The sequence below is a fragment of the Molossus molossus genome, unplaced genomic scaffold, assembly GCF_014108415.1.
Source record: "Molossus molossus isolate mMolMol1 unplaced genomic scaffold, mMolMol1.p scaffold_m16_p_10, whole genome shotgun sequence".
Taxonomy (NCBI): domain Eukaryota; kingdom Metazoa; phylum Chordata; class Mammalia; order Chiroptera; family Molossidae; genus Molossus; species Molossus molossus.
This window is the reverse complement of record NW_023425345.1, coordinates 20,695,767-20,831,178: the sequence shown is the minus strand read 5'-3', so window position 1 is coordinate 20,831,178 and position 135,412 is coordinate 20,695,767. Positions and strand designations below refer to the sequence as shown.

Genomic DNA, 135,412 nt, shown 5'->3' with positions numbered 1-135,412 from the left:
CTAGAGCCAGACGGACATGGTACAAATCCCAGCTTTGCCACTTGCAGTTGAATTGGGCAAGTGACTTAGCCTCTCTGTGCCTCAGTTTCCTCAGTCATTAAATGGGAATAGTAGTAGTATCTAGCTCGTAGGGATGTTGTGAGGATTATATAAATTATTATCATGATTTTTATCCTCTCCCGAGGACATTTTTGCATTTATCTTTAGATAGAGCGGGAGGGAGACAGGAAAGAAGAGAGAGAGAGAGAGAGAGAGACATCAAGTGGTTGTCACCCACATGACCCCAACTGGGGCCAGGGACAAACTGCAACTGAGGTATGTGCCCTTAGCAGGAACCAAACCCGGGACTCTCTGGTCCGCAGGCCAGTGCTGAGCCAAACCAGCCAGGGCTACATAAATGATGATTGTAAAGCCTTTAAACACTGCCTGGCACATCATCAGTGATCACTAGCTAATACTGTTATTAACTGAATTACATATAACAGTCCTTCATAGAAATATCACTGTGGGATTATATTTTAATGTTTTGACCTTTGCCTTTGACATTGCCCAATGAAATAGTATTTCTATATGAATCCCCAGAAAAGAAATTATCTAGGTCTCAACTGCCACTTTATTTGCACGTGGTTACAATTTATAAATACATTTGCCATTTTCCTCCCCCTCCAAAACTTTCCCTAGTAATCCCCAGGTTTTAATGACTCCCATTCTTTAGGAGGGAAGAGGTGGTGCTCCATGTAACTCCATCATAGAGTCTACCTCAGTCCATGTGAAGTGTGGGTCCTCTGAAGCTTGGGGATGAGGGCCACAAATCTGTTAGAGGTCCCAGTGATGTCCTTGCAAGTGACCGTGTGGCTGGCTTCCTCCTGTGTCATGCTTTGGGTGCAGAGCGCCATGGTGGGCAGCAGCAGGCATCATGTGCTCTGTCTGTGCCTGAAGCTGAACTGGTGCAGCCCCCATGGGCAGGGGTCTGCAATGAAGTCTCAGGCCTGCTCAGGCGGTGGTGAGAGTCCTGTGGCGGGCACCGTATCCAGCCAGTGCCTGGCCCTGCTCTCGGAGACATGTCTGAGGCCTGGCCCCTTAGGGTTTGCCTCTCAGGGGCCCTACCCAGGCCCTCTGTCAATCCTGTGTGGGTAGGGCAGCCTTAGGGAGAAGGTGATCTCGTGCCTCCATTCTCCTGGCTTCTTCCAGATACCATGAGGCGTGGGTGACAAATTGGGTCCTTGGCCCTGTTAGAGGGCATGGCACCCCAGTGTCTCTGTCTCGGCCAGGTGCCAAGCTTTGCCATCTTCCTGGTAGGGTGTAGACAGCCCGGGAGGACCAGGGGCACCCTCTTCAGGAATGGGGTATGGAGGCTCTGGGGGAGAAGGGGGGTCTCCAGAGCCCCGTGCTCCCCCCAGTACTGGCCCATTGTAGATGTAGATGTTGCCAGTGACAGTCACAGACCCACCGGTGACATGAATACCATTGGTACCTGTGGGGAGGGAGGCAGAGTGAGAAGGGCTGGGGGGCACTGTAGAGGAAGGAGGGCCTGTGTGCCCCCCGCATCAATGCCCTACTTCCTGAATGCCCTCGTTCTTCTGTCTTCTCCCGTTTCTCTCTGTTCCCACTCCCACTTGCTATTGGTTTCTTGAGCTCTGCAGTCATTTGTTTCTGGGTTTTTCAGTCTCTTCCTTTCTCCCTAGTTGGGACACTCTGGCTGGCTGTCAGAGTCTCCGTCTTGTCTCCAATTTAGTCTTCTCATTTCTGTCTGCCTCACACTTTCTGTCCCTGCCCACCATCCTTCCCACGGTGCCTCCCCCACCCCCTCTTCTCCCTGCATACTACTCACCGTGGGCCATTTGGCCTTGCTCTGGGAGCTCAGCTTCCAGGTCCCTGGCCTGGTTCGGAGGACTCTGCTGTTGTAGCACCTCTTGCCTCAAAACCGGGGTCGGTGGGGGCCAGGCCGAGGCCGGGGGCAAGTCTCCAGGGATGGGCAGAAGTGGCTTTACCAGGTCGGGGAAATGTGGGTTAACGCTTGAAGCCTGCCAGTTTCCATCAGCAATATTGGATTCCTCTCCCTGCAGGAGAGAAGTGGAGCACCAACCAATGATGTGGGACCCCCTCTTTCTTTAATTCCCACACACCACCCCAACTTAGGCAGCCCAGGGCCCTCCTCTGCTCCTCCTCAGGTTTCCGCCACAGGACTTTGCACTTGATGTTCTTACTTCCTGGAGCACTCTCCCCAGATATTTGATGCCTTCATTTCTTCAGCTCTCTGCTCAAACACGGGCTTATCAGAGAGGCGCTGTCTGTCTGCTGTCTAAGATAATATACCCCCATCCTGTACCACCGCCATCCATTGTTTCCCTACCCTGCTTTATTCCTGTTATCGTGACCTGATACATACATAGTTAACTTGATTCTTGCTCCACTGGTATGTAACTCCAGGAGGGTAGTTACTTAGTTTTCCTCACTGCTCTATCTACATGCCTAGAGCAGTGCTTGGGATATGGGATGCTCCAAAGTTACTGGTGGAATGAGAAGTGAATGAATAAATGTTGAAGCCTGCACACTCTTCCTGCCTCTCCTACACTGTTCACGCGCCCTGCCTGCCCCCCCTGCTGCCTTCGCAGCCTTTCCTCATTACCTCCGGACGGCTCTTGAGCAGGGATCCTGCAATGAAAATGAAATGGGTGTAGGACCTCTGGCAGACCTCAGACCGCCAGGCTTTCACCCTCCACACCCCACCACAATGTGTTGCTGCCCACCCTGGGATCCCAGAAGGAACAGACTATCTCCAGGTCAGAATGGGGGAGTGGATGGAGGTGATGTCTATGTTGGGGGCAGGCTCTGGGAGTGTTGAGGATGTGGAAGGGCATATAAGTTGTACTAAGGAAGGTGAAGACACCCTCAACCCTCCCCCATCCAGGTGGGGGACTGACAACTGCCTCCCCACTTGCATGCAGCCCCTTCCTACCCAGCTTTCTGCAGAGAGAGGGGTGGCTCTTCCAGGTGCAGGCCAGGATGGTGATGAGGAACAGCAAAGAGACCAAGGGCAGCATGATGGCCAGCACCAGCATAGTTCCTGCCAGGGCAGTGGACAGGAGGCGACACGACGGGGATGGGGCAAGGGCAGAGAGGAAGAACGTTAGTGAACAGCTTTCCGATTCTCTGGGCAAGCCTGACAAAAAGTTCCTAAAGGCAGAATTAGAGACACTTCCCTGGGTTGCAGAGAAGGGAAACTCAGTTGGACTTGGGGGAACCTCCTGGTAGCCAGGAGAAACTGTCATAGATTGAGATCTTTGGGATGATGCAGGTCCCAGCTGCATGAGGACAAGAGCTTGGGCAGTTGATTTTCAAGAGCTGTAAAGGGAGGGTGGGGGGGGGGGCAGGAGGCAGCACAGGGAGGGTGGGGCTCGGGGCTGGAAGCAGACTCAGGCCACAGGGTAGGGCTACGTTCTGTGACTTGACCATCTTACAGAGAGGCCACTGCAGGAACTGAGAGTGGTCCTCTGTACCTGCGGGGTGCTCACAGAGGTGGGAGAAGGGGGGAGCCTCGCTTCTGGATTCTGCCTATGGCTGCCTGGGAGACTAGGGAGTGCAAGGTCTTCACCCCCTTTCAGGTTCCAGGAGGGAAAGGGAACAGGAGGCTGAGTGTTCAGTCCCTCGGGACCTGATGTGGGGCAGCGGATGGTTTCTGTCTATCTATGGGCCTCAGTGCTGCCACCCACAGCATGAAGTCTGTGGTGCCATCAGCCACGCCTGAGGAAGGTCAGAAAGACCTGGACATTTGTACCCTGGGAGTTGGCTCTCTCCAGTCCACCTAAATCTGTGGCTGAAAGCCACCTAAATCTGAAGCATGGGAAGAAATTGGACCTGGAGTCTTGGACACCTGGGTTCCAACCCAGCTGTGTGACTTTTTTTTTTTTAATCCTCACCTGAGGACATTTTTGCATTTATCTTCAGATAGAATGGGAGGGAGAGAGGGAGAAAGAGAGAGAGAGAGAAACACTGATGTGAGAGAGACACAATGAGTGGCTGCCACCCACACGACCCCAATCGGGGCCGGGGACAAACTCCAACCGAGGTACATGCCTTTAGTGGGAACCGAACCCGGGACTCTCTGGTTCGCGAGCCAATGCTCTAACTGCTGAGCCAAACCGGCCAGGGCAGCTGTGTGACTTTTTAAGTCATTTTACCTCTTTGAGCATCAACTTTTTTTATATATAAAATGAGGGGGTTAGACTCTCTAAAATGCCAATCATATTTGATACATAGTTAAACATTAATAAGAGGACATGGAAAAATATTTATGATATAGTATTGAATGAAAAATCAGGTTACAAGGTATTCAAATGACTCCACTTTTAGAAAAAAATTGTATGTGTTGACATAACAGAAAAATGTTTGGGAGGATATATAAGAAAATATTACAGAGTGGATATACTAGGTGATGGTTCTGTGGGTGATGTTGAGTTTTATGTGTCTGAATTTTCTAATTTTCTACAATGTGGATGCATTAAAAATTAAAAAGACATGAGTACAGGTCTTCATAACACCAGCTACCACCTGGGGGATCTTGGGCAAGTCATGTAACCTCTGAGCCTCGCTTTCCTTATCCTGTCAGTGAGGCTGATAGTAGAATGACTTAATAAGATCAATAAGAGGATGAAATAAGTTAATGAATGTCAAGTATTCAAAGAGTGACTGACACTTGCTCTGAATAAGTGGAAGTTAAGATTATAAATATTTGCTAATTTTAAAAAGCTAATAAAATAAACTCTTCCCCAGTGAATAATGATTACAATCATTAGAAACATCCTGTAATTGTCTATTACTTTAGGAAACCAATAATTCCACAGAATAAAACAAGAGTCAGATGTGAAATTCTCTCTCTAACAATGAAAGTGAATGAACGACTCCGTCTAGTAAATGGATTAAATGATGGTGGCATGTCCAAAATGGTAACAGTGATGTCAGTTAGTTACATCTAGTATGGGAGTGTTTCTTAGCATAATATTATAGTATATGTATAATATGTAACATTTTTTTTTTTTTACTCCTCACCCAAGGATATTTTTCTTCATATGGGGGGTGTGGAGGGGGAGACACATTGATTGGTTGACTCTGGCATGACCCTGACTAGGGCTGGGGACGAACAAGGTACATACCCTTGGCCAGAATGGAACCTCAGACTCTGATCCGCGGGCCGACGCTCTAACTGCTGAGCCAAACCAGCCAGGGCATAACTTTATTTTTATTTTTATTTTTTTTCAATTAGCAATAATCACATGTCAGATAAACCTCATTGGCTACAATACTGCCACTGCACAAAGCTTATAATATGTAACTTTTAAAATGTGTGTGTGTGTGTGTGTGAGCTGCCATGGGGACAGTCCAATTTCTCTTTAAGAAACTTTTCTTCTTGCCCCCATTCTGAGAGGGAAGGATCATCTTTTCCCCATTTTCGTAGACAGAAGGAATTATGGCATTTTCCCGGATACCCCCCCCCCCCTGTGTCCCTCAGCCCTGGCCCCTCACCTGGCATTTCAGGGGTCTCTGATGGATTTCTGCAGCTGGTGTCAGACAGGTTGGTGCCTGGCGCTGCTTCTACCAGGCCCATGTCCTCACACCTGTGGAGCAAAGAAATGCCCAGCTCAGGAGGGCACACAGCTGGAAGTGGCAAGGAGGGTCCTGTAGAGCTGAGCACGGGGATGGGGTTGTCAGCAGCTGGGGCTTCTGGGAGGGTAGGAGGGACATGGCCACACTCACCTGGTGTGGGGCTGGCAGCGGGCGCTGGGGGAGGAGGTGTTCTGGAAGTGCCCTACCTTACAGGGCACACAGTTCCTACTTGCCTCCGGAACTTCACCTAGCAAGAGAGAGGCAAGGCCAGCCAGGGTAAGTGGGCAAAAGGAGCCTCTTGCAGCTGTGAGCTTGCTTTACACCCACTGGGTGGACCCTCCCTGTCCACCCACCCCATTCTGTAGCTGGCGCTTTTCCTGATCTCCCCCTTGCCGAGTTTACCGGGTGCTAAGGGAACCCCCACTATCCCTGCCCCTGTCCCAGTTCCATTTCTCTGCAGATAGATCCCTTCTGTGAGCCTTTCACAGGGAGGAGAAGAGGCTTTGTATGCCAAAGACAACGACCTGGAGGCTCACCATGCACACAGTACCATGCTCTCTGCCCCCATTCAAGATCATTGCACCCAGCCTCTTCCCCACCTCCTGCCCTTAGTGACCTCTGACCTTTGAACTCAGCTTCGGTGCCCGGTGGGCAGTCAGGAAGTGACTCGCAGTGCATACATTCATGGTCCCAACGGGCGCAGAACATTCCTGGCTGGCAGCGGCACTGGGTTTTCTGTTTGCTTGTGCAAGGTGCAGTCTCCTCAAAGCCCAGGACTTGTGGGGGGACAAGACAGCTCAGTGGAGGGGCTGCCCTCCAGGGGATTCCAGCCGTCCCCAGGTACGCCCCACTCACCCTGGTCACAGGGGCGGCATAGCTGGCAGATTAAGAGATAGTTCCAGTGCTCATTGTAGGAATTTTTAGGGCATGCAGCACAAACTGTGTCCTTTCCATTGCTGCATTCAGCTGAGACATGAGTGCCTAGAATGTGAGTGGGGCAGAAGGAGTATCAGCAAACCAGGGTTCCACCCTTATTTCTGCAGCCTGCTGTGTGACGCTGGGCCTGTCCCTCCTGGTGCCTGCATATGAGGGATGGCCAGTGTCTCTCACCCTGTCTCTGCCAGCTGGTTGTCCTGGGAGATGGTGTCCGCCTTCCTTCTGAGGCAGTGAGGTAGACTGGAATTCCCTGAAACCCGCCTCCCTGTCCCAGGCTTCCTCTGGCCATTGCCTCTCACCTGGGGGGCAGCGGGAGCAGCAGGCCTGATGCTTGGGTTCGTAGTACTCCTTTTCCTGGTCCAGGCAGGTTTGGTTCTCCGTATGGTATGGGGGCACCTTCAAGGGAAGATGGATATGGGGGAAGCATTATTCAGAGGTCAACTGGGAGGGCAGATCAGAGAGGGAGCTGCCTAGACACCTCTTCCTTATCCAAGCCAGCCCCCACCCACCTGCCTGGCCCCTCCTCACCAGTGGGGGCTGGGATGCTGCCAGGAGACCGCAGAGGCCTAGTATGAGTGGCCCCCAGGCCAGGCCGCAGGGGGAGACGGCCCACAGCAGGCGCATGGCGGCTGGTCGACCAGATGGGTGGAGGCCTGGGAGTAAGGCGAGAGGCCTGACCTCCTGGGTAGTGGTGGCAGCAGCCTCCGGAGCCCTGAGGCTGGGACAGGACACAGGCCGATGTGCCCCCCTGGGCCAGAGCGGCCAGGCCTGGCCTGGCCTCCAGGGCTCCAGCGTCAGGCTCAGGAAGTGGGAGTGGAGCTAGCCGGCCACGGGGCGGGGACAGGGAGCGCTGGGAGCTGAGGCTGCTGTCGCAATCGGGAAGAGGAACAGGCTTGGCTGCCCTGATGCAGGGCGGGAGGGGGCAGCCGGGAAAGCACGTGAGGGCAGCGGGCGGGAACCGGGCCTCCTCCCTTCGGAAGCCTGACTGGGAGCGGGCTGCAGGGCCAGGCCCCGCTGGTGGGAAAGGGGCAGCAGAGCCTGTGGACAGTCCTCAGATGGGCCTCAAGAGGCCAGCGGGGGCAGAGCTGACCAGAAGACATGGAGTTTCGCGTGACAGATCTGAAAAATGGAGGGCCTGGGACTGCCAAACACGGAGGATGCAGAGACCCAGAGACAGCCAGCCAGATGCAGCCTCTGGGAACCAGAGGTCCTGGACAGCAGACTGTTTGGACTCCTGGGTTCCTGCCCTGTTGTGTGACTTTTTAAGATAAATTACAAAGTAATAACAAGCCAGCCAGTCCTCCCCCTCTCTGGATTCCCTGTGTTTAGCACAGAGTCTGACACATACTACACGTCCGGGATGTATCTACAGATGAAGGACTGAGGCCTTGCCCATGTAACAGCCAGTTCCTGGCAGAACTAGCGTAGAGTCCAGGGCTACTGATTTCTGGGTCCTAGCTCATTCTAACAACCATGCTGCCTCCTTGTGGCTCAGGGTACCTCCCTTAGTGTAAGGGGCTGACTTACTCTCTTGAGATAGGTCCCTTGGGAACTGTCCCCCCCCCCCCCAAGCCCAGAGCCCAGTTCGGTGCTCCTTCTTACCCTGGTTGTTCTGACTGGCTGGACAGGCTGTAGGTGATGGATCTGAGAGGCCCTGGTGCAGGAGTGAGCCTGGGGAGGAGGGCTCACAGGGTGAAGGAGCCTGCCTAAACTTAGACATTTCACTCTCTTCTCCTGGTACAGGCCTGGGACCTGCACTCTGCACATTTATACAATAGCGCAAGGCTTCCTGGAGAGGGAAGAAATATCAGAATAGCGTGCGTTGCTCAGGGTTGCAGCTCTTTTCCAGGTCAAAAGAATTGGGGACTGGGACTGAACTTATCACTGAGCTCTTAAGTGCATAAAATTGTGTGTGTGTATGTGGGGGGTGGGGTGGCCTTAGATCCTTTTTTCAATTTACTTTTTATTATGGAAATTTACACATAAATATACATACACAGAAGGAGAGAAAATAGCAATGTGAACTCCCAGCTTCAATTCAGGGCCAGTCTTATTCTTCATACAACCCTTTCCCACTCATCTAATCTCCCCCTAATTATTTTGAAGCAAATCTCAGACATATGTCACGTCGCTTGAAATTATTTCGGGATTTTATTCTGAAAGACAGTAATTCTTTTCCTTTTGAGGTATAACACATAAACAACGGAGTGCATAAAGAACAACAATCTTACGTATGCAGAGCAATGACTTTCACTTTTCTATATCCCGTGTATCTCCCCAGAACATTTGCTGCACCCCAAAATGTTCCTGCCTGCCCTTTCTGGTCAAAGCGGCCTGTTTCACAGTAGGCACTATCTCAGATCCTTTTCGAGCCCTTCTGGCTGAACTCCATCCGTCTTTCTGCTGCCTGTCTCCTGCTCTCACTGCAGCCTGCAATAACTCTCTGCATCCTAGGAAAGAGCCCTAAGAAATGAACTTTAATCCTGGCCCCATTACTTTACCTCTCTGGGGCTCTTTTATTTGTGCCGGTCAATGGCTGGTTTTCTTGCAAATCTGTTTTCCACCCTTCCCCTGTTCTGAACTGTATCACTACTGGGAACTACGTTTCCCAGACTCCTTTTTCCCTCTGGCTGCTGGGTAGGTTCAGCCAATAGGAAGACAGGTGGGCAGAGGGGGCTGCTGTTTCTCCACCACCCCTACCTCACCTTTACTTTTCAACATCTCCTGCAGTTGGTTGTGTTTCTTCCTTCTCTCCTTCCATAATTCCATACCCTACCAGGCAGCCACCACTGTTTAGTTCCTGGCAAATAGCTCTGGAGGTTTCTGGGTCTATAATGTGACATTACCCTGCTGTCTTTCCAACCCTAGAGATGGTGGCTGCTTTCTGCTTTACTGCTTTCTGGGTTGCCTCACTGTCTCCTGCTGGCTCTTCCGTCAGCCATGTACCAATACTCTGTGTTAAATTTGTTCTGTTTGAAAGACTTAGAGTGTTTCCTGTTTCTTGGCTGGACCATGATTGACGAATCTTATCAATAAATGGTTTTTAGCCCTGGCTGGTTTGGCTCAGCGGTTAGAGCGTCAGCCTGCGGTCCAGAGAGACCCGGGTTCGGATTCTGCTAAGGGCATGTATCTCGGTTGCAGTTTGTCCCTGACCCTGGTTGGGGTTGTATGGGTGGCAGGCAGCCACTTGATGTGTACCTTTCATGTTGATGTTTCTCTCTCTCTCTCACCCTCCCACTCTATGTGAACAAAAAATGAAAAAAATGTCCTCGGGTGAGGATAAAAATAAATAAATAATAAATAAATGGTTTTTATGCCTACCCAACCTTCCTAAGAGGAAGGGAGACTCACAGGAACGAGGAATCCATGAATTCTTTGTGACAAAGGCATTGTCTTTGCTTCTCTCCTTTCATGCTCTTCGCCAGCTTCCTTAAAGTGTTCCTGGTTTCCATTGGGCAGCACCAGACCCACATTAAGTGTCCCATAGACCCTTAGAATGTATGTGTGGGGTGCCTTTCCTCTCCCAAGCTTTCTTAAAAAAATTTTTTTTTCTTTATTGATTTTAGAAAGAGAGGAAGGGAGAGGGACAAAGAGAGAGATATTGATAAGAGAGAACATCTACTGGCCACCTCCTGCACGCCCCCAGGTTGTGGGATTTGGCCCACAACCTGGGCATGTGCCCTGACCAGGAATCAAACCAACGACCTCTTGGTGCATGAGCCACACCAGTCGGGCTCCCAAGCCTTTAAAGGATTTCTGAGTGAAACTTCTTCCCACAGGCTCATGAAGAATCCAAAAGAGGGTTGGTGAGAATGAATTCTTCTAAATACTCTTTTTTCCTCTCATCTTCTTCACACTGTTCTTAACCAACTGGTGTCCATGGAAAGTGTCTGGTAAACACTGAGAAATGTGTCACTGATGAGGGTCTTCCTTCTCCAGAGTGTTTCCATGATCACTGGGGACAGTCCCTTAGCTCAGTTGTCTCAACTGGGTTGACTTTGCCCCCCAGAAGACATTTGGCAACATCTGGAGGAGTTTTTGATTGTCACAATTCAGGGGGTTCTATTGGCATTTAGTAAGTAGAGGCCAGGGATGCTGCTAAACATCCTGTAGTGCACAGGATAGTACTCCCCACAACAATGAATGGTCTAAATGTCAGTAGTGCCAAGGTTGAAACTTCCTGCCTTTGCTCAAAGGAATCAACTTGTAATAGTGAACTTCTAAGCATCCTGCCAGGTGGCTGCACTAGCCGTAGTTGGGAGGGATTTTCTGGGACATCATTTTAGATTAGAGAGAAATTCATACTATATAAGTGCAGATAAAAGGACCACTGTTTTCCACACTGGGCTGGCCACTGTGGAAAGGCTAATTATCTCTAAGTAGTAAAACTAAAGCGTTTCATTTAAATGAGCGACTCATTTTTACCCTAGAAAGGATAGAAGTGGAAATGGAAAAAGTGAATAAAATTTAGGTAAATTGATAGACCACAAGTTAATAGATTACCAGAGGAAATTAGGATGTTTGATGTATTGGGGATGCCTTCTCATATACGTCTCTCTCTGTCAAAGGTGAACTGTGGGTCTTATCCCAGATGTTAATTTTGCTGTCTTTTTCACAGTGGATCAGCAAGCAGTGACAGCTACAAAGGGAGGCCACCAAGACGAATAAGCCTGGTGCCTGACTTCAGAAAACTCATCATATGACCCATGCATATATAGATACCCAAACAGACATATGCACATACCAGGATAATAATAGGATACAGATGTAAGTGCTGCAGTCGTGTTCTAAATAAGTCTCTGTCTGGACGTGTGGTGGAGAAAGTGGTTACTTCTATAGTCTCCTGTTCTCCAAAAAGCAAGAGGCAGGAAGACCCTTTGAACTCATAACCCTCACCCTACTGCAGAACCTTTCGTTTTACTCCTCTCCCTGTAGCCTGTGCACATTTTATGGCCACACCACAGGGTTAGAGGATGGCTGGTGTTGGGAGGGGGAAGGCAGCCCTGCAGGCAAGGAAGGGCTGGAGCTCTGAGGGAGGCTGGGGGAGTGTCCAAGACAAAGTCTACATGGCCCCACATCCCCCACAGAATAAGACTCTTACTTCTCTGGAAGTTAAGGGGGCAGCACTGAGCTTGGAGAAGGGAGGCTCAGCTCCCAACCTGGGTTTTCTTTGTCCCATTCCTTCCCTACCCCTCTGGGTGACTGTGGGCAAGTCACTTTGCTCTCTGGGTTTTTCAGTTCCCTCATGTGTTAAGCAAGGCGTTGGCTGCAGAGTCAGCTGGAAAGGGCCTTTGCCACCATCTGGGCTGCCTTATCCACCCTTTCCTGCCATTTTGTTTTTCAGAGAGGTCAAGTGTCATTTCAAAGTCACCTACAGAGTTTTAAGGCAAAAATGGAGCTCATAGAACAAGCCTATAACATCTCATTTATGAATAAACTATATATTTGTTTTTTTAAAGTACACGTAAGTCTATACAGGTACACAAAAAGATATAGATTGATACACAAATTACCAGCCTCCCCTTGGACTGAGGGATGGGAAAGGAATGGGACAAAGAAAAGTTTTATTGCTCTGTATACTTCTGTATTGTTGGAAAATTGTACTGCCACAAAAATGTACTTGGGTGTCCTTTCTGCACTTCAAAAGATAACATTTAAAATGGAGCTATGACACCAGTGCAGGTTTCTGATTTCTGCTTTTGTCATAACAAGCTTGCTCTGGCCAACTCCAGATCCAGGCTGCTGCAGTCTCTGAGCACGCGCTGCCACCCTGGACCCTGGCAGGCGGCTGCAGGGACACCACACTCCAGGCTCAGCCCAGGCCAGGCCCCTGCCATTCTCCCAGAGCCCTTGAGATGAAAACTGTTTGCTGTGCTGCGTAAGCCGGCAGCAGGATTTCAGGCACCAGGTAGCAAATGAAAAAGGCTGGGAGGGGTCTCTCAGACCCTTTGAGATCAGACAGGCAGGGCGCTGCAATCCCATTTGTAGGCAGGACTGTCCCTAGTTTAAGGACCTGGATCAAGGGAGAATGCAGCTTTTAGGGGTGTCTGAGTCCCATGGGAAGGTGAGGACCGCGTAGAGAGCTTTTTACAGAGCCAGGGAGGTAATCCATGGACTCTCTGGGTGAGTGTATGAACTTCCTGGCTTTCAAAACCAGGTGCCCTCCCCACCCCCGATTTCCCCCGAGGCTGTGGCTGGTCTGACTCCAGAAGTAAATGGCAAAAGCCCTAAGTAGCCAACCCCGAGGAAAAGAATTCTGATTCTGATTCTGTTTGACTTGGCTGTTATTTTATTTTGTGTCCTTAGTTTATTCATCTGGAAAATGAAGAAAAGGCCAACCTTTTCCTCCCTAGCTGGGGGTCCCCAGCAGGCACCAAAGGAAGCGGTGGGACTGGGTTTGGAATCCTGGCCGACGGTCGCTCTCACTCTAAGCGGCCACAAGAGACTGCCCAGACTGAAAGCGACCAGGCTTTCTGTACCCGGAGACTGGAGTTTCCCGCTTCCCTCTTCTTTGCCTGCTAAAGTCCTCTCTGTTCCTTACAACACCCAGCCGAGGTGCCACCCTCTCCAGGAAGTCTTCCTGAGTCTCTCCGGGTTAGTGTCCCTCTCTCCCTCCCCTGGCTCACTAAGCTCTGGGCTTTGATCTCTGCTACTAGAATCCTTATCTTACTAGGTTGCAGGCCTGTCTTCTTCCACCAGTCTCTGTCAGTGCCTGTGCTGGGCACATCGTAGGGATACCCATGCCTGTTCCTCTGAGGAAGAGGAGGGAGAAGCCAGTAGCACACTCTGGGCTGCCCACCGAGGGTCCACAAGTGGCTGACCTCTTGCTGTCACAAGGGGCCTGTGCTGTATGGATGGGTGTCCTGTGCCTGGCTGGACCCTCTTTTGGGGCCGGATTCTCTGACTCTTCCCTCTCTGCTTGCTCACTGCTTGGTGCTTCACTCCATGCCCTTGCTGGATTCAGTTTGGGGAAGAGACTCTGGAGGAAAAACCCCTACAAATGAATGTTTCCTTCCTTCCAGGGCTGGTATAGACTCGGCCATGCCTGCCCTCTTCCTCCCAGACACCCAATGCTGCCCACTTCCCTCTCTGCCCCCCCAAAGCCTGCTGTCCCTGGGCTCCGGGTCTGTGCCTAAGTGCCCCTGCCTGTCCCCTGCTTGCCTCTCAATGCCCACATTCCTGCAACCCCGTGACCACAATAGGGGACATTACACATTCCTGCCCTGGCAGCCAATGGTGTAAAAAAGAACAGAATGTCCCAGGGCCCCGCCTAGCCCCCAGCTTCACCTGGGCCCCTCCCTGGCCTGGACAAGGTAGGGGTGATGGTGAGGAGTCAGGAGGGAAGAGGATAAACCAGGAGGAAGAGACAGAGGGTGCTTCGTGCTGAGTGCCAGGAGGTACTCCCACTAAAATCCTCTTCACAACTTGGGGGTGGGGGTGAGGCTGACCTGTGAGTATCCTTGGAAGGATCCCCAATGAGGGGAACCTAGCTCCTGGAAGCCCACTTGGGCCCCCCTGCCCTTGCTGTCCTGCATGGGAGGGAGAGTTCTTCTGGGGCTGGCTCCCTCCTCTTCACCTTCCTCCCTCTGCCTCTTCTCTGGGCCCCTCCCAGTTCTTCATTCTGTCCTCCTCCATCTATCTCCCTTTTTCCTTTTCCTCTCTCCGGGTCTCCCCACCCTAGTCTCACTGTCCTGGCTTGTCCTTTTCCCTTGTTTTGTCCTTCTGGCTTTGTGTTCAGGGGCCTTCTCTCTGGTCCATACCTCTGACCCTCTCCTGCCATTCTGTTCCCCAGTCTCCTTGCCTGTCAGCTTCCTATCTCTCCCCAGGCCCTGCCTCTTCTTCCAGCCTCCTACCTTCTTCCCCAGTCCCAGCACCCAGGTCACCTGCCCTCAGGAACCCTCCTCCTTTTGGAAAACTCTCAGCTCAGACTCCTCCTCTGACCCTCCCCCTGCCCTGCTCACCTTTAATTGAGATGCTAATGAGGCCTCTGTTGCTGGCAGGCGGGCTCCCTGGCCAGGCTCTGCACCTGTCAGGTGAGGGGGAGGAGAGGCTCGGCTGCCAGATTCAACTAGAAAGGAACCAGCCCTAGTCCAGTCACAGCTTGGGAGTGGGGAGCAGGTGGCAGCCAGGACTCCTGGAGTCCTGCCACCCCTGGGACAGAGGGAGTCAGGACATAGCCCAGGCTGGAGGAGAGAGCCCGGACTGAGAGGGGAGAGCGGGAGGAAGAGGAACAGGGGCAGGATCAGAGAGCCTGGAGAACAGAGGAACCAGGCGAGGAAGAAGAGTCAGGAAAGAGACCCAAGAGAAGCAGAAGGCAGAGAGAGAGGAAAGAGATATCAACAACGAGACTGACTACTAAGCAGAGGCTGATGGCTGTGGAGACGAAAAGGGAGGTGCTGGGACTGAAACCAAAAGGTGACCTTATCAGGGAAGCAGAGGAGAGGCCACTCCAGGGAAGCCCAGCTGCAGTTCTGGCCCTGACTCCAGCAGGTTAGGTGGCTCCTGGGCAGGTGGAGGGAGGGAGGAGTGGGACCAGGTGGGCTCAGGGTGGGATGTGGGCATGGCCTGGAGCAGCCTCTCTCTGGGGTTAAGCTGATGATGGGGGAGGGCACTCGGAACCCAGAACTCTGCCCTGACCCTCACCCTCCACAACCCACCCAAGGGCTCATGAAGGGAGACAAGTGTGAGGAGCTGGGGCCAGGCCCCAAACCCACGGTCCCCCAGCAGCCCACGGAGGAGGAGGAGGCCCTGATCGAGTTCCACCGCTCCTATCGAGACCTCTTCCAGTTCTTCTGCAACAATACCACCATCCACGGTGCCATCCGCCTGGTGTGCTCCCAGCACAACCGCATGAAGACGGCCTTCTGGGCCGTGCTCTGGCTCTGCACCTTCGGCATGATGTACTGGCAGTTTGGCCTGATGTTTGAAGAGTACTTTAGCTACCCCGTCAGCCTCAACATCAACCTCAACTCTGACAAGCTCGTCTTCCCCGCTGTTACCGTCTGCACCCTCAATCCCTACAGGTCAGTTGGGCCCTCTACCACTTCCTGGTGCCTGGAAGGGTAGTGCAGAGGGTACAGAGGTGCCCACTGGGCAGGCAGACCCCCAGACCCAGGGGTAGAAGGCAGTACTGTCCCCAGGCAGACTTCTCTTTGGGCAACATTAGGAGTTCCCCCTTGATGGGCAGACGGTTCAGTCCAATGGAGTCTTCCTAGTGCCCTCGGCTTATCTAGAGTGTGGTTGTTGGACCAACAGTGCCCTCTTCCTCCCGTCCTCTTGCAAGTGGGAGGGGGTGCTGATGAGGTCAAGATGCTGGTAACTTCCAGAAGGGCAAGGTGGAGGTCATCCTGAGCCTTTCCCTAGTGGTAGAGGAGAGCAAAGAACAGGACTTCCTCCTTCTGCAGAGAGGAACCTATCTCAGGTGCTGTGGCGGTGGGCAGTGGGAGCTGGTAGGGCTAGACCCTGCTGTCAGTCTCGGGTTAGAAGGGGAGTGTGTTTTGGAGAAAGCAAAATGAAGGATGGAGGCAAAGCAATGGTGAGCCTTAAGACTGGGGTTGGAGAGTTACGGAGCCAGAAGGAGAATGGGACATGATAACTGTTCCCCGGCTCCCTTGTCTAGCTGGTCCCCCAAAGACCCAGCGAAAATGGGGAGGTGATCCCAGCTGAGCTGCGCACTTCACCTGCCCAGGAGCCTGACTTTAGTGATTGGGTGTGTTCTGAAGTTTTGGGTTTCATCAGCGCTCTTTGCCAACTTTTGGTCTGGAAGCCAGAGGGGGTGGTAAACTCTGGAGAAGAAAGGAGGGTGGGGCTGGGTGTTTTTTATATATTTTGTATTTGTGGTTACTCAGTCATGCAACACTGTGGGATCCCCTGCAGCAAGCCAGACACAGTGCTAGGCACCTGGCAAATGGACATATTCATAATTCATACAATCTTCATTGAAGAGTAGATAATTTGCAGGGTATTGGGAAAGAAAATAAAATGGATGAATTAAGCATATGAACAGATGCCTGCAGTGCACTGTGCTGATTATAACAAAGCCGTGTGAGGTCTAGTCTCTGTCTTCAAGGAGTGGGAGATTTACGAGCGCATGTGTTTGTGATTGTGAGAGAGCGTGGGTGAGCAAACACATTGGGTATGCATGCGATGGAGGATAGGGATTGGTCACATATTGGGGGTGAAGATCCCCCATATATTCTGTTGTGTCCAAAAGTGTGTCTTGGGCTAATAAAGGTCGGGGCATTCTGTCCTGCAGAGCAGAAACTGCCGGACCGTTCCATTGGATTAACCTCCATACAATGTCCAGGGTATGGGGCCATTTACTATGAAGCTGCTTTACCCCCCTGAGCACTGCCGAGCTCTCTGCAGGCCTCCCCTTTCCTTCTCCAACATCCTCCGAGGCAGATACTATTCATGCCCCTTTTTTTTTTTTTATCCTCACCTGAGGACATTTTTCCATATTTTGTTCAGATAGAGTGGGAGGGGAAGAGAGAGAGAGAAACATCAACGTGAAAGGGACACATTGAGTGGCTGCCACCTGCACGACCCATCCAGGGCCGGGGACAAACTGCAACCGAGGTACGTACCCTTAGTGGGAACCGAACCCGGGTCTCTCTGGACCGCAGGCCGATGCTCTAACCGCTGAGCCAAACCGGCCAGGGCATTCATGCCCCAATTTACACTTGAGGAAACTGAGGCAAAAAGAGACAAGTCACAGGGTCACAGGGAGAGTGACTGAGCTGTGACTTACCCTCTGTTTGCCTGATCACAAACCCCTGCCTCTTCTTAATACCCACGACATGGGATGTACAATAAATGAAGTTTCCCATGAGATGTGTACATTTCATTCCTCCTTCAGCCTCCTTTCTCTTCGCTGGGTGGCCACCGGCTTTGCTCTTCTTCTTCTTGAGCCCCGGTAGCTCTCCTGCCCTAATCTTTATGCCACTCCTCATCCCCTCTGGCTTTTGTGGACAGGAGGACAGTGGGGTGCCCTGAGCCAGCAGGGAGGGAAAGACAGGCAGGCGGGAGGGACAACAGGCAGAGTAGTAGGTGCTCAGAAAACATTGTGGTTGAAAGATGGTGAGAAATGGAAAGAGCAGGGGTGAATCTGTTGAGGCCTGAGTATTTCTTTCTTTTTTTAAAATATGTTTTTATTGATTTTTTAGAGAGAGAGAAAGGGAGAGAGAGATAGGAACATCTATGTGAGAGAGATACATCGAGCGGCTGCCTCCTGCACACCCGTCACTGGGAATCGAGCCCAAAACCCGGGCATGCGCCCTGACCGGGAATCGAACTGGGACCTCTCAGTCCACGGGACGACACTCAATCCACTGAGCCACACCGGCCGCCCGAGGCCTGAGTATTTCTATGGTTCTGCTGGGTGCAGGCCCTGGACAGTCCAGGAAACAAACCCAGAGAATGGAAACCAGAGCCTCTGCCTCCATGTGCCTGAAGCCTAGGAGACAGGCATCCACACAGAAAGGATGGGCTGCTGCGGACCCGGTGGAGAGAGCACCCAGGAAGAAAGGGGCGTCAGGGAAAGCTCTTTAGTGCAGGGGAAGTTTATTGAACACCTGCTGTGTGCTCAATCCTGCACTGGGTGCTTTATGGGCACTATCTTATTTAATTCTGACAAGTCCATGGAGACAGGCATTATTTTATTTCTGTTTTGCAGATGAGGAAATGGAGGTGAAATAATTGAGCAAGGTCACACAGCAAATTAAAAAACCACCACCAACAACAGCAACAACAATAGCTACAACTTATATAGTAATATGTACCAGACAAATTAAATTCTGTATTAAGTAAATTATTCAATCCTCACAACAGACCTCTGAAGTAGGTACCAGTATTACTCCCATTTTATAGATGAGTAAATTGAGGCCCAGAGTGGTTAAGTAACTTGCCCAAGTTCACAAAGGTAGCAGGTGGTGAACCTGGGATTGCAAAACACCACCCCCACCCCCAGAAGCCAGTGCCATGCAGGTTATCCACTGAGTAACAAACAAAGTGCGTTTGATTTCAAAGCTCTTTGTCCCATTGCTCTTTAAGGAGGGGCCAGGCAGAGGCATCCAATGTTGAGGGTGCTGGTGAGAGTCCCTGGGGAAGAGCAGCAGGAAGAGGAGGGGGTACTTGTCGGGAGTACAGGAGGGAGGGGTCCAGGGCTGTTGGCTTCTGTTCAAGGAGAGAGGCAGGGGTGGGTGGATAGGTTAATGCAGTGGTGGGTAAGTGACCCATGTGTGAATCATGCTGGTGGCGGGTGCAAGAGGCAGAGGCGTGATGAATGACTCCTTCAGGGGAAGCAGGGAGGAGGTGGAAATCTGTGGACAAGATAACTGGAATGAGGCAAAGTCAGACCAGGGAGGGGGAGGAAGAAGGAGGTATGGGTTTCTGGGCTGCTTTGTAACTTTCGGGAAAGGGAATGAAGGCTAAAGACCCACACTAAGCAAGGAAGCTCTAAGAATTTAAGGTGAAGCATCAGCCACTGTGGTCCCTTTTTTTTTTTCCTGGCCAACAGAGGAGAGGGCTTTGTTCACCCAGGAGAGCCAGTCTTCATATCTACAGAAACCAGAGAACATACTTTTTTTAATCCAATTCTGGGAAAGATTTAGACTTGACCTATGGAAGGACTTGAGGTTCTTAACAACGAAGGAGGTCATGGAATCCTTCCCAGAGATGGCCGAGCAGGAGGCATGGCAGCAGGAATGGGGCGAGGGCAGGGGCAATTCCCAGAAGAGAGAAGCTGCAGGGAGGGTGGGAAGGGACCTGAGCTAGGTCTTCCTGTCCCTAACCCTGGTGGGGAGACCCTGCACCTTCTGCAGGATCTGGAAACCAGGCTCTGCGGTGGCAGGCCTAGCAGGGACAGAAAACCCAGACCCTTAGAGCTGACTCCCCCCACTGTCCCCACAGTGGTGGACTCCCTTTCATGTCAGGAACCTCACTACCTCTGGGGAAGCTGCTGTTAGGAGTTCTTCCTTAGTTAAAGCTGCAACTGACTTTATGATAATGTCTATGGTCTGGTCCTGGTTCTGTCTCTTTGAAGCTTTTTCTTCTCCAATCATAGTAATAAAACAGTAATGATAATAAAAACAACAGCAACAGTTGTATGGTACCTACTCTGCCAGGCATTTTCCGCAGTACTTTTCATGTATTAACTCATTCCATCCTCATGGCAACCTGATGCAGTAGGTACAACTAATACTCCCATTTTTCTAGATGGTAAAACAGAGGCACAGAGGATAAGTAACTTCTCCAAGGCTAAATGACCAACACGTGGCAAGGCTATGAGCCTGGAACGTGGATTAGAACTTGGTTTCCGTGTCGTTTCCCCACATGAAATGGTTTCATCACCCTGCTGTCCATCCTCTGAATAATCATTGGTTTCTGAACATCTATTGCTCTTAATTTTTTTTTCTTTATTGATTTTTAAAGAGAGAGGAAGGGAGAGAGAGATAGAAACATCGACGAGAGAGAATATCGATTGGCCGCCTCCTGCATGCCCCCCACTGGAGATCGGGCCCACAACCTGGGCATGTGCCCTGACCGGAATCGAGCCGGCGATCTCTTGGTGCCCGGGTCGATGTTCAACCACTGCGCCACATGGGTTGGGCAACATCTATTGCTCTTAAAATGTCACAGCCAGGGCTGACTTCCACATGTGACCTGAGAGCTCAGAACCAACTCCAGGGCTCACAGGTGAGGAGATGCTGGCAGGGCACCTGCCTATGAATGAGGTGTGGTGCAGGCTGAGTTCATATAGGGACCATGGTGGAGAAAGTGTCTCCCAACCTGGGAGACAGGTTGGAGGAGCTGGGGAAGGGGCCAAAGAAAGGGAAATCAAGACTTCTAGGTGATCCCTGGAGGAAGGAGGGAGTCGGCCAGGTCCCCAGATACACACTGGCAGGGGAGGACGCTGGTGAGTTTCCAGTGCCCGGCTGGAATTCTGTTGCGTACCTCCAGAATTCTGGCTGAGGACGCTCAGCTAGAGGCCGCCGGGTGGGTGGGTGTGTGGGATGAGGGTTTGGGCAAATCTCAAGGCTGCCTGGGGAGCATGGACTCTTCTGTGAGGGGAGATCATCCAGGGAAAAGAGGGAGGGAAGGAGGAGGAGGAGACACAGATAGGAAGAGAACAGGGTATCAGCCCTTCAGTCTCCTAGTGTCCCTGACCCTGCCAGTCTGTCCTGGGCAGAGAAGAGAGGCTGGAAGGGAGATGGCCAGCTTCGAGGAAAGAGTTTGCTGCTGTCTCAAGTGTTTCTGAGCTTGGAGGCAGAGTAATGAAAAAAGCTGGGGTCGCCCTGGCTGGTTTGGCTTAGTGGTTAGAGCGTCGGCCCATGGACCAGAGAGACCCGGGTTCGGTTCCCTCTAAGGGCGTGTACCTCGGTTGCAATTTGTCCCCAGTCCCTGTTGGGGTCATGTGGGTGGCAGCCAGTGGATGTGTCTCTCTCACATCGATGTTTCTCTCTCTTCCTTCCTCTCTCCCTCTTGCTCTATCTAAAGATAAATGCAAAAATGTCCTCAGGTGAGGATAAAAAAAAAAAGAAAAAAGCTGGGGTCATTGAGTCGAAAAGACTGGGTTCACATCATGTTGCCTATACTTTCTAGCTGAGTGACCTTGGGGGAAGTTGCCTAGTTGACGGTCCTCTGTTTCCTCAATTGTAAAGTGGAGACAATAGTGCCTGCCTGATCAAACAGTGCAAGAGTTCACCCCCTCCCATGTGGGGCTGCCTGCCAGAGCAGAGCACAGTGAGGGCAGTGACCATGACCTGGGTGGGAGTCATGCTCAGAAGGGCTGGATTGTCTTGCCGAAGCCCCCTTGTCAGCATTCTACCCCTCCCGGCCCTGGCCTCTTGCCGGGGTCCTCCTGCTTGCCGGGCGTGATCTGATGTAATTAGTGGTTTTTACTCAGTGGGCAGTTTTCTAGTGTAGGTGTCCACTGAAAAGGAGGGAGAGGTTTCTTTATTGAAGGGGTGATATGAGAATACTTCTTGCTGCCTCAAGCCAAAAAAGGGGAGAGAATTAGACGCTGGGGAGCGATGGCATTCTGTAGGGAGCCTGGCCTCTTCTGGGGGCTTTGTCACAGGTGGAGTTGAGGGCGGTCACCGAAGCCCTCTCTGGAAGAGGCAGGAGGGAGCTGACTATGTGGACGGTCACTGAAGGGTGAGCCTGGCAGAGGGGCAGCATGGGGCTCGGTGGAGAAGAGAGATGTGGCTGGAGAAGTGACAGATAGCGTGGAGTTGGTGACGAGAATGAGGGAGGGGGAGGGGCAGAATTGGGACACAGAGGGACCTGAGATAGCTTGGGATTGGGGGGCGGGGGCAGGTGGAGAGGGAGGCCCAGCCAGAGATGTGGTGGCTCATGTTGTGGAAATAACTCCAGCCAAGTTAGGGCACCTGGATACTTGCAATGTGACTACGAGGAAGACGCTTTGGTTTCTTGGGCTTCAGGGTCCTCTCTGTGCCTTTCTGATATTTGATGCCCTCTTCACTTTGTGTCACTGACTCTTCTCTCATTTAACCCTCTGAAAGGTTCATATGTAGGCAGATCTAGGGTTAGGCCCATTTTACAGATGAGGAAATAGGTTGGATTCAAAAAGGTTACTTCCAACACAGCTAGCAAGTGTGGGACTGGCACACCAGGACCCGCATCCAGCAGGCTAGCTCTGGTGTTCTTCCTGTGGCATCTTGCCAACTCCTAAAATAGCCAGAGCTCGCAGGGACACAGTGGAGGCAGTGTGACGGTTAGAGTGCCTTCTGACCCACTTCCTGATTGTGTGACTGTGAACAAGTCACCTGCCTCAGGTTTTTCACCTGTAAAAGGGAATGACAATAGTATTAGCTAACAGTGGCTAATAGTATGCTGAATTACACTGAAGATTAGATTAAATAATGTACATTGTAATACCACAGTGCCTGGCTATAGTAGGTGTTTAATAAATACTAGCTATTACAGTCATTCTTTTAATTACCAATAACAAATCAGAATATCAAACACGCACTTTCGACCTGAGCTACATTTTCTCCTGTGAAGGCATGAGGGGCAGCTGGAGCTGATGCCTGAGGCCCAGCCAGTTAGACTTTTATGAAGGAGAGAGAAATGGATCCAAGGGGAGGAGGACTGTGAGGATATAGACTAGACAGTGATTAACGTAATGGCACATTAGGACCCTCTGGGGCTCTTGTCAAAACAACCTTGTTTCGGTCTCACCTCTTCCCACTAAATCTGAATCTCTGACAAGTGGAGCCCTGTCCTGATATTTGACTTTTTCTTTGAAGTATAATTTACATATAATAAAATACACAAATCTTCCTTTTTTAAATTTCTTTATTGATTTTTAGAGAGAGAAGAAGGGAGAGGGAGAGAGAGATAGAAACATGGATGAGAGAGAACATCGATTAGCTGCCTCCTGCATGCTCCAAACTGGGGGATCAGGCCCACAACCTGGGCATGTGCCCTGACCAGGAATCGAACCAGGGACCTCTTGGTGCATGGGTTGATGCTCAACCACTGAGCCAGACCAGCCGGGCAAAAATGCACAAATCTTAAGTGCTCATTGAAGTTTGACAATCAAGCTATTGAGCATTTCCATTACCTGGTGTTTCTTTGCAGTTAGTTCTTTTCCCTCTGTGCTCATTTTCTGACTTTTATCACCATCAGTTAGCTTGATCTGTTCTTAGACTTCATATAAATGGAATAACAATATGTATTTTCTTGTTTGTGTGTCTAGCTTATTTTGTTCAATTTAATGTGTCTGAAGTTCTCCCACGTTTTTTGCCTGAATCAGTCTCCCAAGCCCCCCCCCCCCCCTTTTTTTGCTGGGTGGTATTGATGGACATTAGGATTGTTTAAAGTGTTTTGGCTATTATGAATAAAACTGCTATGAATATTCATGTACAAGTCTTTATGTTTTCATTGCTCTTGGGTAAATAGCTAGGAGTGGAATTGGGTAAAATATACAAAAATGAAATTGCTGGGTCACAAGGTAGACACATGTTTAACTTTGTAAGTAATTACTAAAGAGTCCTCCAAATCAGTTGTACCATTTAGATTCCCATCAGCAATTCCAGTTGCTTCACATTCTTACCAACATTTGATGTTGTCAATCTTTTAGTTTTAGCCTTTCTAATGCATGTTAAATGGTACCTCGTTATGGTTTTAATTTGCATTTCCCTGAGGACTAATTGTGTTGAGATTCTTTTCATGTGGTTAGTGATATATATATTTTTTGGGTTCATTTTAAACATGATTTGTCTTTTCATGTGTAAAAGGTCTTTATATTTCAGGAGGAGTTCTTCCTTAGATATTCCAAAAAAGTTTAACCTACCCTAAGGTCATAAAGATATATTCTAGGTTTTCTTCTAGAATCTTTATGATTCTGAATTTTATGTTTAGGTCTATGATCCATCTTCACTTAATTTTCGTGTATGGACTGAGGTAGAGGTTGAAGTTCATTACCCCTTCCCCCCAGTACAGTATACAAATTGTTTCAGCATCATCTGTTTTAAAAAAAAAGATTTTCGCCCTGGCCGTTTTGGCTCAGCGGTTAGAGCGTCAGCCTGCGGTCCAGAGAGACCCGGGTTTGGTTCCCGCTAAGGGCATGTGCTTCGGTTGCGGTTTGTCCCCGGCCCTGGTTGGGTCGTGTGGGTGGCGACCACTCGATGTGTCCCTTTCACGTCGATGTTTCTCTCTCTCTCTCTTCCTCTCTCTCCCTCCCACTCTATCTGAACAAAATATCAAAAAATGTCCTCGGGTGAGGATAAAAAAATAAATAAAAAAGATTTTCCCCATTGAATTGAATTGGTGCGTTGTTAAAAAATCCACTGATTATATATATGTAAGTTTATTTCTGGATTTTATTCTGTTCCATTGATCCCTTGTCTATGCTTACGTAAGTACTACACTGTTTTGATTATTGTGGTTTCATAGTAAGTTTTAAGTCAGGTAAAGTACTCCAACTTTGCTCTTATTTTCTAAAATTGTTTTGGCCATTCTGAATTCTTTTCATTTTCATATAAATCTTAGAACCAGCCTGTCAATATCTTTAAAAATGTTTGCTGAAATTTTGATAGGGATTGTGTTGAATCTAAAGATCAATTTGGGAGACATTTTAACTCCACTGAGTTTCCGACCCATAAACATATATATCTCTCCATTTATTTTGGTCTTAGATTTTACTCAGCAGGATTTTCAGTGTAGTGGTTAGTCTTGCACGTCTTTCATTAGATTTATTCCGAGTATTTGGTGTTGTTTATGCTATTTAAAATGGTGTTTTTGTGATTTTATTTCCCAACTTTTGTTGCTAGTATGTAGAAATACAATTAATTTTTGTATATTGGTGTTGTATCCTACAACCTTATTTAAGTTATTAGTTCTAGATATGTGTGCGTGTGCGCGTGTGTGTGTTTTGTTTTGGTAGGTTCTATCCCTAAGGCCTTACTACTTTGTACTTTCATAATGGAGATGGTAAGAGGACCAGTATTAAGAAGGAATGTGATGATTTATACTGGGCAGTGTTTAACTTACCAGAGTTTGCGCCCCACCCAAAACTTATTAAAATCTAATCCTGGTGGGTGGGGGTGGGGTGTAGTTTGCAGCATTGGTATTTTTTTGAAGTTCCTCAGTAGGAATGCAGTTGAGAACCCCTGTTTTAGAAGGTGCTGGGTGGCAGGCCCAAAGGCCACCCTCCTCAGAGGGGATCAGGGTGGGATGACCTGCGCGCCGCGGGTCCATGGCAGTGTATGATCCCAGGTCAAAGCCACCCCCTCTCCTGTCTTGGGAAAGGGCACACAAGTTCCGGGTTCCCTTCTATGCCAGGGCGAGGGGGAGGAGAGCGCTTCGCGGACAGGCGCCTCCTGCCTCTCCCTTTCGATAAACAGGCCACAGGCTGCAATAAATGCTGTCACCGTCACTAATTCCACTAATTCCGGCAGACACACCTGTCTGCCCCCACCGCCACCCCTCCTGCCTCACCAGTTTCAGACGAGGAAACTGAGGCTCACAGGGGCCAGGCGTTCGCGCGAGGCTGCCCCCTAGTCCGACCCTTTCCCCATCGCCCCTTCCAGGTACACGCAGGTTAAAGGGGAGCTGGAGGAGCTGGACCGCATCACAGAACAGACGCTGTTCGACTTGTACAAATACAACTCCTTCAACACCCTCGGGACCCATCGCCGAGGCCGCCGCGACCTCCGGGAGACCCTGTCGCACCCCCTGCAGCGCCTGCAGGACCACCCAGCCTCGTCCCCGGCCCGCAGAGCCCGCAACGCAGCCTCCAGCTTGCGGGACAACAACCCGCAAGTGAACTGGAAGGACTGGAAGATCGGCTTCAAGCTGGTAAGGCCCCGCCCCCGAGGGCCCCGCCCCCAGCGCCCCGCCCCCAGCGCCCCGCCCCCGAGGGCCCAGGCCTGAAAACAATCCCGGCCCTTCCGGTTCGTCCACACACTGGATCCCCGCCCTTTCCGCCCCGCCTCCGTTGCCTAGTGATGAGTCAAGACCTCGTCCGCTTGCTGTCAAAATCAATCAATCATACATTTTTGAAAAACAAAATGAAACAGCATCTCTCTGTGCTCCAGCTTGTGGGGGGTGTCTCCTCTTTGGGGGCTTCTGTGGGAGGGTTTAAGCGGCGTGAAGTCAAATCTGCTGTGGAACCGGGTTTCTGCAGGCCTAAGACTGAGAACAAGACTGTAAAGGGAGACTTAAAAATTGTTTTAAGAAAAAAGAAAAAAGAGGGTAAGAGGAAGTGGGAGAACAGCAGAGGGAAGAAGAAAAGAGAAGCCCCCTTTAGTCATACTACCAGGAGACCAGAGTTCTGGTCCTAGCTGTTGTTAGGACAAAATTCTTAGTCCCTCAGTCTTCCCATCAGTGAAATGGGGAGAAGAATCCTTGCTCCACCCTCCAGCAGAGACTATAAATAACAGCTCCTGGTCAACCTCCCACTCCTTTAATCCCATACCCTCCTGGTCCACTCTCCTCCAGGCTTCTGCTCCTCTCTGCCTCTTCTTCTTGTCTAGTCCTGGCTACCCACCCCCGTCTCTAAGTCCTTAGGACTCCAGACCACTCATTCCTTGATCTTGGCCCTGCCCTGCTGCCTGACCCCTGCTGCTGGCCCTCTGACACTCTGGTCTCTGTTTCTAGTGTAACCAGAACAAATCAGACTGCTTCTACCAGACATACTCATCAGGGGTGGATGCGGTGAGGGAGTGGTACCGCTTCCACTACATCAACATTCTGTCAAGACTGCCGGATACCTTTACATCCCTGGAGGAGGACAAGCTGGGCAACTTCATCTTTAGTTGCCGCTTCAACCAGGCCTCCTGCAGTCAAGCGTGAGTCTGTCCTGCCTGGCTGGGTGCTCCCCATGGTGTCTCCTACTGAGAGCCAGCCTGAGGCCCAGCATGAGTAACACCGAGGAAATGCTTGCTGCTTAAATAAATGCCTGCACGAAGGAGGGGATGTGTTGACCTCAGGTCCAAACCTCTGCCCCACGGATCAATCTGTAGGACTTCTGCTCCCTGCAGGGCTGGGTCTGAATGAGGTTGCCCCTGGGAGGGCTGGGGTTGAGGTCCAGCTTTGGGAAATCAAGGGATAGAAGCATGGTTCCCTATCTAAGTCCTCTTTCTCACTAGTGTGAAACTCAAAAGTGCCTAGAAGGTTATCTGGTTCCATCTTCCACTGTCTCAGATGAGGTGGGCAGGAGTGTGGTGGAAATAGCATGGATTCAGTGAGGGATTAAACCCGAGTTCTTGCTCTGGCTCTGTTATTTCCTGACCGATCGACTCTGGGCATTTTAAATTACTCTTCAGAGCCTGTTTCTATGTTTGTAAAATGGGCTGAAAATGAATTTATTCAATGTTCATTCAACAAATATTTTTGACTGTCTGAGTGTCAGTCACTGGTCTAGGCTTTTGGGATACATCAAAGAAGAAAATGTATTTATAATCCTTGCCATCACTTTTACTCCAGTCATGAAGATGGTGATAACATTCATCTCCGAGTGCATGAAATGACAAATTCAAGGGCACTTTGTAAACTGCAATGAATGATGGGGTCTTATTACTCAAGCTAGACCACCAGGCCAACCCTAGTTTAAGGATTCTTCCCACCAGGCATTCTTTCTGTTAAGATTTCTGTCATACTGTCCTTGCAAAGAGGTCATGGCAGCTGCCAGCTCTCTGGGGACTGGGAGAAGTTAGGAGTAAGGGAGGTTTCCTTTTGTACCCTCTGGCCCCTCCTACCCTCACATCTCCTCCCTGATTCTGCTCCTTGATTTTCAGGTGCCATCTTCCTGCTTCTACATGGTTAAGGAAGGGTGTTGAGGCAGCCTCTCCGCTCTACAGGGAGTCCTTCCCTCCCATGTCGGTGCTGAATGGCAGCAGGGCCAGGTGTCTGCTGCTTCTGCCTCCACCCCTCACCTGGCACACACACTCTGCCCAGAACATGACTTTGTTCTTATCTCTAGTCTTGTGTTTGTTTGAGGACAGGAGCTAGCATCTGGGAAGTGACACAGTAGTAGTATCTGAGCCTGGGTCAGCTCACAGCTGCCACCGAGTCTCTCTTTCTGTCACCTTACCACCGATCCTTTCTCTATGCCTGTCCCATGCTCCTGCCTCCCTATCAATGGAAAGACCATAGTTCATCTTAGTCTTGATGCCTAGGTCACTTCCTTAGCTCAGAGCCTCATTATTTCTCACCTGGGTTATTATTACTCCCCTCACCCCCGCTCTTGGCCAATTTGTCTTTCTGCCTCTCAATCCTCTCTTTATTCTGTAATCACAGGAAGCTTTATACTTCATTTTTCTTACTTTAGTTCACTGTACTTAACTGTTCCAGTTAGTCCTGTTTATACTTTAAAAACAAATTTATTGAGATATAATCCACATACCATTAAAGTCATCCTTTTAATATATACCATTCAGTGGTTTTCTTGTATATTCAAAGAATTGTGCAACCATTACCACTAATTTTAGAACATCTTCCACACCCCAAAAAGAAACGCTGTACCCATTAGCAGTACCTCCCTATTTTCTCCTCTCCTCCAAGCCCTGGGAACCACTAATCTACTTTCTGTGTCTGTAAATTGTCCTACTTGTAGACATTTCATATAAATGCATCATAGAATATGTGTTCTGCCCTGGCTGGTTTGGCTCAGCAGTTGGAGCGTCAGCCTGCGGTCCAGAGAGACCCGGGTTCGGTTCCTGCTAAGGGCGCGTACCTCAGTTGCAGTTTGTCCCTAGCCCTGGCTGGATCGTGTGGGTGGCAGCCACTTGATGTGTCCCTTTCATGTTGATGTTTCTCTCTCTCTCTTCCTCCCACTCTATCTGAGCAAAAAATGGGGAAAAAAAAAAATGTCCTCGGGTGAGGATAAAAAAAAAAAAGAATATGTGTTCTTTTACGTCTCGCTTCTTTCCCTTAGCACAGTGTCTTCAAGGTTCATCCATGTTGCAGCATGTATCAGTACTTCATTCTTTTCCATGGCTTAATAATATTCCATTGTATGGACATGTCATATTTGTTTATCTGTTCCTCAACTGATGGACTTTTGGGTTCTTTCCACTTTTTTGGCTATTACAAACAATGCTGCTGTGAACAGTCCTGTATAAGTTTTTGTATGGATATATTTTCATTTCTCTTAGGTATATGCCTAGGAGTGGAATTGCTGGGTCATATGGTAATTCTATGTTTAACATTTTGAGGAACTGGCAGACTGTTTTCCTAGTGGCTGTGCCATTTTACATTCCCACCAGCAATGTATGATGGTTCTAAATTCTTCACATCCTCCATTCGTTGTTGTCTGTCTTTTTCACTTTAGCCATCTTCTTGTTTTTAATTGATTTGAGAGAGCGCGAGAGAAACATCTATTTGTTGTTGCACTTATTTATACATTCATTGATTGATTTTTGTATGTGCTCTGACCAGGGATCGAACAACGCTCTAACCAACTGAGCTACTTGGCTAGGACTGACTTTAGCTGTCTTAATGAATCCCTATAATCTTAATAGTAAACTTATATAGCTCTTACTAAGTGCTAAGCACTGTCTGAGTGTAATTTAATCCTCACAATACCCCATTTTACAGGAAATTGCAGTAGAGAGAGATATGTTGGTCCCATAGCTAATACTTGTTAGAGCTAGGATTACAATACATGTAGTTTAGTTCTGGTGTCTGTGCTTTTACATTATAATGCAGCTCATATATTCTTTCTTTTTTAAAATTCCTCACCCAAGGATATTTTCCTATTTATCATTAGACAGAGTGGGAGGGAGGGAGAGAGTGAGAGATAGAGAGAAACATTGACGTGATAGAGCCACATCGACTTGTTGCCTCCCGTTTGACCCGACCAGGGCTGGGATTTAACCTCAGCTGAGGTTTGTGCCCTTGACTGGAATCGAACCCAAGACTCAGCTGACACTCTAACTGCTGAGCCAAACCGGCCAGGCCTCATATATTCTTATAATGTGCTTACTGTGTATCTCTTTATATCTGTTTTTACAAATGTGTATGTAATATAAATGGTGTTGTGTTATATATTTAATTTCACTTCTTACTTTTTTTTTTTTTTTTTACTAAGCTCTCTTTTTTAGACTCACCCATGTTGCTCCATCTGTTCTGTTACCTGCTGCATGGAGTCCCTGGTGTGCATCTGCCACATAGCACCTGTGCCCTCTACCACTGAGCAGAGCTCACAGGCCCTTTAGCACTGGCGCTGCTCCCTTTCATTGTCTCCCCTTCTGTCCCTCCCTAAATCCAGCCTTTGCTCTGGAAATGTTGACTTTCTAGCACTTCCCAGAATGTGCATCAATATTTCACACCTCTATGCCTTTGTTCTTCAAGGCTAATGGAATACTCCAGATCACCTTGTTTCAATCTCCTTATTTTACAGGTGAGAAGAATAAACTTAGGAAAAATTATTTGCTCAGAGCCATGCAACCAGAACCCTACTCATTTCTGCCTTCCTCCTCTCAGCTCCATGCTCACCACTGGTCTTACTCTCTGCTCTAACCCTGTTCCCTTTCATTTCATTCATTCATTTATTAACATCTATTTACTAATTATTTCCTATATGCCAAGAACTATGCAATTAATACAGAGAGGATACAGAGACGAATGTGTTGAGGACCCAGTCTTCAAGGAGATCACAATCCAAATGGCAAACTAAGATTTAGACATGTGAGAAGCTAGGGATACTGCAAGAGTCTTCATAATACAACACAGTAGTAGAAGAGTGGTCACAAGGCCAGGCAGGTCAGGTGGCCTACTGAGGGGAACCTGGGTTTAGTCCCAAGCTTGACGTCACAGTTCGTGCTCTGTCTTCCTCTTTTGTGATGTAGGGGTGATGCCCTTGCAGGCTGTTGGCACACAGCAGGTGATAAGGAAACAATGGCCCTGAACGTTTCTCTCTTCCCGACCCCTTACACTTTCCTCTGTGACCCTACTTTCTCTCGCTCCTGAATAGGAATTATTCTCACTTCCACCACCCTATATATGGAAACTGCTACACTTTCAATGGTGAGAACAATTCCAACCTCTGGATGTCTTCTATGCCTGGGGTCAACAATGGTGAGCAACTCCCCATACCCTCAGTCCCTGAACTCTGCCTCAGCCCCTTCTCACTGTCCTGCCCACCCACATTTACCCACCTTGAGCTCACATCCTAGAGATGCTGTGTGCATCTGGGCCTTGCCATAACATGCCTGTCTCAGTCCTGGAAGGAGTCTTTACTGTTCTTTCTCCACTATGGGCAGCACATTGTCCATTTAAGGTGTGGTAGGAATCCTGCCCCCAGAATCCAGCTCAGGGGTTGCCACATCCATTTGGGGGTCTTCCTGCTTTGCTCTCCTTGGAGTATTAGGAACTGGGCAGGGTGGAAAGATAGATTTCCATCCCCTAAAGCTTTTTAAGACCTTCCCCTAACTCTGCTCCTTCTGCATGCCCCAGGTCTGTCCCTGACTCTGCGCACAGAGCAGAATGACTTCATCCCGCTGCTGTCCACAGTGACCGGGGCCAGGGTCACGGTGCACGGGCAGGATGAGCCTCCCTTTATGGATGATGGTGGCTTTAACTTGCGGCCTGGTGTGGAGACCTCCATCAGCATGAGGAAGGCAAGGATGCTGCCTGGGAGCCTGGGAGGAGAGCCCTTGATTGGCGAGGAGCAAGGGAGAGGGTGTGGGAGGTGGACTTGACAGCCAGAGGCTGAGGAGGAGGTCATGAGGTTGAGCCTTGAGCATGTGGAGGTCTATAGGAGCAAAAATTAGGGGTGAGAGGGCTGGCAGAGTGGACATAAGGAAGAAGGGAACAGAGGAGTGGACCTCGGATGAGGGTGCTGAGAAGGTGTTCGGAACATGCTTAAGATTCCAGGGGGTGCTCTGGCCAGTGTCCTTGAAAGTAGCGCTGAGATGGACATGTGGCCCCTGGCAGCATGTTTTGAAATGGGAAGGCGGACTGAAAAAACTGGAAGAGTAGGAGAGGCAACCTGAGGCTGAGGGAAGACAGAGAGTTCAGGAAGAGGCCTAGACCACTTGCTCTGACCTCTGACCTCCAACTTCTTGGGTGTGTACATTCACAGGAAGCCCTGGACAGACTTGGGGGCGACTATGGAGACTGTACCAATAATGGCAGCGATGTCCTTGTCAAGAACCTTTACCGTTCCAAGTACACGCAACAGGTGAGGCCAGTCTGTTTCTATGGCAGCCATCGCCCAGGCCTGCGCTGTGGGTCGGTCATAATGGGAGTATGTGTATGTAACCAGAGGAAAGAGGGTTGGAGGTGCAGCACAGAGGATTGTGTATCCTGCCCTTCTCTGGCTCTTCTGGGCTGTTTGTGGGTGAGAGCTGGCCGGAACCTCTTTCCCCATCACCCTCTTCTCCTCCAGGTGTGCATCCACTCTTGCTTCCAGGAGAGCATGGTCAAGGAGTGCGGCTGCGCCTACATCTTCTACCCGCGGCCCGAGCGTGTGGAGTACTGTGATTACAGGAAACACGATTCCTGGGGTGAGAGTCCAGGACGGTGCCCCTGGCTTGCCCCATCGGCCCAGGACTTTCCGGGAGCCCTCTCCAGTCAGGGCCCCCAGTCTGTGGGGCTGCTTCTGGCTCCCACGGACCATGATTCATTCTCCCTGTCTCTTGTTTCCCAGTCCCTAGACTCACCTCTCTCAGTTTTCTACTCACGATCTCTGTCCCTCCCGCACAGTTTCTCCCTTTCTGTTTTGGCTTGCGTGTGTTTGTGAAGGAATGGCACCATTTAAAAATAACTTGCAGCATAAGGAAGGAAGAGCACGTGAGGAAAATCTCCCCATTCCCTGCTGGGCCTGCTGGGGTTTCAGTGCACACTCGGCCTACAGCTTCCTCTTCTCAACCTGAAGGCCCTGCGTGAGGCATGGGATAACTCGCGGGGTGCAGGGGGATAATACTAGAAGTTAAATGTATCTCTATCGTTTTCTTACATCTTCCAGTTTATGTATATTTTCTTTTATTTTTATGTTTTTTAAATTGATTTTTTAGAGAGAGAGGAAGAGAGAGAGAGATGGAAACATCGATGTGAGATAGAAACATCAATCAGCTGCCTCCTGCACACCCCCACTGGGGATCAAGCCCGAAACCCGGGCATGCGCCCTGACCAGGAATCGAACCGGGACCTCTCAGTCCATTGGACAATGCTCAACCCACTGAGCCACACCAACTTGTCAGTGTATATTTTCTAATGTACATAATGTATCAATTCAATAGCAGCAGATATGTACTTTATAAACCAAATACATACATTGGAGTTGCTTGTTTAAGAAGTTTTTACCGCTCAGCCAGTGTGGCTCAGTGGTTGAGCATCAACACGTGTATCAAGAGGTCGCTGGTTTGATTCCTGGTCAGGGCACATGCCCAGTTTGGGGGCCAAATCCCCAGTGGGGGGCATGCAGGAGGCGGCCAGTGGATGTTCTCTCTCATTGATGTTTCTATCTCTGTCTCCCTCTCCCTTCCTCTCTCAATAAAGAAGAAGAAGAAAAAAAAGAATAGACAACTAGAAAATACAGAGTAGGTTATCCCCCCCCCCCCCAAAGAAGTTTTTACCTACAGGAGGGCACAATCAAAAAAGTTTGAAGAGCTCTGGAGTCTCCTCCTTATCCTGGTCTAGGAAGACAGATCCCTTTTTCTTTTCACTCCAGCTGGGCTCAGCAGGGAAGCTGTGTACTAGGAAGCTGAGAGAAAGAAAATCCTAAACAAGAAGCTATGGAAAACAGAGGCTTGGCTTTCCTGGTGCATATACTCTTATCTGTCCCAGCTGACTAGTCCTCTGGAGTCCCCTTCTCCCCTGGTTCCCCTGGGGCCAGCTCTCCCTCAGTAGGTGGGTGGCTGGCCATTGCTGGAGGACACAAGCCTTCACACCTCTTGGGGATGAGGCTGGGTCACTGCAGACCTGAGTTTAGTGTCTGCTTCTGTCTTGGCTCTGTCTGTGTTGATCTTTCCACCGCCTCCCTTCCCTCCGTCTGCTCCTCACAGCTGTGTCGCCTGCCTGTACTTTGCAGTTGTGGCCTCCCTTCCTGTTTCTCTGACCTTAAAAGATCACAGTGCACCAGAGCTAGAGGGAAATGCGGAGGCCTGCTGGCCTCACCTCTCCTGTCTCAGACAAGCAAGCTGAGACCCAGAGGGGAGACGTGATGTCCCTGGAGGTCCCAGGAAGTCCAGACCTGACTCCCTGCCCACTGCTCATCTCTGCCCCCAAACAATGATTTCTAAGTGGTTGTGAGTTTGAAGAAGGTCTGTGAGAGAAAAACAACAATACTGATTGCTGAGAAGCTGTGAGGATGAGGGTAAGGAACTAGGCTAACAACTTAGTCTGTTGAGTTTCCTAAGGACTGCTCAGTCCCTGAAGAAAAGGGCCCAGCTGCTTCCCAGTCTTCCTAATTAAAGATTCCCAGACCTGGTTGACTGAGGAAAGGCGGCCACACCATTTTACATTCTCAGCAGCAATTTAGGAGGTTCCATTTTCTCTACAGCAATATTTGCTATTGTTTTGTTTTTTTTGTTTGTTTGTTTTTCTTTTTTTATTCTTTATTTTTAGAGAGAGAGAGGAAGGGAGAGGGAGAGAAAGATAGAAACATCAGTGAGACAGAACATGGATTGGCCACCTCCTGCATGCCCCCCACCGGAGGTTTGGCCCACAACCTGGGCATGGGTCCTGACGCGGAATTGAACCGACATCCTCTTGGTGCGTGGGTCAACGCTCAATCACTGAGCTACGCTGGCCAGGCACTATTGTCTTTTTTAAAAAATTGAATTTATTAGGGTGACATTGGTCTTTTTATCAAGTATAGCCATCCTAGTGGGTATGAAGTGGTATCTCGCTGTGGGTTAATCTCATTGTTTTACACAATTATTCCCATTCTTCTTTCTGACTTAAATTTTTGTCCAAATCTCTTTGCATAGATGTAGCCTCCCCCACCCCTCCCCCCGCCCTGAGTTAGCTTAATTTCTTTTTCTTTTTTAATATTTATTTATTTATAGCATAATTTCTTAAACCCTTTTCGGTGCAGATGCACAGGAGACATCACTGTAATCTATTTGATACTCTTGTGAAGGGGGTGCCCCCGGGATGCTGAGAGACCTCTTGGGTGTGGGGTAGAGAAGGTTGAGGTGCCCTAGGAAAACAATGCCTCTGTGCACCCACAGGCTACTGCTACTATAAGCTCCAGGATGCCTTCTCCTCCGATCGCCTGGGCTGTTTCACCAAGTGCCGGAAGCCATGCAGGTGAGTGTGCCCTTCCCCGGGGGCACAGGTTGGGTGGCTGGCTGCTTGGCTGGGTAGAATACAGGTACTCAGCTAAGCCTTTGAGTGGGAGAGCCCTACCACCATTACTCAGTGCCTTTCTCCATCCTCAGTGTGACCAGTTACAAGCTCTCTGCAGGTTACTCACGATGGCCCTCCGTGACATCCCAGGTGAAGTGGGCAAAGGGAAGGAAAGGGGAGGTGTGTGTAACACTGTGGTCTTTCATGTATATGGGTGTGTTTGACCCTGCCCCCAACCTTTTAAGTCTGAAGAGTCTAGGGTGACCCCCTTGACGCCCCTATTTTTTCCCCAGGACTGGGTCTTCCGGATGCTCTCTCTACAGAATAATTACACCATCAAAAACAAAAGGTCAGAGAAGCCCCAGGATTTCCTGGTCCCAGCCCCAGGAAAGGAATGCTTGGGAGGGAAAACAGAGCTGGAGAGAAGAATTGATATAGTTAATTGGAGGAGGGTTTTGTTGAGGGTTCGAGAATTTAATCCTCTGCTATTTCTTCCCATCCTCTCCCCCACTCCAAAGAAATGGAATTGCCAAACTCAACGTCTTCTTCAAGGAGCTGAACTACAAAACCAATTCTGAGTCTCCCTCCGTTACGGTACGTCCTGCCTCACTGAGCCTGATTTTCTGGGGGGTCTGAGTGGGCGGCTGTTAGGGAAAACAAGGGGTTGACTCTGTTGGGCCAGAGTGTCTGGGTCTTGAAGGAAGGGACCAAGGAAAGGGGCCAGGGGTGAGGGTGAAGTTGGGAGGGTTGGAAGAAGGGGAGGGTTGGAAGAAGAGGAACTTAGCCGGGGATAAAGTCTCTCGGGGCAGTGGGAGGTTAGGGTGTGCCAGATGGGTACAGCTGGGACAGAAGGGGCCCAGGGGGCCACCGAGAGGCTGAGAGGGGTAAGGAGAGATGGGCCCTCTGCTCCAGTGGTCAGTGTGCCTCTCTTCCTCACAGATGGTCACCCTCCTGTCCAACCTGGGCAGCCAGTGGAGCCTGTGGTTCGGCTCCTCAGTGCTGTCTGTGGTGGAGATGGCCGAGCTCATCTTCGACCTCATGGTCATTACATTCCTCATGCTGCTCCGGAGGTTCCGAAGCCGATACTGGTCTCCAGGCCGAGGGGGCAGAGGAGCTCAGGAGGTGGCCTCCACTCCAGCTTCCTCCCTCCCTTCACGTTTTTGCCCCCAGCCCCCCTCCCCCACCTCAGCCCTGCCAAACCCTGCTACTTCCCCCGCCTTGACTGCCCCTCCACCAGCCTATGCCACCCTGGGCCCCTGCCCAACTCTGTCCAGCTTGGCAGGAGCCAGTTCCTCCGCCTTCAGTCTGGAGGAGCCCCGAGAGGAAGCCTGAAGGGAAGGAGGGTGCCAGCCCCAAGGCAAGCAGCTTCCCTGGGTGGTGGGACAGACCTGGCAGATGAAAGCATGTTGGGCTAGCTCTCGGAGCTGCCCCACTGCCTTTGGTGTGGGGGAGGAAAGCAGCGTGGGTACGGGCTACAGAAATTGCCCAGAGAACGGGGGCCAAAGAAGCTGCCAAGAATTGCCCTTGGCTCCTGCCCGGTCCCCCCTGGTCCTGCCTCTAAAACACTCTGGTTTCCTCACTGAAGTACAGATAAGTCTCCTTTTCCCTTGGATCAGCCAAGTCAGACTTGGAGCTTTGACAAGGAACTTTCCTAGGAAACAACTGATGACCAGAACAAAACATAAACAAAGGCACACAAAGGCATGCCCAGTTTCCTACCCAGGGGTGACTGAAGCCAGCCTCGGACTGGCCTGGCCACACTGCTTTCCAGTGACACAGATGTTTGCTCCTCTTCTTGAACTTGGGTGGGGAACCCCTCCCAAAAGTCCCCTTCCCTGACTCCCCAGAGCAGGGGCTGGAGCAGACCAGTGTAGTAAAACTTGGCCGTTCCCAGTCGGCCCCAGGACAATTCCAGCCTCATCTGTGCCACACCCTCACAGAGCCACATCCCAACACCTCTGCCCTGTATCCTTCATACCTCTGCAAGTTGGCTCAAACTATTTCCTAAGCCTGGTAGCCTTCCCCACTATCAGCTGGAGAACTCCTATGCATCCTTTAGCACCCTACTCAGATACCACTACTTTTATGAAGGCTTCTGCCCCGTCATGTCTTCCCCAGAACTGATCACTCCCCTCTCCCCTGGACTCCCGTAGCACTGTAACTTCTGTCAGAGTGCTCATTTTGCATTTTACTTTCTTGTTCATTTGTGTTTGCCTCACCATCTAGACTGTGAGCTCCTTGTGGTCAGGGACTGTTGTTCATTTATGTAACCTCAGGGTCTGGCCCAGTGTCCCACTTGGAGCAAGTAGGCAGTCACTCAATAAATATTTGTTGCATAAAAAGTGTCTGGAGAGTTAGATGCAATTCCCTGAAGGAGGGAAGGAGTGGATATGAGTCCCTGGGTCTCTGCTCAAGCTCCCAGGAGGTCCTAGGGTATGGGTGTGGGTGGGGTGTGGGAGACAGACTCCTATACCCCTTGGATTCACTATGGAAATGACCACTCTTCAGGGGCCTTAGGAGAGACCCACTGTTCTGCTAATCCCTCCATGGACATGGCTGTGCACCTGTGATTTGGGGAGGGTGCAGACATGGTGCTCCCCTCAGGAGACCTACTAGGTAGTGCTTGTGATAACTTGCCCCCGTCTATTGTATAAACATTCCTTTCCTTCCCAACTTTAGTTACCATCGTCAATAATCCTCTACTCCATTCACTGAGTACCCACGACTCAGCACCCAGCTGATACAGAACATCCTCATCTGCCCAGTAGTAGTGGAGGAGGATGAGACTCAGGCCACATTCTTCTGGACCCTCAAAGCCTTGTGTATTCTCATTCTTGCACTATCATGGAGAGAGCAGCAGGAGAATCCTCCCAGCTTTACTTTTTTAAAATATGTTTTTATTGGTTTTAGAAGAGAGAGGAAGGGAGAGGGAGAGAGAAACATCAATGAGAGAGAAACAGTGATCGGGCTGGGCTGCCTCCTGCACACCCGACACTGGGTATCGAGCCCACGGGCATTTGCTTTGACCAGGAATCAAACTGGCGACCTCTTGGTACCTGGGACAACACTCAACCAACTGAGCCATACTGACCAGGGCTCTCCAGCTTTTTTATTTTTTAAATATGTTTTTATTAAATTTTTGAATTTTTTTTTTATGAATTTCTTTTTATTCATGGATTTTTTTAGAGAGAGAGGAAGGGAGAAGAAGAGAGATAGAAACATCAAAGAGACAGAACATTGATTGGTCACCTCCTGCATGCCCCTCACTGGGGATTTGGCTCACAACCTAGGCATGTGCCCTGACCAGGAATCAAACTGGCGACCTCTTGGTGCATGGGTTGATGGCTCAACCACTGAGCCACACTGGCCGGGCTGAATTTTTTTTTAGTGAGAGAGGAAGAAAGAAAGAGATAGAAACACTGATATAAAAAAGAAATATCGATCAGTTGCCTCCTGCAGGACCCCACTGGGTATTGAGCCCACAACCCAGGCATGTGCCCCAACTGGGAATTGAACCAGGACCTCTCAGTCCACAGGATGAAGCTCAATCCACTGAGCCACACTGGCCGAGCCCTTCCAGCTTTTAATTTTAATAGAGGAGAAATTGAGGGGTGTCTGAGTGGAGCTTGGGTTTTTGGACCCCTGGTTCCTCCCCCCACTCCAGCATCCCAGACCTGGAACCTAGAAGTTACCCTTCCTTGTCATCTTTGGGGACATTTCCCTGCTGCCCTCATCTTACTCCCCTCAATTACAGTCTCCCTATCCTGAAGAGCCAAGTGAATCTTGGGGAAAGAGGAAGAGATAGTGAAAGGAGTGGAGAGATAGAAAAGGTTGTGACCAAGAACTGATGGGGTGCTTTCCGACTTCCCTTTCCTAGGCTCCAGCAGAGGAGGGAAATGATGGTGTTATAAGAGTCTCCTCCGTCAGAGCTGTCAGGTCCCGGCTGCCCTCGTGTGTTCTCACCACAGCCCAGCCTCACCTTGCCCTGCCGGTCCCAGCTGCCTGTCTTCTGCTGGGGGGTGGGTGGGGGGCGGGACCTGCTGGACAAAGCTGGCTCTGTTTAGAGACAGCAGTCAGCTCCTCCACCACCTGGAGTTTTCCTGGCTGCTGCATTTCTACCCTGTGGTGTTTCCTTCTCTCCACCCCATCTTTCTGTGCTACCCCTGGACCTTAGAGTTAGGAGTTAGAGTCAGAGTGTTAGGGAAGAAACAAATGATTAAGTTGCCTTCCTTTTCTTACTGAGGGTAGCAGGAGAAGTGACTTGCCCAAGTTCATGATTCTTTTTTTTTTCAATCCTCACCCGAGGACATTTTTTCCCCCATTTTTTTGTTCAGATAGAGTGGGAGGAAGAGAGAGAGAGAGAGAGAGAAACATTGACGTGCAAGGGACATATCGAGTGGCTGCCACCAGCACGACTAACCAGGGCCAGGGACAAACTGCAACCGAGGTACATGCCCTTAGTGGGAACCGAACCCGGGTCTCTCTGGACCGCAGGCCGACGCTCTAACCGCTGAGCCAAACTGGCCAGGGCCCAAGTTCATGATTCTCATAGAACCAGCCTGGAACCTGAGTCTCCTTCTATGACCCATGGAGTCAGAATGGGAGGGCTGGGGCTGCAACCCTCACCTGGAGTCCAGTGACTCTGTACTGCTGTGGAGTGTGTGTGTGTGTGTGTGTGTGTGTGTGTGTGTGTGTGTGTGTGTGTGTATGTGTGTGTGTGTGTGTGTGTGAGAGAGAGATGCAATGAGGGAGGAGGGACTCTGCTATCTGAAGCTGTCTTCTCTCTAACCTTTGCTCATAGACCCTAACAGCCAATTCTGTTGTCCCCTAGTTTGCTCCTCTTCCATTCTCCATCTGTCTCATTCTCTCCCTCACCAGTATTTCTTCCCCTGGAAGACATTTCTCCATGAAACTAGTTAACTTTTCATATTCCTAGATCTACCTACCACTCACCATCTTTTTAAAGACAATTTTGTTGAACATTTTAGTACCACATCTCTCATTTACCCTGAACAATGAAAGAGATTCTCTTGTTGTACTAGGCTATGTGTAATGGCTTAAATAGTTGGCACAGACTATTAAAATTTTCTTGTAATATTAAAAATAGAACTTTGAAGTTATTAATTATTAATACAAACTATTCATATGGCTACCACTTATTGCTTAATATATGGCAAACACTTGCTCAACATTTTACATGCATTTCATCATCAATGCATATGACCTGAGGGTACTGGCGTGGTCCCCATGCATGGTCCCCATTTTGTAGATGAGGAGCCTTGGCCTTTCTTGCTTCACACTGGAAACTGGGTACTGTGTCTCTGGCACATTATTCCAATGACTGCTTTGAGAGCTCTGCTTTGGGTCTACTGTGCTGTACTTGGAGGCTCCCTGGGGGTTGGTAGAGGTGAGCTCCTCTGTGAGTTTAGCTCAACTCTCCAGTTCTTCAGAAGCTGGAGATTAAGGTGGAGTGAAGTCAGCCCAAGGTGGGGATATCCAAGCTCCATTCTCATCTATAGATGTTCTGCCCTAAGGATCAAGGTGGGGGGGGGGCAGGAAAAGCTAGGCAGGGTGGACTCTGGGGAGGGGGGTCAGCATGAACTCTGGGGAGTGGAGTCAGCTGTTGGACCAAGGGGAAAAGGAACAGGGAGCTCAGAACTCTTGGACCTCATTTCTCTCTGGTATTCCTGCATTTCTTTTTTGTTGTTGTTTTTTAAAAATTTTTTTCTTTATTGATTTTAGAGAGAGAGAAAGGGAGAGGGAGAGAGAGAGATAGAAACATTGATGAAAGAGAATATCAATTGAGTGCCTCCTGCATGCCCCCCACTGGGGATTGGGCCCACAACCTGGGCATGTGCCCCATCGGGAATCCAACCGGCGACCTCTTGGTACATGGGTTGATGCTCAACCACTGAGCCACACCCTCCAGACTGGTCTTCCTGCATTTCTACCAACCTCAGCAACTGGAGGACCTCTGGTCTGGGCTGTGTATAGGGAAGGTTGTTGTTTTTTTTTATCCTCACCCGAGGACATTTTTCCATTTTTTGTTCAGGTAGAGTGGGAGGGAGAGAGAGGAACAGAGAGAGAGAGAGAAACATCGATGTGAAAGGAACACATTGAGTGGCTGCCACCCGCACAACCGACCAGGGCCGGGGACAAACTGCAACCGAGGTACACGCCCTTAGCGGGAACCGAACCCGGGTCTCTCAGGACCGCAGGCCGACGCTCTAACCGCTGAACCAAACCGGCCAGGGCGGGTTTTTTTTTTTTTTTTTTTTTTTTGGTACATGCCCCTAGCAGGAACTGAACCCGGGACTCTCTGGTCTGCAGGCTGACGCTCCAACCTCTAAGCCAAACCAGCCAGGGCATAGAGAAGGTTGTTATACCCAGAGGATATCTGAGTGAACATTGTACCCTTGTGTGATTCATTTGGGAGATGTTCTGCACGAATGGTGGTGGCATACAATACCCAGAGTCAGGGAATGGGGCCTGAATCCAATGGACAGACAGAAAAGTGGCAGTGTGTCTACTGTAGCAAAACAGGGACCTGGATTAAAGTCTGGAATGGGGTTTCCACGGGCCCTGCAGGGAACATGCTCTGTTTGTCATCAATGAAACGAGAGGGTGCAGTAGACGATCCCAAAGGTCAGTTTGGACTGAAATACAGAATACTATTTGGGAAAAGGATACTGGGAACGTACTAGTAATATCCGATTGACATCTGCAACTCCCAAAGCGTTGTCACAGGTGTGATTCCATTAATTGTCATGACACCACTTTCCCGTGTTGGTGGGATAGGCATTGCTCCTCCGGTTAATAACGAAGAGCCTAGACCCAAAGGAGGTCCTGCCTGAAGCCCCACCATTGTTTGGTGGCAGAGCCAGAATCAACAGCCAGTACCCGGCCAAGCACAGACTGGAAAAGAACCAGATAGGGGGAGGGTGTGAGGGCCCCAAGCCAGGGCAGAAAACTAGGGTTAAGATGTACTCTACGGTTTGGGTTGGAGGGGTAAATTCCCAAGAACATGGGAGACTAGGGTGTCAGTGGAGAACTCTGGGAAAAATGAAAGAGTTACCAAGGAACACCAAGTCCTTGTCATGTACCAGACACTTATCTGTCCTGTTTCAATAAATCCTTACAGCAACCACATGAGATAGGTTCTCATCATTTTGCAAGTTGGAAAACAGCCTCAGAGAGTTTAGATTGTTTGTCAAGACCACTCAACTAAAAAGCAGAGGAGTCTGCACTGTAACCCGGGGAATTTGATGCCAAAGTCCTGGGTCTTTCTATTGCTGTTCATTTGGGAGAAGCCAGGTGATGGGGGCGAGGAGGGAGGGGGCTTACTGCATGTTGGTGTATGGTTGGAAGTGGTCAGATTGGTGGATCCAGGACTCTGGTGCCTCTGACTGCCCTACAAAGAGTTAAACAAACCTTTGCCCCCTCCTCCCGCCCCTTCCCGCCTCCTCCTGCCTCCTCCCCCAAGTTCTTCCTGTCTTGCCGTTGCAACACCCGTCAGCCTCTCTCCCTTCCCCTCCCACCTCCTCTTCGCTGTAATTTTCTCGTTCTCTGGACTCGGGCTCTGGTCCTGGCCTTCGGGGTCTGGGACCAGGGCGTGATCTTCATCCCAGGCTCAACCCTTCACTCCCTCACCTAAGGCCTGAGCTCTACTTGCGACCTCCTGACCCACTCATCCCGGGACTCTGCCACCACTGCCTGAGCCCTGATGGGGGAGTGAGAGGCCACACCTGGCCGGACATGGGCCTCCCCACCGTGCCTGGCCTGCTGCTGCCACTGGTGAGACCCGGGACGAAGGGCGGAGTGGGCTGGCGGGCACAGGCTGCCCCCGTGGGCTGGAATGGGCCCTCTCTAGGAGGGACCGTGGCCTGACCTCAAACTCTGCCTGAAGCCCAGGTTTCTCCGAATGGGGGGGGGGGGGGGCAGGGAGAAGTTTGAAAGATGGGATAAAAGGGAGCTCTGGCCTCTGACAGCCAAGGACGTTTGCTGGGGTTAGGGGGTGTCTGAAAATGTGGGGACAGGTGATGGCTGAGGGTGGGCAGATTTGGTCAGAGAAGGACAGACGAGGGAGCCGAAGCCCGTCCTCCGGAATTCCAGATGATTCAGAGCTCTGTCCCTCTGGGCAGCTGGCTGGCCCGGGAGTGTGGGCGGCTGTGGAGGGGCGGCTGCCGTGGGCCCTGGCCGAACAAACCCCGCGAGAGGGCAGGAACTGGGTGCTCTCGAAGTAGGGACAGAGTCTGGAGGGGGGTAGGCTGGTGGGGTCAGTTTGTGAAGCTATGTGGTGGAGCTATTTGGGAATGGAGTCGGGGGTGGGTAGGGGCCCGGCTGCCCAGTGGGGAGCATCTCCGTGTGCTTCCCAGGCCCAGCCTCCCTGGGGGGGGGGGCGGCGGGGAGCATTCTTTGTTTCTGAGATGCCACACTTATACTTGCAAATCTAGTACTAATGGGGGCGTTCTTCAGCCTCTGCCTCTGCCTCAGTTTCTAGGCAGGTGGCCTCCGCTGCACTGACCCTCTCTCGGTGGCTAGCACCAGCTCCACCTGGACACTGTCCCGCTCTGTGCCCTCCAGCCCCTCCCCACAGCCCCAGACAACAATCCCTCGGTTTCTTCTACAGTCAGTTTGAGGAAGTTGGAAAAAAGTTGTTTTCGTCACTGGAAAATGTCCCTTTCTTTCGCCTCGCCTTATGTCAGGGTATCCACGGTCACCCTCCGTGTCCGGAGTCACCCTGTGCAGATGTCCTGAGCCCCCTCCCCACCTGGCCAGTTGGATTTCCCGGCCTGTGTGGGCCAGTTTCTTCGGAGTCCCTGGCCCCGCCATGGCTCTGCACCTCTCCCTCTTCAGGGTGTTATACTTCCTCTCCCAGTCCTTCCTTCCTTTTCTGTCAAGTCTCCCAGAAACCTCAGACTGCCCAGCGCCTCCTTTGTGAAACTTTCTCTGGCGTCCCCTCCCTCTCCCTTCCTTCTCCGCATTCCTCGACGCAGTTCCCCCCGCACCCTCCCTCCACCTGGTCTCACTAATCTGGTTCCCCCACGCGTCTTCCAGCCGGCTCTGCCCCTCTCCCAAGGCTGTCCTCCCACCTCCCATCCAGCTGCCCTGCTATCTTACTCTCTCTCTGGGAGTAGATACCTGGATTCATTTCTGGCTCCCTCACCTGCTGTTTGCCTGAACAGGAGCAGGTTATGTAACCCTCCATGCCATAGCTTCTTTATCTCTGAAATGAACACAATAGTCACTACCTCATAAGGTTGTTTTGAAGATTAAATTCTATTTAGTAAGTGCTCGCTCTCTGCTAGACACTTTCAGGTGCTGGAATCAGCAGTACACAAAATCACTGCCCTCCCCGGGTCTGCATTCCAGCAGCTTCTACATGGTTAGTGTTTATAGTAGTAATGACTTGGTGGCTGTTGTGTTTGAAAAACAGGGTACAATAGCCCAAAAGGAAAGTGCCTGGGGGTGGGGCTGATCCAGCCCAGGTGTGCAGGACTGTTAAGGGACACAAGCTCAGCTTGCAGCTGGAGGGGGAACAGGAGGTATGCAAGGTCTGGATAAGGCTGTCTGTGAACTTTCTGGTTGCTCACCGTTCAATAGACAATTCAGAGCACACAGTTTGTGTGGTGGTGAGGAGTGGGGAAGAATACAGGAGAGTGTGACAAGTAAGCAGGACTTCACTACTCTCAAAAGAGCTTCCAGTCTAGGAACCAAGACAGCTTTCAGAAAAAAATGATTTCAGAACAGTCTGGAGGAAATCTTCACAAAAGCATTGTGCTGTGGTGCCCCGGAACACATAGGAGGCAGTCGGGGAGGGGGAGGGGAATCGTCCAGCTGCCCTTTCTTGGGTAGCAGATCTCAGCTCCAGTGTCCATGCTCCCGGAGCATACCCTGCGCAGACTGCAGGGCCTACAATGGACTGTCTGCGACCCATGGAGAACTCATGAGAGCGTGAGGGGTGTCATTTCATCCCTGACAGCCCTGGCGCATAGACTCATTGCTCCTTAGCTGTTTGTTGAATGAATAAAGGAACGAAAGATTGGTGAGATGGTGTGAGGGAGGAAAAGCCTCATAGGAAAGTGGATTTGCCCTAGTGGGATAGCTCAGTTGGTTTGAGCGTTGTCCTGTACACCAAAGGATTGTGGGTTTGGTTCCTGGTCAGGGCACATACCTAGTTGCAGTTTGATCCCTGGTCAAGGTGTGTATAGGAGCCAACTGATCTGTTTCTCTCTCTCTCTCTCTCCTCCCTTCCTTTCTCTCTAAAAATCAATGAACATAGCCTCGGGTGAGGATAAAAAAAAGTGGATTTGGAGCTGGGATTTGAAGTCACTGACTGGAAGGGTGGCTAGAAAGAAGGGAGACTGGTTGAGGAAAATTAGAGGAAGGGAGAGAGGGATTTTCGTGTTGGGGTGGTGGTGGCAGGAAGCTGAACACCTTGGCTGGAGTGGAAAGAACACGCGAGGAACAAGAAATTTGAGAACACTGGAGGGAGTATGGGAGGGGATGAAGAGAGCATCTTGAACCGTGAACCCAGGTACAAGAATGAATTAATTTACTTATCCATTCGGGGTTCTCTGAGGGCTCACTGTCCAGGAATGTGCTCAGAACAGCAGTGACCTATGGAAGTGATGTCACGGTCCGGCCCTGGAGAGGAAGGTTCCCACACATGCGAGTGCAAGTTGAAGCATGGATGCAGATAAGAAATCTGTAGGATGAGTTGCAGCAGGAAAATGGCTGGGCAGTCAACAGTTGCAATAATCCAGGTGTGAGGCTGTCGTGGACGTGAGAGGACCAGAGGACACAGAGGAGGAACTGGCAAGACAATGATGGGCTGGATGGTAGCAGGGAAGGGAGGGCCCTGCAGAGAGAAAGGTGGCAGAGGTCTCAGCCTTGGTGCTGAGAAGTCGATAGTGTGACATTTCTCTAGGCCAGGATATTGAGACATTTAGTCTGGGGCATGTTAAGGGTCCGGGGAATAGCCAAGTGAAGTATGTGTCTTACTGAGCCAGAGCAGAGGCTCTCAAACTCTTATCGGTGTTTGTATCGTTCGAAGGTGCTGCTTTTACTCACCAGTGACTCTCAAAGAGTGAGGACAGGAACACTTATCACAGTCTCCAGAGAGGGTGGGCAAGTGTGGAATGGAGGTGGGTACTTGGAGAACTGTCCCCTGGAGATCAATACATTCTTAAGAGGAGAGGGGCACTGACTCCCTTCTCCCCGCTTTGGAAATCATTGTCTTCCCCTGGAGTGGAGGACAGATCGGTGGTCAGATCAGCTGTGTTTGTGTTGCTCCCCCAGGTCTGGGTGCTGAGAAGATACCCAGGAAGATAGGCCACTGTGTCTGACCAAGATACTCTCTCTGATCTCTTAGAGAGTTTATGGTCTATTGGGGAGATCATATCTGCTCACCCAAGATAATTATATTATGATAAGAGCCAAGAACACATCAAGTTAATTCACGTTATTAAAGTTCACAGGGGGCTGAGCATCTAATGAGCTTTGGCAGGGGAGGCGTCATTAAAGGAGGGCTTCAGGGCAGGGAGGTGTGATTGCAACCGGGCCTTTGGAGAAGCTATCGTGAACTCAAGGATTCTGACATCAAGTGAACAGATATAACTTAATGGACACAAATCTGATGGGGGAAGGGAACCGCCGAGCCGTCTAGTGAGGTGGCTGGGTCAGAGTATACCACAGGGTCGCTTTCCACCCTGCGCTGCAGGCCCAGCACAGGAAGTCACACTTTAAAGCTTCCCCAGGCGGAAGTTGTGGGGGAGTTGGAGGGGTGGTGGGCCACCCCCTCAACTGTCTCTCCACAGGCACCCCCAGCTTCCTGCCCTTCCCCTGCTCCAGATGACAGGCACTGGGACTTGGGTTGGGTGCTCTGAGCTTACCTGTTTCTGCTGATTGGCTGCAAGATGCAGCCACTAAGGATGGTGCTCACCTGAGCCAGTGTGTGTGCTAACACGGTGCTGCTGCTCGGGGCATGAGAGACCTGTGCAACAGACCGACTGTCTTATGTCCCCTCTTGTTTGTTCCCTCCTGGAAGTGGGTGTTCAGGGCAGGAAGCCTGTGCTGCCAGTGGGTTTGGGGGAGGGACTGAGGGGATAGAACTGGCCCTATTTCCTAAGGATTGTCTGGGACCCTAGAGAGGTCCCCAAACTCAACCTAACTGGCCAGAACCAGCCAGGCTATGGGAATGCAGTGAACCCGGGTGGGAGGAGGGCAGCTTTGATTGGCTTCCTTCTGGAACTGGGGCCCGCGGGAGAACCCAGGGATGGAGTTTATCTGGAGGGGACTTGTTGAGCTGGGAGGAGGAGCCAGGATGGGGCCTAGTCTAAAGGAAGGATGCTGAGGGGCGGGAAGGAATTGAGTGGCCCTCAGGGAGGGGTGGGTAGTGACTTGATGGGAGGAAGCCAGGGGTTGAGGTCGAGGGAGACTTCCCTTTGGGATGGAAAGGGAGAGGGAACCATTTCCCGAAATAGGGGGGCCCTGTGGGACAGGGGTCCATTGCCCGGCTCTTTTGAGGAGGGGAGGAAAGGGGGCTCTCTGGGGGGACTGGAGGGAGAGACTGGCCCACAGGAGGAAGTTATCAGATGGGACTGACTGCTGGCTGGTCCCTTAGTCTTTATGCTGACTCATGACCCCTGAGGAGCTGGGGAAGCTGCTGGTTCCCTCTCCCCTCCCCCAGATTGTCTCCCTCCCTCTGCCCTGAGTCACTGGGAGGAGCTTCTGGGAAAAGATTTCACTTTCCCGGATCTGACTTAACCCCCAAAGTGCTGTGGAAGGAGGGGACATGTGGTCTGAGAAAGCTTCCCTCCCTCCTGCTTTCCTGGGAAGTTTATTCCTTATAGGCCAGAGGTCCCTGAAAAGCTCCCTGAAAAGCTCCCTGCCAAGGCTGTCCCTGAACTGGAGCCCCCCAGTCCTTCCTGACTCTGTCTTTGCTGGTTGGCTTTGCTCCCAGCCTCCCTGGATGGGGTGCCAAGTGCCCATGACCTTAGGTGCTGTGAGCTCTTCTTCGGGGAAAGCTCTTTCAGGATCGGGAAGTGCTTCTCATTAACCACCTCACACTCTTCCTGCTGCCCTGGAAGCCGCAGTCCTGTGCTCAGGGCATGTGGCACAGTGCCCACGTGGGCCAGGGAAGACCGCTGCCCCCTGGGTAGGGGGCTGCTGGGGTTTGCTGCTGTGTTTCTGAGCGTGGCTTCTCCTGTGAGTGCCCGAGGCACGGGCTTTGGGGTTGCTACAGTCTCCCAGTGGGTGACTCAGGGTGTGAGCTGCCTACCTGCCTGTTGAGATTATCTAATTAGTCTGTTGCTCCCATTGTTTAACATATGTTGAGGACATCCTCTTATCTTTACATAAAGTGGCTCGTAACAGCAGAGAAAAAATAAAAATCAAGGCCTAGGGAAAGCCACCAGGAGGCTGAACAAAGAGCAAAGTCTGGGTTGGAGCTCAACAGGGACTCCTGGCTTGCTGTCCAGGCCCCTCAGCCAGAAATGGGCCCGTGATCCAGCTACTGTGGGCTTGGCCCCAGCCTGTAAAACACACCTTCCAGAATGCCTCAATGTGCAAGGAGCTTCCGGACCCGCGGCACACCCTTAGCTCTTAACTTGATGGTCACTTGAGCTGGATCACCAGCCTCTGGCCAGCTCTAGCTGCATGTAACCTACATGCCTTTGCCCACTCCTGTCTCCACTGAAACTTTGTCACCCACCTACCCCATCCTTGACCATGAAGTTTCCCTTTTACTCCATTTCCCATTTGCCCTGGCCAACCTGGAATATTTGTGCAGATTTAGTGGTGGAAGGGGATGCAGCATGGAGTCTGAGGGTGGGATCCTGAATGAGGTTTTGATACAAACTTCTATAAAGAAACTCTTCCACCTTGCCTGGTGTTGCTCAGCGGTTAGAGCATCGGCCCGAGAACCAAAGGATCTCGGATTCAATTCCCTGTCAAGGGCACGTACCTGGGTTGCAGGTTTGATCCCTAGCCCTGAAGTCTTGCAGGAGGCAACCATCGATGTGTCTCTCTCACATTGATATCATTCTCTCCTCCCTCCCTTCCACTCTATCTAAAAATCAATGGAAAAATATCCTCAGGTGAGGATGGAACAACAACCAAAAACAAAAACAAAAGCAAAAAACTCTTCCTTTTGCTTCTGCGCACTGCCCAGGAACAGTGCCCACAGAGACATCACTTACTTCCATTCCAATCTGATGTTATAAAGAACCTTTGACTGGTATAATGTAATACAGGAGAGTGTAGATCCCAATGGGCCACCTCCCCGAGTGTTCACTTTGTGGTAACACAGCACTCAGATGGAGAAACACCACCTCAGCCTTTGGGACTGCTTGTTGGGAAGGAAGGCCCGGAACTGAGGTGACCTACCACTTCCCAATAAAATGCAACAACACATTCCCTGGACATCTGCCCTGTGTCCAACACTATTAGCTGCTATGGGGAAGTAAGGATAAAAGACAGCTGGGCCTGGGGTCTCCAGCCTTGAGCTGAAGGGACACAGGTCATTAGTACACAGCACAGCTAGAGAACAATTAAGCACTAGATTGCATGGTTTTCAACTGTCCGAGCTTTGATCCTGATGGGATCTCCTCCACTGATTCTTCCACAGGTGCTCCTGGCTCTGCTGGTGGAAAGATACCCTTCAGGGTTTGCTAGACTGGTCCCTCGCTGCAGGGACTGGGAGAAGAGAGACAGCCAGTGCCCCCAGGGAAAATACACCCACCCTCAGAACGATTCCATTTGCTGTACGAAGTGCCATAAAGGTAGGCGGAAGTGGTAACGGTGCATCTCGGCTATGGGGCCCTGCTACTTTCTTTGCTTTTTCCAGATGTTCTAGAACCTGGGGTCTCTGTCCCCAAGTCTCCTAACTGAGCTGCTTCTCTTGAGCTGAGATTTTCTTCCTCCTTTGCTCTCCTAAAGACTTTGGAGAGGCAGTCCAGGCTGTTCTCCCTGGCATGGGGCTCCTCCCTTGAGCTCTCGGCTGCAGCCTAATCCAGACTCCCCAATCACAGGGACCTACCTGTACAAAGACTGTCCAGCGCCAGGGCTGGACACAGACTGCAGGGAGTGTGAAAGCGGCACCTACACTGAATGTGAGAACTACCTCAGACAATGCCTCAGCTGCTCCAAATGCCGAACAGGTGAGTCTTGAGAGGTCAAGTGCTCTAAATAGGATGGGCCAGGTGGGTACTGAGAGGGGTACAGGTGTGTATCCGTCTGTGAGGGTATGCATGTCTGCACTGCTGGGTGTGGGCAGGGGTGCGTATGCATGCATGACAGAGGGCATGGTGTGAGTGTGTCCGCAGAGAGGCTCATACCCCGTTTCTTCCCCTCACCAGAAATGAACCAGGTGGAGATTTCTTCTTGCAGAGTGGACCAGAACACTGTGTGTGGCTGCAGGAAGAACCAGTACCAGAAGTATTTGAGTGACACTGTTTTCCAGTGCCAAAACTGTAGCACCTGCCTCAATGGCACGGTGCAAATCGCCTGTGAGCACGGCCCTCCTGACCCCAGCCCATCCTCACTTCAGGGGCGGGCCCTGTACGGGAGGGGGTGTGCACCTTTCTGGACCCCTGCCCCAAGGCACAACACTTTCCATCATCCCTCTCCTGTAGTCTGTGGAAACACCTCCTCTCTGGGATCTCCCAGCCCCTCCTGGCTCTCCCTCTGCCTTTCAGAGTGCAGGGCGGTCCTCCTTTAGCTGTGCTGCCCCTCTCCCCACAGGCAGTGATAAACAGAACACCGTGTGCACCTGCCATGCAGGGTTCTTTCTGAAAAACAACGAGTGCAAACCCTGTGTTAAGTGAGTATCTCTGCCAGCAGCTGGGCACTGGGTCAGGGGGCATGGGGTGGCTGTGGTGAGAGCCACCACTGGACAAGGGAGACACCTCAGGGTGCTCTGACTCCTACTGGCTCTTTGAGTGGGAAATACTTCATGTCAAGACCCCAGAGAGTCCTCCTTTCTCCCAATGTGTTCATCAAATCTTAAGAAGCCTTTGGGGATAGAGGCTTATATACCAAGGACTTGTGGTTTTTCTATCATAGACATTAAGATTCTTTTGTTTTTTTGATGTTGAAATTCTTGGGTGACAGGATATACTATTGACTCACATCTCTGAAATCAGACTACATCTTACAATTGATGATGTATCACGGTTTGACTGGCAGCTCTGTGTGAGTGTGTGTTATGCAAATAATGATGCCTCTTATTATTGATGATATCTTAGGTGTGAGGCAATATGGTGTTTCCTCCCCAGTCCCTGTACTAGGCCGCCTCACTGCTGGCTCCACGAGGCTGTTCTTGCATATTTTCTTCATAGAAGGAACTCTGAGGCTCTAAAGTTGAACTGACCCGGGTTTAAATCTCAACCTAGCCATTTACTGGCTGTGCAGCTTTGGGCAAGTGACTAAACATCCCTGAGCTGTAGTCTTCCTACCGTTACAGTAAGGATAATGACATCCACTTGGTGAAGCGGTAAGAACCACAAAATGCAGCTACAAAGTGACAAGAAACTCTTTTCTTTTTTCTACTGAATTTTGTCTCTTCTTAAAAGAGCTTTACACCCATCCCGTGTGGTTCTCATGAGCTTGTGAAGTGGGCAAAAGTGACTCTGCTTTCAGACTCCTGCTGTGAACTCACCTTCTCAAGGTCTTTCGAGGCCTCCTAGTGGTTCTCATCACTCCATGCTGCCCACGACAGCTCCCAACATGGGAAGTGTGCTTGTTCCGGAGTCTCTCTGGTGCTCCCTAGCAATGTGTATTTTTTAATTTTTCTTTTTTTTATCCTCACCCGAGGCCATTTTTCCATTTTTTTGTTCAGATAGAGTGGGAGGGAGGGAGAGAGAGAAACATCGACGTGAAAGGGACACATCGAGTGGTCGCCACCCACACGACCCAACCAGGGCCGGGGACAAACTGCAACCGAGGTACGTGCCCTTAGTGGGAACCGAACCTGGGTCTCTCTGGACCACAGACCAACACTCTAACCGCTGAGCCAAACTGGCCAGGGCTATTTTTAAATTTTTCACATGCACGTTGGACCCCTCTCTCAAAGTCAGGTATTGTTAATAGCAGTGCCATCTGGAGAACAAGCTCTTTGACCTCTCTTTGCCACAGGATTCTCTTAGCAGAACAACGATAAAAACAATTCAATGACAGCTACCACTTTTTGAGCCCTTACTATATGTCATGCAGAATTCTTTCACTCATTCCTCAATCCTGACAGGTGGGTAGGGTGCCTGTTTTCCTGAGGAGGAAACTGAGGCACAGGTCAAATGACTTGCTTGGAGACACACTGCCAATGACTGGGCTGTAATTTAAACCCTGACCTTGACTGCTTTTAACTGTTTTTCTACCTAGACTCTTTAAGATCAATTCCTGTTCTAAATTAAATGATTTTGTGATTAACCTACTTCATTTCTTTGCATCAATTTCCAAGGTAGTTTAAATTTCCATTGTTTATCAAGAGATAGCTAAACTATTTGTAAAGCTGAGAATTTCCAACAATGTGCTTTTTCCTTTGTCTTAAACCTGTATTCCTCCTATGGTGGGGCCCTTATTCACCTGTGCGATTTCTTCTTTTAGCTGCGAGAAAGACTCGGAGTGCACCAAGTTGTGCCTACCCACCACTGAAACTGTTAAGGGCGCTCAGGACCCAGGTGAGGAGAAATGACCCGGTGCTCATGCTCACCTGCCCTCTCCTGACCCTGCCCGGCACCCACCCCAGCCCCGCTTCCACCTGCAGTCCCCTTCTGACCGCAACCTGCTTTGTCTCCAGGCACCACAGTGCTGCTGCCCCTGGTGATCTTCTTTGGCCTCTGCCTTTTATCCCTCGTCTCCATGGGGTTAATATGCCACTTCCAACGGTGGAAACCCAAGCTCCAGTCCATTTGTGAGTGGGTCGTCTGGGAGGGGAAGGGGTGCCAGTGGGGATGTGGGAGGAGGCTGGGTGGTGAGGTCCACCTGCGTGGAGGGAAATGAGCGTCCCCTTAGTTTGATGTGGAAGGCTCCCTTGGCAGGAGGTGGCCCTGGATGGCTGGTGAGAGGTCATCCTGCATCAGCAGTTCTCTTGTCCCTGGGGCCACATAGGCCCTGAACCATGCCACCACAAGTCCCCAGGGCCAGCCCCGGTATGGGTGCCAGGGTTGAGAAAGGAAGTGAAATTTGTGACATTTTGTTTCTTTTTTTTTCTCAGTTTGCAGGAAATCGACACCTGTAAAAGAGGTAAGATGAAACCAGGGACCCACCCCCAATCTTCCCTTACTGTCCATTGTAATAGTGTAAGAACCAAATTAAGTATTGTCACCTTTGACCCTCAGGATCCCCTAACTTCCTCTAGTCCCAACCCCATCCAGGATAAAGAGGGCTGAGCTGTTTTCACTCTCCCCCACTAACGCTGTGCCTTGTCTCTTTCAGAGGGTGTCTGAGCACCTGGCCCCAGGCTTCAGCCCCACCACAGGCTTCAGTCCCATCCCCAACTGCATCCCAAGTCCCACCTTCACCCCTAGTGACTGGTCCCATCACAGAGATGCATCAGCGGCACAGATGGCCTCATCCCACCAGGGGGCTGGCCTTCTCCTCAATGCAGCTCCAGCCTCCACCCCCATCCCCACCATTCTTCCAAAGTGGGAGGGCAGCACCTACACGCAGCAGCAGCAACAGCAGCAGCAGCAGCAGCAGCGCCCAGATGGTGAGCACCCAGTCAGGAATCTGGGCGGGGGATGCCGGGGATGCCGGGAGGGCTCCGAGAGGGAGCATGCTTGAGCACGGAGCCGGCCAGGGCAGGCCTGGGAGCCCAGCTCCAGGCTCACACCCGCTTCCCTGCAGCCGACCCAGCGACGCTGTATGCTGTGGTGGACGGCGTGCCCCCGTCCCGCTGGAAGGAGCTGGTGCGGCGCCTGGGGCTGAGCGAGCACGAGATCGAGCTGCTGGAGCTGCAGAACGGACGCTGCCTGCGCGAGGCGCACTACAGCATGCTGGCGGCCTGGCGGCAGCGCACCCCTCGCCGAGAGGCCACGCTGGAGCTCCTGGGTCAGGTGCTCCGCGACATGGAACTGCACGGCTGCCTGGAGGACATAGAGGCCACCCTGTGTGGTCCAGCTTCCCTCTCGCCGCTGACCCACCTTCCCAGATGAGGCCACACCCCCTGGAAGGGGCCTGCCCCAGGACAGCTGTTTCCTGCACCAGGACCCCTGAAGGACCTTGCAACGTGCCCTCGGGACCCTCTTTTTTCTGGAGAGGAAGGGTCTTGGAGGGGCAGGCATGAGCTGGCAGCCAGACTTGGTGCTACTCCCTCAGTGTACATAGCTTTCTGAGCTGCCTGAGCACTGCCAGGGTCAGCTGCGTGTGTGTGTGTGTGTGTGTGAGAGAGAGAGTAACAGCTAGATAGATGTGTGTGGTTGTAGATGTCGTGTGTGTGGTTGTGAGAGGCTGAGTGTGCCAGGAGCCCAAGTGGGTGGTTGTGGGGATAAGGGGTATCATGCCTTGTTGCCTATTTTGGGCCTGGAGGACCCAATAAGGCCCTTCAGGGGCCCCTGAGCCTTTTTCACAGTACATAAGCAATCTCTGTATCGATTATGCTATCCTAATAGAAACCTGGCACCCCTTTGTTCCCTGCCAGGGCAGCATGGAGTAAGCCGCACTGTCCCACGGCAGGGGCAAGCACACAACAAAGGGGCATCCAGCTGGCGCTGTGGACTTTTGTAAATACACTAAAACTGGATAATTAAAGTTCTGCTCCTGGAGGGAGTGGTCTTTCTGAGTGGAGGGAGGCCTGGGGCAGAGACCTGGATCCAGACAGGTGGGAGGGTGAAAAGTCCTAAGCTCTGGCCAGATACCCCACCACCAACATGCCAACTGCCGGAGGAGTAGCCTGTGCTCACATCGACCCCCTCAGGCTCTTCCTGTCCTCATCTAGTGCTGACTGGGCAGTCATTTCTGTGCACAACTTTATGTGGGCTCGGGTGTCTGGTACAGAGGTGCAGCTCTGGATTCTCCAGAGCCGGAGCAGGAAGCACAGGGATCCTGGGCCAGGAGTCATGGGGAGTGTGGGTCTGAGGTGGAGTTCTGGGGTAGGGGTGGTGACCAGCACGCTTGGGGGAGAGATTTCCTTAGGGAGCAATGCCAAAGGTCTTGATGTTCCTCACACCTCTCTGAAAAGAAAGGAGGTGGGCGTTAGGTGTAGGCAGACATGGGCTAAGGGCCCTTCCCTGCAGTGGCCCCTGCTCTGGTGCCGCCCTCCTATGCTCACCCCTCCCCACCAACCTCCTACTCTGCCACCCACTCCAAACGGCTTTCCCCTGCTCCCTCCCATGCCACCTTCCCTGCAGCACTCACGATGAGGACAGGGGCGTGTCTAGCCGGATGACGGGGGGCCCACGCATCCTCTGCAACTGCACCCGAGTCAGCTTCGGAGGCTTGCTGTGCCCAGGCTCCGGGATGCCCTCGATCCTTTGGCTGGCCAGTTCCGCCCGGATCTCTCTGAGCATGTCCTCGGCGCTGAGGGGGTGAGGGGAGGGGGAACGGCGGGGTCCTTGGAAGAGGGGCCCCTCTTCTTCCTCGTCCTCTGAAGATGCCCAGGGGCTTTCCCCAGCAGAGTCAGTGTGGGTTGGGGTGTGTGGGAGCTGCCCCCGAAGTCGGGCCCTATGCAAGGTCTCCGCTACTGTGTTTCCTCCCACCGAGGTCCCGTCTTCTTCCTCAGACCAGGCTGGTGGTTCTCCCCTGGGAAGACTGTCTCCTCTTCGGATAGCTTCCCCTGGTAGTACAGGGGTGCTTCGGCGTTGGGGAGCTTGGGGGTCAGGAGGCTGGGGGCGCAAAGTAACATCCCGAAGGTCCAGGGCAGAGAAGGTGAGGAAGGGGCGTCGCCGAAGGGCCCACGGGCGCAGCCGGCTCAGTGAGGAGTGGGACCCCTTGGGGGAGACCGGGACCAGAGTGCTGTAGCCAGAGTCGGAGGTGTCATCTGGTACCGAGGGAGTGTCTTCATCCGCGTCTTCTGTCACCACCAGATGGGGGATGACACTGCAGAACTCAGAAGTCCTACAAATGCATAGCCAGAGTCAGACGCCAAGGGGTCAAGGTTAAATCCAGGAAGTATCCCTTGATCACTCCGTTCAGAAACGGTCCCTCCAAACTTAATTTGGCATCACCTTAACACTACACTGACTGTTTTTATCATCTCTGGTTGGACTGTAAGCTCTTCTAAAACATTTTAGTCACAACACTTGGTCCAGGTCCTCGTATAAACTAAGTGCTCATGTATTTTCTGCGGGGTTCCTGAGGTTACCCTGAGGTTACCCCTGTGACGAATCTTTTTTCTCCTTAACCATGCTGTCGAACAGCTGTGTTATTCAGGATGAACCTCTCACGCTCTGGGAATTTAATTTGGACTAACTTGGTCCCTGCAGCTCCGACATTCTGCAAATCCCTACCAGCCTTCACTCTCTATCCTTAGCTTGGGAAGCGTGCCCCTCTCAGGGACTTCATGCTTATGTCTGTTCTTTCAGCCTGTGCCAATCTTAGGCTGGCTAACCTCCTAGGCTATCCCGGGAGGCCCTTTATACGGCTGGTGCCAACCTGTTCTCCAACCTGTAGCCTGGGCTCCTCAATCTATTCCTAATCCCCCTGGGTGCTGTCATGTCATTTTTTAGCCTTGTGGGTTCTTCGTCTCTCTCTCTCCTTCCCCACAGCCTCGGTACTGTGGGAGAGCTTATGGTCCCTGAGGGTCTTACCTCCCCTCCACGCTGCTCTGAGAGCCCTCTGGGGAAGGCGTGGAGGGCCTGGTGCCCACAGACTCCTGGTCTCGGTCCCTGTAGAGGGCCAGGAGCTCCCTCTTCTGTTGGACATATTCCTCTGCCTTCAGCTTTTGCAGGGTGACCTGGGATGGGGACACTTTCATTAAGATCCCTAATTATTGTTAGAGTGTTGTCCCAATATACCAAGGTTGTGGGTTTTGATCTCCCATCAAGGCACATACAAGAATCAACCAATGACTTCATAAATAAGTGGAACAACAAATCGATGTCTCTCTCTCCCTTCTCTTTCTAAAATCAATTTTTTAAAAAGATTTTTAAAATCTAAAAAAAAAAGATCCTTGATTATTGAGCATTTGCTGTATGCCAGGCACCTGGCTAAGTGCTTTACATACATTATCTCCTTTAATCTTCACAACAACCTGATGGGCAGATATTCTTTTTTACTCCTATTTTGCTACTGAGAAATGGAGACTGAGGTTAGTAACTGCCAAGATCATGCAGCAAGAAAGTGGGGTAGAACCACGACTTGAACTCTCGAGCTGGTCCTGTGAGTGAGTGGGCTGAGCAGAGGCCCCTTTCCCTCCATATACAGTTCTTCCTGTTTCTCATGCCCCCTTGGCAAAGCCCTCTATTTGGTCTGCCTCCTCCCTCAGGAAGCCCTCCCTGATTGGTGGTGATGGTGGTATAAATCCTGGGTCCTCAGGTTACTCGTCCTCCTGCCACCAGGGTGGGTAAGGGCAGGCTTCATCCTGTGCTGAGGACTCTGCTGTCCTTCAGAGATGAAAGCAAGACTGTCTCAAGAGGTTTGGAGAGAGGATACATTATGTTTTCTGTCATCCTGCCTCTACATTTTCATGCAGGTGCCATCAGAATAAAACAGTGACATCCGAGAAGTGGTTTACAGAGCACCTCCACACACACACAGGCATTTGAGACGCACCATCACCCTGCAGGGTGGAAAGCACAGATATTAGCCCATTTTACAGATGAGAAAACAAGACTTTGAGAGATGAAGGGACTTGCTCAAGGTCGCACAGTAGACAGAAACGGAAGTGGGACTGGGCCTTTCCCTGTGAGTCCTAGAGCAGTAACTGCGCTGTTTTCAAGGGCAGCCTGAGAGGGTCCGGAGGTATTTAAGGATAACACCTGCTGGGGGAGGCGGAGGGAAGGCAGCAGGACTGAGGAAAGGCAGAAGGCAGAGGCTTGGCAAAAGGGGGTGGTGGCACTGCGGAGCAGCGCGGAGGTCCCCATCATTGTTAAAATATTGAAGTGCTTCCATGCTGGTCAGCAAAGGGCTGCTGTTCAAGCCTCCTGCCTCCCTTCCCAGGACTACCTTGCCCCCAAGATCCAGTAGCTGGAGGGGTAGCACTGGGCACAGTAGGGGACCTCTAAAGACCCCTTCCCAATGCTCCACTCTGACTGGTTGATGCCCATGCCATCCTGGTTGTTAAACATTTTGAATATCTCTCCACTTCAGGTATCTGAACCAGCAAATCTGGGGCACCTGGACCTTCCTAAAGCTTCTCAGAAACACAGTGGGCAGCAGGGTCAGTACAAGAGACATGTTGGAGAAACGGTGAACAGGGATAGGAGAGTGACTTCCAGTTCTCCTTGGCCTGGCTCTCCAGTCTATCCGTCTCATGGGTGAGAAAGCATTGCAAAGATTCTTAGCAGTTTCATAAGACTTAGTCTGTCGGCCAGAGCAAGGGAGGATGGTGGCTGGGGCAGGAAACCAGTGCGCCAGACCGGGGCCTGGGATCTCTCCCTGTCTCTGGACCAAATCCCAGCTGTGTGGTGTGGGAGGGACCATTCTTGGGGCCTGGGAAGGGCCAGGGCAGCCTGCTTGTCCTGCTGAGATGCCCGCCCCTTTGCCTCACAAGACCCAAGTTCAGTTCTGTGTTTGGGATGTTCAGCATAGGGGTGGTGGTGTGGAAGGAAAGAACTGGAAAGGGGGGTGAGGTGTCTGGAGGGAACATCCACCATCTCCCCCAACCTTGCCCCGGCCCTGCCCCAGGAAGAAGCTGGAAGGCAGGACCTCAGACACTAGGGGCTGGGACTGTTTGAAGGGCCCCAGCCACCCCAAGGCCTCTTCAGCAACCTGGGAGGGTTTTCTCAGTGTGAGTAAGAGGAGAGGCATGTTGGGGGCAAGGTGGGAAAGGAAGAGGAAAACGGTGCCTGAGCCAGACTGTGACCCCCCACAAAGCCAGGAAAAGGAGGGGAGGGCTCCCCCAGCAGGACTCTTCTCCTCTGTCCGGGTGGGGAACTGAAGCCTCGGGAGGAAATGCCTCCGGTCTCGCTGCCCCTGGGGCGGCTCCCAGATTTACTCGCTCTCCTTCCAAAGTCCTCCAGACGCAGGGCAGTTCCCCAGCCAGCACCGCCACCGTCTTGGGGTGACAATAACAAGCAGCTATGGAACGCCCAGTAAGTGCTGGGCCTTGGGCCAGACGGTTTACAAACACAACTCTCATCTATCCTGCATGGCAGTTCCCATTGTCACTGCAGTTCCCCAGATGGGGGCCAGGCTCAGAGAAACAAAGCAACTCCTGCAAAAACACACAGATAACCAGGGCTGGGCTCGAGCCCTCAGAACCTGGCTCTGCCCCCCCTCAGTTCTTGGCCTTCATCTCAGACAGCTCTTTCTGCTCCCGTCACTGGTGTCTTCCTCTTCTTGTTCCCTAAATATGGGCATTCCCCAAGATTCAGTCTCTCTTCCCTTGAGAAACTCCTTTTCCTTAAAAGCTTAAGCCACTGTGGGTAGACCCACTAGGAATAAGTCTCCATCTACATTTCTGTAAGGGGGAGAAAAAATCTGACCCCTGGGCTTGCTGTCTCAGTTACAGTGACTGCCCAGTGAGAGCCAGCAGGATTCTCTAAGAATTTGGTGAGATAACAGTAAGACAAACTAATTTCAAAGCTTTGGTTCTTCGTTCTTCCTTTTGCAAAGGGAGGTGGGGAGCTTCAGGTATCAGAATGACCTCCTTTCCTCTCTTAGCCCGGAGTGAGACTACAGGGGCTAAATTATTTTGCATAATAAAACACCAGCTAGTTGGGGGGGCCCCCTGGGGGTTCTAAAAGGGCAAGGGGTAGGGGTATTGTCATGGGAGGAACCAAAGGAAAAGGAGAAAGTTCTAATGGTAGGGGTGGCAAAGAGGAAAGTTTGCCTTCTGGTGAGGGCCCCCCACCTGCTGTCCTAGAGAGGCTGGGGCTTGTTCCCAGCTCTGTCCTCTGCTCCACTCCTACCCCGTCTTCAGTACAACTCCGCTAACCACTGGAGCGGTGTCAGTGTCTGCCAGGCGGCCTGTGGACACTGTCTGTGCTGGGGACAGTGGTGTAGAGAGAAGGCCCCTGTCACCCGGCTTCTAAGAGAGAAGGAACTATGAGCAGGCCTGAAGCAGGCAGATGGAGACCAACCTCACCACTAAAACCACCCCCACCCCCAGCCCCTCCCTCTGCCTTCCTGGGACGGCACCATCCTGTTAGGTATTTAAGGAAGTGGCAGCCCTACAGGGCCGGAGGACACCATATCCTGAGGTTCCGCTGTACCCCTGAATTAATTCTTCTTTTTTTAAAATGGTAAAACCCCCATATTTATTTTTTACTCTCTTAATTCAGAATTTTAAATGCAGTATTTAAATAGAGACTAAACTCTGGTTTTTCTTTTCTCAAATAAGCTCTCCACATTATGATACGATATCATAGACAAGATTGTAGAAAGAATAGTTAAAATTATGTGAAGGACAGCCCTGGCTGGTTTGGCTCAGTGGTTAGAGCGTCGGCCCACAGACCGAAGGGTCTCAGGTTTGATTCCGGCCAAGGGCACATGCCTGGTTGCAGTTTAGTTCCGGCCCTGGTGACGGTTGTGCGGGAGGCAACCAATCGGTCTCTCTCTCATGTCAACCTTTCTCTCTCTCTCCCACTCTATCTGAAGATAAATGAAAAAAAAAGTATCCTCGGGTGAGGATTTTAAAAAAAATTATTTAAAGGACGGACTCTTCACATATTTTCAAGAGTTTCAGAAGCCCTAATTAACTAATGTGCTAATGACAAGTCATTATTATCTATTCATTACAGCAAGCCCTATGAGGAACACTAATTTGATTTAAACACCTTAAAAATAATGAAGTTGCATTATTTTTTTTTTTTAAATCCTCACCTGAGGATATTTTTCTATTTATCTTCAGATAGAGTGGGAAGGAGGAAGGGGGGGGTGGGGAGAGAAAGAGAGACAGAGAGAGAAACATCGACGTGAAAGAGATACATTGACTGATTGCCTCCCGTACAACCCCAACCAGGCAACCAAGGTAAGGTACATGCCCTTGACCAGAATCAAACCCACAACTCTTTGGTCCGCAGGCCGACGCTCCAACTTCTGAGCCAAACCAGCCAGGGCTGAAGTTGCATTTTTTAGAAATAGTCTGTAATAAGATTTCTTTCCTTATTCAAAATGCCTCTTCTGTTTTTAAAGTTGAGGTATAATGACACATAACATGGTATTAGTTTCAGGTGTACAAGGTAAATGAGCACCACAATAAGTCTAGTTAACATCCATCCCCATACATCGTTACAATTTTTTTTTTCTTGTGATAAGAACTTTTATGATTTACTCTCTTAGCAACTTTCAGGGTTCATCCTCATTTCTCACCTGAATTCAGGTCTGCGTTTCCACACTTCCACAAGCCTCCGAGATCTCCCCACCTGGCTGGCTCGCACTGACTCATTTCCAAAGTGCTTCTGTTTAAAACTGAGTATTGCTACCCTAGGAAACAACACCTCCCAGGAAACAACAACTAAACAAACAGGTTTCCCTTTCTAAGGATTTCATTTCTGTCAGGGCACCACTGCCAGAGCAGTGTTTCACAGGAGCCTCGGGGACCTGCCATCCTTGGCCCCCGTGGAAGGGTTACAGAGCTTTGAGCCGGGGCTGGCACCATGGACCTGCTTAATGGGGATGATCTGAGAATCTGTGCAGCAAGGACTGTTATTATTTATCTACATTTGCAGGTGAAAAAATGGAAGCTCAGGGAGGCCACACAACTTAGCCAGATCACTCAGCGAATGAAAGGTAGGACCGGTGTTGAGCCTAGATTTTCATGCATTCACTATAGGCTTTTGTCCTTCTTCCTAAGGCTCATCTGTCTTTTCTTCGTTGGCTCCTTTCTTCCTCCCCTCTCCCCTTCTTTTTCTTTTTCTATTTTTTTGCAACATGCCCCCAAGGCCATGGCACTAAACCTCGGTGTTCCACACCCAAACGAGCAGAGTACACCTCCTGCCACCAATCTCCCCTCCCCAGACCCCCCGTCACTGCCACCTCACAATTCAAGACAAAGACAAAACACACTGATTTCACCATGGCATTCCTGGCTCGAGAATCTGTGGTGTCTCTCTCCCATCAACCCAGTTCAGTTCAGTGTTGTCCAGTCTACATCCTTCTGTAGCTCTTGGGGTCCTGCAGAGCCCGGCCTCTCAACTGCCAGCTCACATAAACCCTTTGCTCTGGACTCAGACAGACAAGGTCATTGTCCCCAAACAAATCCAGCCAAGTGCTCCCTTGATTCTTCTGCTCAGAGTCTTCCCCATCCTTAAAAGTCCAACTTGACTCCCTACATTGCTTCGGTTATTCTGCTCCTGCAGTAGGTTGAACAGTAGCCCCAGAAAGATTTGTCTAAGTCCTAACTCACCGAACCCGTGAATGTGACTTTATTTGGAAAGAGGGTGCAAAGATCCTAAGTTAAGAATCTCCAGATGAGCCCAGCCGGTGTAGCTCAGTGTTTGAGCATCGCCCCATGCACCAAAAGGTCGCCGGTTCAATTCCCGGTCAGGGCACATGCCCAGGTTGTAGGCCCAATCCTCAGTGGGGGGTCATTCAGGAGGCGGCCATCTGTGTTCTCTCTTATCGATGTTTCTCTCTCTCTCCCTCTCCCTTCCTCTCTCTCTCTAAAATCAATAAAGAAAAATAATTTAAAAAAAAAAAAAAGAATCTCCAGATGAGGTCATGCTGGATTTGGGGTGAGCTCTGAATCTAATGATTGGTGCTTGAATGAGACACAGGAGAGGGAAATTTGGACAGAGGCAGAGAATGGAGAAGTGAGGAACAGCTGGAAGCTGGAAGAGCAAGGGAGGATTCTCCCATAGAGCCTTCGAGAGAAAGAATGAACCCACCAGACCTTGATTTCCAACTTCAGGCCTCCCGAACAGGGATAGAACAAGTTTCTGTAACTTTAAATCACCCAGTTCATGGAGCCAATGCAGCTCCATTTGGCTGTCTCTTCCGAACTCCTCTAACTTCAGTTACGTAACCCTGCCACGTCACTTTTACCACCTTCACGGATTCCCTGTCATCTGAGGGACAAAGTTCAGGTCTCTTACGTGACATCCAGAGATGGGCATGCTAGCGGAGCCTGCCCCCCAGCCTCTCTGCCGCTGTGCCTGCGCTGCACTTTGTGTTCTAGTGATACAACTGCTAGGCCGGTGTGTCTCAACGCACACAGTTGTTTCATATCGTTTCATATCTCCGACCTTTGCACATTCTGCTTTGCCATTTGAAATACCTTTCCTTTCCATCCTGGTTCCCTGAAATACTCCTAGTTATTCCCACAAACAGTGCTCAGATAAGCACTGTCTGTGAAGGCTTCTCAGCGGACCCTCCCTCTGGACCGCCCCTTTCCTAACCAGCCCACCAAGCAGAACGAATTATCCCCTTCTGGGCCAAGTCCCATTGCTAATGTTTCTCCATTCATACACTAACCTGCCTCGCTGGGCTGCGGTGCACATTGACTGAGGGCAGGAATGGTGTTTTGCTCCTGTCTGATTGCCTAGCACCTAGCTAGTGCCTGCAGTCTGCAAGGGCCCCATTAATGTCCGTTGACTGGAGGACAAAGTTCAGAAGTGAGTTGTTTCAGGGTGTAGACACCTTTTGGGGATGCCGTCCTGGGCTCTCCCAGGGACTGGCAGAGCAGCTGGCTCAAGGAGCTCTTCTCTGCTCTTATGGACGGTCAAGGCTGCGTCTCCCTCTGAGGACGGTCTGAATCCGCGTCCACTTCAGCCTCTCTCCTCCTCCCCTCTCTGCACCATTTTCTGAGCTCCAGGGCCCCTGCCCTTTCCCCCACACCTGGCCCTCACATACCTGGGCCTGCTGGGTCTTGTCCAGCCACCGGGCACGGTCTGTGGCACTGGGACAGTGCACAATGAGGGCACTGGAGACGCACTGGAAGTCAGTGAGGTGGATTGCCAAGAAGCTGTCTGGGTGGGGGAAGGTCTGCTTCAATGGCTGGACTGTTTTGGAACCCATCCCCACTCCTCTTTCCCCTTACAAGAGGAAAGGAGGACACAGTCCCCACAGGAGAGACATACTGGGGTCTCGAAGTGGTCGGCACACAAGCTTCTCCAGCATGAAGGGGGGGCGGATAACCTTGGCTTTGTCCGCCTTGCGCTGGGGCTTGGTCACCAGGAGCACGTCAGAGAAGAGGAACAGGTACACGTCCAGCTGGGGGCATGCGCAGGAGAAAGAGGCAGGGTCAGCTGGAGGAGGGGAGGCACGGGACAGGGATTGGGGCTCATGCATGAGTGTGCACACGTGGGTGCACATGTACACAGGAACAAATGCACAACTGTGGAATGCTAGAGCTGGAGGGGGTGTCAGCTTGGTCTCTTCTCTCACTTTACAGGCAGGGAAAGTGGTTGACTCGGGGTCATAAAAAACCCAGAGCTTTAGCCCTCTTCCCAACACACACACACACAGACAGATACACAAATACAGACGCTCACACACACACACACACACACCCCTTTCTTCCATTTCCAGCATATCTGCTTTTTTTTTTTTTTTGCACAGATAGAGTGGGAGGGAGAGAGGGAGAGAGAGAGGAAGGGAGAGAGAGAAACATCGACTTGAAAGGGACACATCGAGTGGTTGCCACCCCCACGACCCAACCAGGGCTGGGGACAAACTGCAACCAAGGTACGTGCCCTTAGCGGGAACCGAACCTGGGTCTCTCCGGACCGCAGGCCGACGCTCTAACCGCTGAGCCAAACTGGCCAGGGCCGTATCTGCTTCTTATCCTACCTCCCATCACCTCCCCCTTCTCCTCAGTCCACCTCTCATCTCTGCTCCTGCCCATAGCTCCCTCACCTTCCCTTCTCGCCCTTCCTTCACTCTCGCGGGCCCCTCCAGCAGCAGCTGCCTGGTGTGCTCAGGAGCAACCCCCAGCATGGGGGACATCAGGTCCAGGTTGGAGAAAGGACGCAGGTTCTGAGGGACACAGAGAGGAGAGGGTCAGGAGACCGGGTAGAGCTCATGTCTACCTCGCAGCCGAGTGGTTCACGGTTCTGTCACCAGCACTGTGTCTTTCTGTCCGTCCTCCTCTTGGAGGGAGAGGAAGCGTTTCAGGGCCTCCTTTCCACTCTCTTGAATTCTGCCCCCGCGACCCTCGCCACCAGGAGGGAATGATGGGCACACTCGTCTGTGGCACCTCTGCCCTTCCCCTCCAGGCCTCTGCTTCACCCAATTTCCTGGGGATCTTGGTTTTTCTTATTTAATTTTTATTGATTTTTTTTTTTTTTTTTTAGAGAGAGAGGAAGGGAGAGAGAGATAGAAACATTGATGTGAGAAACATGGATTGGCTGCCTCCTGCACGCCCCCTACTGGGGATTGAACCCGCAACCCGGGCATGTGCCCTGACTGGGAACTGAACCGGGACCTCTCAGTCCATGGGATGCCGTTCAATCCTTTAAACCACACCGGCTGGGTGGGATGTTGCTTTTTCTGCCGCTCCCCTCTCTCACCTTCTCCATCTCCTCGCTGGATGGCTCTAGAACCTCATAGGACCCAATGCGCTGGGTCGCAGCCACCAAGCTCTCCTGCTCTTCGCCCTGGCGCACCTGCTTATTGATGTGTTGCAGGAATGACTCCACAGCTGTAATCTAGTGAGGGTGGGGTGTGGGAGGAGGAGCAGCTCAGCTCTGCACCCTGTACATCCCACCCAATCAGTGACAACCACAGCATCCTTACACAGGCTGCCAGTCAGGGCCACACTGTCGCATACACACGAGAAAAGAGACAGGATTTCCTGGAGGGCAGTTCCCACACACATTAGCCCCCAACTCCCAAGGGTACTGGCCCTGCCAGGCCACCTACCATGGCGTTCAGGGCCTGTCGGGCTTGTGCCTCAGGGGTCTTCTTGAGCACAGCCTGTAGCAGCAGCGGGTACTTGGTGATGCGCTGGTGGGGCTTGATGAGCAAGTCGCCCAGCATCTGGCTCCTTGAGCGCTTGTGCTTCTCACACCACTGCCAGGGAAGGTGCGCAGGGGTCAGCAGTCTGCAAGCCCCCACCGGTCCCACCCTAGTGATGAACTCAGCTGTGGGCCCAACTGGACACGGGGGGACCCAGCTGTCTAGGGTCCGCCCATCTCCCTTCCTGGCACCCCCTTTCCCACCTGCACGAAGGTACGGAAGAGAGGGTTATTGTCTTGCTGCTCCCGGGCATAAGCCATGGTCTGCTTCGCTCTCAGGCAGTACTGGACATAGGGCTGGAACCGCTGGCTGAACTAGAGGGACAGATGTGGGCGGCAGGGAGCAGGCAGGGGAAGAAGGTCAGGAGATACAGGCTTAGGTTGAGAACCTGGGGAGCAGGGGGTAGGGGCTGGGGTGGGGGGTGGAGACAGTTCCTCATAGACCCTTGGCCCCGCTCCAGCCAATCCCTAACCCCCATGACTGCCACCCTTCTCTCTGGATTCTCAGGAGGAGTAGAGGACCTGCGAGGTTGACCTACTGCTGCTCTCTGAGCTCCTGTCCGCAGCCCCGCTGTGCCCTGCTGCTGAATTTACTCCTTCCATCAATAATTCAGCCGGAACATTTTCAAGACACTGCTGATCCCATTTCACCGGCAGAGGGGTGGTGATCTGAGGCCTGCTCAGAAGCCCTGTCCTGTGGAAGGGAACCACCGAAGGCTCCCAAAAGACTGTCCCCTCACCTTGCTACCCCATTCCAACCCTGCAAGGCCCACATCTTCCTAGTGAAAACTGGGGAAGAAATTCTGATCCTGGGCTTCTTGCCTTCTCTTGTCGTACTTCTCCACGCTCCAGGTACCCCTGTGGCCTCTACAGCCCTCCCCCATCCTCTGGGGGACACCTCACCAAGGCCCCATTATTGCTCTCAGCTGTTTGTCAATGGATCTCTGTCTAAGAAGTAAGACTTTATAGCTGATAAGAGCTTAGGTGTAACTTGTTCCTGAGATAGTTGCATTTTCAGTCATAGGGTCTCCAGAAGTCCAAAGAACCTCTGGGGCAGAGGTCATCCTTGTCAAGTGGAGGACAGGAGGTGAAGTGATAATTTGGGGTAGGGGTTGTGCCCTTGGACCCCCTCACGTAGTGGAAGGACTCCAGCTGCATAGATGGGCTCTGCAGACAGGACCCCCGGGCTCTCCCAGTCCCGCCTCACCAGCCCTTCCCGAGCCTCACCGCCAGGAAGCCATCTTGCAGGCTGACAGGGTCCAGGGGCTGGCCTGAGGCTCGAGTCTTCCCCAGGGTAGGCCCCAGCACCTCTTCCCAAAACCTCTGGTGGGCTCGAATCAGGCTGGGGACATTTCCAAACAGGGTCTCAGCTGACACCTGGAGGTGGGAACAGAACCTGACAACCTGCCTTGGCAGGTCACCACCAGGCAGCACTGGCCAGGGACAAGCAGGAACTGCTGAGCTTGGATGTGGGCGTGGGGTGGGACCTGTGGCCTGCCTGGGGTCTAGAGCAGGAAAAGGAGTGTGTGTGTGTGGGGGGCAGGTGGTGTCCTAGAAAATGGGGCAATGGAAATTCAGCCTGGGCAACCTAGAGGGCACCCTGTGACCCCACCCAACCTCACACCCCCACTCCTCCAGCTCAGAGCTTGGGCTGTACCGGGCTGCCCTCCTGAGCTCCCACTCACATCAGTCAGCAGTCCTACTCGCTGCAAGTTCAGCAAACCGGCAGCTAGAAGCTAGATGCAGGGAGAGAGGAGGGTCTCAGCGCCTGACTTCTTCCCCTGAGGACCCCAGCCTAACCCTTCAATGCACCGCCCCCCCCAACTTCAGCACTACCAACCTCTCTCCCAAGATCCTGGGAAGGTCTCAAATCAGGGGGATTTCTTGATATCCTGCCCCTCCTTCCCCCAGCAACCCTGCTCCTCTGGGCTGGGAGGTTTGGGGAAAATGTAAGGGAGATGGGTGTATGGCTGAAGCTGGGGCCAGGGCTGGGACTGAGGGAGACTCACATCGGTCATGATCTTGAGCTTTTGTATGTAGGTCAGTTCTGTGGTCAGCAGCTCCCAGAGTGCTTCCTGTTGGTGGCAAAGCTCCCGGCTCATCTCCTGGGGTGGGAATGGGGCTGGTTCAGTTGGGGAACAATGACAAGAACAGCAGCTACCATGTGTTAAATGCCACCGAATCTATTTCATAGATGACTTTTTAAAAAATATATGTTTTTATTAATTTTTAAAGAGAGAGGAAGAGAGAGGGAGAGAGAGATAGAAACATTAATGAAAAAGACACATCGATTGGCTGCCTCTTGCACGCCCCCCACTGGGAATCAAGCCTGCAACCTAGGCACGTGCCCTAACCAGGAATCGAACCCGACACCTCTTGGTCCATGGGTCGATGCTCAACCACCGAGCCACACCAGCTGGGCACATAGATGACTTTTTAATCCTCAAACCAAATGTCCAGTGTATAGGTGTCATCCCCTTTTTACAGAGGAGGTGACTGAGGCTCAGTGAGGTTTGTTGTCATGACCAGGTTCTCACTAGTAAGTGATGGAGTCGGGATTTGAACGGAGAGCAAGATGTCTCCAAAAGCTTTCCCCACATGACCGGAGCCCTCTCCCTTGGGAAGAGACAGAGGTGAGATGTGTGCATTTGTGTCTGTGACCCCATGGGGACAGACTCTGTTACAGGCCCACCTTGTGCCCAGGCACCAGCTCCTTCCAGGACGTCTCAATGGTCAGGTCGCTGTCACCGCCCTTTCCTATCTCCCAGTGCTGGCGGTCCTCCGGGGGCAGGCGGGGCATCCCAAACATGCTGAATGTATACAGCCTCCTCTCCAGCTCACGGGCCTTGGGGACTTCCTGGTGGAATCAAGAAAGGGATCGGTCACGGCCATGGCCTGGGAGCCCAGCTCAATGGGCTCGGGAGCACTGTGTGTGTGTGTGCGTGTGTGTGTGTGTGAGCACTGAGCGTATGTGAGGACACGGAAGCCTGGGGGACAGGGATTGACCCCCACGGGGATTACAGGGGCAAGGGTGTTACTGGAACATGGATGGAAGAGGCACTTTGGTCTGCAGAAAGGTCCCTGGATGGAGGGGTCTGACCTGGGCACCCTGACCAGAAAGCTGCCTTCCAGGGGTCTCTTGAGACAGAACCCTGCAGCAAGACCTTCAGGTGGAGACCAGAACAGGACTTAGGAAACCAGTGGTCTCAGGCAGCATTTTGACATTTGCCCATAATGTGGACGTTTTAAGAGGCGGCCTGGCTTAGGGATGTATCCCTGAGAAGACAGGCGGCTTATTGGAGGGGCTGCTTGAGCTCTCAGCGCTGATGTCTGTGGAGCCGTCACAGCTCAGGTTGTGAGCATGAGGATGGGAGGAGAGGGACCCCTTACCTTGAGTTTGGGGGAGTGAGGTGGGCCAGCCCCAAAATGGCTTCCATGCCTCTTCTCAGGCTCTGGTTCTCGAAACCTCTTGGGAGACAGACCTCGGGCCTGGCCAGAACCCTTGGCAAAGGGGACTTGGTCCTGGAGGTGTAGGTGGTTGGGATCCTGGGGGGAAAGCAGGGGATGTTCTGGGGGGTGTCTCCCTTCCCCCAGAAGTCCTGGGATGGTAGAGGGGGCCAGGCTTTGCTCCAGAGGGCATCCCTCATCCACACAAGTTGAGCTGACTCATTTCTCTCCTCAAACCAGTTTGGTGTGAGCCGCTCCTGCCCTGAGTCAAAGTGGCTGCTGCTAGGGAGGCCAAGTGGGTTGGGCAGGGACATGCCAAGCTGGCTCCTCAAGTGGGCCCAGGGGCGGGAGCAGGGGCCTCCCGCAGAGCAGCGCACAGGTGTGCACACGCCTGGGCTCTGTCTGCCCACTCACGTGTGTGTTCCCTGTGCCATGGGCTTGCACGCACAATGCATGGTGCACAGTGCATTTGGGTCCCCCTGGTCTGCAAACAGGCTTGAGGGCACATACCGGTGTGGCTCCTCCCCAGGGACATGCAGCCTATGTCCCATCCAGTGGGGAGCAGCTGCCCTTCCGTGTGAGAGGTTGAGGCCATGGCCACAAGTCTCCTCCTGGACAGGCCTGGTCACATTCCTTAATCGGCCTGTGGCCTGATTTACCCCACAGACTTCCTATTCTCCCTTTTCCCCCTCAGCCTGGGAGAATCCCCAGCTGTCCTCCCTGTCTCCTAGTGACAAATCTTCCTCAGTGCGGCTGCGGATACCCCCGGCCCCAGCCGGAAGCAGAACAGTTCTCAAGGTGGAGGGAAGCTCAGAGGCGGAGGGAAAGACTGCTGGCTTCCACACCCCTTTTCTTGGTCAGCCCTGGAGGCAGGCCAGGAGGGTGGAGCCCAGGGAGCCACTACACCCCTTCCCACGTTCCGAACCTTTGCTCTTCCTCCAGCCCTGACTCAGAGCCCACAGGCTCCTCCCAAGGAGAGGTGGGAGCCTGGGAGGAGCCATCCCCAGGGCTTGGCAAAGTTCCCTAGCTCCCTGCTTCAGACCTGTCTAACAGCACCTCCTCTGAGGGCTTGGCTTCTCCTGGGTCTCTGCCTCAAGTGTCCCATCTGTCTGGGATGGGTGTAGAGTCCCGGGAGCCTGGCCCAGTACTGCCTTCCTCAATCTCTCCCAACCTAGGAAGAAGGTAGGGTGAGGGACAGGAATGGAGAAGCACACGAACCTGTGAAAGGCAGAGACCAGAGAGCCTGGGCATCCTCCCTTCTGCCCCACCCAGGTCACCCGTGGGGCACAGCCTGGACTCACCAGCATGGGGCCTCTTGGGGTATGGAGACTGCCAGCAGTACTCTGGGCAGAGGCCCGAAGCTGGCCCTCATAAATCCCAATGCGGGAGTCCACAAGTCCTCGGAGGGGACCCTCATGGAGAGGACCAAAAGACTGCATCCTTTCTTTCCTGGGTCACCTCCAGAAGTTCATAGCTCCAAGGTCCAGGAGAAAGGGGTCCCCTGAGGCTGCAAAGAGAAAATGAAGGAATGAAAGCTCCAGCCTTGACCAGTGGGCGGCACTAGGTCTGAGACCAAGGTGGTGGGGGTGGGGAGGGACAGGAGGTGGAGGGTTAAGGGCTTGGTCACTTGTTGGGAGAGCATGGCTGCCTCATTTCTGACTTGGTGGGGTGGGGAATGCCGCCACATGCTGGGGAGAAAGCCCTTGGAGCTGTGCCCCCTCCTCCACATGTGTGCACATTTGGCGGATAAGCTCCCACGCTGGCCTCAAATGGTGCTGTAGTTTTAGGAGGAGCAAGGGGACAGACAGGTCCCCAGTGTCCTGGATGCCCCCAGGTGGGGGGATTCCCCTTGCACCTCGTTGCAACCTCCCTTTCTCCATACACAACCTGGGGGAAGCTGCAGAGAGGTCACGGGAAAGAGAGCAGGAGACGCCTGTTTTTGTTACAATCTGCAAGCTAAAAATGCTTTATACGTGTTTGAATAGTTGAAAAAAATTTTTTTGAAGAATACTATTTCATTACACAGAAAAATTATATAAAATTCACATTTCAGTGTCCATAATGAAAGTTTTATCGGAATACAGCTACATTTACTCATTTACTGATGCTCTATGACTGCTTTCCAGCTAGTTTTGACAGAGATCATATATACTACAAAATCCAAAATATTTGCCCTGGCCAGTTTGGCTCAGCGGTTAGAGCGTCGGCCTGCGGTCCGGAGAGACCCGGGTTCGGTTCCCGCTAAGGGCACGTACTTCGGTTGCAGTTTGTCCCCGGCCCTGGTTGGTCATGCGGGTGGCAGCCACTCGATGTGTCCCTTCACGTCGATGTTTCTCACTCTCTCTCCCTTCCTCTCTCTCCCTCCCATTCTATCTGTACAAAAAATGGAAAAATATCCTCGGGTGAGGATATAAAAAAAAAAAGAAAAAAAAAAAAGAAAAAAAAAAATCCAAAATATTTACCATCTGGTCCTTTACTGAAAAGTTTGGCCACTCCTTACCTGGACCCTCCTGGCTACAGACAAGGATGTGAGAGAGGAACAGGTATCAAGCCATTGACCTTAGAGATGAGCCAAGCGGAAGCAGGGTCTCTCTGGGCTTGGGATACATTTGGTCTTCCCTAGCTTCTGTGGGCACCTCTGTGGAGCAGTCTGGGTCTCCACCCCTTCCCCCTCCACCTGGGTAGAGGACCCACCTTCTGAGTGGGCAGGGCTTGAACAGAAGAGGCCTCGTAAGCAGTAGCTGGTCCCTCTCCAGGTGGGCCTTGGCCCCTGATCGGTCCACCCCTTACTTTTTCTGATTTATGAGAAGGGAAGAAAAGCAGTCACTGTCTCCCAGCCCCCCTCCTCCTCCTCCTCCGTCTACGGGCTTTGTCTCCCTCACGCTCTCTTCCTCCGCGGCTTTCCTGAGTCTCTCGCCCCCGCGCCCCCCGCCCCGCCCCGCCCCCGTTCGCTCACCTGTGCCTGCAGGTGTCCCGGCGCCAGCCAGCCGCGCTGCCGGCCCCCGCCCGCGGGGCCCCCGCTAGCCGACGGCTCCTCCGCGATGCCAGCCCCTCGGCCCGGCCTGGGTCGGGGACCGAGAGGCCCGCAGGACCCGGGCACCGCAGAGCAGGGCCGGGAGGGAGGGAAGGTGGCAGGACAGGGGCGGGGACGCGGGCGGGCACCGCCCTCTCGCTGCGGGCACCGGACAGGCTGCGCAGTGAGGACGCCTATGGGGTCGCGGGGACTGGGGAGTCCCTGCCCGGGACGCAGCCACCACCTTCCCGGGAAGGAGAGCTCGCTTCGCAGGGTCCGGGTTTCCCGCTTTCCTTTGCACCTGAGCTCAACACCCACCCGGCCCGGCGGAAGGGCTGGACCGCGCCACCCGCAGGCGCTCCCCTCGCGGCCGGACCCCGGGAGGCGCCAGAGTGATGAGGCATAGATGCGGGCTAAGCGCGCTGGGGAGGCGGCCAGGGACTGACCGAGTGATCCGCAGCAGGTGCCGCCTCGCTTTCTGGGTGCAGTGAATGACAGGCTGCCCTTCCTCTCTCTGTCTCATCTTCCTTTTTTTGACAAGGCTGGGAAGCGGAACATCGAACCGAAGGAGTGTAGGGCTCCTAGGGCTCCTAGCTTGGAGTCCAAAGTATGACCTTTATCGCTCACTGCCCTGGCCATCTGTGGAAGGTGGACTTTGCTTTTGCTCCAAGGACCACGCCTGGTGCCAGGTTCCTAAGCCGACATTTCTCCCATTACCTGAGACTGGGGAGGGATGACAGGAGCAGCAGGTGGGGACACCCTCACGCGCTATGCAAACAGGCGCAGTCCAGGCTTCACAAGCACTGCTCCCAGCACTGACCAGCTGCTGAAACAGCCCTGTTCAAGGAAGGGCACTTGCTGGGCATGGCATGAAAGGACCACATTTTCACATCCCCAAATTATGACACAGTGTCTGGCAGAACCTTAGCTACTGGGACTCAGAAGTGTCCACGGGTGTGTGATCATTATAATCTTCCAGTCATGAAGCCAAAGACACTGTAATGAGGGCAGGGGCAGGTCTAAGTGCCCCCACCCCCCAACCCTGTGGTTTTCCTCTTGCAAACCGCTATGCAGGAACTGATACAACTTCTCACATTTGTAGACCATTCTGAGATCTATAAAACATTTTCAAAACCATCATCTCATATCACGAGGGGAAAGATCTCCACTCTCCTGCCTGGCATATTAAACACCTACATTATTTGAAGTAGTCTAGTCCTCACTGACTCTGATGACTATTTTGTTTGGGAGAGGAATCTTTATCATTCGTTGTCTTTTTTTTTTTTTTTAAGTGTTAAGCAACTTTATTAAAGCGGTTAGTAAATATCATACATAATTTAAAGTTGTGATAAAAAATTAAACATACAAAGAGTGTAAATAATAGTATAAGTGCAAATAATAGTATAATGAGCCTCCATATACACAGATTCAACAACTATCATTTTTGGGCCACTTTTATTTATGCTATTTATTTTTTTTACTATCTCTTTTAAAAAAATATTTTTCTTTATTGGTATTGGAGAGAGAGAAAGGGAAAGGGAGAGAGAGAGATGAGAACATCGATTGGCTGCCTCTTGCATGCCCCCCACTGGGGATCTGGCCCACAACCTGGGCATGTGCCCTGACAGGGAAATTGAACCAACCACCTCTTGGTGCATGGGTTGATGTTCAACCACTGAGCCACACCGGCCAGGCATTTTTTTTACTCTTTTTTAACTTTATTTTTATTGTAGACATTATTAGAATGTCCCCATTCTCCTCTCTTTCCCCCTCCATCCAGCCCGTGCCCCACCTTCTCTCTTGCCATCACTACATTCATTCACTGGTTTCTAATTTTGTCTGCCTTCCTCATATTTACCCTTTAATATTCTCTTTTTTTCTAAGCTTGCTGTTATGTGATTGCTCTGTTGGTTCAGAAGAGCTCTTTGTACCTCTAGCCCCTGCACCCCACCTCCTGCTTCCTGCCTCCCAGTGGATTGGAGGGTTTTAAGGCAGGAACTGCAGTAGAGAGAAGCCCTTTTCTCTTTCCATTCTGTGTGTATGTGTGTGTCTATTATCACTATCCTGTTTTTTGTTGTCCTTCAGAGAGAGAGAGGAGAGAGAGAGAGAGAGAGAGAGAGAGAAGAGAGAGAGACAGAGAGGAGAGACAGAGACAGAGACACAGAGAGAGATCAGTTGATCCAGGGATGACAACAGTAGTCACCAGGGAAAGAGCTAATAGTAAACCAGGAGATGGTGATTACTGGCATTGTTAAATGACACCCCAGAGAGGGCTGGTGCCAAGGGTTCCTAGCTTCTCCTCCCAATGTCTCCCAGAAGGAGGGGAAAGGAGGAGGAAGAGGGAAATTGAGAGAACACCAGAGATAAGCCTTTAGTCCCAGCATTCTGGGGTGAGATGGCTAGATTGGCCCAATGGATATGGGAAGAATTAACCCTTTCACTTTCCTCAAGGCTGGGATCCAATCTCCACCTACTGCCTGCCCCAGGGCCTGCCTTCAGCCTCTCTGGAAAGAAAGGTTCTCAGTAAAGTTAGTCTTGAAGCTGGAGGCCTGGCAGGGTACATTGGTGGGTGGGTTGGGAGGCGGGATTCCTGTTCTATTTGTTCTATTCTGGCCTTCTTGTCAGATTGTTGCTCTCACAACCTCCATTTCCCCTAGCCCCTTATGTGTTGTGGAGAGAAGACATGTGACAGGCTGAGAGGAACACAGCTCAGGGAGCTGGCAGAAGCTTGAAGAATTGGGAGGTTGGAGAGTTGGCCCCTACCGAGTGGTGCTGGGCAGCACCTGCCCTTGGCGCAGAAAGGGGACCTAGATACTTGTCTTTCTTTCTGACTGGTCCCAGACTTTCCTCACATCTTTATTTAGATATATTTTTAAATATTTTTTATTGATTTTAGAGAGAGAAGAAGGAAAAAAGAGAGAAAGAGATTGAAACACTGATGAGAGAGAACATCGATTGGCCACCTCCTGCATGTCCCCCACTGGGGATTTGGCCCACAATCTGGGCATGTGCCCTGACCAGGAATCAAACCAGTGACCTCTTGGTGCATGGGTCGATGCTCAACCACTGAGCCACACTGGCCAGGCTTTCCTCACATCTTTAGCTTGAGTCCTATCTCTTCTCTATGCCTCAGTTTCTCTCCTAGTGCAGATACGCTTGTAGGGCCCCCAGCTTGCTCCCACAGCTGACGAGAAGGTGTCTGTCCAAGATCAGAGCTCTGAAGATCAAAAACTTCTATCTGACATGGCATGAGGGTTACTTTCTGGGGCTGGTACAGGGAGGCTCAAGTCTCTTCTCCCCTCCCTCACAGGCAGGAAGGTCAAGAAGACTCACTTGAACCCTGAGCTCTGCCCAGTCAGCATCTCTCAGGGCAAGGCTGAGCCATCTGGGTTAATGAGGAGCTAGCAGGTGCTAATGGAGGCAGCTGATAGCAGGGGTGTCCTCTTGGGCCCAGAGTGGAGGAAGGGGAAAGCTGAGGGCTCAGTCTGGGAGGCACCAGGTCATGTGAGGCAGATAAAACCAGGAGGCCAGGCCACTGGGCACAGCTGCCAGTAACTTAGATCAGAACTGATGCCCTTTTCCCTTCTTTTTTTTTTTTTCCTCCCTCCCTCCCCCTCTCCCTTCTTTCTACACTTATTGGCAGTGTCCATCTGTGCAAGATGTTAGGAATATATAGAATATATACTTCTAGTATAAGGGATAGTCTTATTCCTAGAATAAGAGACAGTCCCTGACCTACAGGAGATTACAGACTAATATGGGGAGATAGACAGACTAACGGTGAACAGAACATTGATATATATTATACATATAAAGAATGAACCAAGAGCTGGGGGAGCACTTTGGAGGGACTCGTAACTACATAAGGGAGTCAGGAAGGCTTCATGGAAGAGGTGATTTTGTGCTGGGATTTTACGGATGAGTAGGAATTTACTGGGCAGAGTAGGAGGGAAGGGCATTTCTAGAGAAGGGAACAGCACGAGCAAAGACAGAGATATACAGGAACATGGTTAAAAAGAAAAGGGGAAAGGCAGGCTTTCTCAAACGCCTCCTGAGAGTCTGCCCTGATGGATTCCTAGGGACGGCCCATCCTCCAGCAGCTGATCTCTGTGTGGGGAGGTAGGCGATCAAACCCTCTTCCTGGCATATAAGGACCTCCACAATGTGATCCCAATATACTTCCTGCCTTCCGCCTGCCGCCCCCTACTCCACCCCTGGACATGTCCCTACTCTCTGAATCTGCCCCACGTCCCTGATTCCACGCCTTTGCCCCAGCACTTTCCCTCAGCTGGCTTCACGTTCTCGGCCCCTGGTCTTCCCATCTCCACTTCCTCCTCCTTCAAGATCCTTCCCACGAACTGCTTCCTTCAGGAAACTTCCCGATGATCCCCCCACCAGAGTGATCAGTTTCCTCCCTGCATGCAACTGCCTTGCACCGTGTTTCTTTAAAAGGCATCACCCTTACTCTGCCCCGTACTGTTGCATAAATGCCCATGTCCCCTACTACACTCCAAGCTCCTTGAGGGCAGGGACCAGTTGCTAGTGGGGCCTGCGCACCTCAGCCTGAGGGTGAGCAAAAGGACATGTAAGTAAGAAGTTTAAGGCTCTGGGTCAGTGTTTGTGAAGTTGAGCTGCATGAACTTGCTAGAATCAGATAGAATCGACATTTAGGTAGGCTTGCCCACTCTGTCGTCTCTCTGTCCCTGCCTTTGCTTTTTAAATACCTGGACTCCTTCCATAACGTCATTTGGCACTCCTGGTTCATTCCTGTAGCTTCAGCATGTCTTTGGTTCTCCTTCCAAAGGTTTCTGACCCATTAGGACAGACACACCCTGTAAGTTTTACCTTGCTCAAATGCCAGTTCTGATTGGGTTTGTCATGGTCTCCCTGGAATATTATGTTAAGAAAGATTCTGTGGATTATTGAAGAGGGGGATTCAGGAGAAAGAGAGCTAAAATGGCTTAATGCCTGCCTCGGAGGGGGAGGGGCTCCCCCGCCTTAGTGTGAAGAGGTTAGTTCATCAGATAATTTTCTTGCCAAGACTGGGGCACTGTGAGGCCACAGGGTCTTTGCCTCTGGTTGAAACAAAGGAGAAAGTGAATAGAGGAGGAGGTGAGGGCTTCAAAGGTAGATTTACCTTCTTGCAAATTCTTGGGGCCAAGCTTAGAGTTAGGTGTCTGACTGTCCAAGTCTGTGCTCTGACCAAGCCCCCTCCTGCTCTTGACTTAATGAGTCCTCATGGGGGCTGTGGAATCTTTTTTTTTTTTTATCCTCACCTAAGGACATTTTTGCATTTATCTTCAGATAGAGCAGGAGGGAGAGAGGGCGAAAGATAGGGAAACATCGATGTGAGAGACCCATTGACTGGTTGCCACCCACACGACCCCAACTGGGGCCGGGAACAAATTGCAACAAAGTTACGTGCCCTTTAGTGGGAACGGAACCCTGGATTCTCTGGTTCATGGGCCCACGCTCTAACTACTGGGCTAAACTGGCCAGGGTGGGTTGTGGAAACTTAGCTAGGCCAATAGGGCCCACGTGGCTCAGGAATCCCTGGCAGGTGATGACATTGAGTCCCCCAGCTGTGAGAATGTTCCCCACTTCTCTCTCCTCCCATGCAGCTCAGGCCTTCAAGAATGACAAGAACGTAACAAAAGTGAATGATCTCTAGAGGTGTTTTATTGGCTATCTTCCTTTGCCCCATTGCACCTAGGAGCCATGGTCTCCTCTAGTGGCAGCCCCTGGAAATGCAGTGAAATTTCACTTGGGTTTCCAGAGCCAGGGGTGCACAGGCTCCCAAGTCCTGGCCTTTCCCAGTTGAGTAAGACCCATATGGCCTTGCAATCCAACATTTCCTCCCCATGCAGGAGTGCTGTTTGATGTCCTGGGCAGATGACCCCCACCTCTGCCTGACAACCTCCAGCAATGCTGCTCTCAGAGTGTGTCTTTCTTCAAGTGGCTCTGATCAGTGACATTGTGGTCACTCTTTCAAGCCCCCTTCGCTCCAAGCAGTCATTTGATTTCCTGTCTCAGGTCTGTACTGACATTGGGTGTCTATCTCCTCCACCTGAGGGTGAGCAAAAGTACATGTAGTTAAGAAGTTTAAGGCTCTGGGTCAGTTTTCAAAGTTAGAATAGCCACACTCCCTACTATGGTCAACTGCTACTAGCTCTGTGACCCTTATCACTTAGTCCAGGGTCACAGCCAGCTCTCGCTCATGACACATGTATTTTATGGCTGACTGTTTCAGCCCATCTCATTATGACACACGGGCCCAAGCCAGGAAGAAGGGCAAATATTTTACTCTTAAGGCAGATGCTGGCACAACTGTTCTATATCATTATTTCTAATTTAATTTGACAACCCTGATTTTCAGGAAGTTCTTTCTCATGTCTGACCCAAATGTCAGCTCAAGCTTAAAGTAATTTCCTCATGTGCTGGGGACTATTCTTCTCTGTGTCATGAACCCCTCTTTAAACAATTGAACCATAACTTGGGTCATTTTAGCAGGGTCCAGAACCCAGTCCTTCAGAGACCCAGGTTCTCAACCTGGGTTTCAGGACCCATCCTGTGTGCCAGACACTGTGCTGATGTTCAGCATACACTAATCAACCTTCTCCTTGATAGATGCAAGACTGAATCTCTCGCCCTGGCCAGTTTGGCTCAGCGGTTAGAGCGTCCGCTTGCGGTCCAGAGAGGCCCGGGTTCGGTTCCCGCTAAGGGCATGTACCTCAGTTGCAGTTTGTCCCCAGCCCTGGTTGGTCGTGCGGGTGGCAGCCACTTGATGTGTCCCTTTCACATCGATGTTTCCCTCTCTCTCTCTTCCTCTCTCTCCCTCCCGCTCTATCTGTACAAAAAATGGAAAAAATGTCCTCGGGTGAGGATTAAAAAAAAAAAAAAAAAAAAAGAAAAAAAAGACTGAATCTCTGAGGTAAGGTAACTTGGCTAAGGTCACAGAGCCAGCATATGGGCCCTGGTCAGGTAGCTCAGTTGGTTAGAGCATCATCCCAGTATGCCAACATTGTGGGTTTGATCCCTGGTCAAGGCACATAGAAGAAGAAACCAATGAATGCATAAGAAAGCGGAACAACAAAAATTGATGTTTTTCTTGTTCTCTCTCTCTTTCTCTCAAATTACTCAATAAAAACAAACAAACAAAAAGCCAGCATATGGAAGAGTGGGATCCAATCTCCTTATCTAACAAGAGTGAGCATTTGGTCCAACCACTGGACTCCAAACAGGAGGTCTCTCTGAATGTTTGGGCCTGTCCTCTGACCTCACCCCCATTTTAGGTTGATCTCCACCCTAATTTTGCATGAATCCTTCTCATCTGTCAGGCATGGCCTTATGCAGTCCCACTGTTCTTTGTTCCATGCCAGAGCTTTGTTCAAAGGCAAGCCCTTCACAAGGGCTTTGGGGACAGGCAGACTTGACTTCTCTAAGTCTCCATCCTTATTTGTAAAATGAGGATGATAGTACTAAATTTTAGGATCATGGTAATAATACCAGCTACCTTTTTAATAAAGCAATTACTATGTGCAGGCATAATTAAGCACTTGACACATTTAATTTCATTTAATTCTCACAAAATCCTATGAGTTAGACATTACCCTCCTATAAGAAATGAATGAGTGAAGAGAGGTTACATTCCACATTCAAGATGACAAAGTTAGCAAGAAGAAAAAAATCAAGATTTGAACTCAAATTGTCTCTCTCCAAAGGTAATATCTTATAGTAAAAAAAAAATTGCTTGCTATAAGTAAGCCTGCCATATATGGTAAGAAACCCAAAGAAAATTGCCTTGTTTTGATCCTAAGGATCATCTCATCTGGGGACCCATCATACTCAAAAGGGGTAGTAAACCCATATAAGAGTTGAATATGATTGTCTGTGGCATGTTGGGCACTTAATGCATGTCCAAGGCAGGTAGAAGGAAATCCTAAAGGGCTGAGTAGGCAATCCAGAAGGGATTTAGAAAAGTACTTTCCTTCTTGGTTCCCCATTCCATCTCTATTTTCCTTCCTCCTCTGTCAGTACCTGGGGGAGGGAAGAGGTGGAGTTATTTGTTCCTCTTTACCATCTGACTCAAGTCTGCACATTTTGCAAGACCCAGATCAATCCCTGCTATTCTGTAAGCTCTTTAAGACACAGTTCCATCAAGGTGATGGGCACATGAATTGATGGAACTAGAAATAAATACTAATAAAATATTTGACAAGGAGATGGATGTGAAATAATGGTCAAGAGTCTGGCTCTTTTAAAAAAATTTTTTTTTCTTCATTGATTTTTAGAGAGAGAAAGGAAGAGGGTGAGAGAGAGAGAGAGAGAAACATCAATGAGAGAGAACATCAGTTAGCCACCTTCTGCCTGCCCCCCACTGGGGACTTGGTCCACAACCTGGGCATGTGCCCTGACCAGGTTTTGAACTGGTGAACTCTTGATGCATGGGTCAACGCTCAGCCACTGAGCCACACTGGTTAGGCAACATCAGCACTCTCGATGGCCTCTTTATATATTAAAATTGTGCTGATTGTTGATTTCATCATGCTGTATTTGGTAACCAGATCAGACACAAGAGCACCTCTATTATACTTTGCTATTATTTCTTTTTAAAGCTCTATCATTGTTCTCAAACTGTCTTTTTCCCTTGCACTATCACTAACCTTCTTAGGACCCACGGTAACTTACTGTATGTATTTAATAATAAGCAGCAACAAAAGCAAAAAAACCCACAAAAATATTCATGGCACAATTTCCTGAGATGTTAACAACTCGAGGTTTAGCAGTAAACCGTCTCATACTTGAGCATTCTCTCTGTTTGTCACTTGAGAGCTGTGTGACTGATCATATAGGTATCAGCATGAAAGGCTATCAGGTCAAGGACTGAAGTTATATTAGACGACCGAGACATTTTTCCATGAACAACTTGGTTGAGAACCAAATTGTTCAAGATGGTAGATGTTTGAGAACAAAGGTTTGACTGTATGTGGTAATGAATAACTGGTACAACCACTTACTAACTGTATGATTTTGGGCAAACTATATTTAATCTCTATGTACCTCAACTTCTTGTCTGTAAAATGAGGATGTAGTCTAGGACACTGGTGATAGCTCAAAGTTGAGTCTCCCCTTCCAGCAACTGCTTCAGCTGAAGAGTTACCTCACACAAGGTTCTATCCCCTTCGCTGGGCAGCCTGAATTCAGTAACTAGCTAATATGAGACTATAAAGTTCTAGCCCCTTTGTTCTAGCTGAAGACAATTCTACAGGGCCATCCTAGCTCCTGTGGGACTGGCTAAGGTTTTTGTTATGACTGCATCATCTCCCTACTTCTCCCTCTGCCCAGTTTTGCTTTGCTTCTCCTCTACAGGGGTTGAATCCAAGAGTGCATCCAAAAAACCTCTTATCTCCATCTTAGAGTCTGATTTCTTGAAACTCACCCGTGAGATGAGATGCAAGTGATCACGTGGCAAGTTCTGGCTAATGGGGTGAAAGTAAAAGAATCACATGGTGGTTTTCTAAAAGTTCTTCAAGACTGTTGTCTTTAAACTTTGTTCTTGTTACTATGTCCAAAAGAATATTAGAAAACTATATGCATCCTAGTATATTTTTTAGATCAAAATTTTTTCTTTATAGTTTTTTTTCTTGGCAGATAATCTTTAATTGCCATTGCAAAAAACACCTGTATGAGATAGAAATTGGTTTCAATTACATTAGTAGATAATACGTTCTAGCAATTGGAGGTGACTGGATGTAATATCCTGGCAGTAATTTCATAGAACAATCTCAGATAGTTAGGCTGAGGCCAACACCTAAGGAGGACGAAAGCCTTACCTGTGGGGAATTTTGGATGATACCTGGAGAAATATTACACTGTGCATAAACCAAAGTGAATTGTTGTCACAAATGTTATAAGTTTTCATATAGTAAAAGTTTTTCTGTATGCACTTCAATTTCACAGCAAGAGTGGCATAGGATACCTAAACACAGAAGAGAGCACTCATGTAAGATCCTTGATACAATAATATATACAATTCAAAAGGATTGCACTCTCATTACACTTAGGGCTTTCTGCAACTACAAGGTGGTGGTTATAGAAAGCATGGCCCCTGGTATCAATATCTAAAAAGCAGCCACCACCTTCTTTTATGTGTGTTTCCTTTCTGTGTTTTTTCCTTCATTTTTCTTTTCTTTTAAAGTATGCTTTTTAATTTATTTTTATTTATTTATTTATTTAAATCCTTACCCGAGAATATTTTTCTATTTATCTTCAGATAGAGTGGGGGTGGGGGAAGGAGAGAGTCAGAGAGAGAGAGAGAGAGAGAGAGAGAGAGAGAGAGAGAGAGAGAGAGAGAGAAACATTGATGTGGGAGAGACACATCGACTGGTTGCCTCCCGCATGACACCAACCAGGACCGGGATGAACCGAAACCAATGTATGTGCCCTTGACTGGAATCAAACCTGAGACTCACTGGTTCGCAGACTGACACTCTAACCACTGAGTAAAACCTGGCAGGGCCCTTTTTAATTTTTATTTATTCATTATTATTTTTTGGTTAATCCTCACTTGAGGATATTTTTCTTCTGATTAAAAAAAATTTTTTTTTCTTTATTGATTTTAGAGAGAGAGGAAGGGTGAGGGGGAGAGATGCAGAAACATCGATGAGAGAGAACACTGATTGGCAGCCTTCTGCATGCCCCCCACTGGGGATTGGGCCCACGACCTGGGCATGTGCCCCAACTGAGAATCAAACTGGTGACCTCTTGGTGCATGGGTTGATGCTCAACCAGTGAGCTGCACCAGTCAGGCTCTATTGATTTTTTTAGAGAGAATGGAAGGGACAGAAGGAGAAAGAGAAAGAGAGAGAGAGAGGGAGAGAGAGAGAGAGAGAGAGAAAGAGAGAAAGAGAGAGAGAAAGAAACATCGATGTGAACCCAGGCATTGTGGCTCAGTGGTTGAGTATTGACCCATGCACCAAGAGGTCTCTGGTTGGATTCCTGGTCAGGGCACATGCCCAGGCTGTAGGCCCAATCTCCAGTGGAGGACATGCAGGAGGTAGCCAATCAATATTCTCTCTCATTGATGTTTCTATCTTGCTCTCCCTCTCCCTTCCTCTCTCTCTAAAATCAATAAAGGAAAAAAAAAAAGAATCATCAATGTGAGAGAGACACATGGGTTGGCTGCCTCCTGCATGACCCTGACCAGGGCCAGGGATAGAACCTACAACCCAGGTATGTGCCCTTGACCAGAATCAAGTCCTTGACCCTTTGATCTGTGGGCCAATGCTCTAACCACTGAGCCAAACATGCCAGGCCTAAAAGATGCTGTTACTGATTTCAGAGAGAGGAAGGGGAGGGGGAAACATTGATGAGAGAGAAACATGGATTGGTTGCCTCCTGCACGCCCCTTACTGAGGATTAAGCCCCAAACCCAGACATGTGCCCTGACTAGGAATCAAACTGGGAACCTCCTGGTGCACAGAACAACACTCAGCCAACCGAGCCACATCATCCAGGTCTTCTTTATTTTTCTTAATCAACTCTGCTGTTGTTGCTGCTTCTTGCAAAATGGTAAAAACAAAGTAGTTATTGTTGAACATACCATCTGGCAATCAAGACGTTGAAAACCTTCAGTTTTCTGGGGTGAAGGAAGCTCTGTGTGACACTTAGAACTCTGGTTTACAAACAAGTGGTCACAACTGTTCCTGGCTTGAAGACCTCCCCATCAGGTCATCATAGGAGGTCTGACTTAAGTTTGTTTCAAAGCTAGTCTAAGAAAATTCTGGTTCAAGCTCTGGCCAGTTTGGCTCAGCGGTTGGAGCGTTGGCCTGTGGAACAGAGAGTCCTGGGTTCAGTTCCCACTAGGGGTGCATACCAAAAAAAAAAAAAGAAAATTCTGGTTCTGGAGTGATGTGACTAGTCCAATAAGTTCCATCTGATTTCATGCCATTCATTGAATGCACACAAGGATTGAACATTGTGGCATTAGTGACAGAACCTGGTATTAGATCATGAATTCCACTCTAAGGAGCGACATCCTTCGCAGTAAAGCCATCTTTCATGTAGAACTGGCCCATAACTGCTGGGTCAAGTTCACTCATCAGAATCTCCAGGGTTTGATCTGGCTGACTGATTACCCTCCTCTCTGGGAAATCCAAAGTAGACAAGTACCAACAGTCAGAATTCATACGTCCCGTGCAATATGCTGCTCCATTCGGGAAAATTGCATTAAGAAACTGTTTCTTCCTGGAAATTCCGGTGTGGGTACTCTTGGTGAGAAGGCTTCATGAAATTCTTATGAGAATAAAAGCAGCTTTGACTTGAGTCAGACCCACTATAATCCCTAGCAGGTTTCAACAGGGGAACCATTGCTTTCGGCAAGAGGGCGGTGCCTCATGTCCTCAAAATGAAATGTCTTTTGGAGACAAACATGTACTCTCTGAGTACATAGGCATCCTGCGTGTCAGTTTTTGTCACACGCATGATTGAACACTGCACATCCTTCAAAACTATATCCCACCCGGATCTTGGGATGGTGTGAAGGTTCCCAGATCCTTGATTTGCATTGGGTTCTGCCTGGAAAACCAAACCTCCAGTAGCTTCTCGGTCCCTTCGAAAAATGTGCAGCTTTCAACACCATGGGACTAGTGAGCACCGGCAACCACAGAAAATCTACTAAATCAAATCTCTTCTCCTGCTGTTGCTGTGGATTGTTCCAGCTGTTTCAGGTTCCTCTTTTTTTTTGCTATAATTTTATATTAACTTTTAAAAAATTCTCATCAGAGGATATTTTTCCATCTATTTTTAGACAGAGTTGGGAGAAGGAGAGAGAGAGGGAGGGAGGGGGAGAGAGAGAGAGAGAGAGAGATTGCTTGGTTGCCTCCCCATAACCTCGACCAGGGCCAGGGACCAAATTGCAACTGAGGTACGTGACCTTGACCAGAATCGAACCCACAACTCTCTGGTCTGTGGGCCAACACTCTAACTGCTGAGCCAAACTGGCCGGGGCACATTAACTTTTTTTAAATAAATGAATTAATAAAATTTTCCCAGCTATTTCTTTCTGTGAGTGAAAGTTGAACGCGAGTCTGTTGGAAAGGGAGGCAGACACAGTTCAGTCTCTGGTAGTTTGCGGTCCCCTTAGAGAGAGCAGAGTGGGTGCTGGTGGCGGCCACACTGGAGACGAGCCACTTTGTAGTTTTAAGTGTAACTTTTAGCCTGCTATCAATATTAACATTTAAAATAAAGCTATACACTTTTATTTTAACTTTATTAAAAAATTAAAACTTATAAAAAAGTCTCAAAAATAATATAGCGACTTCTTGCACTTAGCCCTGTCCTAGTTGAACCCCACTTGCTCTCCCGCACTCTCTCCATAGCCTTAGAATTGCTGTTAATATAAAGTTGATCAAACAGAAATATATTTTAAATTCATATTAAACTTAAAAATAAAAGTTTTAGCCCTGGCCGGTTTAGCGCAGTGGTTAGAGCATTGGCCAACAGACCAGAGTCCCGGGTTCAGTTCCCACTAAGGGCACGTACCTTGGTTGCAGTTTGTTTCTGGCCCCAGTTGGGGTCGCGTGAGTGGCAGCCAGTCGATGTGTCTCTCTCACATCCATGTTTCTCTCTCTCTCTTCCTCCCGCTCTATCTGAAGATAAATGCCAAAGTGTCCTTGGGTGAGGATAAAAAATAAATAAATAAATGAAAATAAAAAATAAAAATTTTATTGAGATTGCACTTCTCCAGTGAGATGGAAAGACTATCCCCTTGACTTCCCTACATTTTTTTCAGAAAGGCAGTGTAGAGAAGTTATTTAGCTCATGCATGGAGCCAGGCAGCCTGATTTGAATCGTGGTTCTGCCACTTTTTAGCTCTGTGGCCTTGGGTTGGTTATTTAATCTCTCTGTACCTCAAACTCTTTCTAAGAATAGTATCTATCTCTTATGGTTATGGTGAGGACCAAATAAGTTAGTACTATAAAGTGCTTGGAATGTTACTTGATATATTATAAGCACAATTTATGTTTATAATATTAATAGAATGCATCAGTGAACAAATAAGTAGTTACTGTTAGAATAATAAGGGTTCAGAGCAAATCAACAACATGAAGAGATTTTAGCACCGTAAGCTGGAGGGTTACAAAAGATGTATCAGTGATTGTTGTTAAACATGTTCTGTTTAGGAGGATCACATCATAGTGTGGTTAAGTCAATCTGATAAGAACATGGTAGGAATGTTTTTGGAATGATAGGAATAAACGAATGAGTCAAGAAGTGATTGACGATTGAAAGCAAGAAGGAGACGTGTACCCAAATTTAAAAATAAAAAAAAGAATGTGATTTTCCATTATCCAACAATTTGGTGGTAAAAGTTAATGAAAATTTTTTTCTACAAGTCAGTAAATGTTTACAAAGACATGAAACAATAAAGTGCCTCTGATACATGTTCCTTCTATTTAAAAATGTCATGTTCATCTGTTGAAAGTAAATGTGAAACTTTCACTTCCCTTTCCTTGAAGTTATGCAAATACACAAAGGAGAACAGACCCAGACAGGAGGGCTGAGAGCGCTCAACAAGCTCGTTCTAACCACGGAGAACCCAGCAAGGGCACTGGGTGTGCTAAATAGCCAGTAGACCTTGTCCAGATGCTTCTTAAGAACTATGAATACACACACACACATATATTTCTTTATTGATATTAGAGAGAGAGGAAGGGAGAGGGAGAGAGAGAGATAGAAACATGGATGAGAGAGAACATCGATTGGCCGCCTCCTGCATGCCCCCCATTGGGGATTTGGCCCACAACCTGGGCATGTACCCTGACTGGGAATTGAACTGGCAACCTCTTGGTTCATGGGTCGACACTCAACCATTGAGCCACACCAGCCGGGCAGGAATTATGAATATCTCTAAGATAAACAGATAAGGGATGGAGCTTTGCCATGTGTTTGTCACCTCCATAACATAAGGTAGCATCGCTTTCAGTATTTCATTGCTTTGTGCTCAAGGGATTTTTCCATCAGGAAGCGGGCATTCTTGGATAGTTTGGGCCCCATGGAAATGAATACTGTCATCACTCCTGCTTCCCTACTCTGTATCTGAATCCAGAACATTGCAATGTGGGCCAAAATATCTTCTTTTAAATTTTACGTTGTGCCTTGCTGATGTGGCTCAGTGGTTGAGCATCACCCCATGCACAAAGAGGTCACCGGTTCAATCCCCTGTCAGGGCACATGCCCAGGTTGTGGGCCCGATCCCCATTGGGGGGCATGCAGGAGGCAGCCAGTCGATGTTCTCTCTCATCCATGTTTCTCTCTCTCTCTCCCTCTCCCTTCCTCTCTCTTTAAAAATCAATAAAGAAAAATAAATAAATAAATTTTACATTGTGTCCATAACAAAAATATATACATGACAGAGAAGACATGAAGACCTACCACAGGTCTGTGGTGATTTCATCAAAAGAGTACTCACTAAAACCAATATTTTGGTGTCTTTTTGTTTGGAGCCATGAAGCTTTTACATTCCAAGTACTTTATCTTAATAAAATTTGGGAGGGATGAGAGGCTAAGGTATATCTAAGGTGTTTGACAATGGCATGGATTGTTTTTTAACACCAGGATAATGAAATAAAATTATTTCATTTCATGTTTGCCCTTACTAAACAAAAAATAGTCCGACTTGCAATTTTCCCTCTTTTTTGCTGTTTTAAATTTTAAACATAAATTAAACATACAAGCAGATAAAGGTAAACTTGACTTATTTCTTTGCGTGTACAACCACGTGTCATTTTTTCCTTTGAATCTCCTGGTTAAGTGCAAAGATACCCAGTTCTGTAGGGATGGAGGTGCCCTCCCTAGCTTGCAGGGAGCTTGATGGTTCGGAAGGAGGGAGCCCTCCTAAATTCACTCCACAAAGGGGCCCATGTGGCTGAGTTGGGGGTGCCAGGGGCCTATAGTATAAATGAAGTTGCCTGGATGAAATTCTATATAAAATATAATTTTTTTAAAGGATAAGTTATAAAAAAAATGTTAACTTGAAGTTTATTATTGAAAGTGCGAGGGCACCAAAAAAAGAACTATTCTTCTAAGTTCTTCTGGCTGGGGTAATAATCAAATTAACAGGAGACAGATGAATGAGAGAAAATGTTCAACATTTGTTAAGGATGTACATGCACGGGTGATGTAGGATATGAGACCCGAAGAGGCATTAGGCAGTTGAGGTTTATATGCCTTTGTTTTTTTTAAGCAGAGGGAACGGAGTAGCCTAGGAGTCTTTTTGTTTTTTGTTTTTTGTTTTTGGTACGTGCCCCTAGTGGGAACCAAACCCGGGACTCTCTGGTCCACAGGCCAACGCTCCAGCTGCTGAGCCAAACTGGCCAGGGCTAGGATTTATTTATTTATTTATTTATTTATTTATTTATTTATTTATTATCCTCACCTGAGGACATTTTTCCATTTTTTATTCAGATAGAGCAGGAGGGAGAGAGAGAGAGAAACATCAATGTGAAAGGGACACATTGAGTGGCTGCCACCCGCATGACCCAACCAGGGCCGGGGACAAACTGCAGCTGAGATACATGCCCTTAGTAGGAACCGAACCCAGGTCTCTGTGGACCACAGATCGATGCTCTAACTGCTGAGCCAAACCGGCTAGGGCTAGGAGTCATTTTTTAAATGTTTTAAACATTGATTTTAGAGAGGGAGGGAGAGAGAAACATTGATGTGAAAGGGAAACATCAATTGGCTGCCTCATTTATGTACCTAGGCTGGGGGTTGAACCCACCACCTGGGAATGTGCTCTGATTGGGAACCAAATGAGCGACCTTTCGGTGCATGGGGTGATGATCCAAGCAAGCGAGCCACACCGGCCAGGGCTGATATGTCATTTTGGACAAAGAAGAAGGAGGGGGTCTGGGATTTCAAAGGCAATTCACAGAGAGGCAAGAAAGAGCAAATATGTGGTAAACAAATTATTGCCGGGTCACCAGAAAAAATAGTGCACAGAGGGATGGGTAACAAGTAGGCTTTCCTGATTTCTCCGTTTCTCTGTTTGCTGATTTTAGTTTATATTATCCTTTAGCTAAGTTTTTCTATGTGAATTCTTTCATGCAGGTAAAGGGGAGGGTCAAAAGTTCTTTCCGAGTCTTTTGTTTCTTAGTAATCAGCTTAAGATCAATATTCCAAAATGCATATTTTGGGGTGGCAAAATTTTGGTCCCCCTCAAGAGCCAGTGGAACCACAGCATTTGTTCGTATTTAGGACTTAGACCAACAAGACATTTTCCATGGGAGGAATGTTTTGTCACTGAGTCACTGATGTTTAGAATTGCTGGTCGAGGTGATAATAAGGAGCTTTTGGTTGATTACTGTTTCATTATTTATTTATTTTTCTCTTTTTATTTTTCTCTTTATTGTTGAATGTATTACAGATGTTCCTCATTTTTCCCCCATTGACCCCCTTCTCCCCCCCTCCCATCCCCCTCCTGCCTTTTCTCATACTGTTGTCTGTGTCCATTGGTTATGCATATATGCATATAAGTTTTTTGGTTTATTTCTTCCCACCCCCAACTCCCCTTCCCTTTAAGGTTTGTCAGTCTAGCAACCAATTTGTACTTCTTAATCTCTTCACCTTTTTCACCCATTCCCCCATCCCCACTCCCATCTGGCAACCAACAAAATGTTCTCTATATCTATGAGAATGTTTCTGTTCTGCTTGTTCATATTATTTGTAGATTCAATTTTTTTTTTTTATCCTCACCGGAGGACACTTTTCCATTTTTTGTTCAGATAGAGTGGGAGGGAGAGAGAGGAACGGAGAGAGAGAAACATCGATGTGAAAGGAACACATCGAGTGGCTGCCACCCGCACGACCAACCAGGGCCGGGGACAAACTGCAACCGAGGTACGTGCCCTTAGTGGGAACCGAACCCGGGTCTCTTAGGACCGCAGGCCAACGCTCTAACTGCTGAGCCAAACCGGCCAGGCTGTAGATTCAATTTTTGATATCTATGTATTGATTGCCATTTTGTTTGTTCATATTTTTTATCATTTTCTTCAAGAAGACCCTTCAACATTTCATATAAGAATGGTTTGGTGGTGATGAACTCCTTTAGCTTTTCCTTGTCTGGGAAACTCTTTATATGGCCATCGATTCTAAATGACAGCTTTGGAGGATAGAGTAATCTTGGTTGTAGGTTCTTGCTTTTCATCACTCCGAATATTTCTTGATGCTCCCTTCTGGCCTGCAAAGTTTCTTTTGAGAAACCAGCTGGCAGTCTTATGGGACTCCCTTGTAGGTAACTAACTGCTTTTCTCTTGCTGCTTTTAAGATTCTCTCTTTGTCTTGAACCTTTTGCATTTTTTTTTTTTTTTTTTTTGGTGGTACGTGCCCCTAGTGGAAACCAAACCCGGGACTCTCTGGTCTGCAGGCTGACGCTCAACTGCTGAGCCAAACTGGCCAGGACTCAAACCTTTTGCATTTTGATGATGATGTATCTTGGTGTGGGCCTCTTGGGGTTCATCTTGTTTGGGACTCTCTGTGCTTCCTGGACTTGTATGTCTGTTTCCTTCGCCAAGTTAGGAAAGTTTCCTGCCATTATTGTTTCAAATAGGTTTTCAATTTCTTGTTCTCTCTCTTCTCCTTCTGGCACCCCCAAGATGCGAATGTTGGCACGCTTGAAGTTGTCCCAGAGGCTCCTTACACTATCCTCATTTTTTTGGATTCTTTTTTGTTGTTGTTGTTCTGATTGGGTGTTTTTAGCTTCCTTATATTCCAAATCGATGGTTTGCTTCTTGGCTTTACCTACTCTACTATTGAATCTGTGTAAATTATTCTTTATTTCAGTTAGTGCCTCCTTCAATTCCGATTGTGCATACTTCATTTCTGACAGGCCCTTTTTATGCTCTTGAGGCCCTCACTAAGTTCACTGAGGTTCTCACTAAGTTCATTGAGCATCCTTATAGGCAGTATTTTGAACTCAGCATCTGTTAGGTTGCTTAGTTCTTTTCCTGGGGTTTTGTTCTGTTCTTTCTTTTGGGACCTGTTTCTTTGTCTCCTCATTTTGGCTGCCTCCCTGTGTTTGTTTCTGTGTATTACTTAACAAGACATATGGGGCTATCTGAGACTAGATGCTGCTTGTTTGAAAGAATTTAGGAAAACCTGAAGCAGGATCCAAGACAGGCCAATTCTATGGTTAAGCAACTGGCAACAGCTTGGGTGGGCCTGAAAGTTGGGTGGGGCGGGGCCTCAGGGACTCACCAGGGCGGGGCTACCAGTGTGAGCCAGGTTGCTGGAGTTCCAGATATGGTGACTGTCTTCTGCCCTCGGGAAGGGCTCACCAAAGGAACAAAGGCCTCTGACCGCACGTCTGTCCAGGAGAAAGCCCCCTCTCCAGCCCTCGCTCCAGTGCCAAACAGCTCAGTTCTTCCCTGTATGTCTCTGGCGCCTGTGGAGCTGCCTCCCCTCTGAGCTTAGAGGGAGAGAGTCCGATAAGTTCGTGCGGGCTCTTTAAGGAGCTGCCTGGGCTCCAGCCTCCTCAGCCTCCCTGAGCCTCAGTTCCCGCTGGTTTTTCCAGCCAGAAGTTATGGGGATTCTCTTCCTGGCACTGGAACCCTGAGCGGGGCACCTGGTGTGGGACGGGGACCCCTCAGTCCTCAGGAAGGACCTTCCCAGCTGAGGTGTCCTCCTGATTTTTATCCGCCCCACGTGGGTGTGGGACCAGCCTGCTGCCTCTGCTCCTCTTACCAGTCTCAGTGCTTCTTTAATTCCGTAGTTGTAGGACTTCCGTTCAGCTTGATTTCAGGCGGTTTTGAATGATGGTTGTTGTGTAGTTAAGTTGTAACTTTGATGTGGTTGTGGGAGGATGTGATACCGCGTTTACCTACCCGCCATCTTGACCGGAAGTCTGGTTGATTACCGGCTTAAAATTCTGCATAGACAACACACTCTATTGCCGGCCCTTGGTGTGGGGTAAGGGGGGACTGTCCCCACCACCCTGTTCTTGCACATGGTTGACAAGAGTTCCGCTTGTCTTTTATAAAGTGTCAGCACAATGAGCATATCAATAGGCAGGTGGGACAGGAGAACAGGAAGATGCCTTGATTACAGGCAGGAATATTTTAGGAAGGAGGCGATAGTGGAAATAGACTGCCTTCCGGCTGTGCTGAGCACTCCTGGTGGATTGAATGATCTGTTTTACAGCATTGTCCTTGGCTCCTCTTCTACTTGTTCCTGTCTCTATCCTGCTGCTGGGAATGCAGATGCTGCCATCTGGCCGTTGAGCCTGAGAGAGTCACTGTAGGGCTGGCCGAGTGGGAAGGAGCCTGGGATCCTGAGGACTTCAGGAAGAGCGCTCTGCATCTCCAAACTTCACTCAAGTGAGAGAGAAATAAGTTTTCATCTTTCATGGGGTTCCTGACACTTCTAGGAGTCAGAGAAGGACCAGACATTCAAAGGGCTTGAAATCTAAAGGACAAATAGGTGTGTTTTCTAAGTAAAAAAAAAGAAGGAAGAGAATTTCAGGGGACTGGAAGTTCAATGAGAAAAATCAAGAACCGAGCCCTGGCTGGTATGGCTCGGTTGGAGTGTCAGCCTGCGGACCAGAGAGCCCCAGGTTCGGTTCAAAAAAAGAAAAGTCAAGAGCCAAGAGGCAGCATGGTGAGTTTTTGAAATACAAAGAAGCTCAGAATGGGGAACTCAGTTCAAGTGTGGCTTGTGGCCTTGAGGAAGAGCTTTAGAAGAATGGCAAATAATTTCCCTCTGCTTGTTGGCATTACCTAATAATCACAGTCCAGGAACTCGACTGTTCTAGGAGGTTCTCAGAGGCCAAACCAAGAAATCCAAGGCCCTGCCCTCCCCTCCCAAATTTGTCCTAGGCAACCTCTGTGAGTAAAGAATCCTGTTTATTACCATCTGACTCACAGATACCTGTCATTTCTGTGGTTGCCACCAACAATGAAGCATAAATCCATTCCTAGAGGGTGGGGCCTGCAGGGTGGGGCTGTCCTCTCCCTTTTCTGCATCAGAACCCTGCAGAGCTTCCCAGCCTGTAGTATGGTGATGGGGAGAGTCTTTGAGGAATGTCCAGGGTGGGTTTCCTTGGGAGGGGATAAGATAGGGGCTGGGCAAGGAGCCTGAGGGAGGTTAAGGGACAGAGCTCTGCAGATGGCCTGGGGGTATGTGCAGTGTGTGAGAGAGAACTGGGTGACTCCAAGCTGATCAGAAGCTCCACTCCATCCAAGTAATTATAAAAAGAGCCCAGGAAATAGAGACAGACAGACATAGAACCTTGGGGCACAGAAGAGGTAGAGCAAGATAGCGATACCTGGCTACTTTCTTCACCAGGGACAAGCAGGGTTTGTTCCCCAAGATGGTGGTGAGGGTGATAGGCAGAGCAGTTGGGGGTTGGGGGAGAACAGGCTGACAACTGGTAGGGACGTGCACAAAGGAGCGAAAAGAATGGGAAGCCAAAGGGACAGATGGCTTTTAAAAGATAATCTCATCTCATGCATTTGCACAAAGACTTACAAAGGTCACAGAGCACTTGTGCATCCTTTTCTCATTTGCTTTCACAGAGCCCTGGGAGGGAGCCAGGACAGGAAATGCCTCTCTGTTCTAAAGTGGGGAGATGAAGACTTATAGGAGTTGATTACCATGGCCAAGGTGAAAAACAAAACTGGAATCCAGACCTCTTGGCTCCCAGTCCAGTGCACTTTCTAAATGGACTACCTTCTCCTAAACTTTGGCATCCATAGAACTTTTTCTTTTTTTATCCTCACCTGAGGACATTTTTGCATTCATCCTCAGATAGAGCGGGAAGGAGAGAGGGAGGAAGAGAGAGAGAGACACATTGACTGGTTGCCACCCACACAATCCCAATCGGGACCAGGGACAAACTGCAACCAAGGTACGTGCCCTTAGCGGGAACCGGACCCAGGTGTCTCTGGTCCGTGTGCCGGTGCTCTAACTGCTGAGCCAAACTGGCCAGGGCCACAGATCTTTTTAATGGGTGTCTGGCACATACAATTTGTCAAACTTTGGATAAATTTAAAAAATTGTCACAAATTTTAAAAGAATGGAATAAAACATATAAAAAGTAATAACAATGGCTTTGTTTTAAATCAACAAGAAAGATATTATTTGTAATAGTCACGAAAGTATTTATATTTAGCTTGCTGTCTGATAGTTTGAGCCATGGGTGGGGTCTCATATGCTGTCAGTCTTTTTTTCTTTTCTTTTCTTTTTTTTTTTTTTACCCCCCCTAATGATTTCTACTAAATTAGGAAAACTTAAGAATGGCATCATGTGCTTCATCAGATGAAACTTGAACTCAGACCTGTGGAGAACGTTCTCATGAAGATGGTTTGCAGAACTACCAGGACCTCATCTGCAAGCGTATTATGTTCAAAAGTGGGAAGATTGTTTTAGCTCGAGAGGTGGTGGCAAATGCATTCTTATGTAATCCTTGGCTTTGTTCAGCTTTGGAAAGTACTTTTTGTTCTGATTTAGAATTTCAAGCTTTTTAAAAAAAATTGTGCTCAAATATGCATAACAAAGTTTACCATTTTATCAAAGTGGTTTTAAAATGTATCCAGTAATATGCTTTTTATTTCTTTCTCAAAAAAAAAAAAATCAAATGTTGAGAAATAGTAACATTTTAATGATGCAATAGTGCCAGAGTTCTCACTTGAAGAAGTCCCGATCCTGTATCCCCAAAACTAAAATTGTGAAATTTGGGTCCTGAGTCATAAATTCTGATGACACATCACTAAGATGTACTCCGTTTGTAATTGGGGAAATACTCTTTGTTAACATTATTAATGTCACAAAGTGTTACCCTGCATTTCAAAATCTACTGTAATAGAAAGAAGTAAAATTACATGTTCAGATGACCTGATGTTATATATAGAAAACCCTAAAGAATTTACAAAAACACCAATTAGAGCAAGGTTGTAGGTTAGAAGAGCAATATTAAAAAAACAATTGCGTTTCTATTTTAATTCTCACCTGAGGATATATATATATATATATTTTTTTATCCTCACCTGAGGACATTCCTCCAATTTTTGTTCAGACAGAGCGGGAGGGAGAGAGAGGAAGAGAGAAAGAGAAACATCGATGTGAAAGGGACATATCTGCACGACCAACCAGGGCCGGGGACAAACTGCAACCGATGCACGTGCCCTTAGCGGGAACTGAACCCGGGTCTCTCTGGACCGCAGGCCGACGCTCTAACCGCTGAGCCAAAACAGCCAGGGCTGGTTTTTTTTTTTTGTTTGTTTTTTGTTTTTTAATTTGAGAGAAAGAGAGAGACATCAGTGTGAGAGAGAAATATTCATCTGGCCCTCGGTTGCAGTTTGTCCCCGGCCCTGGTTGGTCGTGCGGGTGGCAGCCACTCGATGTGTCCCTTCACATCGATGTTTCTCTCTCTCTTCCTCTCTCTTCCTCCCGCTCTATCTGAACAAAAAAGTAGAAAAATGTCCTGGGGTGAGGATAAAAAAAAAAAAAAAAAAAAGAAACATTGATCTGTTGTCTCCTGTACACGCCCAGACTAGGAATCAAACCTGCAACCTAGGTATGTGCCCTTACCAGGAATTGAACCCACCACCTGTTGGTGTTCAGGATGACACTCCAACAACCAACCCTGAGCCACGTGGCCAGGGTTCAGTTGCCTTTTTATACACCAGCACTCAATAATTTGAAAGTAAAATAGGAAAACAATTCCATCTATAATAACATCAAAAAGAATAAAATACGTAGGGATAAACTAAACCAAAGAAGTACAAGACTTGTGCACTATGAAACATAGGTGAAAAAATTAAAGAAGGTTTAAATAAACCTAAGGACATCTGTATTCATTGTCTGGAAAACTTAATATTCTTAAGATGACAATACTCACCAAATTGATCTATAGATTCAATGCAATCCCTATAAAAACTGCTTATATATTTTATAAATGGAGAAACAGCCTACATTTCATATAGAACTGCAAAACCCCAAAATGATGAAAACACTCTTGGAAAAAAGAACAAACTTAGAGGACTTATACTTCTCAATTTCAAAACTCACGAGTACAGTAATCAAGACAGTGTGTTACTGGCATAAAGACAGACAGACCAATGGGGTAGATTTGAAAGTCCAGAAATAAACCTATTATAAAATCAATTAATTTTTGATAAGGATGTCAAGACTATTCAACAGAGAAGGAACAACTTTTTTGTTTGTTTGTTTGTTTTTAAAATCTTCACCCAAAGATATTTTCCCATTTATCTTCAGATAGAATGGGAGGAAGACAGAGAAAGAGAGAGAGAGAGAAAAAAAAACATCGATGTGAGAGAGACACATCGATTGGTTGCTTCCTGCATGACCCTGACCAGGGCTGGGGACTGAACCACAACCAAGGTACGTGCCCTTAACCAGAATCGAACCCTAGACTCTTTGGTCCTTGGGGCTGACACTCCAACAACTGAATCAAACTGGCCAGGTCATGGAACAACTTTTTCGACAAATGATGCTGGGACAACTGGGTAGCCACATGTAAAAGGACGAATCTGGACTCTTACCTCATACCATGTACAAAACAACTCAAAATAGATCAAAGACCTGCATGTAAGAGCTAAAAGTAAAACTTTTAGGAAGAAACATAGGTGAAAATCTGCATGATCTTGAATTAGGCAATGGTTTCTTAGACATGACACTAAAAACACAATTAAAGAGAATAATAAATATTTCTCTATGCCAGACTTCATAAAAAACACCAAACTTTTGTAGGTTGAAGGACACTAACAAGAAAGTGAAAAGACAACCCACAGAATGGGAGAAAATATTTGAAAATCATAAATCCAATAAGGGTCTGATATCCAGAATATATAAATAACTGTCAATAACAACAATAAAAAGGCACCAATTAAAAAATGGGTAAAGGATTTGAATAGACTTTTTTTTTTTAATCCTCACCCGAGAACATTTTTGCATTTATCTTCAGATAGAGCTGGAGGGAGGGAGGAAGGAAGAGAGAGAGACACGCACATTGAGTGGTCGCCACCCACTCAACCCCAACCAGGGCTGGGGACAAATTGCAACCAAGGTATGTGCCCTTGCGGGAACCGAACCCGGGACTCTTCGGTCCGCAGGTCGACGCTCTAACTGCTGAGCCAAACTGGCCAGGGCTGAATAGACATTTTTTCAAGAAAGATACAAATGGCCAATAACCACATGAAAAGATGCTCAGCACCATTAGTTATTAGGGAAATGCAAATCGAAACCATAATGGAATATCACTTCACACCCACTAGGATAACTGTAATAATTGAAAAAGGAAGATAAGTATTGGTGAGAATGCAGAGAAATAGAAACTTACACATTGCTGGTGGGAATGTAAAATGGTTCAGCTGCTGTGGAAAATACTCTGACAGTTCCTCAAAAGGTTAAGAGAAAAAATTTGAGAAAGTTGCAAACATATGTTCACACGATAACTTACACACATGAATGTTTATAGCAGTCTTATTCACAATAACCAAAGAGTAGAAACAACTCAAATGTTCATCAAGTGATGAATAAACAAAATATAGTATATCCAGATAATGGAATATTATTCAGTCATAAAGAGGAATGATGCCCTGGCTGGTTGGGCTCAGCGGTTAGAGCGTTGGCCTGCGGTGAGACCCGGGTTCGGTTCCCGCAAAGGGCACATGCCTCGGTTGCAGTTTGTCTCTCTTCCTCTCTTTCCCTCTCATTCTATCTGAACAAGAAATGAAAAAATGTCCTCTGGTGAGGATTAAAAAAGAAAAAAAAAGGGAATGAAGAACTGATACATAGTACAACATGGGTAAATCTTGAAAATATTGTGTCCACCCCTTGTTGCTCAGCAGTTGAGCCCCGGCCCATGCACCATGAGGTCGCCAGTTCGATTCCTGGTCAGGGCAAATGCTCAGGTTGTGGGCCCTATCCCCAATGGTGGGCATACAGGAGGCAGCCAATCGATGTTTTCTCTCATCGATGTTTGTCTCTCTCTCCCCCTCTCCCTTTCTCTCTCTCTACAATCAATTAAAAAAAAAATTAAAAGAAAAAATATTGTGCTAAGTGAAAGAAGCCAGCTATAAAAGGTCACATATTATATGATTTCACTGGTATAAAATATCCAGAACCAGCAAATCTATAGAGACAGAAGTCAGCTTAGACATTGTCAGGGGGTGGGAGAGGGAGGAAATCTGGACTAACTGCTAATAAGTACAGTTTTTTTTTTCAGGGTGATAGAAATGTTCTGGAATTCAAGAGTGATGATGGTTATGCAATGTAGTGAATAAACGAAAAACCCCTGAAGAGTACACTTTAAAATGCTAAATTTTCTGGGTGGGTTATATCTCAATAAAAATGTTAAAGCAAAACAAAATTTATGTGGGCACCTTTGCCCTGTAGCGTCAGTGATAGACAGGAGGAGGAAGTAGTTCCTTGTACTATTTTTGGGTGAACACCTTGGAAAGAATGTTTCCTTAGTGACTTCAGTTTGAATCACGTGAAAATGTTTTCTAGTTCCTTCAACACTAAATTGGGTTCAGGAGGCATGCTGAGGACTGGCAGAGGTTCTCTGTAAATGAAACAGTGGTAATAATAAGTAACAGATAGCTTTGATTGAGTACTTTAAGCCAGACATTGTCCTTAGAACTGGCATGTATTTTTTTCACTAATTTTTACCGCAACTGTATGAAATAGGCATTATTATTACTATCATCATCATCATCACCCCCAATTTTCAGAACGAAAACCGAAGGCACAACCTCTTTTATTAAAATATCAACTCCCTGCCTTCTTGCGTCCAAAGCCAGTGCTCCCGCTGTACTGATTCCTGTGTGTCTTTTTCATTCACAAAATAATCTCTAGCAACACAAATATTTTCTCCAGTGTAGGGACTTTTAGAGATAGGGGAACAAAGATTCAACGACTTCTTTGCCATCACAAATACTTTCCCCTTCTGAAAGCTTTTTCACAACTGTCTGTCAGGATGTTGGCCAATCATAGAGAACTGAATGCTAGCAGGCACACGCGATGGTGCTTGCTCTGGCACGTCGTTTGCTGTTTTGTGTGACATCAGCAGTGACGTTTGGTAAAACTGCGTTCTCCCTGGATATCTGTGTCCTGGACTTCACAGCTGGCTTGTCCGGCTTTTCTGTCATTGTGCAAATGTCTTGTACCTGTAATTGTTCTGAGGAGCGAGTCCAAGTTGGAGTGCTGTGCTATATTCTCGGTGCTTTTCTTTGTCTTTGACATAAAATTACTTTTTTATCCTGGGAAATGTTATTTGGTGCTTATTATAGGGAAAAAATCAGTGGGCTCTGACTGTAACCAATACAGAGGCTTTGATGCCTCGAAACCATATTTTGATATTTCATTGAGGACAAGAGGCAAATAGTCGATAAAACCCAGGTTCCAGCCCTGCCCGGTTTGGCTCAGCGGTTGGAGGGTGGGCCTGTGGACCACAGAGTTCTGGGTTTGGTTCCCGCTAGGGGCACGTACCAAAAAACAAAAACAGTTCCTGTATGCAGCTTCTTTTTAAAAAAATATGTTTTTATTGATTTTAGAGAGGGGGAGAGAGAGAAACATCAATCACTGGCTCCTGCATGCTCCCTGCTAGAGATGGAGCCCTTAATCCAGCGACCTTTACGCGCATGGGACAAGCTCAACCAACTGAGCCATGTGGGCCCGGGCTGCAGTTTCTTTTTGCTTATAGTGCAAAAATAATCTTACCTTTTCCTTTGTCCCAGCTCATACAGAAATATTAATTATAGTTCCACTGAAATTCTGTTCACTGTTTATGGATGACTTTTTGAGTTGTCAGATTTACATTACTATCTTTCTTGCTACCTGAGTCAATAAAGCACTTTTAAGCCATTAATGACTTTTTGTAATTTGGGGACACATATAGCATATTTTAAAAAACATAAACAGATATATGCATATGACAGGAAAATAAAATTAGCTAAGGTAAATGCCCCCCTCAATTAAAGCAGTTCTGAAACCTTTAATATTGTAATAATTATTAGGAATGCAATAATAATTATAACTTTTTTTAATCCTCATTGAGGATTTTTTTTTTCTATTTATCTTCAGATAGAGTGGGAGTGAGTGAGGGAGAGGGTGCGGGGGGAGAGAGAGAGAGAGAGAGGGAAATATCGATGAGAAACATCAATGTGAAAGAGACACATAGACTGGTTGCTTCCTGCATGACCCTGACCAGGGCCGGGTACCAACTGCAACTGAGGTACGTGCCCTTGACTGGAATCAAAACCTAGACTCTTTGGTTCTTAGGGCTAACTCTCTAACCGCTGAGCCAAACTGGCCAGGGCAGGAATGCAATAATTATTAACATAATGAGATGTTTGTGACAGCCATAATCTATGCTATATTTCAAATTTGTGAAAGGTTGCATCCTTGATCACTTTTCCCCCTCGGAACTGCCTGTCTACCTGAGGACCCATTGATAAAAATATTCTTGGAAACATTTCACTGCTCCAAGAGATTTTGAATGCCTAAGAGATGGGCTGTAGAGAAGATGGTTGAAGGACAGGTAGGTGGACAGAAGCCATATGAAGTGTTGAGAGGGAGACTCAGAAAGTGGACTCTGGAGCACTTTCCCACAGAATCCTATTTCCTCTTCTGGGCTGGGAGGTGATAGTTACAGCCCACCACCAGAGGGCACTGTAGAACTGAGGATGCCTGCCTTGGACGGGTGCGTCTGGTTAGAGTTCTTGTTTTCCTACAGGCATTCTTGAACACTACCCAACCCTCAGTTCTTTCATCATTTTAATTTTGTTTTTCTCTGCTATATTCGGGGTTCTTAACTTGGTAACTATGGTCAAGCTTCTGATGGTCAGTGAACATCTAGAATTTATATGTAAACTAGGCATGTCTATGGTTAGCTGTGTTTTCCTATCTAGAGAAAGGTTTTATATTTTAAATCAAACTTTCAAAGTGATTTGTGTCCCCTGCCTCCAAAGCAACAGTATTCCCCTGAAGTGTAGAATGTAATGTATCCCCTTGAAGATGGAGGACATAGTGACGTTAGGTACTAAGTTGTTGATATTTACCAGTGGCAAGCACTTCATATGTTAGTTAACATAGTAATTCCCCGCACTACCTTGCAAGATATTCCATTTGAACCTGAAGTGCAGGTACTTTGCCCCAGGTCACACAGCTACTAAGAGGCTGGGATTTAGTTCCAGAAACAGATGACTCTCACTGCTGTTACTACACAGAGAAAAAAGCGCGAGACTCATCGGTAAAGATGTATGAGAGGCCGAGTGTGCGTCCAGCCGTGTGTGGAGAACAGACAACTTTGTGTTTTGCTTTCTTGGAGCTTAGCATCTGGAGGTAGTGACTTTGGTGGTCATGTTAATGGGACACAGACTGTAAACAAATGAGCAAGCGATTGCAAATTGAGAAAAGTGCTCTGAAGGAAATAAACAGAAGATAACAACATAGAAAAATGGGGAAATCTACAGCTAGGTTGGTGAGGGAAGGCCTGTCTGAGGGAATAGCAGGCTCAGTCAGGGTAGAGAATGAAAGAGCCTGCATAGGAAGAAGTGAGGAGAGAGCCTGGGTACACATCTCAGGGGCAGCCAGAGTGGCTGAGCCGGGCACCATGAGTAAGGGCGAGCGTGACAGGGAAGCGGAAGTCATCGGGGTTTTCCAGACCAGGTAAGGAATTTAGACTTTATTCTCTGAGAAATGGGAAACCATCATAAGGGTTAAAGCAAGGCAGACTCATGAGCTCATTTATATTTTTCTATTTTATTTTTAATTGCAAAACCCCACAAAACATCAAATTTACTATCTTAATTTTTAAAATTTATAGTTTACTAGTGTCAAGTACATTCACATTGTTGTGCAATTTCCAGAATTCTTTCATTTTGCAAAACTAAAATTCTGTATTCATTAAACAACAATTCCCCCTCCTCTTCCATCCAGCCCTTGGAAACCACCATTCAATTTTCTGTCTCTATAAATTTTACTACTCCAGATACCTTATGTGAGTGGAATTACACAGGTTGTGTGTGTGTGTGTGTGTGTGTGCGACTTCTTTCTTCAGCATAATATCCTCAAGGTTCATCCACGTTGTAGAATGTGTCAGAATTTCCTTCTTTTTAAAGGCTGAATAATAGTCCATTGTGCATGTTGTTTATCCAGTCATCTGTCGATGGACACTTGGGTTGCTTTTACCTTTCGGCTGTTGTGACAAATGATGCCCTGAACATGGGTATGCAAACATCTCTTCAAGATTCTGCTTTCAGTGGTTTTTTATTATTTATTTACTTATTTAATTTTGGTGCAGTCATCAAAAACATTTTTGATGTTTTTACTTTTTTAATTAATATTTTGGAAGTTATAAATTTAGAAGAATAGAAAATCACTCTGGCTGAGGTAGAGAAGAGATTGAGGATGGTCAGAGGTACAAAGATGTTGCATGATCCAGGTCAGAGAGGCAGTAACCTGTCCTAAGGTGGTGGGCCTGTTGATGGAGAACAATCAATGGTGTTTTGTTTTTAAAGTCCTGGGAAGCAGTCAAGTGGTGAGGTCAAGTAGGCAGTTGGATATGAGTCTTGTGCGCAGGAGAGAGACTTTAGAAGTCGCCGTAATATAGTTGGTGTCTAAGATAATGCAATGGCCAAGATGTCTGAGGCAGAGTGTAATGGAAAATATGCAGGCCCAGAACCAGACCTGGATGTTGAGAGTTGGATGGAGGAGGTAGAAGCTGAGGAGGGGACAGAGGCGTGAGAGGAGAAGCAGGAAGCACTGTGCCTAAGAGCCCCTGTACCACTGTGGTCCATTATGAAGTGGTCTGCTGTGATGGCTGATGGGACGAGGACTCCATGGGCTGAGAAGCATGGAGATGTTTGGATATGGACAAGAGCAGTTCTACCAAGAGGTAAGGGCAGAGGCCGAAAGAAAGAGGAAGGAGGTGAGGGAGTGCAGAAAGTATAAGCAAACAGCTCTAAGTTGGGCTCTGAAGGACCACAGAGAAATGAGGCAATTCTGAGTGAGAGGGATGTAGGGAAAATGGGGTTTTGGGTGGTGGTTTGGCTTTTTAAAGTGCGTTTGTACAAGACCATGCTTTGATGCTAAAGGGAATGCTCAGGTGGGGAGTGAGAGTGAAGATACAGTTAGCAGAGTGGGAATAATAACTAAGGAGGGCCCGCCCAGTGTGGCTCAGTGGATTGAGCGGCATCCCATGGACTGAGAGGTCCCAGTTCGATTCCCGGTCAAAGCATAGGCTTGGGTTGCAGGCTCAATCCCCAGTGGGGGCATACAGGAGTCAGCCGATTGATGTTCCTCTCTCATATCAATGTTTCTATCTCTCTCTCTTCCTCTCTCTCTAAAAAATCAATAAAAACATATTTAAAAAAGATAACTGAGGAGGAAGTGAGAGGATGGGAACCAGGGCTCCTGTGGACAGCTAGCCTTTGGCAGGAGGGACCATTCCTTTGTGGTATCAGGAGAGAAAAGGAGACAGGGACTGGGGTCTAGTGCAGTTGGGTGGATTTGGTCATAAGAAGTTGAGAAAGCTCTTGGCCGATGGCTCTGCATGAGAAGACAGCTGCTGGTGAAGTTTGGAAGGAGGCAGGGGTCCAGGTGCAGTTTTGAGGGGCAAGGAGAGTGGCAGAGAGAGCTTAATTAAAAAACATCTTAGGCCCTGGTCAGTTTGGCTCAACGGTTGGAGCATCGGCCCATGGACCAGAGAGACCCGGGTTCGGTTCCCGCTAGGGGCATGTACCTTGGTTGCAGTTTGTCCTCGTCCATGTGGGTGGCAACTGGTCGATGTGTCTCTCTCACATTGATGTTTCTCTCTCTCTCTTTCCTCCTCTCTCCCTCACACCCTATCTGAAGATAAATGCAAAAAAAAAAAAAAAAAAAATCCTTGTGTGAGGATAAAAATAAAAAACAAACAAACAAAAAACATCTTAGGATTGTTGAATACCATTGGGGTTCACTGGAGGGTGGTGAGCAAGAAAGCATAGCACCCCATCCACCTGGTTGTTGTGTTTTCCCCAGCAATGCTCGGCTCTACTAGTGAAGCCAGAGTAGTTCTTCCAGGGCCAAGATTTTGTTAAGAGAGTATGATGGGAGGGAAGGGAAGGAGATTGGGGACTTATACAAGGGAGTGAGTCTGATGAGGAGCCATTGACTTTCTCTGCTGAATGGAGAGTGGAGAGAAACCAGAAGAGGGTTGATGGGCTGAAGTCTCTGTCACCAAAGAACGGATTCAAAGGCAGTCCTTGAGCAGGTGACCAAAGAATAAGATAATAGAAAGGGGAGGTAGGGCAGTTTCAGGTAAGTGATAAGATCCAGGGTGTGACCTGGGACTGGGTGAAGAAAGTGGTCCTCAGGGAGGAAGAGGACCAGGAACAGAGAGCCCAGGGAGACGGATGGGTCACCCACAGGGAGGTTAGACTCCTAGAAGAACGAGAGGAGTGGGCTGCAGAGCAAGACATGAGCCAGGACCTGAGTCTTTATCAAAGGAAGAGAAGTGGCCAGGAGGCCAGAAGATGACCACCAGAAGGACAGGGTGCTAAAGCTGGATGCTGGACTCTTCAAGGATGTTTATAAGGGAGTGGTAGGGGGTGTAACTTCTGGAAGCAGCCATGAGGAGCCAGGAGGATGCCAGCCTCACTTCCTGCCCCTAAAGTGTGTGAGGAATGTGAGAATAAGGGCAAGGTTAGATCTGAGGAAGAATTTCTGACACTGACAAGGTCTGAGGCTTGAAGACTGGCAGTTAGAACAGACCTAGGGGGTATCTTTCCTTCCTGCAGAGGTTTAGGGGCAGAACTGACCCCTCCCCCCAAACCTTCATTTCCCCTATCTTTTAATCTTTTTGAGGTCTGTTAGAGGTGGTCTGGTCTCTCCCAGTGTAGAGGTTTCATACATTCAACACCAACTTATTGATCCTCAAGATATTAGAGACTCAGTCTTCTAGGAGCCGGAGAGACAGCAGTGAACACAACAGAGAAAAAGAAATCTTCTCCTGCCCTGGCGTGGTAGCTCAGTTGGTTAAAGCACTGTCCAATTATACCAAGGTTACAGGTTTGATTCCCACTCAGGGCATATACAAGAATCAACCAATGAATGCATAAATAAGTAATCGATGTCCAGCCGGTGTGGCTCAGCACTTGAGCATCGACCCATGCACCAAGAGGTCACCGGTTCAATTCCCGGTCAGGACACGTGCCCAGGTTGTGGGCCCGATCTCCAGTGGGGGGCAACCAATTGATGTTCTCTCTCATCAATGTTTCTATATCTCTCTACCTCTCACTTTTTCTCTCTCTAAAATCAATAAAGGGGGAACATTTTTTAAAAAAGGAATTGATGTTTTTTTCTCTCTCCCTCCATTTTCTCTCTCTCTCTCAAATCAGTTTTAAAAAAGGAGGAGGAGGAGGAAAGGAAGAAGAAGAAGAAAAAGAAGAAGGAGAAGGAGAAGGAGAAGAAGGAGAAGGAGGAGAAATCCTAGCAGGGGGATTTGTTTGGGTTTGTTCTAGATGCAAAAGCTGCCAACAGGTTAAATTACTCATGGCTACTGAAATCTGGATGAGAAGAGAGTTAAAAGAGTGAGTCACTTTTGTTGCTTGGGGCAGGGAGAGGTGGGGCTCACAGTGGAGGGAAATGGAAAGAACCCGAGGACTTGGTGTATGAGGCCTAGAGCTGGGTGACCTTGAACAATCATTCACTGTGTGTGTGTGGTGTGGCAGGAGCACAATCATTGACTTTTCCTTTTAGCTGCCTGTGAAGGGTGTAGGGTGTGTGTGGAAAGTCCCTCATTCCCCAAATTGTTGTGGAATTAAATGTGTTACTTAAATAATTAAGTGCTCCACAAATGTCATTATGTCATTACCGAAGCTTTCCTTTCCTTCTCTAAGCATGGACACATAATAGCACTTACCTCGTATTAAATAAAATAATGTGCATAAAAGGCTTAGCATGGCACATGTGACTGGCACAGGGTACTGGGTAAACGTTGGCCACTATCATTACAGCCCTGTTGTCTCCAGTGAATTCTTTGCTGTCTCAGGACCAGGCTCCACCAGGCAGGGCAAATGGGTAGTTGTGCCAGACTAAGGGCTGGGAGTCAGGGTGCTAAGTGCTAGGCATGGAATCCGCTTGGGCCTGGCATGGTGAGCAGGAGAGTGCTCATTCTTAATGCCTTAGCTCCTTGGGGATGAAGGAGGCGGAAGAAGCCCGTTAACGAGCTGGTGCTGTGGGATTTCTAGGCATAAGTGTAGCTGGAGGAGGAGAGGCTGGGACCCACCATTCTTTTTGCCTGCTTCCTGGCCCCTGGGCTCTGAAGACCCTCATTCATTCTTTCATTTAGCAAACTTCCTTGAGGGCCTACTGCGTGAGAATACTGTGCTTAACGTTGGGAATGGGGTGGAGAACCCACATCCCAGGTGGGGACAGAGGTAGTAGGTTAGGTCGCTCACGGGCTTCCGCGGAGCTAAGGGGTATTTCTGGTCTTTCCTCTTGGAGGCTGGGGGTGGGTGGTAGGACGTGCCAGTTTCTAGCTCCAATTTGGCCTTGGCTTGGGGTCCCCAGGAGAAGGCCAGGAAACTCATCTTTTAAAAACGAGGAGAGGGAGAGGGAGAGAGTAGAGAGAGAGGGGGGAGGAGAGGGAGAGAGGGGGGAGGAGAGGGAGAGGGAGAGGGAGAGGGAGAGGGAGAGGGAGAGGGAGAGGGAGAGGGAGAGGGAGAGGGAGAGGGAGAGGGAGAGGGAGAGACTCTTCCTCTCCAACTTATTTTGAAAATGCTCATATCTACAAGAAAATGGAAAAATTCTGCAGTGAACCCCATGTAGTCTTCAGTTAGACTCCCTCACTGTCAGCAACGTGCCCGCTCAGATGTCAGTAAAGAGCGGAGCGAGGGGCTGAGAGGGCGCAAAGCCACCGGAAGCCCAGAGGGTGCGGCGCGGGGCCTCTGGCTGTGCTTCCAGGTGGCCGCGAGGGGGCGCCGCGGCACGGCCCTGGCGGGACAGTGGTGGCTTTGTGGGGCGGAGATGCTCGCGGGTGACTCACCGCGGCGGTGGGAGGATGAGTCAGCCCTCGCCGGCTTCTGGCGCCCCCGACGTCCCTCGCTTCCCCCTCGGCGGCACCCCGGCGCCCTCACTGAGCTGACCCTTGGGAGCGGCCGGCCCGGGGCGCCGCCCTGTCGGTGTGCCCCCTCATCTCAGCCCGGCCCCCTTGGGGCCTGTTTTCGGGCCCCTCTTCAGGGGGCCTCGGGCTTTGCCCGGAGCCCGGGCTCGTCCTCCCGTCCGCCTCCTGCGCGGGGTTCCCGCTCGGCCTGGTGACTTGCATTTTCTTTTCTGGGGCCAGGGTCAGGCCGCTCCCCGGAACCCCAGGGCGGCTGCCCTCTCGGGTCCCCTTTCTGGAGGATACAGACGGCATTGTGTGTGCGAGCCGCGGACCCGAGGCGCTGCCCGCGGGGAGGCTCTGGGGCTGGGCCAGGGTGGCACTCCCTGCGGGGGGTGGGGGTCCCCTACCCGGGGGGTCCCCTACCCTCCACCGGGAATTGCACCTCGCCAGAACCGCTTCAGGACCCCGCCCCGAACTGGGCTGGGATCCGCGGGACTTCTTGCCAGGGCTGGGCTGTGGGTGGCGGCAGAGGGAAGCATGCCCCCTGCCAAAACCACTGGAAGGGAGAGAGCCTGCTCCGTTTTCTGGGTGTGCCTGGGTGTTTTCCTCTTCTCAGAGTAAGCTGAGGGAATAGGAACCCCGGCGTCCTGAATGCAGGTTCAAGAAGATGCCCAGAGAGCGTTTGGCTCAAAGGGGCAAAAGACCTTGCAGAGCTCTTGCTTTGTGGATTTGGCCCAGGAAGGGCAGTGACTTGTTCATAGGCTTCGGAAAGGAGGCCCAGAGCTCTTGGGTCTGGGCCTCCCACTCACAAGGTGGATGGAAAGCGCCTAAAATAGTGCCTGGCACACAGTTATTTGTATAACTCTGTGTGTGTGTGTGTGTATCTAGTATATTAGTTAATCTTTATAGGGCACTTATTACATGCCAAGTATTGTTCCAAGTGCTCTTCATGAATGAATTACCTCATTTGATTCTCACATCTACGCTAAGACAAATACTATTATCATTCCCATAGCAGCTGGAGAAACAGAAGCTCAGAGAAGTTAGGTAACTTGCATGTGGGACTTAAACCCAGACTTCTGACATCACAGGCTGTGTGCACGAGACTGACTTCAAATATTGGTGGAGTCTAGTGTTAAAGAACAAAATTCAACTAATTAAATGTGAAGATCTACTTAGCTTTATTAAGACTCATGAATCTAGCACCAACTAGAAGGGCGTTCTGAGGAATTGTACAAATTGAAAGTTTTTATGGGTAGAAAGAGGGTGGGACAAGAAAGTTGAGTGGATTATTTCAGGCAAGGTCACCTTCCCTTAGGGGAAGGCAGGGGTCTTATCGGACTAGTGCTGACCAGGAAATTCCAGACTGACTGGTTTAAAATTCCACTCGTATTGATATTATTGCAATAACCCAATTAATAACAGGAAAGGAGCAAAGGGAAGCTGCAATTTAGGTGCATGCCCAGGACAGTCTGGGTGACGTAGGTGAGGGTGCTTGCCTGTCAGTCACACCTGGGAGCAGGTCACTGACCATAATAGGCATGGCCACTGTAAGGGAAGGAAGATTTGATGTTTAAACTTGTGAACAAAGAGGTTCTCTCTCTTGCTTGCCTGTACTCCTGGCTCTTTTGTTGTAGAGGGCTCACTCCCCTGCATTTGCCCACATGGCCCATGGCCATGTGGACCTCACACACAATGGACTAATGAACTGGATCTAGCCTGATGTGGTGCCAGACCCAGCTCCACCATGGAACTAAAGCTCTGGACACTGGCTTTGCTTTTAGCTCTGCTGAATCCCCAGCTGCACCTCTTCCAGGACTGGACTAAGGGAAATGGGACTTTGCAAACCCAGGGATGTAACTCCACAAAAATAAAGCTTTTTTTTTTTTTTTTAAACCACATCTAATCCTCTGGTGGGGGCCTCCTGAAATGCTTATTCCATCGGTGCCCTAAGAACCCCATTCTCACTAGCAACAAAGAAGGCAATCCATGCAATTCTCCAATAACTCTGGGAGAGGCTGAAACAGCAATTAGGTATTAAGTCTTGGTGGGGCTTAGCGAAAGTGACTCCATTTTGCCCGGCTAGTGTGGCTCAGTGGTTGAGCATAGACCCATGCACCAATAGGTCACTGGTTTAGTTCCTGGTCAGGACACATGCCCAGGTTGTGGGCCAAATACCCAGTGGGGGGCATGCAGGAGGCGGCCAAACAATGTTCTCTCTCATTGTTGTTTCTCTCTCTCCCTTCCTCTCTCTCTCAAATCAATAAGGAAAAAAAAAAAAAGTGACTCCATTTTGGGTCTGTTGTTTTTGGTAACATTAGTAATACACTGTAAGTGGTTTGCATTTTCAGGGTATCTGAAGATCAGAGTTGTTCACAGCTCTGGGGGAGGAAGCCTTGTTGGCCCTGCTACTCCTGTCCTCACAGGGGCCACAAGGGGCCACAGGGCCAGGAGAGAATCAGAGTGTGACTTTTGTTACATTATTAGTTATCCTTATTGCCCCAGGACCTAACCCCCACTATTCCCCTTTGCTGGTTTGGTGGACCACACTTGTTGCTTTAGAGAAAGTTACTGTTGCCAAAGTTTCCCAAACACCTTTCCACAGAGTGAGGTGAACTTGGGGAGCATGTTAAACACAGAGATTCCCAGCTCATTGGAGAGCAGTGATTGTCAATCTTGATTGTACATTGAAACTGTGGGGGTGCAAAAAATTATTTTCCTCCTGCCTTCTAAGTTCTTCTAGCTGGGCTAATAATCAAATTAACAGGAGACAGATTAACAGAAGAAAATGTCCAAAATTTATTATGGATATACATTTAGGGTGCATAAAATATAAGACTCAATGACACATTGGGCCCTTGAGGTTTATATGTCATTTTGGACAGAGGACAAAGTGGGCAGGAGTCTGGGATTTCAAAGGGAAAGCAGGCAATTCACAGGCAAATGAGAAAGAGCAAACATGTGGTAAACAAATTCTTGCTGGGCCACCCAAAAACAATGGGACACAGAGGAGAATCTAGCAGATTTTTGCCTGCATCCTCCTTGTCTGGGCAACACTGAATTCAAATACGCTGAGTAATATGCTAAAAGTTCCTTTCTGAAGCAGGTTCTTCTATCCGAATTCCTTTTTTAAGGGGAGGATCAAAGGTTCTTTCTGAGTCTTCTTTGTTTCTTAGTAACTAGCCGAAAATCAATATCCTAAAAGGTATATTTTGGGGTGGCAAAACTTTGGACCCCTTCGAGTCCTCTTTGAACTTGAAGAAAATGCTGATGCCTAAGCCCCACCCCTGAGAATTCTGATCGAGGAGACCTAGGGCTCAGCCTGGGCATCGGGGTGATTCCAGTGTGCAGCTGAGCCTGAGCCAGCCCTGCTCTGAGGCCTGAGTCGGTGGACTTTTAAGGAGCTGCTCATGCATCTTCTTGTGCAGCTGTGTTTTTAAACCTCTGGTGTAGAACTCACTTGTTTCTAATTGGCTTTGAAGGGCGTCCTAGATTCTTCCAACAGAAATACCCTTATCACATGCGTGAGCTTGTCACCTGGAGCTAAGACCCTTAAATCTGAAGCTCAGACCTGCCAAGTTGGCCTCCCAAGGACCTTACCGAACACTCCTGTCTGTCTTAGTTCCACAGGTCTCCACTAGACTGCGTTCTTATGACATGTGAGCTGGGTGGAGTGACTGCTTCCTCCTCTCTCTCAGCCTTGTAGGCTGTCCCCTCTGTGTGCATCACTGTCTCCTCTTCATGATTATAGCACTCCCTCATCCCTCCTTCAAGGCTGCTCAGATGTCCCCTTCTTAATAAGGCCCACCCTGACCGCCGGACGTAACACTTCATTAACACCTGCCTCCGCAGCCCTGATTTTTCAAACCTGCTCTTTTTATTTTCCTGTGGCACTCTTAATTTTCCAACATTATATGTTTATACATATATGTGTGTATGTGTGTATGAATGTTTTGCTTGGGGGGGATTTTTATCTGTCTTGTTCACTAATATATCCCAAGCACCTAGAACAGTGCTGGTGACATAATAAGCATTCAAAAACATTTGTTGAATGGTGAATAAATTTATCCAACAGATATTTAAGGCTACTCTTTACCAGGCCCCATGCTATCCATGTCTGCACAATGAAGACAGACACAGTTCTTGTATTTATAAAGCTTGCAGTCAAATGTCTTACCTGATGACACCAAGACATGTTGAGGAATGAATGACTCACCTTCCTAGGGAATGTGGGGTCTTTACAGAGACACAATTGAATGCAGAGAAATGGCTCTCTAGCTTCAGGATTTCAGCCTTGCTATTTCTGGGCAAGGCAGGCTTCTGGGTACATCTTAAATTATACCTAAAAGGATACCCCACCCACACAGCCAGCCTGCCTGAGCCCTGACCTCCAAGAAAGGAGTCCTGAGACAACTGCTCTTCTTCCTCGTGGTTGACACATTCTCTGTCTTTACAGTCAGTTCACAGCAGCAGACAGAGGGAACTCATCCCTAGAGGTGACTGAGGGACGTTTATTGGTAGTGCTAACCATAGAGGAACAGGCAGGGCTGAGGGAAATTATCCAGATAGTGAAGCATCCTGGGGCTGGAACAAGAGCTGGAAGCCACCGCTGCTCTGACGTGCAGAAGCAAGGGGAAGGGAGCAGGAGCAGCCAGGCTAAAGCTGTGGCCCTCAGGAGGACATGGCCACTGCCCATCAAGTGAGCCAGGGAGATGAGTGCCAGCTCCACTCTCCACTCATCCTCCAGGACCTGCCAGCGCCTCCCATTGGCTGACCGGGAGCCAAGGGAGCCCCGAGAGCCCAGGAGAAGCAGTCCTCAAAGATCAGCCTGCTAGGATGCGAAGCAAATGGCGAAGAGTACAGAGCGGGTCTGGAGGAGCAGAGGACTATCTGGCACACTATCTTCCTGTGGTCGAGCTGGGAACCGAGGCACAAACAGCTGAACCCCGGGGAACCTGTAGTCCATACCAGGCATGGACTGAGGTGTCAGCAGGGAGGAAAGGCGCAGCAAGCATTCTTCAGTTCTGAAAGGGGAACCAGTGGTTGCTGTCACCACAGCAACTGCGCTGAGCTGCCTTCCAGGCCCAAGTCCAGGGAATGGCGGGAAGTCACTTTTTCCATCACTCACCCTTTCCATTCCTGTACCTCTTTCCTTCCTCCTTGGCCGCAAACAGAGTGATTTCCCTTGTTGCAATCATTCCCAAGGACTGTTTGTAGGAGAACAATGGATGGCAGCTCTGGGTGAAGGGTAGAGGGCACTTGGGCAGGGACAGACCATGCTGTGACGGGGAGGGAGGAAATGGGGAGATGGCAACAGCATGAGGTGGCTCAGAAGGTGCCAGAAAACCCCAAGAGAAGAAGAGAGGTTTATGGGGAGCCATCGATGAGGGGTGACCTGGCAACTTAACATATTTAGACCTTTGTCAACAAGTAACTTGTACTGTGTTGGCAACAGAAGGACATATCAAAGTGTGGCTGCCCTGCCTCTGCCCCCCACCAGCGGGATGGGAGGAAGGGGTTTTTATTCCTCTCTCCTTGTAAATGCATCAAAAATGGTTTCCAGTAAGTGGTGGATTCCGAAGGCGTAGGGCACCAGGTCTCCCTTCAGAGGAGACTACTGGAAGAAAGCTGATTTTTTTTGCTTAGAAAAGCAAAGGAAAGGAAGGGAAGGGGCCATAGCCTTGTTCAGTGACTGCTTTATGATACCATTATTTGATGCTGGTGCCTAAGAGGCCTCCATGCCCAGTCAGTCCTGCTGAGCTGGGTTACTATAGAAACTAGAATGAAGGGTGGCTTGCCAATCAACCTTCTCTCCCTCAGGCCTCCGCTTCGGCCCGCTCTGCAGCCTCTCTCAGGGCATTCTTCCTTTGGTCACTTTTTTTTTCTCCTTCCACCCAATTCCAACCTGACCTGGGCTTGTCTGGTTAGGTTCTTCCTCTGCATACAATATTTATTCCCTGACCATTTGTGCTACACTGTCCCCCAGAGCGTTACAGTACTCTGTGTTCACCTAGCGCCACCCACTTCTCTTTCTGTGTGGATTGGCTTACTTCCCAACAAACAGCAGAAGATGCCCTCACACCAAACACCATGCTGGTACCTACAGTAGGCTCTCATTCTGATTCAGTGAGGAAGAGACAAGATTCTATGGTATACCATTGTCAGGGACTTTAGTACCAGCTGGGTGTTCCCTAAGAAAGGGCAAATTACCCCTCATTCTGCCAACTAGAGATTCCAATTTGATGAATATAGGTAATATTGGTGTCACAATTTGTAGTCACTGAAGCACATGTTTGCTGAGTATCCTATTTGACCTACACAGCAATCTTGTGAGGTTTCCTCATCTATTAGCCCATCTAATAGATGAGGAAACTGAGAGTCAGAGAGGTTGTGGTATGACCCAGGGGACACAGTTAATCCAGAACACAAATCCCTAGACTCCTAGCCTAATACCTAGTGCGTGCACCTAGTAGCCAGGATCACACCTACTATTCAAAGACAAATAGAAAGGCTATTAAGGTGGGAGATGACAGATATAGCTTTACTCCAGGGTGGCCTGCAAGACTGAAGGAGGAGGGGAGGGCGCAGTCACTCCACCCAGCTCACATGGCATAAGAACAGCCTAGTGGAGATCCATGGAATGAAGACAGACATGAGTGTTCACTACGGTCCTTGGCCTGCCAACTTGGCTGGTCTGAGTCTCATAGTTCAAGGGTCTCAGCCCTAGGTGACAAGCTCAGAGGAGTGACCAACTTGCTCAGAATCTTCAAGAAATAAACCCCACTGGATGGGTGAGAATACTGATGTGTGGAAAGGAGAGAAACTCCTTAAACTGAGGTAGAGGCCAGGAGAGGCTGAGAGGGACATGACTCCTTCAGAAGCAGCCCTCATCTGTGACACGTACTTCTGTTGGAAGAATCTAGGACACCCATTAAAGTGAGTTCTACACCAGAGGTTTAAAAACACAGCTGCACAAGAAGATGCATGAGCAGCTCCTTAAAAGCTCACCGACTCAGTCCTCAGAGCAGGGCTGGCTCAGGCTCAGCTGCACACTGGAATCATCCCGATGCCCAGGCTGAGCCCTAGGTCTCCTCGATCAGAATTCTCAGGGGTGGGGCTTAGGCATCAGCATTTTCTTCAAGTTCAAAGAGGACTCGAAGGGGTCCAAAGTTTTGCCACCCCAAAATATACCTTTTAGGATATTGATTTTCGGCTAGTTACTAAGAAACAAAGAAGACTCAGAAAGAACCTTTGATCCTCCCCTTAAAAAAGGAATTCGGATAGAAGAACCTGCTTCAGAAAGGAACTTTTAGCATATTACTCAGCGTATTTGAATTCAGTGTTGCCCAGACAAGGAGGATGCAGGCAAAAATCTGCTAGATTCTCCTCTGTGTCCCATTGTTTTTGGGTGGCCCAGCAAGAATTTGTTTACCACATGTTTGCTCTTTCTCATCTGCCTGTGAATTGCCTGCTTTCCCTTTGAAATCCCAGACTCCTGCCCCCCCCCCTTGTCCTCTGTCCAAAATGACATATAAACCTCAAGTGCCCAATGTGTCATGGGGTCTCATCTCTTATGACACCCTAAATGTACATCCATAATAAGTTTTGGACTTTCCTCCTGTTAATCTGTCTCCTGCTAATTTGATTGTTAGCCCAGCTAGAAGAAATTAGACAATGCAGTGTATAGGTGATGTGTTGTGAAATTGTCCACCTGAAGCCTGTATAATTTAGTTAACCAGTGTCACCTCAATAAATTCAATAAATAGGGAAAAAAATAAAAATAATCAGGCACCATCTAGTTTAAGATGGTGACACAGAACTCACCTCCCTGTGCAGACCCACTGAATCCGCAGCAGCAGATGGAAGAAATCCAGAAATCAGCCAAGCGACTTCTATACATTGGGTGCATGAGAACATACCTACATAAAAATGGGTAATAAAAGGCTGAGATACACATTCACTAAAAATCCCATTCTCAGCACAGCAACGTGCAATCGTGAGGGAATGCACAATTCCTAGCTTCTCTCTGAGGGGCTGTCAATGTAACGAAAGGAAGCAAAACCTCAAGGGATTGAGACAATGCTCTAGAGCAGTGGTTCTCAACCTTCCTAATGCCGCGACCCTTAAATATAGTTCCTCATGTGGTGGTGACCCCCAACCATAAAATTATTTTTGTTGCTACTTCATAACTGTAATTTTGCTACTGTTATGAATCGTAATGTAAATATCTGATACGCAGGATGTATTTTCATTGTTACAAATTGAACAGAATTAAAGAACAAAAACAATATGTAATTATATATTGCGAAATATTTATTTCTAATTACAAATAAATGAAATTTTGTCTTGAAGCATGGTGTAGCATGGGTAACAGTCTTAAAATAACAACAGCAAACTACATTGCTACATTTTGCGACAGTATGCGTAAATAGCCAATGTCAGCGCAAAGGTTGAGATTGCTTCTTTCTCATCAGATCAGAAATTCTCAGGGCAGTCTTTGCAAGAGCACAACAAAGATCATCTTCCACAACAAGTCTACTTCTGTTTTTAGTCTTGATAACCAACAAGCTGGAAAACCCTGTTTCACAAAGATATGCTGTTGGAAATGGAAGAAGAAGGTATAGTACAGTCTCAGACAGAACAGGATATGACCGCAAACACTTGATCCAGAATTTTGTAACTGGCATTGTTGAGAAATCAGTTCTTGCAGCATCGCTGTTAATAAGTTCAATGAACTCCTCTTGTGCTGTCTCAGGAACATCTTCAACTTTGACTGTGAATGGGCTTCTGGCAAGTGCAAATGGGGTGTTAGGTAGATTTGGAAAGTATGATGAAATTTCGTCTGCAAGCATGTGCAAGTGTTCTTTCACAGAAATTATCATTGTAATCCTTTTGTCTGGTTTAATGTCATGTTCCTCAAAGAAAGCAGATAAGGAAGGCAACATGTAAATTTTATTTTCATCCAATTTTTTTTGCCAAAGCTGAAGTTTCATTTGGAATGATCGGATCTTTTCAGACAAATTGAGCCATGTTGCATTTGGTCCTTGCAGTGATAAATTTAACTCATTCAAGATGGCAAAGATGTCAACCAAGTAAGCTATTTTCTGCAGTTCACTTTTATCGCTAAAAAGTTCTTCGAACTGCGGTCTTGCTTTCTGATTAAAAAACATTTTGAGTTCATCACAAAGCTCAAAAACATGTTTTAAAACTTTTCCTGTTGACAACCATCTCATTTCAGTGTGAAATAGGAGAGCATTGTTCAGTGCATCCAACTTGTTGCACAATTGTGAAAACAGCCGACTGTTTAAAGTGCTTGCCTTTACAAAATTGACAGAAATTACGCTTTTCATTGACACTTTTCATTACTTCTTGTAACTCTTGTGGCAGTGTCTTTGTTGCAAATATTTGCTGATGAATCATACAGTGAGTTCCAAAGACTTTTGGTGACTCATTCAGTACCAGCCATTGAAATCCAGATTGACGTCCTAGTGTAGCTGGAGCACCATCTGTGCAAACACCACAAACCTTTTCCCAAGAGATCTTATGCTCTTTCAGAAATGAACTGTGTCAAATACATCACGGGCAGTAGTTGTCATTTCAAGAGGTTTGCAAAAAAGAAACTCATCTTTAAAGTCGCCGTCATTAATATACCTCATGTAAACCAGTAACTGTGAACAGTTTGCAACGTCTGTAGATTCATCAAGCTGGATGCTAAATATTGGAAGTGAAGCAGATTTAATTTCCTTGGTTACCTGATCAAGAATATCAGCAGACATGTCATCTATTCTTCTGCGAACAGTGTCGTTAGATAAGGAAATTGCACTCAATTTCGTTAACAAATTTGTCTCCGATCATAACTTGAACAATGTCTTTGGCCACTGCTAAATCCTCAGCAATGGTGTGAGGTTTCATAGCTCTGGTGATTCTGAGTGTCACCAAATAGGAAGCTTCAACAGCTGCTACATTTTGTTTGTGGAACTTGCCATCAGTGTCAAGTCTGGCTTTCTTGAGTCCATCAGTTTTGCTTCTAAAATAGTTGGTATCCTTGCTGGCAAAGCTCAAATGCTTCCTATCAAAATGGCGTTTTAGTTTGTTCAGCTTCATAGATTCGGCTGATATAACTTCACAACAAATAACACATTGCGGTTTCTCAATTCCTGCTGTAATTATTGAGGTAAAACCATACTGTAAAAAATCCTCATTATATTTTCTTTTCTTAATATTCTTCTCTACATGATCCATTGTCATGGAATGGTTTGCTAATGAAAATAATATATAACAATAGCTTTAATAATACAAAAGATGATATATGGCATAGTTTAGTCAATACAGTTTATTAAAGTTTCCTTTGATTTACCATTCTCTGTGTTGTTTTTTATACATACCTGTTACTATCACAAGAGAGCAGTATTCACATCAACCACAGCTGAATATACAAAGACTGATCAGCATTCAAATTAAGTTCCCATGATACAGATACTTTTTTTTGAAGTAATTGATGATTTTACAGTACTTGATTTTACATTTACCCAGTAATTATAATTCATGGAGTGTCATTTTACTTCCAATACTGCTGCTTTCAACATAGTAGCTGCTTTTAACAGAGTAACTTCTTTCTACACACGTGTGACTGGTCTGCATAAGTACATTATGGTGCCAACCCTGTCACATACACCTGTATTTGTACTTGTATGTGGGTGTATCTGCATGTGGGCAGACCCACCTGGAGACGGATAGAGGAGCGGTGTCTCGGTTCCTAAGACCATGGGAAATATGTGTTTTCTGATGGTCTTAGGCAACCCCTGTGAAAGGGTCGTTCGGCCCTTGAAGGAGTCATGACCCACAGGTTGAGAACCGCTGCTCTAGAGAATGGCAGTTTTGCATCTTTTTTTTTTTTTTTTATCCTCACCCGAGGACATTTTTCCATTTTTTGTTCAGACAGAGTGGGAGGGAGGGAGAGGAAGAAAGAGAGAGAGAAAGAGAGAGAGAGAGAGAGAGAGAGAGAGAGAGAGAGAGAGAGAGAGAGAAACATCGACGTGAAAGGGACACATCGAGTGGCTGCCACCCACACGACCAACCAGGGCCGGGGACAAACTGCAACCGAGGTACGTGCCCTTAGCGGGAACCGAACCCGGGTCTCTCTGGACCACAGGCTGACGCTCTAACCTCTGAGCCAAACCGGCCAAGGTGGAAGTTTTGCATCTTAATTTATACATTACAATAAAAAGAGAAGGCCTAAGTGGGTTACAGTAAATCCATTGGTGATAGATTAGGGAGGTGGGAGAAAGCAAAACTGGGAAATCTCTGGGATTGGATACAAATGATAGACACATACATCTTTTACATAGGTGGGTACATGATAGTTAACAGTCAATGATTAACATGATAATAACAAAGAGGGGATTTGTGGTTTCTGCCCTAGTGCATAAGTTGTGTCCTGAAGGGTCTGGAAAATTCCAAGTTACCCCACATTCCAAAGGTATGTTATCTTAGATGCAAAAAGACAATAGGCATAAACAAGGTAAGACTTTCAACAAAGGGATAGATAAAGGAAGTACCAAATAGAAATCATGAGTTGAAGAATACAATTACTGTACTAAAAAATTCAACAGGAAGGTTTAAAAACAGACTGGATAAAGTGGAAGAAAGCATCAGTGAACTTCGAGACACAAGAGTGGAATTCATCTAATCAGAGGAGCAAAAATAAAAAAGAATAAAGATAATGAAAGGCACTTATGGAACACTATTAAGAGGAACAATATTTTGCAGTACAGGAGTCCCAGGAAAAGAGAGAGAGAGAAAGCTTATTCAAAGAAATAATGGCTAAACACTTCTTAACCTGAGGAAAGGAACAGACATCCAGATGCAGGAAGCCCAGAAAGTTCCAAGCATGATGAATCTAAAGAAACTCACACAAAGACACATTATAATTAAATTACAAAAGTTAAGAGAAGAAGATAATCTTAAAATCAGCACAATAAAACACAACTTGTTATGTATAAGATAAATCCCATAAGACTATGAGCAGATTTTTCAGCAGAAACTTTGCAGGCCAGAAGGGAGTGGCATGATATATTCAAAGTGCTGAAAGAAAAAAATAATGTCAACAAAGAATACTCTACCCTGCAAAGTTTTCCTTCAGAATTAAAAGAGACAAGTTTTCCAGACAAGCAAAAGCTGAAGTTGTTCATCACCACTAGACTGTCCTTACAATAAATGTTAAAGGGACATTTTCAAGCTGAAATGAAAGGATGCTAATTAATAACAGAAACACATGAAAGTATAAATCTCATTGGTATAGGTAAATATATAGGTAAATTCAGAATAATGTAATGGTGATAGGCAAATCACTTATAAATATGATATAAAGGTTAAAAGACAAAGTATTAAAAATAACTATACAATAATTTGTTAATGAGTACACAAGGTAAAAAGATGTAAATTGTGACAACAAAAACATAAAATATGTGTGTAGGGAGAGTAGAGATGTAGAGCTTTAGTATGCATCCAAAGTTAAGCTGTTATTAAAATATTATTTTATAAGTATAAAATGTTTTATGTAAGTCTCAAAGCAAATGTTTCATGATAATCACAAAGCAAAAACTTGTAGAAATACATAAAAGATAAAAAGAAAGAACATACTTATCAACAATTACATTAAATGTAAATGGTCTAAATCCTCTAATCAAAAGACAGAGGCGCTAAGTGGAATAAAAACAAGACCCAACTATATGATACCTACAAGTGACTCATTTCAGTTTTAAGGACACATATAGAGTGAAAGTGAAGGTATGGAAATAGATATTTCTCGCAAATGGAAATCAAAAGAAAGCAAGGGTAACTGTATTTATAGAAGACAAAATAGACTTTAAGCCAAAGACTGCAATTAGAGACAAAGAAGGTCATTGTATAATGATAAAGGAGTCAATCCAACAAGAGGATATAGCATTTGTAAACAGTTATGCATCCAACATGGGAGCACCTAAACATATAAAGCAAATATTAACAGACATGAATGGAGAAATAGCAATATAATAATAGTTGGGACTTCACTATCCCACTCTCAACAACGTCAAACTCTTTGACATCAGTCTTGGCAAAGATTTTTTGATCCAACACCAAAAGAAAAGGCAACAAAGCAAAAATAAACAAGAGGGACTACATCAAATGACAAAGCTTTTGCACAGCAAAGGAAACCATCAATAAAATGAAAAGTTGATCTATGGAATGGAAGAAAATATTTGCAAATCATATATCTGATAAGGGCTTAATATCTAAAATATATAAAGCACTCATATATCTCAATGGCAAAAACAAAAAATCAAATTAAAAAATTCTCAGAGGGCCTAGCCCGTGTGGCACAGTGGATTGAGTGTGGTCCCATGAACTGAGAGATCCAGGTTCAATTCCTGGTCAGGGCACATGCCCGGGGTTATGGGTTTGATCCCCAGTAGGGGGCGTGCAGAAGGCAGCCAATCAATGTTTCTCTCTCACATCGATGTTTCTATCTTTTTCTCTAAAAAATCAATAAAAACATATTTTTAAAAATGCTCTGAGGACTCAAATAGAGATTTAAAAAAAAAGACATACAAATGAACAACAGGTACATGAAAAGGTGCTCAGCATCATTAATCATCAGAGAGATGCAAATCAAAATCACAATGAGATACCACCTCACACCTGTTAGAATGGCTATCATCAAAATCACAAGTGATAACAAGGGTTGGTTAGGATGTGGAAGAAAGGGAACCCTTGTACATTGTTGATGGGAATATAAGTTGGTGCAGCCACTGTAGAAAACAACATGGAGGTTTCCCCAAAAATTAAAAATAGAACTACTATATCATTCAGCAATCCCACTTTGGGGTATATATCCAAAGAAAAAGAAAACAAGATATCAGAGAGATATCAACACTCCCATGTGCATTGCAGCATTATTCATAATAGCCAAGCTATGGAAACAACATAAATGTCCATTGATGGATGACTGGATAAAAAAGATATATAATGGAATATTAGTCATCCACAGGAAAGAGGGAAATCCTTCTGTTTGTGACAACATGGGTAAACCTTGAGGACATTATGCTAAGTGAAATAACCAGGCAGAGAAAGACAAATACTGCATGGTATTACTTATATATGGAATCTTAAAAAGAAAAAAAACGTCAAATTCACAGAAGCAAAATGTAGAAAAGTAGTTGCTAGGGGGGCGCGGGAAATTGGGAGAGGTTGGTAAAAGGGTACAAGGGTTCAGCTCTAAGAGGGATAAGATCTGAGGATCTGACATACCACACGGGGACCATAGGTGATGACAATGTGTTGTGCAATTGAAACAGTTGAGAGTAGAACTTGAATGTTCTCGACAACAACAACAAAATAAAGATAAATATGTGAGGGGATGAATGTGTTAATTAACTAGGGGGTGGAATCCTTTCATAATGTATATGTGTATCAAATCACCACAATGTACACTTTAAATATCTTACAATTCTGGCCCTGGCCAGTTTGGCTCAGCGGTTAGAGCGTCGGCCTGCGGTCCGGAGAGACCTGGGTTCGGTTCCCGCTAAGGGCACGTACTTCGGTTGCAGTTTGTCCCCAGCCCTGGTTGGTCGTGCGGGTGGCAGCCACTCGATGTGTCCCTTCACGTCGATGTTTCTCTCTCTCTCTCCTTCCTCTCTCTCCCTCCCACTCTATCTGTACAAAAAATGGAAAAATATCCTCGGGTGAGGATAAAAAAATATATATATCTTACAATTCTGTATGTCAATTACTCCTAAAGGAGGCTGAAATAACAACAGTTAGGGACTGTATATATGTATGTGTCAGTGTTCTGAGTTGCAAAATATAGAACTTGTTGTTTTGGTCAAAAAGGGAATTTATTTTAGCACCTTTGATGCCCAGGGAACCTCCAGGAAGACCAGAGAACCTAGCTGGCAGGCTACACAGATCGTATCTCTGACTACGTCAGCGAAGGCCACCATCCCTGGTCATGGGCAGTGCATCTCAAACTGCCAGCACTGGTCCCCAGACACTGGAACCTCCTCTCCAGCAGGCCCCAAGTCCGATGCCTCTGTCTCCTCCATCACCAGCTGGGCTCCACATGGCCCCTGACTCCTCACACTCTTTCTTCACTCACAATTTGAAGCCTCATTTAGTTGCCTCTGGTTGGTGGAGCCTGGGTCACATACCTGCTTCCTAGTTTCCTGGCTTCTGCCTTGGAAAAGTGGAATGAAAGACAGGGGATTCACCAGACATAGAAAGGCTATTCAAAAGTGTTTGGCAGCTAGAAAACGTGAGAAATGTCCACTGTGCGGGGGCTGTGAGGTGGAGGTGAAGAGAGGGTCACAGGCTCCATCAATCTGTGTTCTTGGTTGCAGCCAACAGAAACGAACTGGTTCACTTTAACAGAGGGGATTTACTGCAGGAAGTCGGGAAAGTGCAGGGAGCAAGAAGGGGGAAGGGAGCAAATGGCCACTTATGGAGCATCAACACTTTCTCATAGGCACGATTTCTTTTAATTCTCGTGGCAACCTTGTGAATTAGGTGTCCTTCCTCCCACTTCACAGACGGAGAAACTGAAGTTAAGTGACTTGCCTAAGACGGTATAACTAGTCAGTGGCAGATGGAGAAATAAAATCTAGATCTTTCTGATTTAAAATCCCATGTTGTGTTTGTGGTTTACTTTTCTCTATTTTTGTGTGCAGGGATTGTCCCAAATCTCCAAATGTTTTCACCACTGCGGGAGTCCTGGCAAAGGCTGCAAGGAGGGAGTCTGCCAGAGGCTGGGGCGGAGGAGGAGCGGGAGGGGTGTGCCTGTGTGGGCCCTTTGTAGTCAAGTATTTATAGGTCTGGAATTTCTTCCTTGTAACAAATATCAGATATTTTTTCTGGCTTAGACTTGGGGAAGGTATCGTCGCCTCTGTTCACAGGAACACATCCAGGAGAGGCAGTGCCCAGGGGTTAGGTGAGGCCAAGCCAGCCTGGAGGGGTAAAGCTCCTGGACTAAAGGGGTCCAGAGGAGTTTTAGGGTTCCATATGACCACCCTGCTCGCAGTCCTTTCTGAGAGGAACTGTCCTGGACCACATGGCCCTGCCTGCTTTGGCCACAGACGACTGGTCCAGCATTGGCACCCACCCAAAGGCAGCCCCAGGTGACGTGGTTGTGCCCATGTTGGAGCCATGGTGATGGGCTGGGCCTTCTGGTAAAGGAGGCAGAAGCAGGAAGGTGTCCAGAAAGACCAGAGAAAGAGTCAGCGCGCGAGAGAGGTGACCCAGGCTCTAGAGTGCCCTGTCTCCTTTCTGAATTATGTTTCTGGGCTCCCTGAAATACTTCAGCTCCTTCTGGCTGTCAGTTCCTTGCAAGAATCCCCTCATTTTTGGACCTAATTGAGTGAGAGTGGTTGTAGCAACCAAGGTGAAGAAGGCAGTCCCAGACGGCGGAGCCTGCCGAGGTCTGCTCTGTCGCATTCACAGAGGCGTGGCTGGGGCCCGTGGCTGCCACACCTGTGGCACTGGTTCCTGTGGTTCACAGGGATGCCTCGGGCTCTGGATGGGCAAGATTTCGACTAGAAGCGAAGGGCGAAGGGACCAGAGTACAACAGGGTTTTCAGTCATGACATTATAACATAGATCAGTCGTGGGGTGTGTTTTAAGTGTTCCTCATAATAGTCAAACCACTAGTTTGTCTTTTAAAGCATATATTTACTTATTTAACTATTTTAAAATTCAAAAGGCAGAGAAGGGAACACACTAAACATTCTTCTTCCTTTCTGTCTGGCCGCTTCCCTCCCCCAAGGTCACCCTAGTGGAGTTTTCGGCATCCTTCCAGAAATGTTTTATTCACATATAAGCAAACACATTCTTCCCACCCCATTTATTACAGAAATGTTAGCATATTATTCCCACTGTCCCAAACCTCTCTTTTTTTTTTTTCTTTGCATGTGAATCATTTACTAACTTTTCTGCTTGTAGAGGGAGATTTGAGATTGTTCCTGTAACAAGGCGGCAGCCCTCGCTCACTTGTGTTCTGGAAAGACGTCCTGCCAGGAGGAGAAAGGGTGGTGGGCGGCAGCCCTGGCCCCCCGTGGCCCTCAGGAAGGGTGTGTGTGTGTGTCTGTTTGTGTGTGCACGTGCAAGTTTTCACCTGCATGTTTGTGCGTGCGTGTGGCCTGAACTCCTCTCAGGCTCAGTTTCCTTCCCACTAAGAGGTATGACAAGAATATTCCTTGGGGGCATTGAGAGGATGGAATGAGGACACATTGAGAAACTGTCATGTGAGTGGTTAAGTCGGATGAGTGAGAGGTTATTCTCAGCCGGACAGACTAGGAAATCTTGTCCATTTTCCCTTACCTCTCATCCACCTCCACATTCTCAGTGGCTGGGTCATCGCTACTGCAGGGAGTAAACAGGAGGTGGCTCCCCCAGCCTCCCACCCACACTCACCTGCCTGTTTATTGCCACCCGCCCCACTTCACCTCCCTCCGGTCCTCTCTTGGTCACCTCCTCAGGGACCAAGCTACTGTTTATTTAACCTTCCTCCCCAACTCCCCAAGTCTTCAACCTCTCTCTTTCCTGGTTCTTTCAATCAGCATTTATTTTATTTATTTTTTAATCTTTATTGTTGAATGCATTACAGATGTTCCTCATTTTCCCCCATTGACCCCTCCTCCCCACTCCCGCCCCCCTCCTGCCTTTTTGCACACTCTTGTCTGTGTCCATTGGTTATGCATATAAGTTCTTTGGTTTATTTCTTCCCACTCCCCAACCCCCTTCCCTTGAGGTTTGTCAGTTTAGCAACTAATTTGTACTTCTTAATCCCTTCACCTTTTTCACCCTCCCCCAACCTTCCTCCCATCCGGCAGCCAACAAAATATTCTCTATATCTATGAGAATGTTTCTGTTCTGCCTGTTCATTTTGTTTGTAGATTCCATTGTCGATAGATATGTAGTCATTGCCCTTTTGTTTGTTTATATATTTTATCTTTTTCTTCAAAAAGACCCTTCATCATTTCATATAATAATGGTTTGGTGCTGATGAACTCCTTTAACTTTTTCTTGTCTGGGAAACTCTTTATATGGCTATCAATTCTAAATGACAGCTTTGCAGGATAGAGTAATCTTGGTTGTAGGTTCTTGCTTTTCATCACTCTGAATATTTCTTGCCACTCCCTCTGGCCTGCAAAATTTCTTTTGAGAAATCAGGTGATAGTCTTATGGAAACTCCCTTGTAGGTAACTAACTGCTTTTCTCTTGCTGCTTTTAAGAGTCTCTCTTTGTCTTGAACCTTTTGCATTTTGATGATGATGTGTCTTGGTGTGGGCCTCTTGGGTTCATCTTATTTGGGACTCTCTGTGCTTCCTGGACTTGTATGTCTGATTCCTTCACCAAGTTAGGGAAGTTTTCTGCCATTATTGTTTCAAATAGGTTTTCGATCTCTCGTCTCTCTCTTCTCCTTCTGGCACCCCCAAGATGCGAATGTTGGCACACTTGAAGTTGTCCCAGAGGCTCCTTACACTATCCTCATTTTTTTGGATTCTTTTTTGTTGTTGTTCTGATTGGGTGTTTTTTGCTTCTTTATATTCCAAATCGATGGTTTGCTTCTTGGCTTTACCTACTCTACTATTGAATCTGTGTAAATTATTCTTTATTTCAGTTAGTGCCTCCTTCAATTCCGATTGTTCATACTTCATTTCTCACTGGTCCTTTTTTATGCTCTTGAGGCCCTCACTAAGTTCACTGAGGTTCTCACTAAGTTCATTGAGCATCCTTATAAGCAGTATTTTGAACTCAGCATCTGTTAGGTTGCTTAATTCTTTTCCTGGGGTTTTGTTCTGTTCTTTCATTTGGGACCTGTTTCTTTGTCTCCTCATTTTGGCTGCCTCCCTGTGTTTGTTTCAGTGTATTACTTAACAAGACATATGGGGCTATCTGAGACTAGATGCTGCTTGTTTGAAAGAATTTAGGAAAACCTGAAGCAGGATCCAAGACAGGCCAATTCTATGGTTAAGCAACTGGCAACAGCTTGGGTGGGCCTGAAAGTTGGGTGGGGCGGGGCCTCAGGGACTCACCAGGGCGGGGCTTCCAGTGTGAGCCAGGTTGCTGGAGTCCCAGATATGGCGACTGTCTGCCGCCCCAGGGAAGGGCTCACCAAAGGAACAAAGGCCTCTGATAGCAAGTTTGTCCAGGAGAAAGCCCCCTCTCCAGCCCTCGCTCCAGTGCCAAACAGCTCAGTTCTTCCCTGTGTGTCTCTGGCGCCCCTCGAGCTGCCTCCCCTCCGAGCTTAGAGGGAGAGAGTCCGACAAGTCCGTGCGCGGGCCCTTTAAGGAGCTGCCTAGGGCTCCAGCTGCTTCAGCTTCCCTGAGCCTCAGTTCTCGCTGGTTTTTCCAGCCGGAAGTTATGGGGATTCTTTTCCTGGCACTGGAACCCTGAGCAGGGCACCTGGTGTGGGACGGGGACCCCTCAGTCCTCAGGAAGGACCTTCCCAGCCGAGGTACCCTCCTGATTTTTATCCGCCACACTTGGGTATGGGACCGGCGCATCCGCCTGCGCCCCTCCTACCAGTCTGGATGTGGCTGCTTTTTTAATTCCATAGTTGTGGGACTTCCATTCAGCTTGATTTCAGGTGGTTTTGAATGATGGGTGTTCTCTAGTTTAGTTGTAACTTTGATGTAGTTTTGGGAGGACGTGATACCGCATTTACCTACCCGGCCATCCTGACCGGAAGTCCCAATCAGCATTTGAACACGCTCAGACTTTTCCTGTCTTAAAAAGTAAACCCTCTTTGTTGGGGGAGGGGGCCATCTCCCACTCCTGAATGCCAAGTAGTGTGCAGGGGGTCTGTGTAGCATGGAGGGCTGGGAACCATCTTTTGGTGCGTGGGGTTCCCAAAGTATTGCTGGGGACTCTATCCCCAGTGCTGGGGGTGGGGACCTACTCCAGATGGTGGGGCTTCCTCGATAGCATGGGGATCCCTCTCCAGAGCAGGGAATCTGGAGTTGCCTCTCTGAGGCTTAAGTGTTTCCAAATATCTGGGTGGCCTCATCCAAACCATGGAGAGGTGAGAGCCACCCTCCAAATCCCGAATGTGGGGAGCTCCTTCCCCATTGCAGTGGTGCCTGTGGCCCCTCAAGAATGTGGGTTTTCTAAGTAGCACAGGTGCACCCTACCCAGCATGGGGGTTCCCAGGTAGCATGGTGGGGTTTCCTGCCCAGCATTGAGGGTGATGCCCCCTCAGGTGTGTGGAGTTTCCCATGTAGCTCCGGGGCTCCCTCTGCAGTGCTGCATGTGTATGTGTGTGTGTCTGAAACCAGAGTAGCAGGGGGTGCAAAAAGAAAAAAAAATAAACCCTCTCATGACCCCGCATCATCTTCAGCTACTGTTTTTCTCTTCTACTTCAGAGTCAAATTTCTTGAAAGACTAGTTTACACCCAGTACCTTTCAGCTCTTTCAGTCCCACAGCCCCTCAGCTCATCGTATCTTCTATGGAAACCCATTGCGCTCTGTGTGTCAGGTGCTGTTCTAAGTACTTGCATGTATTGACTCACGTAAGCCTAATGCTGGTTTACAACCAGGTTTAGGACATGTTGGTTCCTTAAATCTTGGTGTTCCTATTTCTCGTCCCATTCCGCCTCTTTTCCCTAGGTAAGCTCATCCATTTCAATGATCATTATTAGTGTTGACTCTCCTGTTCTCCCCTTCCCAGATGTTCCCTCTGACCCAAGACTCTTGGCTTTCATTGCTACTCACCATGGATATTCAAAGCTGCCCCCAATTGTATGTAGGACATGTTTAGAAGTTTGGATGTTTTCACTCAGGAATGGGAGGCCACACTGGACTGATAACTGGGAGTAGGGCAGGAAGTGTTTGGTCAGATTAGTGAGTTAGAACACCTCAGCCCTGCACATGCTGTTCACTGGGTCTGCTGCCCTTCCTCGGTTAACAACTCGGTCGTACCTTGGTCTCTGCTTAAGTGTCACTTTCTTGGGGAAAAATTTCCTAAGGTTGCTCCTCCCGCCTCAGTGCCCTCACGGTGGCTCTCGGTATCCTTTTCTGCTTCTATCAGATCACTTCTTATTCTGGGTGGTAATTGCCCATTTTCTTGTCTGTGCCCTGTTCCCCCCACGTAACTGTTCGTTTCCCATTAGACCTGAGGTGCACCATGCCTCGTGCAGAGAAAGTACTCTATAAATGTGTGCTGTTTCATTCACTGTGACATTTTAATGATGCAGGTCTGCCTGGAACTATGGGAGGGAAAAGAATTGCAAGGCGGTGGTTTGGTTCAAGCGAAGTTAAAGGGAGAAGCACGGAAATGGAAACACAGGAATGCAAATGGCTGTGTGGGCGTGTGTCTGTCCTGCCTGGGGTGTCTCTTAACCTTAACACCAAGGCGTGGCAAAAAGAGTATGGGTTTCAAAGCGTGGGAAACCTGGGTTAAAATCCTGATTCCGCCACTTACTGTAATGTGATCTAGAGAAAGTTCCTGAACCTGTTTCTCATTGACATAGTTACCTAAAACAGCTTGGCACAACATCAGTGGGCCAGGGCTCTGCTCCTGGTTCTGTCTCTAACTATGCAAATGGCCTTCCCTCTCTATGCCTCTGCTCCCCATTTGCAAAATGAGGGCCATGGCCAGAGCGTTTCCAAGGGCACCCCCATACTTAAGGCCCTTTAGCTTGATGTATACTTCTCAGATTATACCTCTGGACATTTGACTGAGGAGAAACATCTCTCCCAGAGGAAGAAGATACTGATGTTTCTCCCAGCAATCCCACCCTTACAAGAAAAGCACGCTCCTGCCTACCCAGCAGGGCAATTAGAGAAGCTGTTATGTGGATGGAACAGCTCCCACCACAGAGTTTGCCATTACCCCTTAAAAGCTTTCTTGGGCCTGGCTGGTGTGGCTCAGTGGTTGAGCATCGACCCATGCACCAAGAGGTCACCAGTTTGATTCCCAGTCAGGGCACATGCCCAGGTTGTGGGCCTGCCCCCAGTGGAAGGTATGCTGGAGGTGGCCAATCGATGTTCTCTCTCATCGATGTTTCTCTCTCTCTCTCCCTTCCTCTCTTTCTAATATCAATAATGAAAAATTTTTTTAAAAAAGCATTCTTGGGGAATACAGGTCATGCCTCACTAGCAGGGAGGCTGGAATTACTGATGAGACTCAGAGCTGATAAGACCCACTAGTTTAAAGAAAGTTTATCTCCTTTTAGTCTCACAGCAGCCTTGGGGAAAGTCACCTGAAGGATCACCTATCACATGCTAGGTTTTTCTAGAAAGACAGAAACCAATAGGATGTGTGTATACATACCCAGAAAGAGATGTATTTGAAGGATTTGGCTCACACGATTATGGAAGCTGGCAAGTCCAAAATCTGCGGGGTGGGCTGTCAGGCTGGTGATCCAGGGAAAAGCCAACGTTGTGGTACAAGTCCAAAGGCCATCTGTTACAGAATTTCTTCTTGCTCAGAGGAGGTCAGTTTTTTGGTTCTATTTAGACCTTCAACTGATTGGGTGAGGCCCACTCATGTTATGGTGGGAAATCCGCTTTACTCAAAGTTCACTAATTTAAATGTCAATCTCATCCAAAAATACCCTCCCAAAACATCTGCGGTAATGTTTGACCAAATATCTGGGCACCATAGTTTAGCCAATTTGACACATAAAGTTAACTATCACAGGGGCTTTCTGTTTAATCCCTACAGGTGTTGAGGTCCCCATTTATGAGGAGGAAACTGAGGCTCAGAGAAGTAAAGAGGTTAACTCAGGGCCACAGAGCTACTGTAGCACACAGTCATCAAGGAGACATCTCCTCCAGGCTACACATGACAATGCTTGAAAAACAGCACTCAGGTGACCAGAGTAGAGACACGAGGTCAGGATTAGAACCAGGTAGAAGGTCCTAACACACTTCATATGTTTTTTTAAATTGATTTTCTTATAGAGAGAGGAAGAGAGAGAGAAATAGAAACATCAATATGAGAGAGAAACATTGATCAATTGCCTCCTGCATGTCCCTTACTGGGGATCGAGCCCACAACCCGGGCCTGTGTCCTGACTGGAAATTGAACCAGGACCTCTCAGTCCATGGGACGATGCTCAATCCACTGAGCTACACCAGCTGGGCCAGTGTATTCATTCAATCCATTTTAGTGATACCTTCTGTGTGCTAGGGAGTACCACATTTAGACCTGGGCCTGGTTGCCATTTCTCTGCTTTCTCTTTCAGCATACTCTTCAACTCGCTACCCCATGCATGGACTTGACCCAAGGAGCTCTGGGACTTGTGCCCAGGAGTCATCCCTGGGCCTCAGTTCAGGAGAACAACCTGGAGTCAGCCGCTCCTGCTGACTATAATGGAATCGTGGGAGATGGAGTTGCCAGAATGGTGCTGACAGGCTGATTTTGTGTGACTCAATTTGTTTATCTAGACAGTGACCCAGAAAAGGAATATTTATTTGCTCAGGGTCTTGCACACCTAGGTGGTGGCCCTAGTTCTGGACATCTTGTCAAGCACCGGAACAAAATAGACAATGTCTGTTCCTCCAGGAGTTAATATTCTCATTGAGGGAGACAAATTGGGGTGATGGGAACTTGAGGAAAGGAAGATACCAGGTTAAGGGGGATAGACTGCAATGACGAGGGCTAGGTGGGACGTCCTCACTGAAAGAATGACATTTGAAAAGCAGTGAGAAATGCACCTGTGTGTATCTGGAGACAAGTTCTCCAGGCAGAAGAAATAGGAAGCAGAGGTGGGTGCTGCTTGGCCTGAGCCAGAGGGAAATCACGAGGACAGAGAGGCAGTAAAACCAGTTTGGGCAGAGAGTTTGCAGGCCCTTGACAATACTGGCTTTCACTCAAGAAGATATGGAAAGCCATTAAGGGGTTTGAGCAGAAAAGTACATGAGCTGACTCAGACTTTTATTATTTTTTCAAATGAGATTTAAAAAAAAAATTGATGTTATAGAGAGAGAAGAAGGGAGAAACACCGATTTGTTGTTTCACTTATTTATGCATTCATTGGTTGATTTTTACTATTATTATTATTTTTATTAATTTATTTTTGTTAAAGATGTTTCTCCTTTTTTCTTTTTTTAAAATTAATTAATTTATTTTTGTTACAGATGTCCCCCCCTCACACTGATTCTTCCCTTCCCGCCCTATCCCCAGCTTTGTTACCCATGTCCATTGTTCATGCATACATGCATATAACTTCTGTGGTTTATCTCCCCCCACCCCCTCTTCTGAGGATTGTCAGTCTGTACCCCACTTCCACGTCTCTGAGTCTACCCTGTTCCTCAGACTGTTATGTTCATTATATTCCACAATTAAGTAAGATCATGTGATATTTGTCTTTCTCTGCTTGGCTTGTTTCACTTAGGATAATACTCTCCAGGTCCCTCCATGTCATCTCAAAGGATAAGAGATCTTTTTTTCTTACAGCTGCATAGTACTCCATTGTGTATATGTACCACAGCTTTTTTATCCACTCATCTACTGATGGACACTTGAGCTGTTTCCAAATCTTAGCTATTGTAAATAGTGCTGCTATGAACATGGGGGTACATATATTCTTTCTGATTGGTGTTTCAGGCTTCTTAGGGTATATTCCTAAAAGTGGGATCACTGGGTCAAATGGCAGTTCAATTTTTAATTTTTTGAGGAAACACCATGTTGTTTTCCATAGTAGCTGCACCAGAATGCATTTCCACCAGCAGTGTACTAGAGTCCCACTTTCTCCACACCTTCGCCAACACTTGTTTGATGATTTGTTGATGGTAGCCATTCTGACAGGTGTGAGGTGATACCTCATTGTTGTTTTAATTTGCATCTCTCTGATGATTAGTGATGTTGAGCGTTTGTTCATATGTCTCTTGGCCATTTGTATGTCCTGTTTGGAGAGGTGTCTATTTAGTGCCTCTGCCTATTTTTTAATTGGGTTCTTTGTCTTCCTTTTATTTAGTTGTATGAGCACTCTATATATTTTGGAAATTAACCTCTTATCTGATGTATCATTGGCAATTATGCTCTCCCATACAGTGGTTTCCATTTTGATGGTTGTTTCTTTTGCTGTGCAGAAGCTTTTTAGTTTGATGTAGTTCCAAGTGTTCATTTTTTCCTTTGTTTCTGTTGCCTTAGGTGATGTATCAGTGAAAATTCTGCTGGATATGATGTCTGAAATTTTGTTGCCTTCATTTTCTTCTAGGATTTTTATGGATTCACGAGTCACATTTAAGTCTTTTATCCATTTTGAGTTTATTCTTGTGTATGGTGTAAGTTGATGGTCTAGTTTCATTTTTTTTGCATGTAGCTGTCCAAATTTCCCAACACCATTTATTAAAGAGGCTGTCTTTACTCCATCATATGCTCTTGCCACCTTTGTCAAATATTGATTGAGCATAATCTCTTGGGTCCATTTCTGGGTTCTCTGTTCTGTTCCACTGATCTATATGCCTGTTCTTGTGCCAGTACCAGGCTGTATTGATTATAGTAGCTTTGTAGTATAACTTGATATCTGGTATTGTGATCCCACCTACTTTATCCTTCTTTTTTCTTTTTCTTTGTTCAGATAGAGTAGGGAGGGAGAGAGAGAGAGAGAGAAACATCGACATGAAAGAGACACATCGAGTGGCTGCCACCCACACAACCCAACCAGGGCCAGGGACAAAGCGCAACCGAGGCACGGGCCCTCAGCAGGAACCGAACCTGGGTCTCCCTGGACCGCAGGCCGACGCTCCACTGCTGAGCCAAAACGGCCAGGGCTACTTTGTCCTTCTTATTCAAGATTGCTTTGGCTATTCGGGGTCTTTTTTGGTTCCATATGAACTTTTGAAGTATTTGTTCTAGTTCTGTGAAATATGTCGTTGGTATTTTGATGGGAATTGCATTGAATCTATAGATTGCTTTGGGTAATATGGACATTTTAATGATGTTAATTCTTCCAATCTATGAACAAGGTATGTACTTCCACTTTTTTATATTTTCCTCTCTCTCTTTTTTTTTTCAATGTCCTGTAGTTTTCTGTGAAGAGTTTCTTTACTCTTTTTTTTTTTTTATCCTCACCTGAGGACATTTTTCCATTTTTTGTACAGACAGAGTGGGAGGGAGAGAGAGGAAGAGAGAGAGTGAGAAACATCAATGTGAAAGGGACACATCGAGTGGCTGCCACCCGCACGATCAACCAGGGCCGGGGACAAACTGCAACCAAGGTACATGCCCTTAGCGGGAACCGAACCCGGGTCTCTCCGGACCGCAGGCGGGCGCTCTAACCGCTGAGCCAAACCGGCCAGGGCAGAGTTTCTTTACTTTTTTGGTTAAGTTTATTTCTAGGTATCTTTTTTTTTTGTTTTGTTTTTTTTTATCCTCACCCGAGGACATTTTTCGATTTTTGTTCAGATAGAGTGAGAGGGAGAGAGAGAGAGAGAAACATCGACGTGAAAGTGACACATCGAGTGGTTGCCACCCACACGACCCAACCAGGGCTGGGGACAAACTGCAACCAAGGTACGTGCCCTTAGCGGGAACCGATCCCGGGTCTCTCCGGACCGCAGGCCGACGCTCTAACCGCTGAGCCAAACCGGCCAGGGCTATTTCTAGGTATCTTAATTTTTTCGCTGTGATGGTAAATTGGATTGTTTTTTTAGCTTCTCTTTCTGTGAGTTCATCTTTGGTGTATTAAAATGCTGTCGCTTTCTTGATGTTAATTTTGTATCCTGCTACTTTGCCAAATTCATTTATTAAGTCTAGTAGATTTTTGATGGAGTCCTTAGGGTTTTCTGTGTATAATATCATGTCATCTTTGAATAATGACGGTTTCACTTCCTCCTTTCCAATTTGGATCCCTTTTATTTTTTCTTCCTGTCTGATTGCTGTGGCTAAGACTTCCAGTACTATGTTAAATAAGAGTGGCAAAAGTGGGCATCCCTGTCTTGTTCCTGGTCTTAAGGAAAATGCTTTCAGTTTTTGCCCATTGAGTATGATGTTGGCTGTAGGTCTTTCATATATGGCCTTTATTATGTTGAGATATGATCCTTCTATTCCCACATTGCTGAGCATTTTTATCAGAAATGGGTGCTGGATTTTGTCGAATGCTTTTTCAGCATCTATTGATATGATCATGTGGTTTTTATCTTTCATTTTGTTTATGTGGTGTATCACATTAATTGATTTGCAAATATTGTACCAGCCTTGCATCCCTGGGATGAATCCCACTTGGTTATGGTGAACAATTTTTTTTGATGTATTGCTGGATCCGATTTGCTAGTATTTTGTTAAGGATTTTGGCATCTGTGTTCATCAGGGATATTGGCCTGTAGTTTTCTCTCTCTGTAGTGTCTTTTTCTGGTTTTGGAATTAGAATTATGTTGGCCTCATAAAACAAGTTTGGAAGTCTTCCTTCTTCTTGAATTTTTTGAAATATTTTGAGGAGAATAGGTGTTAGTTCTTTGAATGTTTGGTAAAACTCCCCTGTGAAGCCATCCGGGCCTGGGCTTTTGTTTGCTGGGAGAGTCTTGATTGCATCTTGAATTTCCTTAGTTGTTATTGGT

At 48.3% G+C, this 135,412-nt stretch overlaps 4 protein-coding genes and 2 pseudogenes across 4 annotated transcripts; 2 read left to right on the top strand and 4 right to left on the bottom strand.

The window, feature by feature from the left end:
* Positions 1-602: 602 nt before the first annotated feature.
* LTBR (lymphotoxin beta receptor) lies at positions 603-7,360 on the bottom strand. Its single transcript, XM_036252445.1, has 10 exons — positions 7,069-7,360; positions 6,840-6,936; positions 6,460-6,585; positions 6,228-6,380; positions 5,755-5,851; positions 5,524-5,615; positions 2,960-3,067; positions 2,630-2,655; positions 1,832-2,060; positions 603-1,474 (listed from the first exon to the last, which is right to left on the bottom strand). Exons 1-10 carry the CDS (start codon positions 7,162-7,164, stop codon positions 1,233-1,235), a joined length of 1,266 nt encoding a protein of 421 aa, XP_036108338.1. The 5' UTR covers positions 7,165-7,360; the 3' UTR covers positions 603-1,232.
* LOC118624935 lies at positions 5,238-5,320 on the bottom strand (annotated as a pseudogene).
* A 7,417-nt stretch (positions 7,361-14,777) lies between the features above and the next one.
* On the top strand, positions 14,778-37,611 carry SCNN1A (sodium channel epithelial 1 subunit alpha). The gene is made up of 13 exons (XM_036252444.1): positions 14,778-15,030; positions 15,203-15,563; positions 25,599-25,866; positions 26,668-26,858; positions 30,986-31,089; positions 31,468-31,631; positions 32,096-32,194; positions 32,402-32,519; positions 35,190-35,268; positions 35,400-35,457; positions 35,601-35,656; positions 35,826-35,901; positions 36,247-37,611. The coding sequence occupies exons 1-13, from the start codon at positions 14,910-14,912 to the stop codon at positions 36,637-36,639; spliced, it is 2,088 nt and encodes a 695-aa protein (XP_036108337.1). The 5' UTR covers positions 14,778-14,909; the 3' UTR covers positions 36,640-37,611.
* A 5,208-nt stretch (positions 37,612-42,819) lies between these two features.
* On the top strand, positions 42,820-56,750 carry TNFRSF1A (TNF receptor superfamily member 1A). The gene is made up of 10 exons (XM_036251714.1): positions 42,820-43,101; positions 49,937-50,090; positions 50,340-50,468; positions 50,667-50,816; positions 51,052-51,130; positions 52,912-52,985; positions 53,105-53,218; positions 53,522-53,550; positions 53,743-54,016; positions 54,154-56,750. Exons 1-10 carry the CDS (start codon positions 43,063-43,065, stop codon positions 54,459-54,461), a joined length of 1,350 nt encoding a protein of 449 aa, XP_036107607.1. The 5' UTR covers positions 42,820-43,062; the 3' UTR covers positions 54,462-56,750.
* Positions 55,659-72,536, bottom strand: PLEKHG6 (pleckstrin homology and RhoGEF domain containing G6). The gene is made up of 15 exons (XM_036251713.1): positions 72,447-72,536; positions 71,054-71,259; positions 69,696-69,851; positions 68,998-69,162; positions 68,315-68,410; positions 67,991-68,041; positions 67,533-67,682; positions 66,510-66,620; positions 66,211-66,360; positions 65,859-65,996; positions 65,206-65,325; positions 64,428-64,560; positions 64,201-64,316; positions 57,054-57,199; positions 55,659-56,361 (listed from the first exon to the last, which is right to left on the bottom strand). The coding sequence occupies exons 2-15, from the start codon at positions 71,189-71,191 to the stop codon at positions 55,659-55,661; spliced, it is 2,373 nt and encodes a 790-aa protein (XP_036107606.1). The 5' UTR covers positions 71,192-71,259; positions 72,447-72,536.
* An 11,765-nt stretch (positions 72,537-84,301) lies between these two features.
* LOC118624546 lies at positions 84,302-85,394 on the bottom strand (annotated as a pseudogene).
* Between the last annotated feature and the right edge of the window lie 50,018 nt (positions 85,395-135,412).

Excerpts from the sequence above, each read along its gene's own strand:
- LTBR (XM_036252445.1), bottom strand. The coding sequence starts at position 7,164 with ATGCGCCTGCTGTGGGCCGTCTCCCCCTGCGGCCTGGCCTGGGGGCCA. Across the intron at positions 6,586-6,839 it reads CTGCTCCCGCTGCCCCCCAG|GCACTCATGTCTCAGCTGAA; the intron begins GTGAGAGGCAAT and ends CTCACATTCTAG. Across the intron at positions 6,381-6,459 it reads ATGCCGCCCCTGTGACCAGG|TCCTGGGCTTTGAGGAGACT; the intron begins GTGAGTGGGGCG and ends TCCCCCCACAAG.
- SCNN1A (XM_036252444.1), top strand. The coding sequence starts at position 14,910 with ATGGCTGTGGAGACGAAAAGGGAGGTGCTGGGACTGAAACCAAAAGGT. Across the intron at positions 15,564-25,598 it reads TGCACCCTCAATCCCTACAG|GTACACGCAGGTTAAAGGGG; the intron begins GTCAGTTGGGCC and ends CGCCCCTTCCAG. Across the intron at positions 35,458-35,600 it reads GGCCCTCCGTGACATCCCAG|GACTGGGTCTTCCGGATGCT; the intron begins GTGAAGTGGGCA and ends TTTTTTCCCCAG.
- TNFRSF1A (XM_036251714.1), top strand. The coding sequence starts at position 43,063 with ATGGGCCTCCCCACCGTGCCTGGCCTGCTGCTGCCACTG. Across the intron at positions 50,469-50,666 it reads CTGCTCCAAATGCCGAACAG|AAATGAACCAGGTGGAGATT; the intron begins GTGAGTCTTGAG and ends TCCCCTCACCAG. Across the intron at positions 50,817-51,051 it reads TGGCACGGTGCAAATCGCCT|GCAGTGATAAACAGAACACC; the intron begins GTGAGCACGGCC and ends CTCTCCCCACAG.
- PLEKHG6 (XM_036251713.1), bottom strand. The coding sequence starts at position 71,191 with ATGCAGTCTTTTGGTCCTCTCCATGAGGGTCCCCTCCGAGGACTTGTG. Across the intron at positions 64,561-65,205 it reads AGGAAGGGCGAGAAGGGAAG|CTGGACGTGTACCTGTTCCT; the intron begins GTGAGGGAGCTA and ends GCATGCCCCCAG. Across the intron at positions 64,317-64,427 it reads CCGACCACTTCGAGACCCCA|ACAGCTTCTTGGCAATCCAC; the intron begins GTATGTCTCTCC and ends TCCCCCACCCAG.